This window comes from Maylandia zebra, unplaced genomic scaffold, assembly GCF_041146795.1.
Source record: "Maylandia zebra isolate NMK-2024a unplaced genomic scaffold, Mzebra_GT3a scaffold02, whole genome shotgun sequence".
NCBI classification, from domain to species: Eukaryota; Metazoa; Chordata; class Actinopteri; order Cichliformes; family Cichlidae; genus Maylandia; species Maylandia zebra.
Window position 1 is genome coordinate 1,324,036 of NW_027490032.1, and position 115,767 is coordinate 1,439,802.

The following is a 115,767-nucleotide window of genomic DNA, read 5'->3' on the forward strand; positions in this document are numbered from 1 at the left end:
GTAAGGGTTAATGACAGGATATCCTCAACTGCTGGTGAGCGAGAGAAACCACAGCAGAGACCTCTGTGTTTAAGAAGTGGACGGTTGTGGTCGCTGATGCTCTCTCTGGCTCAGTTTCACACACAGGTACAAGAGCACAAGCCTCCATGGTGGAGTAGATACTACAGGGACTACATCTGAATGCCTGTAGAGCAGTGTGTAGTCACAGGAACCTGCCAGAAGGTAGCAGCACATCACCCCAGCGTCACCCTCCTCTGCAGAGACTCTGGCAGGTGTCTGCAGGTTCAAACCTGCAAGTTTTACATAAAAGCTGATTTGTCATCTGATTCAAGATCAAACTCATCAGGATGCGATAGGATAATAAGATTATTCCTTTATGACATCATAATTAAATAAGAAATGGTTTATTTATCTCACAAGTTTGAAAATTAGGCAAAATAATATGAAAAACATCTCAGTATAAAAAATAAAATGTCAGAGGAAATGGCTTGGATAATTAAAAATAGTTAAAATACTAACAACAAAATCCCTTCATCTGTGCATGTGTGTATATCTGCTGGTTCATGTGTAGGTCTGTGTAGATGACAGTGAATGAGAGATCAGAGAGCAGATGAGAGAGCAGCAATTTCCTAATGTTGTAAACTCAACATTTGGCAATAAAACCCTTTCTGATTCTGATTCTGATTCTGATGATGATTCCAGTGTCACTAGGTGGCAGCACCAGACCGTGCTTTAAGATGTGGTTAGTGCTTTTTACTGTCTGTGGATGCTGCTGCAAGACAACTACTTATAGTTAGCTGTGAACTGACCAATTATGCTTTTAATTAAAGTGGCTGGAAAGACTAGATCCATGGTGTGAACTGCAACTGTGAGAAGCCTTTTTTTCCTCCCACTGTGTTTAAACCAGGGGTCCCCAATCCCAGTCCACGAGGGCCGGTGTCCTGCAGGTTTTAGATCTGTCCTTGATCCATCACAGCTGATTTAAATGGCTAAATTAGCTCCTCAACATGTCTTGCAGTTCTCCAGAGGCCTGGTAATGAACTAATCATGTGATTCAGGTGTGTTGACCCAAAGTGAGATCTAAAACCCGCAGAGATACCGGCCCTCGTGGACTGGGATTGGGGACCCCTGGTTTAAAAGACTGGAATGTTCTTTGTTACAACTCTCCCAGACTGACGTTACTCCTCATGCATGAGACTGAAGCAATAAAGGCTTTGTTACAACCCGCATTGGTCAAGTTACTTGAAAAAAGTAATCAGTAACTAATTACTGATTACTTCCCAAAAAAGTAATCCCGTTTTTTTTACTGATTACTGATTTTCAAAAATAATCAGTTACTTAGTTACTTTTTAAAAAAATTATTTACAACCTGAATAGGTAATAAAGCGATAGATCTTTCAGCCCAATTCTATTTTTTCTGCATAATCCATCATCATCCATGTTTTTTTTAAACTTGTTTTATTAGTTTTAATCTTTTAACTTTGCGCATGAGGCAAACATTAAATTATATGCAACATTCTCTAAATGGAAGAAATTTGTTTAACATTTAAACCTATTTTCTGCACATTCCTGCACATAAAATAAAATATTTTTTTGTGTTTACACTTAGGGCTGGGTATCGTCACTCATTTCTAGAATCGGTTCGATTGTGATTCACAAGGTCCCGAATCGATTCGATCCACGATTCGATTAAATTAGATTCGATTAAATTAGATTCGATTAGACTCCATTCAGTTTTAATCGGGGAAATTTTGCCTCAGACAGTCAGAAATATTAAAATTTTCGATCACGCATCAGTACATTTCTATATTTTTATATCTATAAAAACAAAGCTGACACTTGCGAGACTTCATCAAAGGTGTATAAGCATCACAGCAGATGCCTTTGTGTCAAAGTAGCTGAGGATAAAACACAGAAAAACATGAAGGTGATTTTCCAGGCCTGGGATTTTATAAAAATATTCTGCAGTAGATCAAAAACAAAGAAAACCATTAATCAACTTATAAACATTACCTGATGCTGCTGAACTGAAGCAGAGCAAACTTACAAAGGTTTTATTAGAGACACAGCTCTGCATGTAGGGTGATTTTATCGTGGTGGCAGCAAAACAGTAAGAGGGAATTCATGACGATGTTTATGTGAAGCATAGTTTGCTGCTTCTTTTGCTGCTGGTTCAGTCATTATTGTTTGGAGAGAGATAAAAAACAGCAGCTTCAGAATCAGGGCAAAAAGGGTGTAAACACAAAGCGTGGACCCGCCAAAACATCAGAATCAGTGAGCTCACTGATTCTGATCCGTCGGCGGGTCCACGCTTTGTGTTTACGTCTTTGTGCAGAATCTGTGTTCCTGCTCTCATTTACTGTTTTAGCTGTTTGGTGGTGGTTGAAATTTTGTGAGGTCTAACCTGAGATTCTGGCTTTTTGGGCGAAATAAATTTATATTAAAAAAAATCGATTCAGGATTTTAATGAATCGATATCACGTTATCCAAGCTATAATCGATTCTAATCGATAAATCAATAGTCAAAACCAACCCCTATTTACACTCACTCTTTCAAATAAATGCAAGTGAAACACAGCAGAAAATAAATAAAATCAAAGACTCAGTGGTCCTGTTGCTCTATTTTACCTGTATAGCAGGAGTGAGGCAGGCGGAGGTTTGCCGTGGTGCAGGTGTGTCATAGCGGTCAGTGGAAGGAAATGGCAGTTTCACATTCCCGTGGCAGCGTACTCGGTGCTTGCTTGGAAGTTTAGGGGTTTTTTCACTGTAAAAAGAAGTTTTCTTCCCACGCAGTGAACAGTGGACGCTAATGTTTTTGTCACTTTTTATGGAACCAAACTCAAAGTAAGGTCAGTACTTCCACGCTTTAAACGCTGCACGCTCATACTCTCTCCCGCACTCGATATATGATCCATTGTTGATCTGCACACAGCTGTTGTAATGAACGTCGCACTCGCTTACGTCACTGTCATGAGACACTCTCGCAACAAAAATCACGGTTTTAGTAACGCAGTAACTTACGGGAAAGTAACAGTAATCAAATTACCTTTTTTGCAATAGTAATCCCTTACTTTACTCGTTACTTGAAAAAAGTAATCGGATAATGCGTTACTGCCCATCTCTTGTTACAACTCACGTGGTCTGCAGGCTTTGCTAATAAATTTCCACATACTACCACAGACTGAATGAGGATGGATGGCACAGATGTCCTCACTATGTGTCCTGTTCAAGCACAACCACAAATATCAACAACACAGTAACTAAGAAGCACATGCACAAACTCTTATCTACTGATGGAGATGTCTTTAGTTTAAACAGCATCTAAAGTTTCATATATTTCATTTCCTTAAATCAAAACTCATTAAACACACAGCTTTTTTCTTTTTTACCAAAAAAACATCCTTAATCTTTGAGTTTTTAGTCGCTCAGCAGGTGTGTAATTGAATTTAATGACAAGATTAAAGACAATATATACAGATCAGATTCATGATGAATATGCTCAGGTCAGAAGGTGCAGCAGCTGGATTCCAGCAGTTGGACTGGTAGATCCCTTCGGTGAGGAGTAGGCGACGAACTCTAAAAAGTTCAAACAGCATGGGACTAGTCACAGTTAAAATAATGCACCACTTCACTACAACTACATCTACACTCAACAAAAATATAAACGCAACACCTTTGTTACTGCTCCCATTCCCCATGGGATGGACGTAGAGACCTAAAATTCATTCCAGATACACGATATAACCATCCCTCCCAAACAGTGGTCACAAATCAGTCCAAATGTGTGGTAGTGGGCACATCTGCCATATTGAGATAATCCATCCCACCTCACAGGTGTGCCACATCAGGATGCTGATCTGACATCATGAGTAGTGCACAGGTGTACCTCAGACTGCCCACAACAAAAGGCCACCCTGGAATGTGCAGTTTTTTGCGCTATTGGGGGTCTGGGGACCCAGAACCGGTCAGTATCTGGTGTGACCACCATTTGCCTCATGCAGTGCAACACATCGTCGCATGGAGTCTATCAGATTGTCAATTGTGGCCTGTGGAATGTTGGTCCACTCCACTTCAATGGCTGTGCGAGGTTGTTGGATATTCGTGGGAACTGGTACACGCTGTCGTATACGCCGGTCAAGCACATCCCGAACATGCTCAATGGGTGACATGTCCGGTGAGTATGCTGGCCATGCAAGAACTGGGACATTCTCAGCTGCCATCTGCCCTGAACAATGTGAACCATGATTCATCCGTGAAGCGCACACCTCTCCAACGTGCCAGACGCCATCGAATGTGAGCATTTGCCCACACAAGTCTGTTACGGCGACGAGCTGGAGTCAGGTCAAGACCCCGATGAGGACGACGGGCATGCAGTTGAGCGTCCCTGAGACGGTTTCTGACAGTTTGTGCAGAAATTGTTTGGTTGTGCAAACCAATTGTTCCAGCAGCTGTCTGGGTGGCTGGTCTCAGACGATCTTGGAGGTGAACCTGCTGGATGTGGAGGTCCTGGGCTGGTGTGGTTACACGAGGTCTGCGGTTGTGAGGCCGGTTGGATGTGCTGCCATATTCTCTGAAACGCCTGTGGAGACGGCTTATGGTTGAGAAATGAACATTCAATGCACGGGCGACAGATCTGGTTGACATTCCTGCTGTCAGCATGCCAATTGCACGCTCCCTCATTGCTTGTGGCATCTGTGGCATTTTGCTGTGAGACAAAACTGCACATTCCAGGGTGGCCTTTTGTTGTGGGCAGTCTGAGGTACACCTGTGCACTACTCATGATGTCAGATCAGCATCCTGATGTGGCACACCTGTGAGGTGGGATGGATTATCTCAATATGGCAGATGTGCCCACTACCACACATTTGGACTGATTTGTGACCACTGTTTGGGAGGGATGGTTATATTGTGTATCTGGAATGAATTTTAGGTCTCTACGTCCATCCCATGGGGAATGGGAGCAGTAACAAAGGTGTTGCGTTTATATTTTTGTTGAGTGTATATCATCTGCATCACAACACTTAAACTTCCTCCATTTGTTTCACATTAAAAGTCTTGTAACCAAACTGTCACAAATAAGCTTTTAATGTGAAGGAGACCAACCAGGAAGTGTTCAGTTTGGAAGTTTTAGCAGAAAAGTCTCATCTGTGCTGGGTCTGTGACTCTGAGTGTACACATAGAATTTAAGGATTCAAAAGGGAACATATTAACATTTCTGGGTAATTTATTCACTGGCTGTTCAAAGCAAACTCCAAGAAATTAAATAGAAAAAAAAAGTGAAAACTGGGCAGCTCAAAAATCTTGAATTGTTACATCAATAATAGCAAAAAAAAAAAAAAAAAAAAAAAAAGCTCAGACAGACCAAAAAATACATGGAAAACCAAAGACCAAACTCAACATGAAGCCGTGTGTGTGTGTGTGTGTGTGTGTGTGTCATGCACATGTGTGGCATGTGACAGTCAAGTGAGAGTGGGCCTTGCAAACATAGGCATCACATTTGCAGCATCTCAGGCTTGTTTTGTTGTCTCTCGGGGCACAGAGCTCACAGCGCTTCCTCTTCTGCCCGTGTCTTTGTTGGGGGAGAGCAGCCAGGCCAGTGGCTGGGGCTTGCACACTCTTAACCAGACTGGCAGAGGCTGGTGTGCGGGGAATGTGCTGGCGCCGTTGAATAAGAGGAGTCACCAAAGCTTTCCCCAGCTCTGCTAGGAAAAGTCTCTTCCTGAAACTCTTCCCCTGATTCCAGGTTGGGTTGATGGCTGTCCACACCACATATGCGTTGAAAGCAGACACATCAAGGATCTTGTGGAACAGTGCCACAGGCCAACGAGCTGTCATTAGCTTGCAGGTGTATGTGCCAGTAAGCTGCAATAAAAGGAACAATAAATAAGAGATTGGGAACATATTGAATCTGTCGTACACAAAATGCTATGATTCACATAAATGAAAGTGAAATACATGCAGGATCGATGAAACTTTACATTACCTTATCAAGGCAGTCAACAGCTCCTTTGTTCTTCTTGTAGTCCGGGATTATAAGGGGCTTCCTGTCCTCTGTGGTGCTGACCGCGGCGTCTTTGTGTAGCGTGCTCATCGGGATGACATTTCTATTCTCCGTGGGAAAATCCAACACAAGTGTGTGTGTGTCAGTGAAAGCACATGTTGATGAGAGTGCCTCTCTTCCTCTGGTGGATGCTTGTGCAGGGGAAAGTTCAGGCTTGTTGTCACATGTGGTATTATGCCCTTGGAGACTGGTTGTTTTGTCCAGCACAACACGCACGCCCTGGTTTTCTTCGGCCCCTCCACTACTGGGGTTCCCCGTGTATACCTGCATATTCCAGGCATAGCTGCTCCTGGCGTCACATGCTACCCAGACCTTTATTCCACATTTCCCTGGATTGCTTGAAAGGTACACCTTGAAGGAACAGCGACCTCTGAAAGGAACCAGGCACTCGTCAACCGTCACCTCAGGGCCTGGATTGTAGATAAGTGGAAGGCGCTCCACCCACCTGTCCCAAATGTTCCTGATGGCAGCCAGTTTGTCATTTTGTCCTGTATCTCTGTTATCAAATTGAATAATTCTTGAAAGGACACGAAATTGTTCTAAGGACATGGCTGCTCGGAATATTGGCCTGCCAGACTCTGCATCCCACAGACTTTTTGTAGCCTCATTGTTTGAGCGATATACTCCAGCTAAAATCAACAGACCTATGTAGGCTTGGAGGTCTACCAGGTCGATTTCTCTCCAGCTGTCTCCAAACACACGCTTCCCCTCCAGGTTTGTCATCTCCAGTATAATTCCCTCAATGGACTCTGGTAAAAAGAGTTGGAAGCTGGATTTGATGTCATCCACACGAGATATGGCATACTGTGTTGGCCCTGGCCTACTTCCTCTGTCCCGGAGGGATGAAGACCAGAGCAAGTATCCACTCTTGGACTGGAATGTTTCCTCAGGTGCCTGTTCTTCGGGTCTCTCTCCCTCTCCATCTGTTGACTGGTCAGTCTCGTCAAAGTCTGGATCAAAATCTGTGTTGTCCTCCACTTCCGAGACATCTTCATCTATCTCCTGTTTAATTTCAGTGCCCTGTTTATATCCAGAAACCTGGACCAGAACGTCTTCGACAGAGAACTGCTTGGTCAGTCACCTACTCATTGTGCTCGGAGTAAAATGAGTGCAAGGCAAACATCGAGCTACATATATATGGGATCTGTGAGAAGATGATACGCTGATTAGTTTGGAAGGTGTGGCTCACGTGGAGGACGGGCACATAAAGAGATTTTTAGGCAGGACGAGTCTCGTCCTGCCTAATTACTCCCAGCTGTGCTCTCCTCCTGTGGCTCATTCCCCCTCGTTATCCCACAGTGTATTTAACCCTTGTATGGTGTTTGGGTCTGTGAGACCCGTTTTCAGTTTTTTTCTAAAGAAAAATTAAACAATTAATTATTTTTTCAACCTGAAATTCATTGGCTTTGGCTTATTTTCTGTGAAGAACATAAATCCGAACTAATTTTCAATGACCTCATACTGTACCTCCCCCCACGCATTTACATTACATACAAGGTGTTCGGGTCCACTGGACCCAGGTCTAATAAAAGTGTTGAAAGTGTAGGTCCTGTGTTCCCACACTCTGTCTTCCTCCTTTCTGGTGCTGCTGATAGTGTTTTCTTCCCCTCCTGCTCCCGCACAAAGTTGCAACATTGTTGAAAATTCAACTATCAACACCGTCTGCACTTACATTCCCACACATTTTACCCTCTTTCTTGAGGGATCCAAATTTTATGTTCTCATACCCTGTCCCACCTGCAAATTAGGGGCATAATACTATAAATAAGACTTTGCCAATATGGTTCCTTATCACAACTGATCAAGATGGAAAAAGATTATCTGCTGCGAGGGCCATCCAATTGATTTTGGAAGAGAGAGGGGCTTCGGATGATGATGTTGACAAAGAGGGTTCAGAATATTTCACAAGCCCACCAGACAGCAAGTGAAGAAATATGGATGTCAATAACTGGTGACATTGAATGGTCTTCTTGCCCAAGAAATGAGCCACCCTGCAGAGCTGTTACTGTGATAAGCCAGGGCCAACACGGCTGACAGTTACTGATGTGCAGGACATCAAGTCTTCATTTTAGCTTTTCATCCCAGATTCCATCCAGAAAATTATTCTGGATTGCAGTAATCTAGAAGGACGGTGTGTTTTTGGAGAGAGGTGGAAGGAGATGGACCAAATTCATCTAAGAACCCCAAAGGCCTACAATGGGGTTCTTATCCTTGCAGGAGTTTTCAGGTCCAAAGGGGAATCCACAGAATCCCTGTGGGATGCAGAAACCGGCAAGAACCTTTCCGTGCATCAATGTCTCTGGAAAACTTCCACAAAATTTCCAGGATTATCCGTTTTGATAACCGAGACGACAGACCAGCTCGACGGCAGAGAGACAAGCTAGCTGCCATCAGGACAGTGTGGGATAAGTGTGTGCACCACCTCCCACTGTTTTACATCCCTGGGCCTGATCAAAGTCAAAGTCAAAGTCAACTTTATTTGTCGATTCTGCCACATGTACAGGACATACAGAGAATAGAAATTGCGTTACTCTCAATCCCTAGATAAATAGCAAATGAACATTTAAATATATTTAAATATAAAAGTGATTAAAAATGCAAGTAAAATAATTAAAAAGTAAAAATTTAAATAAATACAATTTTACATATAACAAGAAAGCTATACAATATACAATATAATGGGTAAGTGACATTGAGTGTAAACCAGGCAGAGTAGTGCAAATAGGCAAATAGTGCAAATGGAGATTTGGTAATGTACGGTATGAGATAGTGTAACACAAAGTCTTATGAGGTAATGGCAGTCCAATGCTCCACAAAGTGACTGGTAACTGGTGCAGGCCAGTGAGTGAGTCAGAGAGTGTGTGTGTTTGTGTGTGTGTGACAGAGTTCAGTGAGACCGTGGAGGAGAGAGGGGAGAGGGGGCAGAATCGGGAGGGAGTTAAGCTTCCTGACAGCCTGATGGATGAAGCTGTCCTTCAGTCTGCTGGTCCTGGCCTGGAGACTCCGCAGTCTCCTCCCCGACGGCAGCAGCTTGAAGAAGCTTTGCATTGGGTGCGTGGGATCAGCCGCTATGCAAAGGGCTTTTTTAGTGAGACGGGTGCTGTAAATGTCCTGGAGGGAGGGGAGAGAGACACCAATGATCCTCTCTGCAGCTCTCACTATGCGTTGGAGGGTTCTATGACAGGACGCATTGCAGGCTCCAAACCACACAGTGATGCAGCTCGACAGGATGCTCTCGATGGTGCCTCTGTAGAAAGTGTGCATGATGGGGGCTGGAGCTCCTGCTCTTCTTAGTTTGCGGAGAAAGAAGAGACGCTGCTGTGATTTCTTGGCCAGTGCTGTGGTGTTGTACGTCCAGGAGAGATCCTCTGTGATGTGCACACCCAAGAACTTGGTGCTGCTCACTCTCTCCACAGACGCTCCGTCAATGGTCAGAGGAGCATGTTGGGTGTGCATTCTCCTGAAGTCCACAACAATCTCCTTCGTCTTCTCCACATTCAGAGAGAGATTGTTGTCAAAACACCACGTGGCCAGGCGTCTCACCTCACTTCTGTAGTTGGTCTCATCCCTGTTGCTAATGAGACCCACCACCGTTGTGTCGTCCGCAAACTTGATGAAGAGGTTGGAGCTGTATGATGGAGTGCATGTCACTGATGTCACCATTGATGAGCAGCTGATCCCATTTAGTTGTGAAACATGTTGCTTCACGTGTAAATGTGTTGTGTCTTTCCACTCACTCCACTTTATTATAACTGATTTATTTTTTTATAACATTTTATAAAAAAAAACAAAAACGAGAAGCACATTAATTCATAAATCGATCTAACAAAGGTAAAGGGAAAAAAATTAACTATGTTTGCTGTTTATATGGCTTGTAATTGGGATGAAGTAAACATCTGTTTAGTAATTTAACATAAAATTGTTTGAAAGTGTTAATTTGGAAAGCCAAAACTCTAGCGGGTCCACCAGACCCAAGAACACTGGCTGAGTAACAAAAATATGAACACCACACAAGGGTTAAGCCCCATGTTTCTCTTTGTCAGGGTTGCGTCCTCCCTCATAGCTGTGTGATTTTTTCCCTGTGGCTACTTGTGCTTCAGTTTTCCCAGTTTAGTCTTGTATTGTTTTTCGTGTCCCACTCAACGCCAGCAATAAAGTTAGATAAGAGGACGGGCACATAAAGACATTTTTACCCTTGTTTTTTAATTCAGTGGGTGTCGTTCAGTGGGCCTTTCACTGGGGTCGTTCAGTGGGAGTTGTTCTGTAGGTCATTCAGTGGATCGTACAGTGGATCATTCAGTCAGTGAGTGGGTGGATACCCATTCATTTCCTATAGTGGTCACTTTGATCGGGAACACCACAGATGTAACAAGGTTGATTAAAACCCTCAAAATTCAATGAAAGAGGTGATCCTCACTTTCATATGTTTAAGTTCATGGTGTGGAGGATATCATTAGGCCTTGAGGCAATCAGATGTAAAACACAATATTTATGTGTCTGTGAAGGTTTTCAGTCATCCAGGTCATCGTAGTCAAAGGAGCTTGCAAAGCTTAACGCCCACTCACATCCTGGGCCATCTGATCTCAGGAATTCGCAGGATAAGGTGGGGCCAGGTTTCACAATGAACTCACCCGAAACTCTGGCTGATTGGGACCCACGCCCAGTTTCACACCTTGTCTCAGGCGATTAGAGGATCATCAGGGGGTCCTTTTGTCCCTCTGTGGGGGGTTACTCCCACTAGGTTTATATCTGGGACTCTCCACCATTTGACCTTAGAACTGAAGAAGCTTCTCGGATGAGAGGTGAAATGTCTTCAAGTTAACTTAAAGAAGTCCAGACGCTTTTCTTTGCAAACTCCTTTGACAATATTTATGATTGTTTTAATTGTAAATCGGTCAGATGTGACCTGAACGTGACAAGAAGATCTTGCACATCTTCCACTTTCGAATAATTGCTCCCACAGTTGATTTCTTCACACCAAGCTGCTTACCTATTGCAGATTCAGTCAGCAATTTAGTTTCTGGTAGTGATGGGCAGATGAAGCTTCATGAAGCACTGAAGCTTTTCATCCAATTGCTTCACCCCAGCGCAAAGCTTCTTGAAGCTTCATTTGCTCTAGTAGGACACCTACTGGACGTAAAAATATTAGTTGGCATGAATTTGAAGAGTGTGGCCTTTTGCACACAGCCTGTAAATGTCAACAACAAAAGACAAAAGGAGTGTGTAAAACATGTATATTGTAGTGATGCAATATACTGTGTATATTTATACTGGCACCCAGCCAACATTTATATGTGGGGCCCATATGGTTTGGAAATGGGCTGAAAAATGGGCCCCATATAGGATTGTCCGCGGGTTCCGTAATGGCCCCATATTAAATGCCCATATAGGTGTTATGTTAGGAAAATCTGGGAACTAAATGGGCCCCAACTGGGAAAAGTACACAGAAACCCACCTGGGCCCCATCTTTCAAGTTTTTGTGGGTACCATGTAGGCACCACATAGGCTAAAAAGTGGGTTTTAAGTGGGATTGTCCGCAGGTTCCATAATGGCCCCATTTTATAAGCCCATCTCGGTGTTATATTGGTAAAATCTGGGAACTAAATGTGCCCCAACTGGGCAAAGTACACAGAAACCCACCTGGGCCCCATCTTTCAAGTTTTTTGTGGGTACCATGTGGGCACCACATAGGCTAAAAAGTGGGTTTTAAGTGGGATTGTCCGCGGGTTCCATAATGGCCCCATTTAATAAGCCCATCTCGGTATTATATTGGTAAAATCTGGGAACTAGATGGACCCCAACTGGGCAAAGTACACAGAAACCCACCCGGGCCCCATCTTTCAAGTTTTTGTGGGTACCATGTGGGCACCACATAGGCTAAAAAGTGGGTTTTAAGTGGGATTGTCCGCGGGTTCCGTAATGGCCCCATTTTATAAGCCCATCTCGGTGTTATATTGGTAAAATCTGGGAACTAAATGGGCCCCAACTGGGCAAAGTACACAGAAACCCACCCGGGCCCCACCTTTCAAGTTGTTTTGTGGGTACCATGTGAGTACCACATAGGCTAAAAAGTGGGTTTTAAGTGGGATTGTCCGCGGGTTCCGTAATGGCCCCATTTTGTAAGCCCATCTCGGTGTTATATTGGTAAAATCTGGGAACTAAATGGGCCCCAACTGGGCAAAGTACACAGAAACCCACCCGGGCCCCACCTTTCAAGTTGTTTTGTGGGTACCATGTGAGTACCACATAGGCTAAAAAGTGGGTTTTAAGTGGGATTGTCCGCGGGTTCCATAATGGCCCCATTTTATAAGCCCATCTCGGTGTTATATAGGTAAAATCTGGGAACTAAATGGACCCCAACTGGGCAAAGTACACTGAAACCCACCTAGGCCCCATTTTTCAAGTTCTTAGTGGGTACAACATGAGGAAAACATGAGCTAAAAAGTTGGAATGGCATTAGCAGTGGGTTCTGTATTTGCATCTTATTTCTAGTTTGAATTGACTAAGTTCTGGCACTGAGTGGGCCCCATGTAGTAAAACAGTCACAAAATCAATTTTTCAGACGGCTAATACGGGTTCTGTGACACAAAGACACCAAATATATTAAAGCTGACCGCAAACAAAATCTAGTTTGTAAATAAAACCATTTCAAAAATCACGAGGGTACACAAAACAACATTTTTCACATTTATTTTGTCCAACAACTGTGATTTTACGTAACTGTATTCCAAAGTGCGTAAACGTTTAAAAACTAGAAATGTCAAACTACAGCAAAATTCCTTAGATATTTGGAACTGTAGCAACATGGGGAAAAAGTCAGATGGAAAACTCAAAAGATTATCTTGAATCAGCAGGGTTTGTTTTTTTACAGAGCCGTAAGTCTATTTTGTACCCTTGCAGCCCTCGGTCCTCCTCTGTCTTTAGCTCCACTGAACCACTTGGACAGAGCCTTCTCTGCTTCTTGCAAGTTGACTTTTGATGTTAAATAATTCTTCAGTGCCTCTGCAAATGAAGAAGAAGAAAAACGGGCAAGCCAAAGTAAAGTTAATCTTAGCTTACTTCATTTGGTGATGATTTTCAAAGAACAATGTTTATTTCACTTTATTGCCTCAAAAAATATATACAAATTGCATGATAACCAATCTCAGTTACACTTTCAAACACTTTATTAAAAAAGTTTAGTTTTCTAAAGTTCAAATGTCTCAAGTGAAACTAACTTACCATACACAACATTAAAAAGACGCAAATCTCTGAACTTTTTTTCCCCATGTCGGCCAAGCATGTTGTACTCCACAGCCAGCTCAGGTGATATGAGGAATTTCATCATCCTTCTTGTGGCATCGTCTACACTTGTTTCCCCTGTATCTGCTACCATGGCAACCTGAGGGGAACATACAAAAAGGACAGATTAGATACTGGCATCTGGTTAGGATGCCTCCCTGGTGAGGTGTTTTGGGCACGTCCCACCAGGAAGAGACCCAGAACACCCAGGACATGCTGGAGGGACTATGTTTTTCGGCTGGCCTGGGAATGCCTTGGGATTCCCCCGGAAGAGCTGGGCCAAGTGCCTGGAGAGAGCGAAGTCTGGGCCTCTCTACTTAGTACCGGATTGGGTCGAAGGGCAGCAGCCTAAGCTTAAGATAATGGACCGGAATGGAGGATAAATGGACACTTTACATATTACTTAATGTTTACTGTGTGGTGATAAAAAAAAAATGGTAGTAAACACAAGCTAAACTAAAAAAATTAATTGCGCTTCCTTAACCCTTTATCCCCAATAATGTTACGCAGGATAACTGGTAGGTCTGGTAGGTTTTTTCCTCTACTGTATACTATATGAATGTAATCAAGGATTAATAACAGAAAGAAAAAAGAAATTGAACTTTTGCCATTTTTACTAAAGGCAATCAAAATGTACATGAATAAAATATTTAAATTAGTCAATTCAAATTAATAACTCTAAAACACTGAACAAAATTAAGTATTTGACCCTGTGGTTTATTTTCGGACATCTCTTTTCTTCTAAAAGTCCAGGCGTGTTGGGCCCCTGGCAGAGCTCAGGTTTGACGAGACAGGTTTGGAAAAACCTGTCGCTGGCGACTTTTTGGGGGCTAAAGGGTTAAAATAAATAGGAATTGGCCAAAATTTGTATAAACTATGAAATAGCAGAACAAAAGTAAAAAAAAAAATCTTTATCTGTTATCAGAATCAAATATTTGATTAGAATAAAAAATTTAACTTTCTGGAAGATTTCTCGTTACATCTGTCATAAAAGTAACAACATCTCAGAAAAGAAACATGATAGCAACAGAAAAATATGATAGCAGTGTGATGTGATGGTCCCTGGCCAGATTTTTACACATATTATAAGCCCTGTGACACAAAAACCACAGAACTCTGACACGCACAGACTGTTTTCCTTCGTGCTAATGAAGAAAAATGCTGGTCTGGTATGTAAAAGGGAATTTATTCTTCCAGGACCTGAAGCTCCGTAATGCAGCCCTCCAACAGCCAAACCTATCTGTTCTCTGATTGTCTTGATGCATGCTCAATCATCCAGGTAAGTAAATCTCCAAAAGTTGATTCTGTTCATCTGGATGTAGCGCTTGCAGCATTTTCTCCCACTGAAAATGCTACGTCCAGATGAACAGAATCAACTTCTGGAGATGTTCTCTGATTGGATTGTTTAATTGGTGATTGACATGAAATTGACCAATCAGCTGAAAGGAAGAAAAATAGGGTCAAAATTTGGATGTGTAAGTATAAATCCACACACAGCCAGGAAAGCCGAGCGCAGAGTTGTTTGTAGCACCAATTCAGCCAGAGTGGAGCCAGATGGATTTTCCATCCATCCACACTGTAAAGTCTATAGACCAGCAAGTGATAAATTAACAGTGTTGTTGGTATTTTCTAAAACAGTTGTATGCAATAGGAATTGCTGTTTATAGTCCTCCTGTATATCTGCATGTTCCCTCCCAATTAAAACCTGTGATAATGGAGATTCAAATTCATGTCATACCTATACCAACAGTTATCAAGTATCCAGATCGACCTTTACTGATGTGCTCTGTCAGTGCGCCCCAGGGCAGCTGTGGCTACAATGTAGCTTGCCATCGCCAGTGTGTGATTGTGTGTGTGAATGGGTGAATGACTGAATGTAGTGTGAAGCGCTTTGGGGTCCTTAGGGACTAGAAAAGCGCTATAAAAATGCAGGCCATTTACCATTTAAAGGAAAATTGTTATTTCCATGTATTTTCCTGTTCTGCCTTCAACTTTGAGGACTTCCCCCCACATTTCTAGTTGTGACAGTGCACCTACAACAAAAAAAATCTGCTGTGATTTACATTTGTTGAAAGAGCAATTTTGTAAAATAGTCTATTTTTGTATGCACAGTTTACAAATCTGTCCTGTACAGCATGGACTGATTGCATGCTAAAAAGTTGTTGCTTAAAAATAAAACAATACATTTTTAATTAATAACATCAGCAGAAAGCCTTGTTATTAATTAGATGTACAATTTCTATAGAATACGAAACAACTCAGTTCATTTTTGATCATATCAATACCAGCATATTACACAACTAGTGATGGGATTTTCGTCTCTTTTTAGAAAGCCGGCTCTTTCGGCTCCCAACCGGCTCTTCAGGTTGTTTTGTTGCTTTAATTAATTTATTATTAACAACAATATAAAATTATGAACAAAAGGAATTACTAATGTAAAAAAAGAAACGTGGTTTTATTTATATATGTTTATATATAAATATATATGGTGGCCCCTAGAGACAAAGCATGTACAAACTCCAAAACCCATTTCTAGCGTCAACTGAACTTCCAAAACAGAGCTATCTAGATCACTTAATTTACACAATTGAAATCATATGTGTATTTTTTGTGTATTTATACACAAGCACTCATATATATTCATAAAAAATTCCAAAAGCTGTTCATTTACCTGTTACTACCACACACCAAATCCGGTCGTTGGTACTTTCTGGCTTGTGTAGCCACTAGGTAACAAAATCTCAACACTGTGCCTAGCATCCTGGAGCACTTCTGTTGTGTTTTGTACGTGCTTTGGAGTTTGTACGTGCTATGGAGTTTTTACGTGTTTTGGGGTTTGTACGTGCTTTGTCTCTAGCAGCCACCGTAAATATACTTTTATTTATTCTCTCCACATAAAATGTAATAAATAAATCATATAATACAAAAAAAACAACTATTTACTTTTAACTATTTAAATTTTCAGCTTTTTCCTTTTAAACAAATTTAAAGTGAAACAACACAAAACACTGCAAACCACAACACAATTAAATATAAATTATAATATGAAAACAAACAGAAGATGCACATTCTCTGTCATATGGGCCTGCATGAATAAACTTTCTGAATCCTTTATCATCCGCAATTGAAAATAGTTGTGGATGAGTACTATACCTTTGTAATGTGACGTTGTTGTCCCTGGCTCTTTCTCTCTCTCTCCCTCCTGCTCTGTTACTGTGCTACTGCGTGTGTAACAACCGCCCCTCCCCCCTCTTCCCAGCGCAAAGCACAAGGCTCGCGTGCAGAGTGAAGCGGAAAAAAAGTGCGAGAGAGAGAAAAAACACGCTTGTGTCGTTCACTTCAAAGAGCCGTTTCGTTTTGACCAACACATCACTAACAACCATGATGAAAAACGCTCATCTGCTTCCATCACCATCAGCTGATTAACATTGAGCTGCTGCAGTCAACACCATCAAACTAATTTAGTGTTTAATGTTATGTTATTGAATGCTTTTATTTTTAAATCTTTACCAGCGCTTACAGACTGTAGATGTTCACACCTGGTGTTAGAAAACCGAGCTCACAGCAGTATTTTTTTTTATAACAGGAAATTTTAATTTTTATTGGTTACCGTGTTTATTACCACTTTTATCAGTAATGTACTTCCTATAAAATATGGATTTGATAAGTTACCGGTTTATTGAAATCAGCTAGTGAACACATCGATCACTTTATTGAACTACACGCCTTACACTCTTGTGAGCTCTGGTTACTAACAGCAGGTGTGAATGTTTGGAGTCCAAAACGCAGATAAAGATTAGAATAACAAGGCAATGTAAAATCAGTTTAATGCAGTTGACAGTAGCAGCTCAGATGGAAATCAGCCAATTGTGAGGAGAGCAGAGGACCAAAACTGTCAGAGTTGTGGGTCAAGTGAAGAGAACACTGTTGGCATTATTGTTAGCATAAAAGATGAAAATTAAATAAATGTTAAATTTTAAAATAGATCATTGCCTCCTGTGCCTAAATAAATATATATACTTAATACCAATAAAAAAAAAAAGGATGCCCCAAAGACCATCACTTTTCAAAAATAATAATAATAATAATAATAAGTAATACAAATAATATGAAAGTTACTTACATGTCAAAGATGGTGCTTGTGATCTTGAAGAATCTAAACGTGATAAGGAAATGAAAGAAAGTGCACGAGAAAATACAAACATTTTTGTTTTTTCCCAGGATAATTCAATATAAAAGATTCTCTTACTAATGCACAAAATGAACAGTGTAATTAAAAGTTTGAAAGGCACTGCATGTGTTTATATGATAAACTGACTAATTCAAGCAGCAAACACTAGCAGTGCAAAAATGTATCTAACTAGCTGACAGACTTTAAAGTCACAGGAAGATATATCAAAATGGTGACTTATGCCAGAACAAATGACTTGACAGACATAAATCCTAAATTCCTTTAAGTAAAAAAGGAATTACTTTTTTATAAGTGGTCCCTAGTGGTTTTCAAATTATTACATGGCTTGTTAATTTTTTATTAAATTATTAAGAAGCCAGATGAGTTCAAAACATTTACAAATTACTATAAAGCACTATCCAAACTTCAAATCAAGTGGCAAAATCTCCAAATTAAAAGTACTCGCAAACTATAAAAATTTGATTATACTTAAAAATATGCAAAAACTAATTTAGTGGAATTTTTACCTGCTCAAGAATACATTGAACATGCAATATTTAATTGAAAAGAACAAAATTTGTGTACTTTTAGAAAGGATTATTAAATATTTGGGGATACTAGACATAAAGAGGGTCTCGTACATTTACGGGCATCTAATTTCCTGGATTTAATGGTTTAAAAGTTTAATAGGTCTTTGAAGTTGATAATAAAATTGAGTCCATTATTAGCAAAAAGAATTAAAAAAAAAAGAGCAAAAAAATGCTTAATATATAATAATTGTTTTAAACTTAAGCTTTGTAATTGTAGCAGATTTCATTATGTCTGTAATTTTTTATTTAGCCCCACAGTAGTAAAAGCCATAAATGGGAGTTAGATTTATTACTAGTATTTTACACAGCATTCAGCTATAATAACATGTTCTGCATTTTCCTACTTCACCATCTGATCTGAACAGCTGCACTCTCTTAATTAATTAATGACCTAACATTTCTCAGTAACCAATAACTAGATGGAACAGCACAGTATCTAAGAGAGTGATCAGACAGTGTTTGAGCTAAAGACGCTGTGTGTTTCTTTTGGGGGCTTTTTACACACTGATCCACCACCGTTTTCCCATAGTACAATGCATATCTGGTAACATTACCGTATTCAGATCAGAAAACCGTTTCAGCTGCAGGCATCTACTCCTGTAATTTAAACAATCACCTTGCTACACTGCACATGAATATTACGTAACATGGTATGACTAGCTCATGTTCAGACATTTAAGATACTGTTCAGCCATTTTGTTTACTGGGTAGTGCATAATGGCCGAGTTAGCTGAGCAGGAATCCACTAAAGCCAAAAAAATAATATAAATTTTTTAAATTAATTACAAAAACCTTATAGGAAAACCCAAGAAACAGTTGCAGAAGCACAGAAAAAAACTGCCGTGTACGTTATAGTGTGTAAATTCAAAAACTGTATAGAGAGAATGGTGCAATGAAAACAGAATAAGATAAGATGAACTTTATTGAGTAGAATATAGGCAGTAAGAGTTTTTTAATTAACTTTAAATTATGTTTGCCAAAGACAATGCAGCAAATTAACCCAGTTCTACCTGCTAGCTAAAGATGTTATGCTTCTCCCCCTTATACCATTTAGGACGACTATAGAAAGTTACTAAAATAACCATTGATGAAAACGTATCAAACTTTAAGTATTTACCTTTGTCATAGTTTTCGATTCTTTGGTATCCTTTTGTCCTCCACGTTCTTAAACACCAGGGAGAGAAAAGGCGCAACAGACGAAAGACCGCGAAGACTAGACGCTAGGCGGTGCAATCTGCTCCTCCCTCTTTTTAAACGAGCCAATAGGAGCTGCTCACATTAAAAACAACTTTATTTAAAAAGTCGTTTTACACCTGATACAAAAATTTTAAAAGTCAAACAATGCACAAGTTTAAAAGAACAATTTTATTTTTAAAAGTTTTTTAAGCATAGGGATGGTTAATATGTTTTAAAAAGTAATATATAATATTTATCAAAAAGTGTCACCCAAATCAACATCATAATAAAAATATAATTAATAAAAATATAATAATGATAAGAAGAAGAATAACAGTTTACCTAAAAGCTCTTCTAACATTAGACTGGTTTTGAAAAGTTTCAATAGTGTCAATACACCATAAGGACAAGGGAGTTTCACAGTTGAAGTGTGACTGCTTGAAAGACCCCATTCCCTCTCCTTTCCACTAGTTCAAAGAAAATATAAATTATTTCTGGTTATATAATTTGAGGGCACAAGTTTGAAGAGTAACATTTTAACAGATCGGTAATATACTTCAGGAGCTTTACTGGATCTGATTAACCAAAACTTCCATCTTCCATGTAACTAACTGTCTTTTCTCTAATACAGTAGAGTGTGTCTGATCTACTAAAAATCCTCAACTGCATGTTTGCTCAAGTAAATAGTCTTAATTGTTTGAACAACCAGTAATCCTTAATTTGCAAATGCCAAATCTGGATTTTGTCTGTGTAATTCACTTTTATCTTAGGTTTTTTATTCGTATTTTTTGCTTTTCTTTTTTTCTACTCTTGTGTCCGTTTTAATCACTTATTATTGCTGCTGTGACAAGTGAATTTACCTAAGAAGAATCATGAAGTCCTTATTTTATCTTATCTGAGCCTCACCATGCAGCCTACCATGCAGAGTTCACATTAAGTACATAAAATGAAATCTAAAATTAAAAAGTAACCAGTTTCAAACCAGTTATTTGGAATAGTGTGCAGAGTGTTTTGAGTAACATTGAATGTTCAAAAACACCAAAGTTCCTATAGTCTCACTTGACAGCTGGGTTGTAGTGTCTGATAACACATAACATCTTGAGGTCTCAATGTGGACTTTGAGTACATTTGCTAGCCAAGGCTAAATACTGAGAGGGTCAAAAATGAAGGGTCAAGAACATCTGACTGTACGTAAGGGTAGCAAAAGTGATAGACTGAGGTTGTGCCAAATATGTTAAAGTTAGGGTGATTTCTTAGAGAATGGTACCACATGGGTGCCGTCTGCAGGTTATAAAAGAGAGTTATGTTCATACTTTCTTTTGAGATTATTTTTACAATTTGACTTTCAGAACTCCCTGGGTTGTGCGCAATCTGTGATGGGCTTGTTTGGAATAAATCCTCCTTTATTCAAATAACACTTTCTCAGGCTCTTCACAGAAGAAGAATCCTCACATAAGCATGTGCTACCATTTTGAACCAATGTACACATTTACCATCACTAACCCAACTAGGACCTACATTGGATGCCCACCCATATGGATTTGATGTTAGAAACGCAAGTGGGTCCCATATATACTAAACAATCTTGAGCCCATGTAAAATATATGCCCATATTAATTTAACACAACCCATTTGGGGCCCACATAGACATGTTTTCAGGGTCTGACTTGCATTTGCCCATGTGTGACACATATAGTTTGACCAGGTGGGCCCCACCTATGTCATCAGTACCAAAAAATATATACCGATTATCTCACTTTGCCCCACCTGGGGCACACAGCAAATGCTTTTCTTTAAATGACTGTGTTTGCCCATGTCTAACCCAGGTGAAAAACCCAAGTGGGTCCTACGTGTGTTTCCCATTTTGAAACAAGTGAAGTGTTTCCCATGTTTGACCCAGCCAGGACCTACTATATGTTTCCACTCGGTTTTGCCCATATGGCTTTAATGTGAGAAACCTAAGTGGGTCCCATATATACTAAACAATCTTGAGCCCACATAAAATATATGCCCATATTAACTTAACATAACCCATATGGGGCCCACATAGACATGTTTTCAGGGTCTGACTTGCATTTGCCCATGTGTGACCCATATAGTTTGGCCAGGTAGGCCCCACCTGTGTCATCAGTACTAAAAAATATATACTGATTACCTAACTTTGCCCCACCTGGGGCACACAGCAAACGCTTTTCTTTAAATGACTGTGTTTGCCCATGTCTAACCCAGGTGAAAAACCCAAGTGGGTCCTACGTGTGTTTCCCATTTTGAAACAAGTGAAGTGTTTCCCATGTTTGACCCAGCCAGGACCTACTATATGTTCCCACTTGGTTTTGCCCATATGGCTTTCATGTGAGAAACCCAAGTGGGTCCCATATATACTAAACAATCTTGAGCCCACATAAAATATATGCCCATATTAACTTAACATAACCCATATGGGGCCTACATAGACATGTTTTCAGGGTCTAACTTGCATTTGCCCATGTGTGACCCATATAGTTTGACCAGGTGGGCCCCACCTATGTCATCAGTGCTAAAAAAATATATTGATTACCTAACTTTGCCCCACCTGGGGCCCACATAGACATGTTTCAGGGTCTGACTTGCATTTGCCCATGTGCGACCCATATAGTTTGACCAGGTGGGCCCCACCTATGTCATCAGTGCTAAAAAAATATATTGATTACCTCACTTTGCCCCACCTGGGGCCCACATAGACATGTTTTCAGGGTCTGACTTGCATTTGCCCATGTGCGACCCATTTAGTTTGACCAGGTGGGGCCCACCTGTGTCATCGATACTAAAACATATATTGATTACCTAACTTTGCCCCACCTGGGGCACACAACAACAGCCTATCCTTAAATGACTGTGTTTGCCCATGTCTATCCCAGGTGGAAAACCCAAGTGGGTCCTACATGTGTTTCCCATTTTGGACCAAGTTAAGTGTTTCCCATGTTTGACCCAGCTAGGACCTACTAAAAGTGCTCACTTGGGATGGCCCATATGGGTTTAATGTGAAGAACCCAAGTAGGCCCCATACAAAAAGCCCAGTTTGAGCCCATGCCCACATGGTACCCATCCAGCCCGAGCAAAAACCAGGTGGGGCCCATATATACATGTTGGCTGGGCAGTATGGAAAATGATTATTTGGAAATGCTTAAAATGGAAATGATCATTTACTGTGAGGTGAGGTTTGGTTGGGGTGTGGACCGTGGTTGTGCTTTTGTAACGTTGAGGTATGGACAGCTACACACTGAGGCTTTGAGCCTCAGTCCTGCCTGTTCACATTTTATTCTGTAAAAACTAAATTTTCACTGCTTCTATAACCTTTAGTGGGGAGAACATAGCTAGGATTTAATGATTTAACAAATCTTTTGAATCCTTTGTCCTCCACAATGCTAAATGGCTGGGAGTCCTCAATCACCATGCTAACCAGGTCTTCATCTATTTGAGATTGTTCTCCTGAGGAAAGACAATAAAGACAAAGCACAAATATAAATATCACACACGTAACTTATTACAGTTGTATAATATTGTTATATCATTTAGTAACATTACTGCATCCTATATTATCATGGCATTTGATGGCTCACCTGGTCTTGCTCCACAATCGGTGTTCCCCTTATTCTCATGCAAAGCTCTGTAGTGTCTAAGCATGGATGAGGTGTTGTTGTTATATCCCAGCTCCCTGGCACATAGCAAACACTTCACCTTGTACAAAAGTAAAGACAGCTTAACATAAATTATATTGCACCATCAGTATTATGAAAATACATCTTCTGTAGAAATGTACATACCTTGTTGGGACTGGGAGGAATAAAATCAAAATGTTCTCACACAGGGAGGACATCCTCCTCTTCTTAGCTGGCTCCATTCTCTCCTGACTTTCTCTCCTCACTTTCCTAAACCTCCAAACTGTCTTCAAACTGTCACTAACCACAACTCTCCATCAAACACCCACATTTTGAATGAAGTCTGAGGGGTTTATATCTGTCATAGCTCGCGGCAAAGTTCGAACCACTTCATGAACCAGTCACGTGGTACAGCCGGGCAGCGAGGCTTCGGACGTCATCATTTTCAGCTCCTCCCATAAACGAAGCAAGCCTCGATACGCGCATCGCGGAAACGCCCCCTCCATTACTCGACACAAGCTTTGAAGCGTCGATACAGAACGTCACATCACTAGTTTCTGGTGTCCTTTGACAGCTCTTATGTCTTGGCCAAAGTGGAGTTTGTAGTGTCACTGTTTGAGGTTGTGGATAGTTGGACTGATTACAAGTTCAAACAGGTGCCATTAACACAGGTAACAAGTGGAGGACAGAGGAGTGTTAGGATGCCTGGGTCGTTGACCCAGGGTTTTTGAGTTTATTATATTACTTATACTTTCTAGTCTTTGGTTTCTTTGAGTTCTGTCTTATGGTTTATGTCTCTGTCTTCTCTAGTTGCTCTGTCTCCCCTGTCAGCTATATCCCCTTGTCAAGTTCGCGTCTCTGTGTATCCTTAGTGTCCAGTCAGTGTCTGTGTCTGCCCTGGGCCCTATTTCAGGAAGCCGGTTTAGAAAACTCAGAGTGAAAAACGATACTCAGGGTTGAGTAACCCCGAACTGTCCAACTCGGAATATTCGGTTTCAGAAAGGCTGATAACAATTAGTTCAATCAACGCGGAGTTGCTTTAACTCCAAGTTAAGCGCGCGCACGAGGATACATAAAGCCCTGATTAGTGGAGCACAGATTAAGCGAGTCACCATGGAGACGGAGGGAAAGAAGGCGCGGTCAATGTATTTTACAGCGCTTGAGGCCGAAATTCTGATGGCAGCATATGCCGATAACATGCAAATTTTGCGGAAAAAAAGTAACACAGCGATGGGTGATGGGTCAAAGGAAATGATTGTGACATATGGTGTCTCTGACTGCGCTTCCATCTTGTATGTCCGTGGGAGGGTCAGGATGTTCATGGTTTGGATCACTGCTGATGTCTGGTTCAGAAGGACAGTGTTCTCCTCTAATTGTGGCAATGTTGTGAAGAATCACACATGCCACAATAATGTCACATGCCCTTTCTGGGGTGACCCTGAGTCTTTGCAGGCACTGGAACCGGGCCTTAAGCATTCCGATAGTCATTTCAATTCTGGCTCTTGTCCTGCAATGAGCCAGATTATATCGCTGCTGTGGGCCCGGTTCAGGGTCAGGGTAAGGGGTAAGCAAATAGGGTAAACATGGATACCCCCTATCACCAAGCAAGTAGCCAGTGAACTCTCCTAAGACAGAAGGATACACTTCAGTTCAAATGTCCCTGAAGCAATTGGTCTTTATATATTTTAAAGTATTTTCAACTCACCATGTTCAAATTTTGTGCTCAGTGTACATTCACGAAAAATTCGTGAGTCATGAACAGAGCCTGGCCACTTGGCTTCCACATTTGTGATAATGTTGGCAGCATCACATATGATCTTCACAGTGCAGAGAACACAAATTAGCATCCATTACTATAATGAAATAATTTGTTAGTTTGAAATGCTACAGGGAACTATGTACCTGTACATTAATGCTGTGGAAAGACTTCCTGTTCACATAGTCTCCTTCATTTACTGAAGGGGCAATGATTGGAATGTGAGTGCCATCTGTACAGCCAATCACGCCTGGGAACCCTGAAAATAAATGTAAAATTTAAGTAGTAGTTCAAGTATCACCACATCATGAATTAAGTTTTGTTCATCCTCATACCTGCAATTTTGTGGCATCCCTCTTTGATAAATCTTGTGGGTCTGTGACCGGGGAACACCACAGACGAGTACAGGAGACGTTTCAGTGCAACTGTAACATTCCTGACTGCCCGACAGACGGTAGCCTTGGAAACGTGCTCAGCATCACCAATATTATACAGAAAGCTCCCGTTTGCAAAAAAACGAAGTGCAATACAAATAATATGTACAGAACTGAGAGAATGTCCGCGATGTGTCTTATGAGCAATATTAGGCCTGAGGATGTTATTCAAATAAATTATAGATTGTGCTGAGAAACGGTAACGTTCACACAGAAAATCATCAGGAAATGATAAAATGTCCAAACGCGCTCTAATCACTCTCTCCCGGCGGAGAGCTCTGCGGAGAATTTGGGCTTCAACATCTACTGGCTCTTCAAGGAAGGGGCACGCCATGTCTGACACTTCCTACTGTCAGGTTTCCGACAAAGAGGCGGAGAAAGTCAGGGTTAGTTGAAGTAAACCTGCTAGGGGGCAGGTTAGCTTCACGGAGTGTGTCGTCATAGTAACTCACTCAGGATTAATCTAAACTCGCTTTGTGAAACCGAAAACCCAGAGTTTTCGTTAACTCAGGGTATACTTAGTCAGAGTTTGCACTAAACCGGCTTCCTGAAATAGGGCCCTGGTCCCACGTCTCTGTTCCCTCTGTTGCAGTGCCTGCATGTGAGTCTGTGTCTTTAGTTCAGTCTGTGTTATGTTTCCTGTTTTCCTTTGAAAGTCCGTGTCTCATGTATATGCGTCTGGTTTTGCTTCCTTTGTCTCGTTAGGCCTGATTTGCCCCAGCTGTGTTTCCCTCCTGTTACCCATTCCCTGATTGCTCCCCCTGTGTATTTAAGCCCTGTGTTTCTCTGTGTCTGTGTTGTGGTCTACCCTCATTTATGCTGTGTGTGCTGGTTGCCTGCTCATTTAAGTTTATTTGGACTTTTGTTATGTTTTGCCAGAATCAGAAAGGGGGTTTATTGCCAAATGTTGAGCAGGTTTACAACATTAGGAAATTGCTGCGGTGCTTCAGTGCAAACATAGTGTCATAAATAGGACTTAAATAGACATGAAAAAAATAAAAGTAGGAATAAGAATTAAAAGTGCTACGTAGAAAGATATGTGCATGAGATATACATGAGATATATACATGAGAATAAGAATTAAGAGTGCTACGTAGAAAGATATATACATGTGTGCAGGTGGTGATCAGTGCCAAACATGGAATGATGCAGTAAACACAGCGTAGGGTCATGTGTTAGTGGCGGGGACAGTCATATGGTTATTGTTCATGTGTCCAACAGCAGAGGGGAAGAAACTGTTCTTATGGCGAGAGGTTCTGGTGCGAATGGACCGGAGCCTCCTGCCTGAGGGGAGCAGGTCAAACAGACTGTGTCCAGGGTGAGAAGGGTCAGCTGAGATCCGAGCTGCACGCCGCAATGTCCTGGAGGTGTACAGGTCCTGCAGAGATGGGAGTCTGCAGCCAATCACCTTCTCAGCAGAGCGCACAACACGCTGCAGTCTCTGTTTGTCCCTGATAGTGGCTCCAGCGTACCACACGGTGATGGAGGTGGTGAGGATGGACTCGATGATTGCAGTGTAGAACTGCATCATCGTCCGTGTTGGCAGGTTGAATTTCTTCAGCTGCCTCAGGAAGTACATCCTCTGCTGGGCTTTCTTGATGACGGAGGTGATGGTGGGCTCCCACTTCAGGTCCTGGGTGATGGTGGTACCCAGGAAGCAGAATGAGTCCACAGAGGTGATGGGGGTGTCAGTCAGGATGATGGGGGGGAGTGGGGCTGTGTGCTTCCTGAAGTCCACAATAATCTCCACTGTCTTCTGGGCATTCAGCACCAGGTTGTTGTGGCTGCACCAGGACACCAGACGTTCAACCTCCCTCCTGTAGGCAGACTCATCCCCGTCCGAGATGAGCCCAATTATTTATTGCCAGCAATAAAAGCTGAGTTTTAAAATACACTTTTGCCTCTGAGCGTCTGCACTTTGGGTCCTCCTTACACCACTCCTGCCTGCACACAGCCCTAACCTGACAAGGAGCATCTTTCAGAAGAAGTTAAAGGTCTGTGAGAGACAGAAATCTTGTTTGTAGGTGACCAAATACTCTTTTTCCACCATAATGTATAATAAATTCTTTAAAAAATCAACAATGTGATTGAAGGAAATCTCCGTCATCCGTAGATCGAGTTTCCTCCTAAGGCGTGGGCACCAATAAGCAGAGTTCATCCTTTAACATATAACAAAATTAAAATATTCTCATGCATGATCAACGGTTAATCACGGTACCGGCCGGAGTACCGGGAGCAGTTTGGAAGAACAAGAAGACGCGGAGACTGTTCTAGATTGTCATTCCAAACTGACTCAAAGTTTATTCTCTGTGCAACAGTTTTATAGGCAGACAACAAGTTTCAGTTTCAGACCCTGCCCACTGGGTGGGGTGGCGTCCTGACAGTTGAAATCCTTTGTTCAGCAAGGGCAATAAAGATGCACTCACAAGAACAATAAATCTTATACAGAGGTCTCCTACATCCTGAGTTCTGACACAAAAACCAGATGGTCTTCACATAAACATCTTCTGATAGGTAAAAGAGTGATAGGTTAAAAAGTGATTTGTTGGTGTTTTCCCTCCAACCTTAGTATCCACTTTCACACCATAAATCTTGAGTTGACAAGGCAAGAGAAAATAACGGTTAACATAAAGAGCCTTGTTAAGTCACAGAATCTTCAGTCTAATACCATCATACACCAGTAAAAAGGTTCGTGTGTCAGCAGGTTCTCAGTTCAAACCATATAAGGAAGTTCCCCCTAGCTCTGAAAGGGGCCTTCTATAATCTCAACATACTTTGACAGGTCCATTAAACACTAGACAGTTAGAATCCTTTAGTGATATAAGTTTGCACATGGTAGAATACTACATGTAGTTATTTGCATTAGGAAATGTTTAACCATATATACCTAGAGGCACATAATCAATTGTGTGATCTTTAGCAGGCTGCAAGCTTGAGGTGCACTCGAGGAATGCACTCTCCCACTATACCACGGCAGGATCAACGCAGCTATGCCTGTTCCAGTTTAAGTGCCTTCTTTACATATAGATGAACTGTTGGATTTTCCAGATCAGCAGGCCAAAGGAAGTTGCCGTGGGGTCACAGCAAGAGGAGATGAAGTTTAAACAAAGGGCATTGCAGAAACAGGGTCCTTTGTATAATATCATCAAAAACAATATCCTGTAAATGCTAACCGTAGTGCTAAAATTCACAACAGTGATTTTCTGGATTTTTTTTTCTCATTTTATCTCTCATATTTGACATATACCTATGATGAAAAGTACAGGCCTCTCTCTTCTTTTTAAGTAGGATAACTATTGGTGGCTGACTAAATAGTTTTCAGGAACCCTACTAAAAAGTGAACGACCTTCATGATACACTGGGCATTTTAAATTCTTTATTTTAAAAGGTGTGCAGGTCTAGTTTTAGTGGAAACTTGCTGATCCAGTTCCAGAGAGACAAACATACCACCTGAGATCAGCTTCAGGCATCACCAGGGGAAAAACACTCAGAGAGCAAATGCAGCACTTGATAATAATTAAACAGATTTCTTTGGTATTTCTTGTTGCAGAGGCTGACACCTAACCTGATCATTGACTTTTTATAATAACTTTTTAATATGCAACAAAATAAACTAAAATTAAAATGGAACCTGCACAGCTCCCAATGAGCCTGTGACTGTAAACAGAGGTCAAAATGGGCACATTGGGCTTCAATGTCACCTCCCCCACTGCTGCACAGTTCAAAAGAGTGTTTTTTTACACAGAACAGAACAGAAGAACAAAAGCTTTTTACACAGAACATCCTCGTTCTGTCGAAAATAGCTGCAGGATCTTTTTATTCCTTAAGTTTATCATTCTAGTCTTTAACAGCCTACAGAACGTCTAAAGTCTGCAAACTCCACATTTTAAAAATGTGATTAGATCAGTTTAATCAGTGGTGCGTTGTCAGCTTGAACTTGTTTTTTTGTTGGGTCTTTTATTCTTTTCCAAGTGTTTTTCAATTCAATTTTATTTTATTTATACAGCACCAAATGAGCTGACTGATGTTGTGTTGTGACATTTGTGTCACATTTGGCCCAAACAACACTCATTTTAGACCAACCTCAGCTCACACAACATTTCCAGAGTCATCACTGAGTTATAAGGTCCCAAAGTGGGCCAGGTTAGACCCACATGTGCCTGCTGTCTGGCACTCATGTGTATGGTTAGTCACTCTGTAACTGTGAAGGATGAAACATAAATACTGAAAAAAAATAAGTAAAAGAAACTCAGATCAAATGGTAAAGTTAATTAATTAAAATAATTGGAAAATAAAATAGTAAATCCTGTTTTTATATGGAAGAAATATAGTATCATCAGAATTCAAGTATTTTTAGACATTGAATTTATGACACTGAATTTTTATCCTCCAAATTTCCCTGCAAAAATATTCACCTGCAAAAATTCCCCTGCAAAAATTCACCTGCAAAAAATTCACCTGCAAAAATTCATCTGAAAAAAATTCACCTGCAAAAATTCAACTGCAAAAGTGATGAACTTTAATGACCCAAGCCAGAGCAATCAGCACCAGATCGAGTCGAGTGGCTCTCAGCCAATTAAATTACGCTGTTTGATCACATGACACCGTTAGCCAGCAGTGTGTCTCCTAAAAGAGAGCTGTTTAAAGGTGAGTGATTAAGTTTTTCTCCTAAATAGAGATCATTACAGAACGCCTAGTCCTACTTAAAATCCCATTTATTTTTTTTATCATCTACTGGAACTAAGGAAAACGTTTGACTAACTCAAAGACAATTTCCACGCCTCCCCTGCCTGACTGCAGAGGCAGTTTTGAATTTAGGAGCAGCAAGATGGAAGCGGCAAACCCTGGCGATTCTTCGGTAAGTATATTGTTATTTATCTTCAAGTTTGTCTTTTGAAATGTTAATGTTATTTAAATCCGTTGCTCACGTATAAAGTACACAGACGGGGTCTTTGCTCAACTCGTCTGAGGCGTGTCTCACTAAGCGCTACATGCTAGCATCCTGCTAACCGAGCTACCCTTTACATGCTGTGCTTTAGAAAATAGGATACTCGTTAAAAAATACTCCGCAGATATTGATAGATAGACGAACACTGCAAATATAATGTTGTAAACGAAAACGGCCTTTGGTGAAGGGGTAAAATACACCATGAGTAAAGCCATAGAGTGAATTGGCTGCCATGGTTGCAGAACGGCCTGATTTAATGACAAGAATGGGGAAGAGTGAGGTGAAGTGAACCAAAGCCACAAAACACGGTCAGACAAGGCGGCAAAAGGGCAGTGATCTGTCCGTCAGTATGAAGTTGGTGTGTGCTTTGGTGAACAAAAACTCCAGACCGGTAGCAGGAAGATGGGAGACTCGTGTTTCACTGGAATAGTGGTGAATTAAAACATCCTTTGTTGGGGACATTTGGGTGTAAATGCATCCATACAGGTGAGACAGAGGCAGACCAGACAGTGAAGAAAACAAGGCAAACATTAGAAATATTAAAACGGAAATATAGGATTAATATAACATACAATTTGGGAAAATGTAAGGAACACAATGTAAATGATATTGTAAAGTCATTAAAACAGCATACTCTGATTAAAAGAAACATGTAATAGACTACTTGCACTAGGGCATGTGACGTATTTCCGTTTCCAAATAGTACCGCTTGTGCGTTTCCGGTACGTCTGCTTATCTATCGGTAGCTATGCTAATGTCACTTCAGAATGAGTATAAAAAGGAAAGTATTTAAAACAGAACATTTTCAAAAACAGGAGAAGAAATACTCCGAGCATTGCTGTGTCCCACTTTGTTCAGCTTCAGCCAAATTTAACGGCATACTAAGTTTTCATGCCTTTCCGACCCATTCCGACTTGAGAAGACAATGGCTGGTAAACATACGCCGGGATCATTTCACGATTACCTCTCACACCAGGGTCTGCTGCAGACACTTTGCCAGTGATCAACTCATAGAGCCAACAACCCTCGATGGTCGAAGGAGGCTTATTAAAGGTGCTGTACCAACACTTTTTGAGTGGAATGGCTATAAAGTTGAACCACCGCGGCGTAGTGTTTGGGAGAGAACGGAGCAACGCCCTGAACTAGTTCCTCCTGACGATCAAGAAGAGCACAGTCTTACAAGAGATCATGACTACTGCTCAGTCCCTGAGCCATCTGCATTGGACATATCTGCATCAGCTGCAGAAGACCTGTCCAAAGACGTGGAGACTCTGAGGAAGGAAATACAGGAGTTACGTGTCCAGCGAGAATTTGGGTTACAGCGTTTTGCTGGCTCCGACACTGACATCCGATTCTATACCAGGTACATCTAAGTTCTATTCAAGCTAACTGTTTAAAATATACCAAGGTCACCATCAGTTAAATTTCGAAAGTTTTTCCAGTCTTAATGAAAACAAAATAGAAATGTACTTTTTCTCTGCTGATTGTATGTTTTATGTAGATGCTTTAGTATTTAAACGATATCCTAATGCTACAGGTAAAATACAACACCAAATACTCTTAATCAGACTATTTTATACAGCATGCCATTAGCATATTTGTCACAATTCACATTATTTTTATGTCAGTGTGTAATGTTAATTAATGATTGACACGATGTATGTCTCTCTCGTGAATAGATTTCCAAGCTATGATCATTTGATGGCATTCTGGGTTTTGATTGAGCCTTGCATCTATAAAATGATCCGGGTTTCAAGAGCCAAGTCAGCTGCCAATCGGAACGAAGAAGTGTTGACACCTGCACGCACATCAACGGTAGGTTATGGGTTTGTTGGTAGTTAGAACTAGAGGTGTAATGTTATTGTATTTATGTACAATAACATTACATTATGTACAGTAGCATACATACACAGGTGTGTATGTATGCTAGACTCAGTATCCTTTACATACATACACCTCATACACCTGTGCACTACAGCACCTCATTGTTTACCCCATGGTACAGTATGGTATGCCTAACCATTACAAAACATTTAGCCAAGAAAAGAATAATTTTACTAGTTCATAGCTTAAGGAGTAACATTTTCCCTTTTGTTTTCACCTTTCAGAGGCAGCTGCTCCAGCCAGTCGACGAGTTCTTTCTTTTCCTGGTTTTCCTGTCTGTTGGTCTGAAGGAGAGGGACCTGGCTCATCGATTCAACATACACCAGTCCACAGTGAGCAGCATCATTGCAACATGGACAAATTTTCTTGCCACTGCACTGGGGTCTCAGTGCATCTGGCTTACACGTGCAGAAGTGCAAGCTTACCTCCCTAAGGAATTCAAAGATTTCTCAGACACCCAGATGATCCTTGACTGTACAGAGCTGAGGTGTCAGACACCATCCTCACCACTTCTCCAAAACTCTTCGTACAAATCCCACTGTACGATGAAAGCCCTGGTTGGCATAGCTCCACATGGTCCAGTGACATTCATCTCTGATCTGTACGCAGGTTCGGTTAGTGACAAGGAACTATTCAAACAATCAGGCATTGCTGAGAAGTTGACTGAAGACATGGCAGTGATGGTGGATAAGGGCTTCCTGATCACAGATTGTTGTAAATGCAAAGTGTACCGCCCCCCTTTTGTATCTAAGCAGAAGAAGAAGAAGAAGAACCAGGTTAAGGAGACGCAGGCCACAGTCAGACTCAGGGTACATGTGGAGCGAGTCATTAGGAGGATCAAACAGAACAAACTTTTTGATGGCATCATTACCATGTCACATGTTTATAATATCAACCAACTGTTTGCAGTAGCATGTATGCTGTCAAATTACCAGAACACAGCATTAGTTAAAAAATGTGTTAAGTGAGACGAGATGGATTTTTCCCAAGACACCAGTGCCAGTACAAGTAACTTATGGAAAATGACCTGCAGCTGAGGCCACTACAGTTGAATTTCTTCCTTCTCAGCTGACAATACTTGATTACAGAACTGGTACTTGAGTGCTGATAGTTGAGTTTCAGTTATTGATCATTCTAATTCATTGCAAATGTTTAATGTTAATAATACTGTTTAATTATACTACTATATTACTATTCAGATTCAACAAAACTATTTATCAAAACTATAAAGTAAATCACTAAATCGTTTTAAAACCATAAGTGACATTGAACTTTTGTAACATCAAAAATACCATTTGTCATTTTCTACAGTTCAGTTGTGTTATTGTCTAAATGTATATCAGTATGCTAGGCATGGAGTTTTAAATACTTACCATGTAAATAAGTTCTGCACAAATTCAATGTTTTAATGTGTGTTTTTAAAAATTAAATTGATGCCATTGCTTAAATAACAGTTTATTGATGTCACATAAAGGTAACATGTAACAACAAAAGAATTCATGAAATATATTGAAAATAAAACATCAGTTATTTTGTTCCAGCCAGCCTGAAGGATCTGTTTTTCTTTTTGCTGTTTTCACTGTTCATTTTTTTCAAACACAGGTATCTTGGCATATATATATGTAAAAAAAGAAATAGTCTGCCTTTTCTCTGATTGCATTGTGCACATCTGTATCCATGTATATTCTTTGCACTAGGTAGTCCTCTTTTGCCCACACAACAAAGTCACACCACTGCATCCCACTGATGAGCAGTTGTCCTTGCACTTGCCAGTAATATGCGTGGCTCTTTTTTAGTTTAGGGGTACCACATTCCATCTGCACATATTTGCAGTCAATAAAGTTTTGTACATTGGGACATTTGAATTCGACGAAGCCAAACTGGGGGTATTCATTGGGGTCAAAAACAACACCATCAGGAGATGCAGCAAGCCAGGGGGCAATGGGGTGAATGACCAGACCACAGGGTGAGTAGTTAACATTCATTAGCCTACTATACTCTGCTGCTATTGCAGGCTCCATCTCAGTTCCTCTCCTCATGTCTGTTGTCTGCCTTGTTCCCTTCAATATATGCTCTGCTAGTGACTCGGCCGAGCTCTGGCCTCTGACGTGACACACCTCCCGAAACCTAGAGGCAGTCACTCTGGGCCTGCGGAGCTGATGCCACTCAGACGAAGAGCTTTGCTCACGTGTAGCTTCCTCTATTTTGTGAGCCATTTCCAGAGTTACAGACAAGCTTTTCAGATGCAGAAGCTCTTCTTCTGAGCACACAAACACACAATCTGATGGCAAGATGTCATACCCCTCCAGAGGCAAGTGCGGTGTTGGTGGTGCATCGCGGTGTAGTGTGATGTACCGGGTTGTCAAAACCGGCTGCTGATATGACAGAACACTGCCCTCCTGCACCAGCCCAAAGGCACTTTCCACAAGGGGCTTGTCAGGTCTCATGTTCATTGTGGTCACAAGTGGCCTGTCCTCAATATTAAATTTTGCATATGCCTCCATTATTCTGAACAAGCAGGGATCTGGTAACGGACCCACCATGCCTCTGTAGAAGCCACTCCTAAAGAAAACATCAATGACAAAAATGTAAGGAAGAAGGTTGTTATACTGAACAACAACTAAACTAAAAACTAAAAGGTGTAAAACAGTGGTGCATAAGTTAGAGACTGGGATGTATATGTACATGACTGAGTTAGCCGTCTTCAGAAAGTGTAATGTTGTATGTAAATTAATACCTATTCTGACACATGTATGTATGAAAAAAATAGCAACATACATTTGTAACACATGAAGCCAAATTTTACAAATGTAATTACCGTACTCCAGTCTGGGCCATCCTATTTGGTACTGGCTTAGTGAAGATCATGGAGTTGATGGGTCCTGGCCTCACACCCTAACAGAAGACACATTTACTATGGATGGTGTTGCTGTTCATATGTAAACATGGACTAATTCAAAAACTTTAACCTCATTTAAATTACCACTGTCCGTGGCTTGTGCCATTGCTGTTCAGATTCCGTGCAGCTATGCACAGGGGGGACAACCGGCACTCTGAGTTGTGAGTAGTGTGCTGTTTGGAAGAGCAATGCCACTGTGTGATTGCACATAACAGCGCCTGCCACACAGGAGCACTGGCTATGTGTCAGTATCACCGGCGATGAATCCAGAAGCTTAATCTAAGAAGAAAGAACGAAAATTAAAAATGTAACATCTTCATGGAAGAGCCGAACAGGAACATAGTTCAGTGTTATGGTTACGCACCCTCCTGAATGCTTAGTGTTTCTTTCTCTCCCTATTAAAACAACAGCCATCCTTGATAACTGTAATAACTTAGATTGTGTATATTTGCAGTATTAACTTGTTGTCAAATGTTTCTGATCACCCAAACACACGTTGATTTAACTATCTGACTAGTCAAATTAGGAGTGATAAAGCAGGGAGACAAGGAAAACATTCAAGTTGATGGGCCTTTAGGAATGAACTTAACTAATGCTTAAATGAACTGAACCCCACTGAACGGGGATTAACAACTTTACACAGCTTCCTGCCTACACTTAGTCTGTGTGGTGCCTCACTCTTCCTCATTGACCTGTAGCACAGGGCTCTCACACCGACCTCCCCTGACAACCTGTCTTTATTGGACACTGAATAAAGATACAAGTACCATTAGCATTATTTCTGTATTACTCATTTCAGCATGTCTCAAACATATATATTTTACACTTAGCAAGAGTAGCATTAGGTAGTTAACTACCTCCATAGTTAGCCAACTACCTAACGCTATTATAACAGTGTCTAACAACAAAAGTGACATTAGTTAAGAAAACCTCAACTATAGTTTAGGACGACATAAAACACCGTTTAAGAAAACATGTAATATAGAGAATTGACATCAAATGAAGGACATAGCGGAGTAACGTAGTGTTTGCATTTGACGTTAGCTAGCGTTTCTTTGTCGGTTAATTTACGTTTTCTTACCTTCGTAGTTGTGTATATATGATGCAGCATATAACTTAAATCCTTTATCTAATTTGCTGGTGGGGGTAGTCGTCACTCTGCAAATCCGATGAACATCGGTGATGTTCAATTTTGGGAGCTCTTGTAGGCAGCGAGTGTAGAACGTCGCCATGGTTTAACCGCACCGGAAGCACTGGAGCAGGACTACATAGAACGCGGAAGTGTTAGTGCAAGTAGTCCATTGGGTAGGATAATAATGTTAAAAAAACATGTACAAGATGGGTATGTATACTTGTAGCCAGAATTTAACAACTACAAAGTTGTAGCATGTCAGTACCTTACCCCATCCATTATATCCACACTTTCAGAAAAGGATATGGTCAATATCTTTACAAATACTATCTAAACTTAAACGGGATATTCCCTCTGCTTCTTCTGCTTCTCGTATACACCCTCAGGGTTTGTGATCAGCTAGCGGCTGATATGATCATTAATCCTGTAAAATAATATTCTTTCTGTTTATGAATCTGTTTGCATGGATTTCTTAATCCGTTTCCACTGTTAGCAGAAGTTGTGCATGCAGTTTTGGTGTGCTGCTCTCCAAGACTACAAGCTGCGTTAAAGTTGGAAGTAACTGGCCGATGTTCCACTGTTGAAGATCAGCTGTGCCCATTTGTTGCACATTGTGGGTATGGAGAAGTTGAGGCCCTTGCAGGCTACCCACAATTTCCCCAAACTGAGCGATTATACATCTTGCTTCCATATTTGTATCTTGTGTCACTAAAAATACATTTTATTTTAGTTTTATACATTGATTAATGACCTGCAGAATCTCCTTATCATATTAAGTGATTCATAATTGTCACTTTATGCTTTCTCCATCTCTAAAGTGATGACATCCTTGCATTACATACTTGAGGTTCATTTTCTGCAGGCAGGTTTCTGACAGAGAACAGGCAGATTTACACTATAACCTGCAGCAATGGACACATAAAGAAATGAAAAATTACATGTGATAACTTTCTAAACACTGTTACATTAATGATTAAGTAGATAAAACATTTATGTCAGCCTTGGCTCATAGTTCATTTAAAGACAAGAACTTTGTGTGTGTTTCAGGTCCTGCACTCTCAAAGACTGAATGAACCAGCATTGCAGCCATGGGTCACTGTGAGCATCACAGGGAAGGTTGAAGCCGCCCACTGCAGCTGTAAGGCCGGAGTCACGGAGACCTGCACCCACGTCACTGCTCTTCTGTTTAATGTAGAAGCAACAGTGTTGATCCGTGGCACAAGGACTGTTACAGATGAACCTGCATACTGGGTAATATGACCAAGATAGTCAGTGGTTGGCCATGAGATAGACTTCTCCTCTTCAGCTGCCCAAAAAAAGGCTCTTGATCAAAACAAACAGACCATCTGTAGTGACAGGTAAAAGGAGCAGTCCTCAAAAAAGAAATCCCACCTGCTACTGTGGAGGAGTTGTCACTGCTATAATGCCATCATGTTTTATCTAGGGGTCTAGATTTATGCCTTTAGTGTACTGCCGTGTAAATAATTTGCATTTACTGAATGAGTATCACTGTTCAAAAATTGAATAAAGAAACAAACTAATTTTTGCCTTTTTTTTTTATATTAAAACCACTTTATAGAACATCACATCAGTTACAATGTAGAATCCATGTCACTGGAGCATTTTGATTCAATAAACAGTAAAAAGGTGAGCTGTGAAGACCAAGGACAAGTGCAGTTCACAGGTTTTCTATCCAAGGAATCCCAGAAGATTGCATGGTGTCATTGCCCAGCAGTTGTTCGCAGGACATATGGACTCAACCTCAACAATCCCTCACACTGAGCAGCATGAAGTGACAGTGCAGAGGAAAAACTCCCCTTTAACAAGAAGAAACCTCCAGAACCAGAACCCGGTTCAGTACCAGCAGCCATCTGGGTTTGGAGGAGAGAGACAGAGACACAGAACTACCAAAAGTATTTTTTTTTTTTTATGTGATTGACTGTTGTTGTAATTCAAGCCCTGAGTGTAGAGCAGGTAAGATATAAAGTTGCATCCTAAATTCCATGCTCATGCAGAGTGTTTAGTTTATGACTTTTTCACCTGGTCATTTCTTGATGAACAGATGGTCTTTTAGGGTTGACCAAGCTGGTACCTTGACTCTGTTCTCTGCAAGATGTTGCAAAAAACAAAATCATATGGAGACAATATTGGACACAAAAAATATATAACAATTTAGTTAAATGTAGCATTAACTCATAAGTCTTGCTAAAGTAAACCTTGTATTCTGATTCATCACAGCAGCAGTTAAGTTGGATGATGTCAGCAACTGCAGCAAGTGTCTTGCTGACTGAATAATTTCATCTTGCATAATCTGAAACAAACACAAAGACAGAAACAATTTATAAATTAACGTTCGATAAAATCTAAGAATTAATCATTTATTAGATACCAATATGAATATGTCTACCATAAAACTTGTGTGGAGCGAAGTTACATTCAATCAAGATGGTCTGGCATGCTACAACTTTGTAGTTGTTAAATTCTGGCTACAAGTATACATACCCATCTTGTACATGTTTTTTTAAACATTATTATCCTACCCAATTACATGTTTCTTTTAATCAGAGTATGCTGTTTTAATGACTTTACAATATCATTTACATTGCGTTCCTTACATTTTCCCAAATTGTATGTTATATTAATCCTATATTTCCGTTTTAATATTTCTAATGTTTGCCTTGTTTTCTTCACTGTCTGGTCTGCCTCTGTCTCACCTGTATGGATGCATTTACACCTAAATGTCCCCAACAAAGGATGTTTTAATTCACCACTATTCCAGTGAAACACGAGTCTCCCATCTTCCTGCTACCGGTCTGGAGTTTTTGTTCACCAAAGCACACACCAACTTCATACTGACGGACAGATCACTGCCCTTTTGCCGCCTTGTCTGACCGTGTTTTGTGGCTTTGGTTCACTTCACCTCACTCTTCCCCATTCTTGTCATTAAATCAGGCCGTTCTGCAACCATGGCAGCCAATTCACTCTATGGCTTTACTCATGGTGTATTTTACCACTTCACCAAAGGCCGTTTTCGTTTACAACATTATATTTGCAGTGTTCGTCTATCTATCAATATCTGCGGAGTATTTTTTTAACGAGTATCCTATTTTCTAAAGCACAGCATGTAAAGGGTAGCTCGGTTAGCAGGATGCTAGAATGTAGCGCTTAGTGAGACACGCCTCAGACGAGTTGAGCAAAGACCCCGTCTGTGTACTATATACGTGAGCAACGGATTTAAATAACATTAACATTTCAAAAGACAAACTTGAAGATAAATAACAATATACTTACCGAAGAATCGCCAGGGTTTGCCGCTTCCATCTTGCTGCTCCTAAATTCAAAACTGCCTCTGCAGTCAGGCAGGGGAGGCGTGGAAATTGTCTTTGAGTTAGTCAAACGTTTTCCTTAGTTCCAGTAGATGATAAAAAAAAATAAATGGGATTTTAAGTAGGACTAGGCGTTCTGTAATGATCTCTATTTAGGAGAAAAACTTAATCACTCACCTTTAAACAGCTCTCTCTTAGGAGACACACTGCTGGCTAACGGTGTCATGTGATCAAACAGCGTAATTTAATTGGCTGAGAGCCACTCGACTCGATCTGGTGCTGATTGCTCTGGCTTGGGTCATTAAAGTTCATCACTTTTGCAGTTGAATTTTTGCAGGTGAATTTTTTTCAGGTGAATTTTTTTCAGGTGAATTTTTGCAGGTGAATTTTTTGCAGGTGAATTTTTGCAGGTGAATATTTTTGCAGGGAAATTTGGAGGATAAAAATTCAGTGTCATAAATTCAATGTCTAAAAATACTTGAATTCTGATGATACTATATTTCTTCCATATTTTCACTTTGTTTGAATCCAAATTGAAATGTGTTTGACTCAATGCCGTTCAGGCCTTTTCTTTTCCCTGCGAGACGGAAGAGATGAGAGTACAGTGTTAGCAGTTGAAGCTGATCCACGATATGATTTCAAGCTTGCAAACTACAAACTGAATCAGATTCAGAGTTGTAGTTGTTTCACATCACTGTTGATTATAAATGTGGAACTATATTATGTTGTGTTCTGGTCAAATCTAACAGATTTAAAACTACAACAAAAATTCATAAATATTGTGTTTTACATCTGATTGCCTCGAGGCCTAAAGATATCCTCCACATTATTACTTGAACATATGAAAGTGATGATCACCTCTTTCATTGAATTTTGTTTTTATCAACCTCATTACATCTGTGGTGTTCCCGGTCAAAGGTGAGCGCCAGAGGAAATGAATGGGAATCCACACGCCCCTCCCCATTGACTGAATGACTCAACAACCCACTGAATGACCCACCGAATGGCCTGCTGAAAGAACAATGAACAACCTAATTGAACAACCCACTGAACTGAATTTGATAGTGACATATCTTTGTTAAGCTAATTTAAGGGCTGTTAAAACAGACCGGTCACTTTTGTTTTATTTAAGTTGTCATTTTATTTTGCTGGCATAATATCTGTGTTTTTCATTGCTCATTTCACCATAGTTTTTCACAGTGTTTGCTGGTGAAAAGAAGATTAAAATACAGTACTGGTTAAACATCAGTTGGAGCATGGCCCCTTATGTTAGGATGCCTGGGTCGTCGACCCAGGGTTTTTGAGTTTATGATATTATTTATACTGTCTAGTTTTTGGTTTCTTTGAGTTCTGTCTTATGGCTTAGGTCTCTGTCTTCTTTAGTTGCTCTGTCTCCCCTATCACCTGCATCCCCTTGTCTAGTTCGCGTCTATGTGTATCTTAAGTTCCTATATCCCCGTGTTCAGTCAGTGTTTGTGTCTGCCCTGTTCCCACGTCTCTGTTCCCTTTGTAGTGCCTGCTTATGAGCCTGTGTCTTTGTTCAGTCTGTGTTATGCGTTTCCTGTTTTACTTTGAAGGTCTGTGTCTTATCTCAGTGTGTTCAGGTTACGCTTCTTTGGTCTCGTCAGTTCTGATTTGTCCCAGCTGTGTTTCCCTCCTGTTACTCATTCCCTGATTGCTCCCTCTGTGTATTTAAGCCCAGTGTTTCTCTGTGTCTGTGTCGTGATCTACCGTTTACGCTGCTGTGTGGTTTGTCAAGCCGCCGGTGTTAGTTTGTTTTTTGACCTTTTTCCAGTTATGTTATGTTTGAGTTCAGCATTAAAGCTGTTTTTGGTTTAAGTTCTGTCTCCGGAGTCTGCACATTGGGTCCTATTCCTGCCTGCACACAGCCTCACCTAACACCTTATTCTACTTTGAACATGAAAAACCTTCAGGAGCAGTTATAACAAGCAAACCAAACATAAACAACCCAGAGAATCTAAAGAATATAATTTTAAATCAGTAACACAGTCCAAAACTTAAACCCTGGGTCACTGAGCACAGGGCCCTGACATTTTATCACACTGGTACATGAAGATAAGTACCAAGAACAAGCAATGACTCACTTCATGCTTGCTTTTTTTCCTAGCCTCTGATGTAACTTTGTAGCCACTTGCATTGTGATTGTCTTATTTGTTGCGATTTAGGGTCTGTGAGCACAAGCAGAGGTTTGTGCTCATAACCGTGACGTCATGTTAAGAGGCTTCTTTAACATTTAATGGTCGTGAAATATCTCCTCTACTTAAAGTTATACAGCTGAGAGCATTTTGAGCACAATGGAGAAGAAAATGTGCACTGAGGATTTTGAAATGTGTTGTCACTGATGAGAATTTATTCACTTAGTTTCTGTTTACAGTTTAAAAGTCTTCGTGAGAACAAGCACTTCTAATCCAGCAAATTCACTAAGTTTGGTGTAGTAATCTGTCTTAAAATATTATGTTTCATTTAGCAAATATGGAAAAGTGCCATCAGTCCTGTGTTGAGAGGGTCATCCATCCGTTCTGTTCTAATAAACCCACATTTCAGAAACACCTTTAGATCTGTTCAGTTTTATTCAACTCTTTTCTCAAGTCCCTTTATATTGTAAGGTAAAGACACTACAAAGTTAATCTAGGACAAATGTTCACTCTAATTCATTGATGAAGTGAATGCGAGTGACTACATTTCATGGTCCTCAGGATCTGTATGTGTTGTGTGTTTCTGTGTTTTGTGTTTCACTACATATGTATATTGTATCATGATAAGACAGACATTAATGTAACGCACACATTAACATTTTTGCTGATGGAAAACAAGCACAGCAGGTATCCTGTTTGAAATACTTTGGATCCACTTGGATGCATGTATATGAACACACACGAGGACAAACTGATTTCAAAGAAATAAAAATGCTCAAAATTTTAAAGATTGAGTTATTTTGTTCATGTCTTTGAAGGTTCTCAGTCATCCAGGTCATCGTAGTCTAAGGAGCTTGGACGCTTTTCTTTCCAAGCTCCTTAGATTATTTTGTTCATGTATTAGCTGTTTAGTCGTTATATTTTAGTATAGTTTTTGAGTCGAGGTGAATAAAAGTAGCATAGATTAATTTAAACAGTTTTAACTTAAGAATTTTTGAGGAAATCGTGTATTAGGTTGTAATTGTATAGAAATGTAAGGTTACAGCTATAAACAAAAAGTACATTTAATGGGTTACAGTGAAAGGAAGTGCCTGTAAATCAAGACTTTCCATTTTACTAATAACAGAAATGTACAGAAAATCTACTGTGATTGTGATGCTGTGCGTGTACTTTCAGATGTCTCAAAACAGAATCACCAATTACCAGAGTTTGTTCCTCAGTGGGTGTGCTTCAAAATGGAAAAAATGATTAGAGACATGAACAGCTCCATGCCCTCCTGGGTTTTAATTGCACCTTAGAACACATATGCATCAACACTACAATGAGCGGGTGGAGGGAGGTTTGGAGTCTTCTCCCACCCCCATTCTCTGCGGCCTGCTGGAGCGGGAGGGCTAGTAGGAGGAGTTGGCCGTCCGACTGCGGTCTGGGGTGTGGGGCCTCCCTGCTGCTGCGGAGTCGGGGTGGTCTGCCTCTCCCCACCGCAGGGAAAAGGGTAACACCACCTGGGTCTGGGTGCAATTCCCCCCTCCAGGGGCAAGGGTACCTAGACCCGGTTTGTAGAGTACGCTTGGGGAGTGTGATTGTGTGTACAGCGTCTCTTTATGTCTGTCTCCACGTTGGTTGAGTGTGGAGTGAGTGCATATGAGAGCACGAGGGTGGGAATGGATGTTTGTGTCTGTGTGTGCCTGTATGTCTGTGTCTATATGTCAGGTTGGGTATCAGACGCCACCTCTCTGGGGACACCTCAGGCCCTCCAAAGTTTGGAGGCCTATCTCCACCCACCACCACTTCCCCTGCCGGTGGCGGACTCCCTCAGGTGTCGGTGTGTTGGTGGTTCTTTGTGTCTGGGGGTGGGCGTCCGGGTACACACCGGCTCACTCCTTGGCGGCCGCTTGTCGGGGCCTGGGGCCTGGGGCTCGCTCGGGCCCCCTTTGGAGGTGGGGTGCCCCCGGCCTCTCGGCCTGGGGCTCGGTCACTCAGGCGCAGCTGGGGGCCGGCGGAGCTCACGGGCGCGTCACTGCAACTCCCCCTGACTTCTGCTCCGCGGCTGCTGGGCGAGCCCTCATCTGGGACTCTCCTCAGCTCTTACTGGAATAGTGGCGCGGCTGCCCCTCTGTTGGTCTTCCATGGTCTCTTGTGTTCTGGGGGCCTCTGGATATCTGGAGTTTTGATCTCCTCCATACCCGCTTCACACCCTGGAGGACGGGGCTGTGGCCCCCCCACACTCCCTAGCAGATCATTACATGGAGAAACCTTTGGAATGCAAGCATGCTGATCCACACAGGTATGTACACAGGTGTACACATGGGTATTCACAGACGCGGACTACAGCTTTCTTGGCTGCTGCCTCAAAGCACACTGTGCGCTGTCTATCTTGCGTGCTGCACAATATCGTTTATTATTTAGTAAATATTGATATCTATGACTAGCTAGTTTATTGTGATGGTGCTTTGTTTTCTCTATTATTATGTTGCTCTTTGTTGTTTGCTGTCTCCTCTGTTTATTTTTTTTGTTTGTTTTTTTTTTTTTCTCCATACAGGTGACCCAGGAGTTCTTTTTTTTTTCTCTCTCTTCCCCCCCCTTCTCACCGTCTCTTCTCCCCTTTGGTTTTCTTTCTTTCTCTCCCCCTCTTTCTCTCATTCATTCCCCCTGTCCTATTTATTAAAAAAAAAAAAAAAAAAAAAAAATGACAAAGGATGAACTGAAGCTCTGCCATCACGTAATGTCGCATACTGCTGTTTCTGATGTCATTTAAATTAAAAAAAAAAAAAAAAAAAAAAAGAGACATGAACAGACATGAACAGTTTGGTGAAGTACTTTCTGTTTACTGTGATGCTGAAACCTTTATTGCAGACACACACACACACAAAATCATATAAACAGGCAGTACATGCAGTACATTCAGTATATCCAGTATCTGCTTTCTACTTTCTGAGCTATTTAAACGCAGATTTTATATTTAGCATAAAGAACCAGACATTCAGAGGATGATAAACTCCATATTCCAGCCTTTGCTGCTTATCCGCCAGCATTGCTGCTGCTCTGAGGGTTAAAGGTCAGGCTTCCTCCTACCACCAGATAGCCCTGCAATAAAAGGCAGTAACAGGTAGTATTAGGTACAAACAGGCTATATGTGACTGAGTGGCAGCAGCTCATTCATTAATCCCAGAAATTCCTGGATGTTGAATTTTCAGATTTTGTCCAGATGAACAGAATCAACTTTCTGGGATTTACCTGGATGATTGAGCATGGATCAAGATCATATTTAATAAAACTGATGAATGAATGAATAAAGGATGACTCGGCATGTTTTTACTGTGATAGTTTTAGAAATTATCAGTGTGGTGTAGAGGATTTTTGAAAGTTTAGCACATTAGTGTTCAGACAGAAGGAAATCAAGCTCACTTACGTCCTCAAACTGGGTCTTTGCATCAATGATGCTCAGCTCAGCAGGAAGAGGGATGGGTATGTCTTTAACAAGCCACTCTAAACACACATACACACACAGACTATAATCCAGTTCCAAGTGTAATAAAAAAAATCATGAGAGTCAGGTGATGTATCATTCTGTATGGTAGTGCTTACTTCTTATGGGAAAGACATTAACAGCAGCAGCCTGCACAGATAGAGACACACACTTATTATTATTGTTGTTATTATTATTGTTATTAGCATTATTATCATCATTATTAATATGATGATGTTAAAAATCTGCTGGTATAGAGAAATGGATGTAAATCTATTGGAGCACTGTCTTCTTACCCACATTCCGTCTATGATCTTTCCAGCTTCGTCCTTACATCTGAAAAAGTTTCACTTCAAATCCTCACAATATACAACACTAGAGTACTAATGTATACACAGAGTGTACTATACAGTCAGTGTCAATTTGTGTTCTTACTTACTTTATATTTTGAATGTTCGCAATGAGGAGCCGTTCTTTGAATCCAACATCCATTTTAAAGTCACACTTCTACAGGAAAGAAAGTTTGATCATTTCTGCATGTGTGGTTAGTCACTTCCATGTATCTTGCATCCACACCACACAGCTCACACAGGAGTGTCCATAGATATTCACAACAGAAAGACTCCCACAGTCAGCTGTTGCAGTTGTGTGAGTTTTCTGTTGTCTATATTTTTTTTTTACATTTAGCCAAACTTTCACAATAAAAGCATCAGAACATCTTTGAACTGCTCTATTCTGCAGAACATCATGGACGTTCAGAAACATGTCACAGAGTCAAACTGAAGAAAGCTTGAAGTCCAATTCTCAGGCAGCTTATCAATTTGTTTGTGATTTATTTGTGTTCTCATTACACAACACGTAAGCTGAAAGTACATCTTTTTCTTAATATAATATGCAGTAACATCAGGCTGCAGTGAGTGATAAAGTTGTGTCAAGGATAGCTAACGTACATCCTTTATTGTACCCAGCTCTTAAAGTAAACATGCAGATAAAGTCTGATGCGGAATCAATACCAGCACAGAGTTTGCATATTTGTTAAACACTGCATCTGCACATGTGCTTACCATAAGAAAATATGTTTGTTGATCTTTATGTTGTGCTTTGAAATTCACAGTGGCAGAGAGTCCAGAGAGTTCAGCCTTACTGATTTTAATGATTGGAGCCTCAGTCAGCTCCACTGTCCAAAGACCCTATGAATATTATTAAAAAAGCCATGTTAACAGCTTATTTTCATGTAATGATGTTTGATGATGAATGAAGTTTAAGGTGAAACTTATTTGACTCTCTAACATAAACTCTTTGTAGAGTCTAGTACCGGTATTTTCAGAGCTTTCAGGGCAGGATTTAACCCACTTTTCCATCCTTCAAGCTGTAGAGAAGAAGATAGGTGATTAGAAGACAGTTTGAACCTTTGTTAAAATATTTGTGTGGTATTACTGCTTTGACTAAAGAAATGGATCCTTAAAAAAGTGGGGGGGGGAAATTGTGTGTCATGGTCCCCTAGTCCTCTGGCGGCTCCAAGTTTTGTTTTTCTCTCCCTATCGCTCTCTGTTCTGCATATGTGTGTCAGTCTTATGTGCGGGACCCACTAGGGAGTCCCGCCTTTGGCTGAACACACCTGCAGTAATCCACCACCTGTCCCAGATCACCTAATCAGTAAGTCACTACATAAGGTGGGGATTGCGACTCATTCTTTGCTGTATTGTTAAGCTATGTGGTTAGTAGACCTTGGGTCCTGTAACTTGTCAATGCGCCTAGTCTGTTTTCCCTCGTGACTAACCACATCATCATCCTCATCCTTCTTCTTGTGTACAGACCTTCTCTGGAGTATTTGGGGTGACTCCTTGAGTTGAGTGAGTGGAAAGCATGTTAGATTGTTATTTTATTTATGCTTCTTCATTGACAACCTGGGGTTTGGTGGTTGCCATTAAAACGGCACTTGTCTAAGTGCATTGTGCTAACTCTGACTCTCTCTATGGTGTGGGGTTGTTTTTCTGGAGCTGGGCTTAGCCCCTGAGTTCCAGTGAAAGGAACTCTTAATACTTAAGCATAGCAAGACATTTTGGACAATTTCATGCTCCCAATGACCCCAGAACAACTTTGGGATAAATTGGAGTGGACACTGCGAGCAAGGCCTTCTTATACAATTTCTGACCTTAAAAATTACACTTAAATTCATATGTATGTGAAGGCAGATAAGCAAATACTTTCGCCAAAACAGTCTGTTGTGATGATCACCATAGAAGCAATAATGAGAGTTCTTCAGCTAGGAAGAAATGCAGGAGTAGCACAAAATTTTAAAATGGCATTCTTTAATTTATTTCCTTATCATATTAAACAGTGGCGGAAGATCTGGTGTTGTTTCTTCCAGTGAGAGCAGGTGTTCATCAGCTTTTCTCACCTCTGGAACGTTAAATTCAAATGGTCCTGATTTGTAGATTGCCATGGCGGCCCCATTGAAGAAGAACTCAGAGATGCCCACATAGATCATCTTGTTAGTCTCTGTGAAAACTGGTTCTTTTCCTGGCCTTATTGAATCAGTGTCCACAGCCTGTCCATGTACAGAAATTAAGCCCTGAAATACAGAATGGTCATTTTTATTTACAGAGTAAAAATAGCAACAAGGGGAGCAAAATAAGACTTCCAAGTCATAAAATCATGAAGGAGACATGCCCAAGAATCTCAATGCATCTACTGGTGTGTATTTCATGGTAAAAACATTTCATTAGATCACATTACTATTAACCCAGATGCTAAGACTCTTTTCAGGCCTAATGTTGTCCAGCAGTGATAACAGCTGGCATTAAGAAAACACAACATATCAGTGTCACTACACCTTACAGTTTATTTGTGTTGCTGTGCTCTGACTTTTAACCAGGCATTAATGTCTGTAAGGTTATGTTCAGGGTCAGGATAATTCAGTGGGGTTTTTTTATTACCTTGAAAGATATATCAATGCTCCTCGATTTCACTGCAATATTACTGCTCAAGGAGTAGTCCAAGTCTAATTGGCGGTTTTCATGGACTGTCTTCATCATTGGCAAATCCCTCAGCATATAATTTATGATAAACCTAAGAGAAAGACAGAACTACAGACACACAAACACTTCTGAGCCACACAGATGTCATAAGGTCTGCAAAAGGCAGATTAATACTATAAAAGAATAAAAAAAAAAAAAAAACATGTCTCGTATGTGGTGTTTGGTAGTTCAGGAGGGACAGCAGGTCATCTAATAATTGGAAGGTTGATGGTTTGATCCACAGCTTCTCCAGTCTTCATGTCAAAATACCCTTGGGCAAGATATTGAAGCCTTAGTTGGCCCCAGCGTAGCTGTGTGTGAATGCTAGCTAAAAAGCATTTAGGTGTATTTAAAAAAAAAAAAAAAAGAAAAAGTGCTTGCATGAATACGGGTGAATGACGCACAATGTACAGAGCACTGTAAGTGCTTGATTAAAGGAGTGCTGTGTGAGAACCAGGCTTTTTGACATAAAATCACAGTTGCTGTTTGAGTGATTCAATTATTTCTCACAATTGTAAACAAAGTATCAAAACTGTTGGCACTTTATTTAGTACTTTTGGGTCATCTGATTGTTGGGGTTTCCTCTGTATTATTGAAGAATGTTTACCTTACAATACAAAGCATGTTCAGGTGATTGTTTTTGTGATAAAGAAAATCTAATTTAATTGAAGTTATGAAAAAATATGTCTGAAGACACACAGAATAAAATCTGTTCTTACGTTGCATTACTTTGTTCAGTAGATTACTACTTAACAGGTCTATTTGTTTTTTGCCTCGTTCATTTATTCTGTTTCTGATATATTGTGCCGGTCACTATAGTGTCTTTGCTCATAAATTTGACCAGTGATAGATGACGTTTGACGTTTCCACTGTCTTTGCCTTTTTTATTTTTTGTGTGTGTGATTGCAGCTTCATGTTAGATGCATTTCTCTCCCAAAAGCTCAGGTTGCCTGGCAGAGCTACCACTCATATCTGCGTAGGTAGTCATACACAAGGTGTTTATCCTAAGCAGCACACTCCATGGGATTCATTCAGACAGGCTTCAGCTGTGTTTCAGTTGGAACTGACCTGATTGAAGAGAAGCTTGTAAATTTCTTTCCAAACAAACCTGAAAAACAAACAAAATTCAGAAATCCTTTCATTCATCAGCAGGACTGGTGTGACAAGACTATTGATCTACCAGCTGATGGTTCATGTTTCTCTGAGGATGAAGTGGAGAAACTGATCCTAAGACATCTTTAATTTGTGGACAAATAGTGGCTTTGTGGATGCTCCTGCAGGACCATTACTACTCTGAACTAATTAAAAAGATGAACTCAGCCAGTGGCCACATACATTTCTGAGAAAACAGTTTACTGGTTACATAGCTAAAATTCCAATCAGCCCCAGCTGCAACAGCTGGATGTTGTAGGTGTGGGGGTGTCACTGTACATATGTCTTCCAGTACCGAAAAGTATCTTAAACCAGAATTCTCTGTAATTTCCAGCAGGGGGCGACCTCTCTGATCTGATTGCATAGAGGTCTATGAGACAATGGGCCTCTTTCCCAGTTCAGTGTTCTGAATAAATAAAACTTTTGTTGAACTATTTTTCAGTTAGAGTCAGAGAGAAGCAGGAAGCCCCTGTTCTTACCCTGTATAGCCAGTGGACGTTGTTTTGCTGGTATCGGTGTTGATTATGCAGTTATCTCGTGGTATGTAAACATCCAGGTGTCCTTGTAGGTTTCGGTTCATTCTCACTATTAACGTGGCTCTTGTGCCTTCTGCAATTAAGGTTGTCATACCTTCGATAGTGCTGCATAGGAAAAGACAAAGAAAGTGCTGGAGGGGTTTTTTTTGTTTCTTTTTGGTTTATCTGCACAGACACTGTAGATCACTTGATTAATGGTTTTTAATGCTACTGTCACATCTTGGGAAAAAAAAAAGCTTTCTGGACTGTGGATCTAATCTGAGGAGACTGTTCTCAAGAACAATTAATCTCAGCAGGAATTTTCTAGGTTTATTAGATCTAGTGCATGTATCATAAAAGCAGATACACTGTATGTGAAGCTCTGTGTTCATTCAGAGATACTTAAAGATAAAATCTGTATATGAAGATGAAACCTGAGCATGTCCAGCTTACAGAAGACCCCCTGATTCTCAGCAAACCACGCTAAAATTATGAATGTTGCTGTAAATATACTGTTGTTATCTTTAGAGATTTTCAAAGAGCATAATATTCTTGAGCATCAACAATGCTGAAGCTTACTGCAGGCAGTGATCTGATTTGCTCTACATTGTCTGAGAACATTTTTAATGTTGTAGTTGTACGTACTTGATGTGAGTCCCAGGTATTTTTGCTTCTTGTTGAATTTCTAGAGAAAAGGCCATGTCCTTGATTTCAATCTGGAGACCAATGTTCTCCTGAAAGCTAAAATCCACCTTAGCAGGATCAACTTGTAGTTGAATAAGTTTCACACTGTGATCAGGATAAAAAATATTGTACTGTAAAAAACTTAATATCAAATAAAACTATAAAAAACACATTTTCATTTTCTAATTGAAATGAGGAAACAAAATAACCATGAACCAAAATAACTTATTGTTACCTTCCGATTGGTATATATATTTTATCTATGGGGAACTCCTTGTTAACCAGCCCCTTTAAGTACATCAGACCAAGCTCCTTCACTGTAAAACACAGTACACGTTGTAGAATATTTAGCTGATTTAGAGTTTAGAAATGTGTTATCATAGAATGTAGAACTGTTGTAGAGACACTGACGCTGCCCTCAATATAATAAAGGCTGACTGTGTCGTGAACTTAGGAGTAGATTGTAGGAGACCCCTCCCCCACTTGAGCTGTGAAAGTAAAACAGAGAGGAGTTAATGCTGAGTGGAAATTCCCCAGAGGATGTTTTAGGGTGGGGGTCTCAACATTGTAACTGGATACCTGTGGTCTGGAAGGGAGAGGGGTTTTATGACCTCTAGGGAGTCACCTATACCCATAGTGTTTTAACTGTCACGCACACACATTCACACGCACATTCACTTATGTGCACTCACACATACACACGGGTATGCGCACACAGTCACACACGAGCACTCACATAGACACATGGGAACACGCACATGTAGGCATTCATGTGCTCGTGCACATAGACAGAGACACAGAGTTTGCAGCACACCGTGGGGGGTTTTATGATGGGGTCGCCTGTTACACCCCGGCCTAGGCAACCGGGGTGCAACGTAGAAAAACCAAAACAAGGAAAACAAAACCACGAAGGCCCTCCACCAAAATCCCAAAACGAAGGTGTCTCAAACGAAAATATTAACAAACCCATTCACAACTATTTACAACAGACTATTTATTTACAACAAAAACACCAAACTATTTACAACACGGGGGAGATCGCGACCATGACAACTGACACACAGGGCTTAAATACATGGAGGGAACAATCAGGGAATGGACAACAGGAGGGAAACACAGCTGGGGCAAATCAGAACTGACGAGACAGGGAAAATGTAAACTGAACACACTAAGATGACAGACTTTCAAAGTACAGTAGGAAACACATAACAGTCACGCAAAAACAACACATTACCAACGCCAAATCGTCAATCCCGGAGGAGCACCTAGACACTCAAATCCACACACAATTACGGTCACAGCCGTAACACCCCCTTACCCAAGAATTAACATTAACCCCAAAATGTTTAATTCAAGGAAACACCCAAAAAACAAACATTTAAAACATACAACCCCAACGAAAAATGTTTGTTCCATGTCCAGCCCATACGGCACCGGCCACCGTCCCGCAGGCGACGCTGATGACTGGACGGGTCCTCCAGTGGAAACGGAAAACCGGAGCGGGCCCTCGGATCCTCCAGCGAAGACAAACGAAGCCGATGAAGGCTGGAGCGGTCCCTCGGACACTCCAGCGAAGGCGGATGAAGGCTGGAGCGGTCCCACGGACCCTCCAGCAGACGACGAAGGCTGGGGCGGTCCCTCGGATCCTCCAGCGACGGTGGATGAAGGCTGGAGCGGTCCCACGGACCCTCCAGCAGACGACGAAGGCTGAGGCGGTCCCTCGGACCCCCCAGCGAAGGCAAATGAAAACTGAAGCGGTCCCACGGACCCTCCAGCGGAGGCAGATGAAACTGATGGAGGCTGGAGCGGTCCCCCTGACCCTCCAGCAGACGACGAAGGCTGAGGCGGTCCCTCGGACCCCCCAGCGAAGGCAAATGAAGGCTGGAGCGGTCCCACGGACCCTCCAGCGACGGCGGACGGAGGCTGAAGCGGTCCTCGGACCCCACAGTGAATGGACGAGCCCCCATATGTTACACCCCGGCCTAGGCAACCGGGGTGCAACGTAGAAAAACCAAAACAAGGAAAACAAAACCACGAAGGCCCTCCACCAAAATCCCAAAACGAAGGTGTCTCAAACGAAAATATTAACAAACCCATTCACAACTATTTACAACAGACTATTTATTTACAACAAAAACACCAAACTATTTACAACACGGGGGAGATCGCGACCATGACAACTGACACACAGGGCTTAAATACATGGAGGGAACAATCAGGGAATGGACAACAGGAGGGAAACACAGCTGGGGCAAATCAGAACTGACGAGACAGGGAAAATGTAAACTGAACACACTAAGATGACAGACTTTCAAAGTAAAGTAGGAAACACATAACAGTCACGCAAAAACAACACATTACCAACGCCAAATCGTCAATCCCGGAGGAGCACCTAGACACTCAAATCCACACACAATTACGGTCACAGCCGTAACACGCCCTATAAAACTGTGTTTCACAGACAAAGGGGTGAAGATTTTTGCAGAGGGACACCGGCCTCATCTTCCCTTCTAGAAGTGCATGCTTAAATGAAGATGAGTAAAAGATGAGTAAAAGATGAGTAAATGAAGATGAGTAAAGATTTTGTGAAAATGACTACTGAGTCCGGTGCCATCTCTGGACGCTCGAGGAATAAAAGAACCGGGGTAAAACTGATTTCTCAACAACGTACAACAACATATGTTGGTGAAACTGCAAAGACAGCACAGTAAAATAAAGTCCTTTCTGCATGTTAAAAAATTCATGATCCCAAAATTACAAAGGAAACCTAACAAAGGTTGAAGAGCCAGAACCCAATGAATCTAACACCATAAATTAAAGTACTGAAGACAAAAATTACTATTATATTTTTAATAAATGTAGAAAGCAACAGATAAACAATGGCATTCGACTGCTTTAAGTGTGAGTGGGTGTCTAACAATCAACAATTTGGTGGCTCGATCCCTAGTTCCTCCTGTCCATATGTTGACGTATCCTTGAGTAAGATACTGAACCCTGATCAATGTCAGATAAAAGTACTTAATTATAGAAAAAAGCAGTCTATGAATGATGAATGTGTGTTTATATTAGGCTTTGATGCTTTATAAGTATTATGTTTAAACAAGAAATTAATATTCTTTCTAAACACAGTTCATAGGTAACTGGTGAAGACAAATCTTCATCTTTTAGCCTTAAATTTAGCAATAAATTGTATTTTTAACATCAGATGTAGCACATATGATACAAATTAAAATTCATGTATACAAAATAATATTTAATTCACTTTAAAAAATATTGTTAAAATGTTCAATAAACTCTATTTTCAAAAAAATGCAACTTTTCTGACAATTATTTCATGGCTCAGGCTTTAAAAGATTAAAGTGTTTAAAAGACATAAGTGTTTAACGTGTTGGTGCAGCTCTTACAGACATCCTTCGCATTTCCCGTGATTTGCAGTTTGATGCCAGGTGGAGGGGGAGCAGTGTTGGAGGAAATCAGAGACGCCAAGAAGAAGAAGAAAAGTACACAGGACTTCATCCTGAGCCAAAAACCTGGATCATCAGAAGAAAAGGAGGGTCAGGTTATTCTGACAGAATGACGTGCTCCAACCTGCCAATGAAACAGCGTGAATTGTCCAATTACCTCCAAAAGTCTGAAGTCTGACTGAAGTCTGAAGTCTTCAGTCTGAAGAAGACACTGATGAAGTCACTTGGATGAATGATAAAACGTTTCTCCCACTGAAAACGCTACATCCAGTCAAACAGAATCTACTTTTTAGAGTTTTATTTACCTGGATGATTGAGAATGCATCAAGAAATTGTCGAATTACTTTTGGCCCCTTAAAGAGGGTGGTACATGTTAAGGAGCTGAAACTCCTAAACCCATTTTAATGTGGATACCCTCAAATGAAAGCTGAGAGTCTACACATTATGTTCATGTCCATTATATAACTATAATTAGCATGAATGCTGATTAAGCATTCACAGTATTGAGATCCAAATCTTGTATTATCTATCTATTATCTATCTATTATCTATTCCATAAGTTGTTGGGTTTTTTTGTTTGTTTGGTTTTTTTGGGGGGGGGGTTACGCCATCTCCTTCAACACAGTTAACACACATTCCTCTTGTTTTGGACATCTTTATTTTCTATTTTTCATATTCTAAGTTTTATGTTTTTAAATATTGAACAAATTGATAGTATATTTCAATGGGAATGGGAATACTCTTCAAATCCTCATTACTCCTCTTTCAACTCTCACTGCTTCATTCACACCATTAAAACTAAAAAATGAAGCCAAGACATTGAACTATTCAGCGTGTACTTATCTTTTATAGTTTTTCTTCAATTTCAGTTTAAGTTTCATGCTTTGAAACTTTCATGTTTCTGTCGTTTCAGTTTATAATGGCTGTCTATGGGATTCTTGCACATTTAAACTCTTCTAACCTTATTTAATGTTTTTGCCTGTATAGTTTCTCCCCACTAACACACAGTTAGTTTTAAAATACAACCTACAAAACGGTTTAAGATTACAAAAAATTACCTTTTTTACATTACATTTTATGCCTGTTCCCTTCTTTCTCTGTATGTCACTCACTCATTGATACTCACACACACTCAGCAGGTTAGTATCAATTGATAACTGTCAGAAATTTGAATGAGCTCTTTTCTGACAGAGATATGGACCTAACTGTATCATTTTCTCTTAATGGAAATGCAGTAAGAGGCAAATATGTCATGTAAAATTAAATAAAAGAGTTCAAATTATGCTGGGTGGGAATGTTTAGTTTGACAGTAGGTGTTGCCTAACATCATGACAAATCTTACTTTTTTCATTAATGTGTGTGCGCGCGTGTGCAAGTTTTTGTTTTATGTTGACCTGCTTTGGCTTTTTCAGACAATTTGAAGTATCCACATCAGGTTTTAAAAAGCTCATCTGATTTAGATTTTACAGAGTCCATTGATCAACAAAACTTATTACTATGGTGGGATTTCTTTTTTGAAAACAACCTTGCTTTATTGTTAGAAACAAATCTTTTACACAAGTTAGAAAATTAAGCCACCTGCATTCATTCTTCAAACACAAAAAAGAAAGAGGAAGAAGTGTTACCTGTTGATGTACTTGTTCTGCAAATGTTTGCAGAGACTCCAGCAGCTGATCAGAAATTCACCAACCCCTCTGATACTTATACCGGCATTTCCCTATGCACACTATAGAAATCCAGCTTTATGACCCTCAACAGTTTGACTAAAGAAAGATATGTCTGTGAGCTCACTGCATCAGTCCAGTACATTCAAATTCCAGCTGCCGCTACTCTGGCTGTAGTTCAACAATTTACATACTGGATATGCAGTATCTCTTACCTTAACTGTTTGGTTTCACACCTGGTGTTTGCTAACTAACATTAATAAGGAAGTTTGTCCATAACAGAGACCACAACCATTCTGCTTAGGGCCATAAAACACTTTTATTTTAAGCAATTAATGAGTAATGTATTTAATGAAGTGTGGTAATCTAAAATAAGACATGGACCCATGCATTTCCATTTCATAGAGCCGAAATGTGACAGTTGCAGGTATAGTACTTTTTGTAGTAAAGCTGTTAGCAGTAATTGTAGTAGTCTAAAACGTTTCACCTGTCATCCAATGAGAAGTCCAGACTGTTTTCTTTCCAAGATGCTTAGACTACAATGACATGGATGACTGAGAACTTTTACAGACATAGCAATTGTAGTAGCTCCCTTGAAGGTATCGCCAGTCTCCTGCACTAGTATTCAAATTAAAAACGAAAGCTTATCTTATGCTGAAATGCCAGTAAGTTAATGTAGGAGATACCATATATTTGCCTATTCAAATGGCTGCAGCCAACAGTTACAGCACCAATGTAAAACAATCTATTCAATAATCTTTTTGTTTAAATGTCCATGTGGGCAAAAACTAGCTTTGTGGGAGGTGGGGGATTTTCATACAGGAAAATAAACCTTAACTGTTTGTATTTTAACACAAATTCTGATCTTTTTCCATGTATACAAAAATAAATATTAATATAGAATAAATAAGTGAAATACATTTCTAATCAATAACAGCTGAAACTAATTTTAAAAAAATGTATGTGTAAGTTTGATATGATCCTCCCTTCCTCCACTTCTATATGAAGGTTTTCTGCTTTGTGAATTTGGACATAATTCACTACACATGACTGATGCAGAATTACAGAAACATGTATCAACACATGAAAAGTCACGACTATTTCACAAAATACTATGAAACTGGTTTACTTTCTGACTTTGAAAGAGTCACAGCAGCTAAAAAAAATGTTTGAGTTCAGGCAGTACACAGGTTGGTCAGTCTGGTCTTACATTCTCAGTCAACTGCTCTGTCTACCAGTAGCTGGTGTTTCACTTGTCTGGTATTCCTGCCAATTCCTTTCTGTGCCCCGCTCATGTATTGAGCCATATTGCATGTTCATCTTAGCTGTTATGATGCCTGACAGGAGCTTCCATGTGGTACTGAGGCAGGTTATTGACCGGTAGCTGAATGCGACCACTCCCTTCTCCCTTTCTGCCATTCTATTTTGCCATGTCATGACACTTGTGACATTCATTTGCTTTCATACTTTAAGTCCATTTCTAGTGGAGGTGGCAAATATTTGCTGTTGTATTAATTTAACCTTGATACAAGTGCCTTTCCAAATCTGAGGTAAAACTGGAGGCAGCCATGCATTTCCACAAAGCCAGCATACGTCAGACACTTTTTGTCTGGGTTTTGTAGTGGAATGACAGATGGGCGCTTTTCCATCTGTGCAGTCTTTTGTGATTTTTACTATTGTAAGGTAATCAGTTTGATATAACAACATCAATAACACTATAACAGTGGTTTTTAGGTATTTACAATTGGCATTTACTGTGCCCACATCAGAATCCCACATATTATACTGTATATATAATAATATACAACACAACCTTGTAATAGGTTGGAAGTGTGAAACACTGTGTTGTTTATTTCTGACATTTGCTGGAGCTTCAAACAAACCATCACTACCTCTTCTCCTTTTTGTCAACAGCTCACATTGCTTCCACTCTCAACCTCACCACAGTCTGCAAATGATTAGAAAAGTCACACCAATACCAACTGTAACCCCTATAGACATGGTTACTAGTATTTTCTTGTTTTTACCTGGTATTATTATTTCCGACACCCCTTGAACACACTTTGATTTTCCGTAGTTCAGTGAATGCAACAAAAGCACGTTGCTGCATTAAGCTAGGCAAAACGGAGCAAGACACCGAGAGCAATTAACAAGCTACACAGTGAGTCTTTTGGTATAAAATAAGTGTTATAAAGTATTTTCAACAGTCTCTAACTTAAAGTTATGTACTTTTCAGAGGCCTTTATGTGTTTTACTCTCGACCAAAACCAGGCAGAGCGTGTATTTGTTTCTTGGGAATTCCGGTGAGTTACTAGAGATGATAAGTTAGCAGGAAAACTTATGCTAATTTTACATGTGGTAAACACTGCAACAGTGCGAATTCTGTATTGTCTAAAAAAGCTAAAACCAGTCGGAGTACTTGAATTGTGTGTGAAATGGAATGTCGTATTTTATTTTATTGTCTATTTGATTGGGCATCTTCACAAATGTGCAAAACTAATGCAGGATGCACTTTTCTTTTAGCCATAAATGTTGTCCAGTGCCTTTCCTGCACTTTTGTCATTTCAGTTATAGGTTAATACATGTAAATAAGTTATTTAAAACTAGTTACGTTACAAACATTTCATGATGTGATCACATATGCCTTAAAAAGGGGTATATAAATACAATTGATTGTAATGCTGTAAAGCAATACAAATGGAATTCATAGAGACAGAACAATGTTAAAACAACAGTGTACTTGATTTTGAAAACTTTATGAGATCTCATTTTATTTAGAAAAACTGTTAAGAACTATTTTGTTTATTGCTCTGTACTGTATGTGCAGACTGGTTTTTTGTGATCCTGGATCTGAAGTGGTTCTGGATATGGATGGCGAGCCAGACCCTGTGAAAACTCTTGGCGAATCCAAAAGCAGTGTGGCCAGCTGTTCTGGATGCAGGAGTAGAGTTACAGTCTGAATTACTTCGAATCGCAGGATTTCAGATAAGCAAGAGCAAAAACTGCTTACTTCATACGGATTGTTTCTCTGGGAAACTATTGAACTCCCAATATCCTGCTCATCAGGAGTCAGGTCTAAAGAGACTACTTATTTTATTTTATTTTGTTTTTATTTTCAAAAGAGCGCTCTTCTCTGTTGATCTTCTGTTAATTTTCTATGCTGTTTACATTGGATTATTGCACCACTGTAACATTGTAATAAATCTGCCGGCTGTTCAACACTCAATTCTCTCAAATTTATTTTACTCCTCTCGAATCTAGTCTATAAGTTTAACCCTACTATACTAAGCAGGTGTTACACAACCATAACTGAAAAACATACTAAACGATTCGAGTCAACCCAGCCTAGGTTTTCAAACAGATGCTTATCTAAGCATAGATCTACTTCCTGTTGATTTTTAATACCTGCACATTAATTGTTAGTTACACAAATTGTGGAAAAACTGCAAAACATTTTAGAGTAAATCTGGTATCCCTTTTTTTTTGTAAGCTGCATTTGTTGTACCATCCCTTTTAACACATGGAGCTTTCCATGTTCCAACTTAGCATAAAAAGGAGAATGACGAAAAGAAAAAGAAAAAAAATAGGTAGATGTCTTTTGTCACTGGGCCATATGAGGACTTCACCTCTGGAGTAGGTTTGCTCTGAGTTGCAAACCGGGTAGTATAAATCTGTGTTAGGCGAAGTTAGTGTGTTTTTCATGTCATTCTATGGTCTGGTTCCATATTTGTTCAACTACTGATTTTGCCACTTTATCTGCTCTGTGGTTGCCACAAAAAACAGAATCTTTGAGATAATATAAACTTCAAATTTTCAAAAAACAGTAGTTTATAGAATTATGTAGGGAGTATGATGTGTAATGGATTTCGCTAAATCAGCTGAAACTACTTTTTCCATAATCTGTCAAAAATCATGTATCACCCCATGTGTTTGCCTATGTTCCGCGATCACTGCACATTCTACTTGATTTTAACTTGGAGCTTGGTTGCGTGATGCCAAATCATCCACAAAGACCCTCAGGTTAGAGTTAGTCAGCGATGCTTCCTGTGGGTCAAGTCTGGATGAACAGATTGCAGAAATGGCTGCTATAAAATCATGTTCACCATCTGCTGCTGTGAGAGAAGCGATGCTGGGTTTAACCCAGTACATCTCTTAATTGTGACATTTGGCATTATTCAATAATACAATGTGATACCATAACCAACATGCAGCTAGTAAATACATAGTTTTTGCTGTAGAAGGATCAGTGACACAAAATGCAACTAAAGGATTACGGCTGGATGGTCCACAAACTCATGTGAAGCTAGAAAGTCTTACCAGCTGCTGCTACTGCTCGCAGGTAAGGGAAAGCCTGCTGGTCTCTATTATTCCCCACGATCCTGCAACAAAATGTGTATCCAACCTAATTTCTCCTGATCATCCTTTTTGCCTTTTTTTCTCCATAATTTCCATCTTATACCGGATAGACTTTTTTTTAATACAGGTTTAATTACATTTCTGATTTCTTAAATTAAATAATTTGTATTTGGAAAACTACAATACAATCAGAAACTGAAGTTGGTCTCAGCCGCTCATCACTCTGGATTCTTTATCAATTGAGATTTCAGCAGTGACCCCCTCTGGTCTTTGTTGTCATGCACTCACCTCCATAATAATTTGTTCATAGATAACACCTCCAAGAAAAACAAGATTTCTAAAAATGCATTACACGGACAAACAGCATCACATGTTTTCAATATGCAGAAAACAAATGATTAGATATATTGCTGAAACATTGTGATGAATAACTGTCAGCAGTTATCATTGTAGGCATTTTTTTAAAAATCAAAATACTTCAGCAACATAACATGGCAGCTCTGCGGAGCACTAGTGGCATCTACCATTTAATTAGCAATTGGCAGCCCTTCATACCCATCTGCTGATAAGCACACCCTCATAAAATGCCAGGGATGTTTCCACACTTTTCAAAAAAAGACCATTAACCGTATAAACATGTATATATCATATCTATAATTAAAACTATCATCCAAGTCCATAACCCTAAATGTAAACCATATAACTCTACAATGAGACTTAGAAAAACCCCAAGCATCTCTCCGTCTCAATTTTCTCCTTTGTCTCTCCTGGAACCTTTAAATAGTTCAGACGCCCAAGGACAAAAGCTACAGTTCAATAAAGCATTTGCATTTTAACTGATGCCACATTTTTTTGATTAACCAGAAACACTACTCCTTAAATTCACTATAACACAGGTGAAGCAAAATTGAACATAATGCACACAGGCTGAGTGACTATCAAAATAAAACAGGAAGTCAAGAACACACACTGAGAAGCAGACTGACAAAATACAGGGAAGAGGAGGAAGGAGACAGACACGACTAGGAAGACACAGAACGAGGGTGAGAAAGCCAAGGGCACAGAGAGCCAGAGACAAAGACTGGGGAAAGGCAAATAAACATGGAGACAAGACTGAACACAGGAAGAGATGCAGGGAGAAGACACGCCGCATAAGAAAAGGAACTGACTAAACTAAAACAGTAGAAGAAGTAGAAAATGAAATAACAAAAACTCAGAGGCTCTCTAAACATCTCAGAATCCCAGTATACTGCAAAAACAAAAAAGTTTAACAAACTTGTTGTTTGTTACAACCAAGGGTCAAAATTTCCCTAACAACAAAGTCCCTATGATTCGTGGGAAACACAAACCCCTCCACCAGGATAAGGTAGCAATTCACGGAGGATTTTAAACTAACATTTGATACAAAAATGTGTATATATGTAAATTTACACCAGTTTATGGATAACATGATTCAAGTAAAGGAAATCATGCACCAATGGCCATGAGTACCCTTCACAGAGAGTTGGGGAATGGCTGCAATCACAGCATTGTAAGATGGCGAAAGATGTACCCTTAGGCCCCCTCCTCGATTCAGAGATGGTCTTTCCCTTTTCACATAAATGGCCTCCTTGACTCCGCCCTCAAACCAGCGTTCCTCCCTGTCCAGGATGTGTACATCCTCATCATTGAAAGAGTGTCCACTGGCCTGTAGGTGTGAATAGACTGCAGAGTCCTGGCCTACGAGGTAACTCTTCTGTGTTGTGCCATCCGCTTCACCAGAGGTTGTTTGGTTTCCCCGATGTATAAATCATAGAAATCCTCCTGGCACTCAACAGCACTATGGCACTATGTTATAAAATATGCAAAAATTGGTCCACCTCTAGGATCCAGTCCCCTAGATTTCATCTGAGACAGCTGCACTCACCTCCTTTAAACATGCATTATAAACAGCAAAGTGTTTTCTTTACCTCTATCACTGATACAATATCTGTTGTGCTAAAACAACCCAGCATGTGTGGAGGGGAGTAGGTGGAGTTGGATAACATGCAGTGACTGTTTTCAAAGATGAACTCTGAAGGCATGGACGTGCATTCGTGATTCTTCATGTTTCCAGTGATTGGCCAAATGGAAAAAAACAAATCCACCTCAGCGTAAACTGTACATTCAAGTCATTTATTTCAGTGCAATTATAAAACTGCAAACACACACAGCATGTAATTAAATAAATAACATGTGCTGCACAGAGGTGTGCAGGACTGTATTTAGCAGCCAGCCGTCATCTCTGGTCAGACTGGATCGGCTGTTTGGAAGGCGTCATTGTTGACTTCAGTGCGGAGTAGATGACCCCTGGCTCTGGTGAAGGATCTGAACACAAACACACAGATTAAAGAAACTTTTAAATTTCAGGTGATAAAAACTTCTGGGACACATCAAAAAAATAACTGCACACGCAACATTTTCCACAAAGAAAACATCCACTGAAGTGTAACAGAGCCGGGACACTTTTAGTCTTGTACTCACATGAATCCTCACAAAGATCAAGACAATATATTCATTTTTTCACTGACTTTGGATTTGATAAAATAGATCAAATTAACCCTTTAAAGAGACTCAGATTCGTTAGCTTTGACTCAAATGAACTGTTTTCATAGGCCCAGGCTGCTGGGGGTTTCCCATGATGCACTGAGAGTGACTTATTCACTCACTATGTGTGTATAAACCTCTCTGCACTTAATTATCAGTTATTATTAATCTCTGACTTTCTTCCACAGCGTGTCTTTTTTCCTGTCTCCCTCCCCTCTCCTCCAGGCAGTCACCAGAGACGGCCGCCCCTCCCAGAGCCTGGTTCTCGTGGAGGTTACTTCCTGTTAAAAGGGAGTTTTTCCTCCCCACTGTCTAAAAATACTTTTTTATAGAGGTTGTCTGATTGTTGCTGTTTTCTCTGTGTTATCCCTGGGTTTTTTTACCTTGCAATATAAAACATACTGAGGTGAATGTTGTTGTGATTCAGCACTATATAGATAAAACTTAATTGAAATTACATTATAGAGCTCACAGTTGAATCTGACAGGACAGTAAACTGGTTTAAATAATGGAAGAATCTCATCACTTTGTACATTTCACGCTCTACTTTTAGAGCAGAATGTCAATAATAAACTGTTGCTTATTTCTAAGATTCATTTTCAGTCTAAGAATATAAAACTATTACAGTTACTATTACACTCTGTGTCATAAATGCAGTTATAACATCTGTACCAAATCAAACCCTTGAAAATTCAGCGGAGCACTTTAGGGACGTGTTGGATTCACATCATCAATGTACAGCAGCTGTGTGATGCTATCATCTCTATATGGATGAGAACCTCAGAGGAATGTTGTCGAGCACCATGCTGAGTCTGTGAAGGATTAAGACAGTTCTGACAGCAATAGTGGTAGCAAGGTGTACCTAATAAAGTGGCCAGTAAGTCCACTGCATAAAAATAAACGAGTCACAAAATGATATGAGCCAGTAGGTGGCAGCAGAGGAACTCAAATTTGCTCAACAAAAGACTTTTTTCATCTGACCTTTGACCTTTTTCCTGATACTAATAATGAGTCTGGCCCAAGCTGGGCCCCCTTCAGCAGGCTCATGTCAGAGATTTCTGGCTCCTCAGGCTTGTTCCCTTTAGGACATTTGTTCTTGCAGGATTCTTCTCCTTTAATAAAGCAGGCCTGGATCAGGTGACCCTGAACCCTGCCTCAGTTACGTTGGAATCAGTCTAGGCTGCTGGGGGGCTTCCCATGGTGCACTGGGGATTTCTTCTTAATCACTCACCTCTCTGTATTTAATTATTAGTTATTATTAATCTCTGGCTCTCTTCCACAATGTGTCTTTGTCCACTCTCCCTCCCCTCACAACCAACCACTCGCAGCAGATAGCCGCCCCTCCCTGTATGAATATTTGTTCAATCTGTACAAAAACCTAAGTGCAAAAAACATTTTTGGTTTGGTTATAAAATATTCCCTCCACACACTTCCCTAACACTCGATCCAACTTAAGCTCACACAGGATAGAGCTCTACAAACTAAACAGGTCCCCAGTCCAGTGTAAAAACTGCACACAGCCAACCAGGAGATTCAAACCCAGAGCCTGTGAGGTGTCATTAAAGGCATAATGTCTTCAGATCTACAGTACAAAGCAGGGTTAAGGGCTGAAGAGCAGGTTATGGTCAACCTAAGAGATCAGCAGGTTAAAACTGCCACCAGATCTCTGCAGGATCCCGCTGAGCTCAGAGCACAGATAACACGATGATCTGAAATCTCTGTCTTTCCCAGATGAGCATCAGGAAGTTTGTTATAAGCATCTTTATATTTTCCCTTTTCATCCTGTTGGCTGAAGGTTAAAACCATTTTATTATTCTATAAACCTTACAACAGTGATATGATCCTACCTGCTGAGCTCATAAATAAGCCTCTGATTTATGTTTTATAAAATCAAAATGTGCTTTTTTGTGTTGTGTCCCAGCAGATGAAAGTATAAATTAATAGATTCATAGTTTATAATAATTCTATGAGAAATATTTAAATTTTCCAGTATCTTAAAAACGATTCATGATCCTGAGAGATGTGTGCTCGTACACTGTCCTCCTTTTTTCTACCTTTCTTTCTTGGCTTTAAACAAACATTAGATCTACTTTCAGTAAGTGAATAAATGATTGTGTTTTTTTAATGGTTCGTTAGGCTGTGGTTATGTTTGCTCCTCCTGAGCACTCAGAGGTGTAAGACACTCACACGTTCATATAGTATGTCATACTTACTGTGGGTCACACTCTGCTGCTTCGTCTGCAGCAGCTCTGCTACTTTCAGTATTTGTGTTAAACCTCAACATTTTCCTCATGTTACAGTTTGAGTCTCTCCTGTCTGCTTTGTGGAGCTCTACAGTGGAGATGCTGTCACTGCATCATCATCTTTTCACAGTGTTTATCACAGTGCCAGCAGCAGGATGAATCTGACCCCATTCTTCTGTTGCATTTAGGGTTTGATTAGGTTTTACAGTGTGGAGGGATCAAAGTGATCCGACTTCCTCCTCCTCTGTACAAACAGCATCTGTGCACTTAAACCAGATCCTGCAGAAGATCAGCGAGTATGAAAGAGGAGCAGCTGTACCTCTGTGCCTGCTGTTTTTCCTGATGGCGATTTCTCCATAACTGACTTCGCTTGTTATGTGCATCGAAGAGTAACCTGCAGCTGGATCGCACACTGAAAAAACAAGATAGAAGTCACGTGAGGGAAAATGTGGACTTTTCATGAGTAGGGCTGCACATAAAGTCACAGCACATCCTCTCTTCAACCTGGAGTGACTTTTTTTAGCACCTCTGCTGAGTTTAGTGCTCGAAACAGGAAGCTTAATGAGTGCAGAGCTACTCACATCTGCCAAGCCCGTTTAACACTTTGCAAACTTAACGTAACCCAAATAAAACACTTTGCTAACCTGTGAAAGCTGTTTCAAAGAAAAATTGACTTTTACGGTGAGTGTAGCTGCCTCCACCGATATTCACCTCATATTGGACAGATGTGAGTTTTTGCCATGACTTCTTGGCCTCATTTGGCCCAATTAACACTGGTCAGTCCTACAACGGAGTGAAAGTATATGCAGGGAAACTCTGAGGAAGAATGACCCAGTTTAAAAATCTGAATGAAAATACTGCTGCTTTATTATCAGTGCACAAAGTCTGAAAGCTCAAAGCCCCATGAGTCAAAAGGTTTGAACCACTTAAAGACACCTTCACCACATCAGAAGGAGTTCCTGACTTTATAGTAAAAGTGAGAACACAAAAAGAACAAAAGTTTGTGCTCACTCCGAGAGTCCGGTGGACACACTTCTGTTTTTTTCTTGCACACAAACAAGAGGGTGAATGTGAAGGGGTCTGAATCCTGTTGTCTGCATTGAACGTGCACAACTGTGTTTGTGACCCACACCCATTTTCACACCTTGGCTCATGTGATTAGGTAGAGGATCATCAGGGGGTCCTTTTGTCCCAAAATTCCTGCAGGCTTAAATCTGGGACTCTCCACCATTTGACTCTTAGAACTGAAGAAGCTTCTTGGATGAGAGGTGAAACGTCTTCAAGCAGCTTAAAGAAGTCCAGACATTTTTCTTTCCAAGCTCCTTAGACAACAGTGTTGTTACCATCATTAGACGGGACCAGCTTCCTAAATATCAGATTATCCAAGGTTACACTTTCAGTTCCCACCAAAGGATGCAGAAGTGGATCAGAAAGAATGTGAGCAACAGCACGTGCTTATCCAGACTTTCTTCTTGTTTCTGTAGCACAGAGACGACACAGATCTGCTTCACTCAGCAGCTGTTTGTGTTACAGCTGTCACGGCGGGGTGCGCCGATGTGTGATGAAACAGGACCCAAAAGCAGATGAGGACGATGAGTTGTAAGTTTGAACAGAAAAGTGATCCTTTAATGATAATGGCAAGGGAAAACCAGGAAACCAAAGCAAACTGTTAAAACACTAAGAAACAAAACACTAAGAGGTACTAAGACCAAAAACTATAACTATAACTGTGGTGGAAAATAACAGGCAAAGACTATGACTAAGACTAATGTAGAACTGACAGACGAACTATGACTGAGGGTGAGGAAAACTAACTAAGACTAAGGTCAAAATAAACAGACGACCCGACAATGGCATGCAGAAAACAAAGGGCTTAAATACATACATGAGGTGATCAGGGGAAGTGGAGACACATGGGGGAACAGCTGACTGACATAAACCTAATGACAGGACCAGGAGAGGAACGCTAAATACAATGAACAAAGAACACATGACACTGTCAGAATAAAACAGGAAACACTAAAACTAGACATGACAACACAAACTTAACAAACCTAATGCGTGATGAATAATACAAGAACCCAAAACATAGAAAACCAGAGGAACAATCAACAATAACTGCCCAAACTAAAGACAGATAGGAAATGACACAAAACTAATCACATAACAAAATGAGACAAATACAAACATGAACTCAGAGCGCTGGGTCAGAGACCCAGCCTGTGACAACAGCTCTGTGTGAGGAGGAAAATCATCATGGACGCATTATCTGTTTTTGAAACTGGCAGCTGCACTCAAGTTATAACTTGGAAGGAAAGCTCATCTTGAAGTGGATCAGTTGTGTTTTTCTTTATTTCCTGACATAGATCTTGTTCCAGCCATGGATAATCACATTAAACATTTCTAATAATGTGGTCAGGAGGGAGCGAGAATGAACTGAGGGCCTGCACCAAGACTCCATATCAAATAAAGAAGGATTATTTTGAGATGTGAATCATGCTAAGCTACTCAAGCAGAGTCAAAAGATAAAAAATATGGACCTGGACATGTTAAGAGTCTAAGATTCCATGTTTGGAAAGTTGGAAAGTCTCCAAGCACCTAGAAAAGTGAGGCTGATGTTCAGTGGACTGATGATTTGAAAAGAGTTGATTTTTTTTTGTCAGCTGATTCTTGTTTAGCTTAGTTTAGTTAAAGTTCGTACCATGTTGGAGCAACTGTGGCCACATAATTCCCTCTCGGATTACTAAAGAATTCTGATTCTGATTATTAACAACCATCATAACGTAGTCGTGCACTTCAGTTTAGTGCTTAGCTTAGTTGCTGATCCAGAACACCAACATATGGAGCAGATTTCATCACAGATGCATCCAACACATGTTCAAAAACAATCAACCCCAGAAAACCTCCTGTGGAAACATCAGAACACCTTCAAAGATTTTTGAGTTTGTCGTGCCGGGAATTTTTCATACCTTTGGTCCCGTTTGCTCCGTTTTGCTCGTCTGCTGCTGCTCGTTTCACCGATGAGTAGGTGGCAGCCGTTGAGAGATCTTTTTCTGTAAAGTCAATTTGAAACGTTGGCATTTGTGTCATTTGTGTCAATTAAAATGTCAAGTGGAGGAAAGATTGTGTTTGATAAAAAGCTGGATAACTCTGACATACATTTATTCAAATAACATTTGAATAAAAAAAGTGTTTCCCCATTTTTTAAATCAGAAAAACAGGAAACTGAAGTGCAGCAGAGCTTCTTTGCTGTTGTCGCTCTTCTAGTACGCTGACGTGCAGAAACATGGATATCTGGCCGCAAACTAACGTAGGCCCAGGGCTAACAGTACTGAAATGTTGAACTGATGGAAGAAAAAAAAATCAAGGCACCTGCAGTTACTTTCTAAAGGAAGCACCAGGCTTTCGTCTGAAACCCCAAACATGAACCTTGTGGAACTTTTTAGGAAACATCACACGTTTTAAAGCTTATCTTGCAGGAAACTCGGCGTACCTCTCGTCCTGTTTGAGGCTGTTCTTCTCACCGACGAGTAGGTTGCAGTTGCAGCTGCTGGGGGATCTTTCTCTGCATAAATCAAGTCAGATTTTCCTCTGAGAACAGATAACTGTCACTGCTGCTGCTTCAGCATATGAAATAATGATATTAATAAATCATCAATCAGTGGGAAGGGGAAAGTGCAGTCGGGATGAATCTGATATAAAACTGTATTTCTTTCTTTCTCTGAGTCTTCCAGTGAAACAACATGTAAAAAAAATGGGGGGTTTAACACAAGATAAGATAACTTTACCTAATCTGACACAGGGAGGAGTCGCCTGTTTCAACAGCACAACAGTCAGAAGGACCCTCAGCCTCTTAGTAGGTGGGCCAAAAAAAAAATGGGGCAACTTGTCCGTTTCTTGTAATTGTGTTTACCAGACTTTCAGAAAACTTGACCTCTGACCTTGATTTTAAAATCAAGGTTCCTGAGATTTGAATTGATCCCAGATTTTTTAGACGTATCTATGGTATCAACTTAATACTAATCACTTTGTCAGAATCAGAATCTGACTATCCCAGCACTCTTTTAATCCCAGAGGAAATTATGTGGCTATGCTTGCTCCAAGGCAGTAAAGAACAGTAGCTAACCAAACTAAATGAAATAAAACAACATATTACAAAGTTACAAAATATAACAAAGTAGCTCTAATTATAAATATACCGGTAAATAACACATGATTGAGTGTAATGTAATAATATATTTTTGCGTTCTCGTGCTCACACAGTTGGATGTCCACGCTGCCTGCTGGTCTGACGGTGTGACAAAAATAAAGATATATTTAAAGTAATGTGTAACATATACGCTTAAAGCCACGTCACAAAGATTTGTTATATGTCCAGTGCAGTGGAAATGATAGCATATATACACATGATAAAATAGTAGCATGAGGACCTGCAGTTCACCCTAAAAGTATCACCGGTGTCTGAACGAGCACATGTTGGAGATTCTCTTCAAAAAACCCCAAAACACGAAACTTGAGTAACGTTTTGAAGAAACGTTGGATCATCAAAGAATCTAGATATTATCTAACAGGAAATGTTTCCTACCACTCGTCCTGTTTGACTCATACTGCTGGTTCGATACGGTTCTTCTCACTGGTGAGTAGGTAGCAGTGGCTGCTGCAGGATCTCTTTCTGCAAAAAATGAGATGAAAAAGATTTTCCACTGATAACTGTACTGTAACTGCCGATGTTTCGATGTTTGGAGCACTAATATTCATAATCATCTAATGATGATTAAAATGCAAAGTGGAGGAAAGACTAAAGTCAGCATTACGGTGGGTGATCTTTGTGAGACCTGCGGTAAAACATGTAAAAGAAAAAAAGGTTTTATTTTCTCTTCTTTTAGTCAGAAAACAGGAAACTGGACGGCGGTGAAGCTTCTGTTCACTTCGATAGACTCTGACCACAAAATCTCAAGTGCAGCATTACGGTTCACCCAGAGCAAAACAAAAACATTTAGTGTAAACTATATTAAAAGCATGTTATTGAACATGAAATGCAGAAGCAGAAAATGTTGCACAACTGCAGTGTGTAGTTTCACTATAAATATCGTAATTTAACTGTTTAAAAACAAGTGCTCACAAAGTGCAAAAACAGCACATCCTGTGCATCATGTGACTGTTATTAAAGGAACAGTTCACCCCATGGTCACACCTACATGTGTGATTATGTTTATCCACTTCAGTTACTTTAGTGTGAATTTCCCACTGGGTGAGATATCAGCGTCAGTGTAACAGGACTGACTTTCACCCACTTTATACCACTCAGAGAAAAACACTGTAGATTGTGTTATTTTGTCACTTTAAGCTGATTTATATAGAAACATTGAATGTGAACAGAATGTGTGTCTCACCTTCAGGTTTCCTCCAGACACATCTTCTCACCAGTACAACCAGTACAACCAGCAGCAGCAACCCAAATATGGAGGAAACTGATAGCACCGCGAAGAAGGAAACAGTAGAAAAAGAGGGGAGGTGGAGGGAGGCAGTTGAGGCTGATGGAGGAGGAGAGGTAGAAGAACCTGAAACTAAAGAGAAACACAAGAAATAGAAATAGAAAAAGGGATCTTTGTGGTCAGTTTGAGTCTCTTTGGGTCTAAAGTCTGTAAAAGAAACAGAAGCCTCACCTGTGACAGTGATCCAGCTGGATGGAGACTCTCCATGACCGCTGATGTCACACTTGTAGAGGCCTTCATCAGACCTGGAAACATGCTGGATGGTCATGTGACCTGTAGGCTGCTTCCTGATGAGGGAGCCATCTTTATAGAAAGCAGCTGTGAGGTTGGAGGGAGTGGTCTTTGTTTTACAGAGCAGAGTGACGTCATCTCCCTCCATCACAGGGAGGACAGGACTCTGCAGGATCACTGATCCACCTCAACACAGAGACAAACTACAGCATTTCATCCATTTACACACAGCTTCATCAACACTAACTCCACACACTCAGCTTACCAGTGACTGTCAGGTTAACCATGTTACTGATGGGACCCTCTCTGGACTCACACCAGTAAACTCCACTGTCTGATTTGTGGAAGCCAGTGATGTTACAGGAAGAACCAGCTGGTTGTCCCCACTCCTCACACTCAGCTCTGGTGTCTCTGCTTGTGTTTCTCCTCAGAGTCCATCCAGCAGAGCTGTCGTCCTCCTCACAGCTCAGAGACACAAAGTCTCCTTCAAAGAACTGAGAGCTGCTGGGACTCACAGTCAGACGAGCTGTGAGAGATTATAGATTTTTCAAATGAACAGAAAAACATCCCGATGTCTGTTGTGGTGCAGGGTCAAAGACAGATAGAACATATGAATCCAGTTTAAGCAACATATGCTTGAGTCTAAAAGTTAATCTGAAGCTAAAACAGTGCACATTATTTTATTAAACTGTAGTGACTTATGTACTGGAACATTTCTTTATTTGAGTAATGGTATCAGTTTCAAAATCCAATTCTTAGCAAGCACGAAGAGTGTATTTCCCCAAATTTTCCTCTGTTTTTAATTGCACGCATTTTCCTGACCGCTGCAGACTTTTTAATGTAAAAATTACTCAGAAAAGGAAAAATACTGATGTCAAATCTATTTTCTGTGAAGAAAAACTTGTTTTTTACATTTAACATCTCTAGGATTCCAAATTATGAGTTCACTCACCTCCATAGGTTATGCAGCTCAGCACCGAGAAGAGAAGTAAGCCGCAATCTGAAATTTGGAAGAAAAAAAAATTCAAATCACTCAACTTAAACTGGTGACTACCAGCTAAAATTAATCTGGACATGAAACCTGGACTGAAAATTGAATAAGTGACAATTAAATGAGTTGATATATTTAAAGGCTTGGCAGGTGCCACTCTTTGCAACATAGATACACACAGAGATAAAAACGGGGGGAGTCATTGCTTAAAAATGCAGCTTATACCACAAAATGTAGCTTACCAAGACCTGTGACCACAGAGCACATGTATGACTGGTAATCATCAGTAAGATTGGTAAAAAAGGACAACAATAAGATAACAGCATGATTTGCAGGAGACGGTGAAGTAGACGTTTAAACCCTGCTGTGGTTTGTCTGCAGCAAAAACCTGAAAATCTGAACTCTAAAGAGTTTAAAGAAGTAAAAGCTTGAATCTGGTGAAACCTTCAGTTAAAGAGAAGCAGCAGCTGTTCCAGCTCAGTAAAGTGCACGGATTAACCACTGATATAATTAAAGTGGAATCCAGTTGTTAATCCGTTCCTCCCTGTAGCTGCAAACATCTCTGTGTCCCAGATCCACTGCTCTCCAACAAGATCAACATTTGCACATTTTACATTCAGTACATGAGGTACTTACAGAGCAGCCACAGAAGCGATGCGTGTCCCATTCTTCTGCACAGTGTTGTGTGATTAAGGTGTTTTTTTGTTTCATCACAGCAGTTAAACACACCTCCTTCCTCTTGACTTCAGCGGCTCTGTGGTTTCTATTCTGCAGTTCCAGGAAAAAGGCGTTCAGTGTTTTTTTAGTTCTTAGTTTTATAGCTTTGGTACGAACACATGGCGTCGGTAGATCACAGAGAGACACTGAGTGGGATTAACACCACACAAACCCTGCAGAGTAGAGAAAAACAGATCTGCGTTACTCAGGGATCTACATAGTAAAGCCTGCATGCATGTTTATAAAATGAGGGAATGTTATCATTAACCAGGTTGGGATGAGAACTGCTTTACTGCACATATTGCATGGGATGAATAGCAGATATCAAGTAAATAGTAAAAAAACGTTTTTAAATCACACAAGATGCTTTCAAGTGTCAGAGAAATGACAAAAAATATGAAATTCACCTGAAGTGACGTGAATGCAACATTAGAGTCGAAAGTATAAAGCAGGGCGGGTTTTGAACCGGTGGCTCATATGAAGACAAAAAAAAAAAAGAACTGGGGCAAAGCGGAGGGGCGTTTAACATGAGAAGGGAGGGAGTGCAGCGGGGCAGAAATGGTTAAATGTGGCTATGAGCTGGAGAGCACATCAGAGGAGGTGTGAGGGATGCAAAGAGGGGAAACTGTGTGTGGTGAAGTTTTAAATTAACACAGAGAAACAAGTGTGTGCAACAGCTGAATTTACTGGATTTTAGCAGCAGCAGCTGAGGGGAGAAGGAGGTGAACTATAAACTGTATGTATCTGTGGTCAGATGGTTAGTGGGACGGCTTCCTCTCATCCCTTGCAGTTAATTTTCAAATTAGAGCCTTTTACTAACACAAGTAGGCGGCGGTGCGTGAAAAAGTTAGATGCCAGCTGCTGAGAAAAAAAGGAAGAAAAGGATCAACGTTGCTCTCCACTTGTCCGCATGTTGCATCTCCGTCTCAGAGAGACCACTGTGGTTTGCCAATCACCGTTAATGCCCATAGAAGGAGGTGAAGAGGAGGAGGAAGAGGAGGGGCCGCGACAGTGTCAGTGTTCTGAGCTGGAGTTTTCCACGGCTGGGTGTACCCGTTTTTGGATGTATCAGTTGTTCCCCACGGGAGATGGATGTAATCAAAGGAATTTTGGATCGCCGTTTGGATTTACTGAGCACGGAGTTTCTGGATTATCTGTTCAGACAGCACCGACAGACATGGGCCGAAATACCCGGATATCTCGCTTGAAGGATCGGAATAAATTCCAGGTGCGCCGAGGGTAACAAGGGAGACCCGACAATGCCCCTAAAAACCCGTAAAAAGTGGAATTTCACAACTGTTGGTTCCTATGCGACAATGAAGCGGTGAGTAATTTAAAAGAAGAGGGGGGTAATGGCATGTGTGACATGCTTATATACACGTCATTCCTGCAGGGGCAGTATCGACATTTCCGACGTATTTGGCAGCAAATATAGAAAATCGGAAGTTTCTAATATTTCTGTCAAAACCGCTTCTTTCAAAGCATTTCGGGGTTTCCTGGAAATAAAACAAACAAACAAACAAACAAAAAGCTGCTGCGTAAACGCATTCATTCATTTAGATAGACCGGCTGGTGTACGGAAGTGGATTTGGGGGGGTCATTCTTTTTGTTTCCCCAGAATTCTGAGGTTAATGCCAGAATTCTTTAAAAGAAACAGACGCCCCCGTTTTTTGTTTTTTTTTTTTATTTGATTTGCTTCTTTTTATTGTCCCCAATCGTCTTCGGTACTGGTGCCATAAGCCAAGGGCGTAGATTTGGTTTTGGCATTGGTGAGGACGGATGATTTAACCACCGAACCCTGCCCCGTTTCTTTTTTTCTCCTTTGTGCGTTTGATAACAGAGAAATATACTTGCCTACATATGCTATTCTACATGCTTTTAAACCATTTAAAATAACAATTCATAGTTTTAAATGTGATTATATAATGTTAAATTAATATTAAAACAAGTATTTTAGAATTTAGTTTACTTCAGCCATATCAAATACAGTCATGAACCAACAAGTCATCATCCAGTTTCACCTGTGATCTTGTGTCACCATTACTCTCTGAGCTTTGTGTTGGTTCTTCTGTCACCTGACAAATAGGACAAACATGACAATAAGAATAAAATGTGGAGCTGCTTCAGTGTTTCTGTCAGTTTGTGGAGATCTTGACTCATCAGTAATGTTTGTGAGTGCATTTTTAAAACAATTTGTGCAAACTGCACTACGAGGTGGATATTTGCAAAATCATGACTACCTCATGATATTTTGACTCAAAAATGAACCCTATGAATATGTCAGTACCATTAGGATTAAATTATTGTGTCACCAACATTTTAACGTTAGACATATAATTTTAACAGCCTCTGTAAACTAATATCCTGGCTGCTCGAGGCTGCCATTACTGTGTAATGTAATGTGTAATGTATTTGCTTATATTGGTTTAAAAAATCCTTCTATGTAAAAAAAGGTTTATAAGGTTTAGTATATAAAATAAAGAAATGGCCAATTTTGCACGTATCTTGGTTACTGCGTTACTGTGCATTATAATCCAACCAGTCCTCTTTTCCTTTTTTAGTTACTTAAAATAACTTTATCGAAAATATTTGTCATAATTTCCGCAGCCCTCATGATCAGATCTCTCTTGAAAAACACTTTTTTTATTATGTCAGTGACACTTTTACCTGGATAAATGATGGATTTATGAAAGCAACCTTTCCAAGAGCAAACAAACAAACCAGATGTTAGATGAGCCATCACAGCTGTTTTCCGGCCAGTGTAGCATGGGTAACTGCAGGTTCACTCAGTTTATTTAAACTAAACTGCGACCTCTGATATCCCCTGACCGTGAACACCAGAGGATGTGGTGTAGCTGTGTAGCTGTACCACATTGTTTATCGAAGCTGCACCTGCATAAAGAGACGTGTCACAATGATCTCACCAAAACAGATCCAGTGAAAATCCAACATGAATTAGAACCTTACAGGTACTCTTTATATTTGTAGTTCTGTAGTACTTACCTGCCAAGATAACCCTCATCTTCCTCTCCTTTCTTCTGTCTTACATCTTAAAACAATTAATGTTTCTTTTTCCTCCCTGATAATTACAGCCTCAGTCCTGCAGACACGCTGTGATCCAACTGCACAGAAAGTATTATTCCAGCAGAGGGCGCCATACATTAAAAAAATAAAGCGTTAAACATCCCACTTTTAAAAAGAACTGTTGTACCAAATCAACTTAGCCACGAAAATGCACAGGACACCAGTTACAGAAACGACAGTCTTTATATATCATTCCTGTGCCTTCTGTTCATTTAACTGTATCGTTAGGAAATCTAACTGGAGCTGCATTAATATCTCACCTAATAATAATAATAATAAAACTGGATGAAGGCCTACGTGAAAGCTGTGACTATGATTTATTTTCTGGGGGATTTCTGTAATTACAGGAAGTGAAATATTGTTTTTTTTTTTTTTTTTAAAGCGGGAACTGACTTACAGGGTTTTCGGGTTTTTTAACACATCTTCAGTTAAAATGCACATAAAATGTAACAAGTGTAAAACGCAGCAGTTTATTTGCTCCCTATATAACGCCATTCAGAAATACTGTTCGCTGCATTCTTCTTCTACATTCATATTCCTCTCACATACTTGGAATTTCTTTCGAAAATAAAACAAAAAAATTCGTAAAATGTCAGAAAATAAGTAGATGGCGCAGTCGCTTGTTGTGATGACGCAACAGGTTTGGGCAGGCGTTATTCGAAAACAAAACTCTTGGAATTCAACTCCGCCCTGTTCGTCCTTCCTCTGCTCTGGTAAACAACTTGTTGCCGTGCATAAAGCTGTCATGGATTTAACGGCAGACATGGGTTTTCTGTGGTTTTTTGCACATTTGCTGCTCTTCCATCGCGCTTTTGCGTCTGAAGGTGAGTTTTGTGCGTCTGTCGTTGTGTGTTTGTGTGCGTTACAAACAGCATATGGAAGAAATGGGAGTTGGTTTCCGTGATCCTGCTGGTCAGTAGCATTCCGTACAAAGGCTTCAGTGGCATTATCTGCCTGGTAACTGCAGGCACTGCGCTGCAGGCGGGCTGCAGGATACTTTTAAGCCTTTCTTTCTTTCTTTTTTCCTCCTGCCCTAATATGTGTTTGAATTTGCAAAATCCCAGGCTGTGGTGCAACCCATGCACTCAGTTTTCTGTGAGCTGTCAGTATTAATAAGTTAGAAGTGCCTACAGGATGTTAACGCATTTTTGTCGGAAGTCCAGCGGGCACACAAATCACCTTTGGACTTGTGTCATTGAGAACCTTTGGAAAGTCAAACAAACCCCACATTAAGCTTTAATGAGCTCCTACTGTTTTGTAGTTTCGTTCTCACTGTGCTAAATAGACCTTTGGTCAAGCTGCTGTCTGTGCATGTGTTTTATAGATAAACCTGACCATTGCATGTAATAAAAAGATAATTATAATCTTCAGTTGCCTGTGTTTGAGAATTTTTTACAGTCTGATTTTATGCAGTGTATTTTGTTCTTGGGTTTTTGTTTTTCAAACTGAGCTCGGCATTCATGTAAAAATGCAACCGAAAATGTTCTGTATGTGTTATGACTGGTATGACAGAGCTTACTGTAAACCTGTCCGTGTGTACTGAAAATGTGAAATATGTTCCAGACTAATTACAATGTCTGGGATTCAGCAGCGCCACAGAATTGTTGGGTCCAAACTGAGACCACTGATGTCAGTGTTTGTGTGAGGAGATCCAGATGTTCCTGCAGAAACTACTGTCTAATTTCTGCTGATCAGCTGCCAAACCTGCCAAAAGATAGGCTGGTAATTAAAAGTGCATATAGCTGGCTGCGGTCCAGCTGTGCAGTGCTTGAAAAAAGGTGTTGTTAGTGTTTGGAATCGAGACACTGGGAGAAATCACAGCACTGTCTCTGGGCCTGATAGCAGAGCAGCCCACGTTATCGATCAATCCAGCATGGAAATGTCATTTTTATGATCCAGACAGAAGTGACCAGAATGTACAGGATTAGAAACGAGTGCATCTGAGGGACCGCTCATATCCAGCAGGTTAGGAGACAAAGTTGGAGAAGTGAGGCTAAGACAGTTTGGACCTCAGAGGAGGTTAATGGATGTAGTGAAGGAGGACATGCAGAGGGTTGGCGTGACGGAGGAAGATCTTGGGATGAGGTGAGAGGGAGGCAGGTGATCTGCTGTGGCGACCCATGAAAGGAGCGCCTGGAAGATCAGTCCAGTCATGACTGACTGACCGCATCATCAGACCTGTCACATGTGTTGGGTTTCTGTCCCTGACATGACACAACAAGAATATTCCTAAAGAGAGAATTTGGTTAAAAAAAACCTCACAGCTTAGTCTCCACTACGCCAGGCTACATGATGCTTCTGATAACTGTAAATGTTCCTGACCCAGGTGGGCTCAGGTTTCATCATAGACTGGACTTAATCACTTGACGGCACAGGTTGGTTTTGGACTCTGCATATTCAGTCAGTGTTAGAAAAGAAACTGTACAGCAGATAAATTCTTTCTTTTTTCCCCCTGAGGCAAATATTTGAACAAGAGAGTACAGTCCTCCCTTTTTCAGTTGGTGTTATCTGCGTGTGTGTGTTGCACTGATAGCTTCTAAATGCTGAATTAAATAACTGACTTAGGAAACACTCCAACTTCACTCACCAACACTGAAGCACAGACATCTTGGACAGTCTGTGAGCACATTTACGCGCACAGTAAACAAATTATTAGTCTCATAATTGCATTAAAAATGCTTCTAAAGGCTCCAGTAGGACAGATATGGTCCAGAGGCTCCAGTACAGAGACCCCAATTTATTCAAAATGAAGAAATCACCCCATGTAGAGTTCTTATAAAGAAAGAAACAATCTATTAAGGGTTAGTTGAATTATATCTGAATGTTGTTCTCTGATTTTAGACCAGTACGCAGCGACGATTGGAGAGGATGTCACTCTTCAGTGTCGGGCTCCCAGAGATGCAGTCGTCACCGTGCTGGAGTGGAGCAAACCTGACCTGAGTGTGGACGATTACGTCTTCTTCTACCGCAACGAACGCTCATACGAGAAGTACCAGCATTCGTCTTTTAGGGGTCGAGTCACGCTGCGAGAGGCCTTCATGAAGGACGGAGACGTTTCCATCGTGCTGAAGAACGTCACCGTCAGCGATGCTGGAAGATACAAGTGCAGAATTATAATGAGCAACGCAGCAAGCGGCGAGAGAGTCTTAAGTGAGGAAAGATCCCTCAGTGTCACAGAAGCAGGTGAGCTTGAGTTTGTTTTTGATGAGACTTGTTCGAAAGCTGCAGGGTTTGATTCCAGGAAGCATGTGAGTTTATAAACCCTGAGATGAAGGAAACTCAGGTTTTCTGCTCCTGGAAGAGAGCCAGCTTCAACTCTGATTCAGTTACCACGGTAACAGACTGAGCTTAAAATCCTGGCGGGATTTCTTCAACAAAGTCTGAGTGTCCCTCTCGCTTCCCCTCGTGGTTCACCAGCCGACTAGTTTTATTTCCCCTTATTTGTTCTTATCAAAGTTCAGAGCAGTTTGTTTGTGCAGTGAAACCTACTTTGTCCCACTTGGACATCACTTTTCTATTTTTTGTGCTTTTTAAAATAGTTTTCGTGCAAATGAGTGCTTTTTCAGTCATTCGCAGAATTATTATCAGCTCAAAATACAATCTGCAGCTGTCGGCCAGTTTCTCTGCAGGGAAGGATGAGCTTCAGATACATGACAGGCTCATGTGTCGTGTTCAGCCACACTCATGGAAACATGTCTGTCACACTTGGATCTTGTAGACTACGTGAACCGGCTGTAGTCAGTCTTACAGTAATCTGATTACATTTCACGTTGAGTTTTGTTCGCATTTTCGATTGAGACATTATTCAAAGAGCATTTTTAAAGGAACAGAGTCTGAAGTTCACACTCGGTGTCAGTGACCCAGATCCACCTAAACGTATCACAGGATCTTGTGTGAATCAGTATCAGCTCCATGTTGGAGTCTGCTTACACTGCAGGATGCAAAGCAGATCATGATCATGGACAGAGACCAGATCTGACCAAAGGCCTGAGTGTCTTCTGGTCGTTTCACAGCTCATCCCTTCTGGATCTGCTTTGGATCCATTCACAGTGTCTTATTTCGTCCTGACATGATCTGTTTTCCATATTTTAATGACTCTCAAAAGTAAAATGTGACTCAGTAGAACATCCCTGCTGTAGCTGCAGGAGAGCCATCGACTATCAGTGAAGGCTGGTTAGAAATGGTTAAATTGGAAACGTTAGTATGACGGGCGCGTCAGTAAACTGTGTCCCATCTGTTTCACCAGGTTTTCAGCTTCAGTTTCAGTTAAAAAAAACAGCTGTAAAATCAGGATGCATAATGTAACTTGGGTAAATCACGGCTATCGAAAGTATAAAAAAAAAACGAATTCTGAGACCTACTAATTTCACTTTCTTTCTCACGCACGCATTTAACTCTGGGTGAACGAACTCTGAGCTGTTTGAGCAGGACACTGAGAGCTGCTGATCTCAGATAAACTCAGACTTTTTTGTTGTTTTTATCTCAGAGTTTGTTGAACAGGATTCCTGGAATAGAAACCTTTTCTGAGTGCAGCGTGTAATGTCTGATGTTTGTGATCTGCAGAGCACACGGATGAAGTCAGCGAGCCGGTCGGACGCGTCGGGAAAGCATTTCAGAGAAACGAGAGTCATCAAGGTGGACAGAGTGTCGCAGTCGGAGTTGGAGTCGGAGGATTTTGTGTCCTTGTTCTTGCTGTTGTTGGCTTATTGGTCTATAAAAGAAAACGCAAATCCCTACCGACTTACAAGTGTCCTGAACTAGACAACGAAGCCCAGAAAAATCAAAAAGGATGATTTGCTAAAAAAAAACAACGAATTAGAAAACCTGAATGTGAAACACTGAGAATCCTGTCTACGTGTATATAACAGTGTGATTCCACTTCCCAGAAAAGGGGACCATGAATATTTCTCTGCTGTGAGAAACTAAAAAAGCAGATGCAGGTCATGAGACTGTCCACAAATATGTAGCATTAAGCACTTTATTCCTGTGAAACTGACCACTAATCAATTTAACAATGACAGAGCAAGTTTTATTTTTGTGTTGATTGAGAATGAAACCTTTCTCTTTAAACTGTGGAGACTGGAGGTTAGACTTCCATGGGTTTGTGGGATTTTGATCACATGTCAAGTAACCATGACTACGTCACGTGAACATGAGGATTTGGGGTTTAGCGTGTCTTGTGTTTAGGTATAAGCCAGATAGATAGATATATATATATATATATATACATATCCCTTTTAATACTAATGACATGTGTAACACTGACTTTTAAAAAGAGTTATCTTGTAATGTGAAGATTTTCTGTAACTGTTTCTTGTTCATGTTGATCTTTCACTTTTGTTTCTTGGCAATAGCCACAGATTTAACCCCTATGTGTACAGCATTATGTTCTGATGTTAATAAAAAACTTCAATCAGCTGGTTTGGTTTGGACGGAGTTTGTTTCATGATGATAAAAGGCGTCGGTACAACGTGAAATAACTAAAACTGGTCAGAGAATGAATGTTTTCTGCTGTGGGCGGTGCTGGGGGAGGGCAGGATCGCTGTGTGTCTGAAACAGCCACAGGAATGCAAACGGCTGCACAATAACACAGCAGGAAGTCTGTGCTGGAAGAGCTTTCGTTCTTCCTTGTGCTGTTAGTAGGAATAATGGGTAATCAGATTACTCTGCAGGTGTGGCCTGGAAACGCTGTGTTGCGGAACAAAGTCGTTGTGGCGTTGGCTTTTTTCCAACATCTGGAAACGATGAATTCAGCTCCACAGTTTGAATATGCAAGAAGAAGAACAGCTGGAATCCCCCAAATATGTTTTCTTCTCCTGAGGGTTAGTGATTTAACTCTGGCAATAAACAAATAAAAGAACTTATTGTGCTCATGTCAGCTGACTGTAATTGCAGGGCCAGGACCGCCACCTGCTGGCTGCTTTTAGTCACTGCTCATCACTGGAAAAAAAGCTGTGTGATCCACATCAAATACATTAAAATACCTTTAAAACTTTTAAGGTAAATGATTGAGTCATTGCAGTTTGGCTTCTCTGCACTGTGTGATTCACAGATGTGCTGTTACCTTCAGTGTATGAGAGAGGTGTGGAGAAGCAGCTGGATTATTCAAATGCACTGCCACACCTTTAAACGGTTCTGTGTTTTTAAAGAATGAAAAACAAGACCTGAGCTCTGCAGGCTCAGACATGCAGGTGGAAGTCTTTCGATTCTGCTCAAGGCGAGAACACAACCAAATAAAAGCTGAATGGGTGAGGAACTGCATTTAAGATGTTTTATTAAAGGATGTTTCCACTTGATCCTGAGCTCTGAGCGGCTTTGCAGCAATTCTTTAAATGTTGTTCTGGGTTCTTTTGTGACCTGCTGAATGAGCCGTTGATGTGTCACTCCTGTTTCCACAGGCTTCCTCCATTTGTGGACGTCTGCTCTCATATTGGTCCCAAAACCTTAGAGATGCCTTTCTAACACTTTCCAGACTGATAGTTGTCAGTGATTTGGTTTCTCGGCTATTTCATTAGATCATCATCATGTCTGCAGCCTGCTTTACTTTGTCAGACGAGTTTTATTTAAATGATTTCCTGATCCAGCGGGTCTGGCAGTAGTCTGGCCTGAGTGTGGATGTAGTGAAATTAAACTGAGCTTTCCAAAATAAAATGTGGTTAATCCCAGTTAATTCACAATTTAACACCAGGTTGCAGTCAGTCTCACACAGGGGCCTGTAGGGTTGGACAGCTTCCAATCCTTAATAAATGAAATCGTCTGCATTCAATCTGGTTTTCTTAGTCTAATATTAAAATGTGCTTTATGGCCTAAAACATTTATGTATGATAATGTAAAAAAGAAACTAAACAAAACATAGAAGTCACCTCCTTATGACCTCACTGACTAATGTGCTGTAACTGTCTCCTGTTTTCATGTCTTTTCATTGTTTCTGCTGCTGCAGGCTGAGATCGGAGCCTTTTTCATTTGTGCATCTACAGTTCATCCATAACTGACCTCACTTGTTCTGTGCCCTGAAGAATAAACTGCAGCTGGATCGCTCCCTGCAAAACTAGACAAAGCCACGTGATGGAAAATGTGGATTTGAAAAGCGACTTCGACACCTCTGCTGACTGAGTTTAGTTTTCAAAATAAGAAAGTAAATGACCAAAGAGCTGCTCACTCACTCAAAACGTTTACACAGTGCATCACTTTCACAACAACCTGTGAAGCCAGTTTCAAAGACAACCGTTTACATCTTGATGACATTCCCACGTTCACCCTCTAGCACAGCATCTCCACAGAGCTGAACTGCTCTCAGTTTATTTGAGACACACAAAACAAAGAGTAAAGTGTCCTTTAAGCGAGACTTCAAGAGACTTCTGAGGATGATGCCACTCCTTAAAATGATTCTAGGCGAGTTTCTTCTCTTTGAAGAATAAAATGAAATGATGCCTGCTGATGTGCTGCAGCTGTTTCCAGAGTCTGTGACTCTGGATTCATGTGAAGAAACAATTTCCCTTTTTGAATCTGTGATTGGCCGATGTTGCACAGGTGTGTTCAATGACCAGGAAACTGCTTTGTAAGATGTTTTATTAAAGTGAAAATTAAACTTTCCACTTCATCCTGACCTCTACATTCAAACTGGTCCAGTGCAGCTGTACAACTGTAAACACACACAGAATATGATTGAATAAATAATATAGAGAGAAGTGCAGGGATGTGTTTGGCAGCCAGCTGGACGTCACTGGTTAGACTGGTTAAGCTGTGGTGAAGGTGTGCGGGTCTGCTTCAGTGAGGAGTAGATGACGGCTGGCTCTGGTGGAAGATCTGAACACAAACACACAGATTACCGAAAGTTTAGATAAACATGACAAAAAAACACACACTTTGTTTATTACAAAGAGGATATCCACAAAACTGTTTTACACAAATATAGATAAATGAATCTCAGAATTCTAATAATTAATATTGAAATATATAAATATGTCTTAGTAGTATTCAGATCTTTTGTTTTTGAATGACAGAACTGATGCTTTGCTGAATTATATGTCGCCCCTGTTTCCATCGCACGTCATCATCAACCTTCAGCTGGACCATCTCTGATTTGCAATAAAATAAAAAATTAAATAAGAGGCATCAACTGTGTAGCATTTTCATATGTATATATATATATATACATATATACTACAGTGTTATAAAGAGCTGTTCCAGTCTTACTGACCACTCAGAGAATTTCACAGCTGTACCTCTCTGTCTGCAGTTCGTCTTGATGGGGATCTGTGCGTAGCTGATCTCAGGTGTCCTGTGCACTGAAGAGTAAACTGCCGCTGGATCGCTCTCTGCAAAACATGACAAAGTCAGGTGACTGACCCAGAACCTGTGTTTTATGGTGAGAAAAAGTTTGACATTCCAGGAACAACAGCGGCAAATGTGAGGCCACAGCACAGGCTGTCTTTAACATGCAGCAACCTTAACACCTCTGCTCGGTTTAGCTCTCAAAACAGGAAACCTGATGACCACAGAGCCGCTCACTTGGCACAATGATGTAACAGTCTTACACAATGCATCATGTAAAGTAAACACTTTGCAAAAGTGTGAAAGTCTTTTTTTTTTCCAAATTTAACCTGACCTGACTAGCATGTGGCAGTAGTTACAGAAGTGCTGCACCAAAGATTAATATAACCTGTAAATATTCCAAACTACACTAGTGTAATCCAAAAATGAAAACATGGAGCTAGAAATAAGAATAATAAGCCTGCTTTAATGTGAGAAGCACAAGACCTCACTCTTTCTGGCTCTGGTTCAACATCTTTAATACCGGAGATTTTTAATGATGGACTGAAATCTTTGTCCCTTATGTGCGAGCAATTTACCGTCCAGACAAAGAAACTGATGAACCTGACCTGATGAAAAACCAGCCATGCACCTCACAGAGCCTCATGTCGAAACACGAGAGGATTAATGCTGTCCTTTACCTCTCATCATCTTTGACCCTTTTCGATCATCTGCAGATGTTCTTCCCACTGATGAAGAGGTGGCAGCTGTTGCTCTCTCTGCAAAATCAAATGCAAAGATTTTCCATTAATAGCAGAGCTGTAAATGCTGCTGATTCAGCAAGATTAATATTTGAAAGAAGGTGAAATGTGTTTAAAATGCAAAGTGAAGAAAAGACTGCAGTCAGAATAAAGTTTTTTTTTTTTTTTAAGTGTTTCTGTCTTTTCTTTCAAAAAACAGGAAACTGGACTGAACCGCCCGCATCAGCTTTCTTTGACCACAACTTCTCACTTCACACACACTGGAAAAACTAACCAAACTGTGTACAGTGTACAAATGTATATATTCAAATATGACATTAATCATAAAATGCTATTGTAGAAATCGATGCACAAGAAGTGCGTGTAGCTTAGTCATAATAAGCCTTATTTAAGCCTCAGTTAATAATGTAAATGGTCTGTGGCTCAAACTGGTCCTCACAGAGACAGATGTGTGGAAATAACATGCAGCATGTTGCAGCTTTTAAAGAAAGCGATTGTGTTTGCTGTTTCCACTTAGATGATGTTAGTGTGAGCTCTGACTGTTGGAGATGTGGGCTGTAGAAGTGAGGCTCAAAGTGCCAGAAACACAAAAATTGAGATTATAATTTATTGATTTTTTTTAGGTGATTTGTTTAAAAAAAACAGTGGTTTGATGTGTCATCATAAAGCGCAGAATGTGTCTCACCTCCAGCTTTTCCCTGGATGCATCGTCTCAGCACTAGAAGCAGTATGACCAGCAGGAGCAACCCAGTTATGGAGGGAACAGACACCATCACAGAGAGAGGAGGAGAGGAAAACGAGGAGTAGAAGGAGGAAGCGGAGGCTGATGGAGGAGGAGAGGTGGGAGAACCTGCATCTACTAAGAAATACAAATCGATGTGGTCAGTTTGACTCACTTTGGGTATAGAGTCTGTAAAAGAAACTGAAGCTTCACCTGTGACAGTGATCCAGCTGGATGGAGACTCTCCATGACCGCTGATGTCACACTTGTAGAGGCCTTCATCAGACCTGGAAACATGCTGGATGGTCATGTGACCTGTAGGCTGCTTCCTGATGAGGGAGCCATCTTTATAGAAAGCAGCTGGGAGGTTGGAGGGAGTGGTCTTTGTTTTACAGAGCAGAGTGACGTCATCTCCCTCCATCACAGGGAGGACAGGACTCTGCAGGATCACTGATCCACCTCAACACAGAGACAAACTACAGCATTTCATCCATTTACACACAGCTTCATCAACACTAACTCCACACACTCAGCTTACCAGTGACTGTCAGGTTAACCATGTTACTGATGGGACCCTCTCTGGACTCACACCAGTAAACTCCACTGTCCAGTAGGACAATGTGGTTGATGATGCATAAAATACCGTCTAATCTTCCAAACTCATCTCCACACTGAGTCCTGTGTTGTTTGCTTGTGTTTCTCCTCAGAGTCCATCCAGCAGAGCTGTCGTCCTCCTCACAGCTCAGAGACACAAAGTCTCCTTTAAAGAACTGAGAGCTGCTGGGACTCACAGTCAGACGAGCTGTGAGGAGAGACGATTAAAATAAAGCAAAACGTGAGGAAAAAGCTTTTTCACAAAGAAACCAGCAGAATCTTTGTTGGTGTGTTTCAGATGAGGGCAGAAAATGATCCAGGAGTTTAGCTCATGCAAAAGATAATCTCCTAAAATCCTGCCCAGGTATCATGAAATAACTTTTTAGAGATGTCGTTCTATGATATCATACAGATACAAAAGTCTAAACATGTCAGTCTGCATTCTGAGCTTTAATCTCACAGGGATTACTTGTGCATACACTGACCTCGTGGTATCTATTATGAATATTAACCATTAAAGACAGGATATCAGGAAACGAACAACATTTTCTCTCCAAGTTAAACAGAGATTTGCAATCTGTCTGCAGGTAAAAACTTAACAGATTCATTTACTTTTTACATTATTTATTTTCATTCCTTCCTTCGAGAAATTGAGCTGCTGGTAGCCGTGTGCTCGTCGTGTGTCACAGGACCAAGAAAGCCTCATTAAAAAGCTAACATTGATGGTCACGTTTTATATCATCCACCCTTTAGTCCTCTTATTTTTAAGTAGGTTTTTATTAGGATTTAAACATTTAAATCACTTTATGTTTAAGAATCTGTTCCTTTCTGCTCATTTTAAAATCATTAACTAGTATTTAGGGACTAGTCTACAGAGAACACTTAACTAACCCCTTCACCTCTTCCCTCTTTTTTACTGAAAAGTTATAAAGTTTGGTGAAACTCAGAAAACTCTTAATATAAAGTCTGGAACTCTTTTGCTAGATCGATAAAACTTTATTAATCCCTCAGGTAGGTTCCTCTGGGAAATTCAGTTCCCAGTGGCAGAACACCGACAGAAATTTGCATAGTAGAAATTAGAATTAGAAAATAGAATATAGAGAGAGTTTTTATATTTATATATATATATATATATATATATATATATATATATATATATATATATATATATATATATATATATAAAACATTAATAAAGGAGGACATTTTTAAAGCATCATCACAGCTTTTTCGGCCTGTTTCATTTCTGTCTCCACTGTTGTGCTACTTTTTGGTACTTTTTGGGAGTTGGTGTTTTATTGTCTTTTATTTGTCATAAAAAAAAGTTCCCTCACCGTGGTTTGTTGCCCAGCTGAGCAGCGACATCAGGACTGAAAGGAAACCCAAGAGATAAAGAGTGAATAGATTTTCATGTGTTTTTGGTTTAAATGCTAAATATCCACTCGACCTGTGGGGCAGTGACCTCGAGCTGAATGTCAGACCGATAAACAGGATGTGCTCTGTAGGGGGAGGTGAGGATGCAGTTTAACACCGCTGTAGTTTATCTGCACCATCGACCACTAAATCTGAGTTTTTAACTAATTTAGTGACGTGAAAGCGTGAAGCTCTTAAAATTTCACCTGAAACACAAAAAACCCAGCTGGATTAAAGCACCTGCAGCATCCACCTGTGCTTCCTTTTATACTGTGTAACTACATTTACTGTTACACCCTTTTCCCTTTTGTTATTAACACAGGTTTGAAGTCTTAGGTAAAAGCAAATATCTGTGGCTTCAACCCACTGGAGCCAAAATATCTTAAATATACACATCACATACTAAGGTTTCAAAAAAGAGCATGCGGTACTTACAGAGCAGCCACAACAGAGGTGTTCGTCCCATCGTGTCACACAGATCTGAGATCGTTTCGTTCCACTGCAGCCCTTGAACCCTCCTCCTTCCTCTTGGTAGCAAAGTTTGGGGGGTCTGTGGTTTCTCTGCAGCACTTCTAGGGGAAAAAAACTCCTTTGACCTTTTAGTTTTAAGATAAGATGTAAATCATGAGGTTTATTACAGTAACGAACTGAAAGTGACAGTTTTATTTAGTTTAGTTTATTTATTTATTGCATTTACATCTATCCTGCATTCTTTGAGGGTTGTATTTGCATTAAACATCATGAGATGAAGGCTCTCTCTAGTTAAAATAAGATTGATAATAATAATCTTTTTTTAATACGGCCCCACGGCACAATTGTGTCACCTGCTTGTCTAAAAAATATTTTTCAAAGTTAAGCAAAGCGGAAAGAGATCCACACAGAAACACGTGTTTCTTTGCAGTAAAAACACCACATGTAGGCTACACAGCTGTGAGAGCTGGAATTTTATTTCTTTCTAAAAAACATCCTTATTTTCAGTGTTTGTTGTTTTTAACTTCCTAAGACCCGAACTCTTCCACAGCATGCATTTTAATTTATCTTTGATATTTGGGCACATTGGGGCTCGATGAATGTAAAAACAAAGAATTACTAGATTTTTTTTTTTTACCTGATCTTTCGAGAGAAATGAGAGCCACATGTGAGGATATTCGTTTAAAATTGCGATAGAACAGTAGCAGTATAATGTCCTTGTAAGTGGATATGAGGCAGTTGTAGAGCAAAATTGCGTGTTTTGGTCTAAATAACCCAAAATGTGATGTCTACATATAAGGACGCCAGGTCCTGGAAGGTTAATCAGATATTTTGCTGTTTTTTCGTTTGTAGTCTGAACGAAGCTTGGATGTCTTCATCGTCACAGCCAGTAGGGGAGCTCTGCAGCAAAAGAGTCAATGAAGCGCTTTTACAGACGCGGTACTTACAGACGCACTTTTCTGAAAAAACAGTCATGTTTGGGTCATGGATCAAAGTTTGTGTTTGTTGCCACTTAAGATGGATTTACACCTTTATTTTTTTGTGGATGGAGTTTTCAATCTGGCTGTCGAGGCGTCCCGAGCAGAATGAATGGACAAAACTCCTCTGCGATCAGAGGCAGCGAGCAGCTTGACAGGGAAAACATTCAGCCACATCCCGGGGGAGCGAGAGAAACCAGACACTTGTCTGAGACACATGAGAGCAACCTGGAGCCCAAAAACAGTGAATGGGTGAGTTTCTATTTGGTTCTTTTATTCCTTTACTTGGCGCAACGGCACCGACAGCAAATCAGCAATTCCCATTCAATTCTAATGGAAAAAAGTCCTTTGACCTTTCAGTTTTAACCTGAGACGTGAATCATAAGGTTTATTAAAGCAACAAACTGAAACTGAAAGAATAAAAACCAGTTTTTAGTTGTTGGGGGTTTTTTTTTGGTTTTTTTTGGGGGGGGGGGGGGGGGGGGTATTTATATCTGTCTTGTATTCTTTGAGGAATTTATTTGCATTAAAAATCAGCACAGCTCTTTCTAATTAAAATAAGAACGATAATAATAATAATAATAATAATAATAATAATAATAATAATAATAATAACAACAACAACGCTACAGTGTTGTTTCTTGTGGGAGAGGGATAAAAAAAACACACTTTTATTTTTTCTGGATGGATTTTTTAAAAAAAATCTGGCTGTTGAGGCGTCCTGAACAGAATTCTATTCAATTTTATTCAATTTTATTTATATAGCACCAAATCACAACAAAAGTAGCTTTACTGCATTGGGGCCTTGCTTGGCCCTAATGCAGTTGTTTTGTTTCCCTCTGTGAGGGAAGGGAGCTTGCTCCAAAGATCTCCAAAGATCACGACTTTTCTGTTCTTTTTTTAAAACTTGTATTTGAGGTTATTTAAAGTAGTTTGTTATGAGAGTTTGTAGTACTTTCTTTATGTGTTTTTTCCTTTAGAGTGATGGCGCCAAACACTGCTCACAGGCAGTAAACAAAAAAACAGGAAGTCCCGAAGTTACACTCTTTGTTCAGGGACCTGCATGCAATCAGCTGACCTTAATGTATTCTAGGCTAGCAATAAGAAAGCATCATTTCAAAAATTAGTTATATAAAGCGTGACTGTGGTGATAAACAGGAGTTTGATCCAGGAACTAAGAGAATGTGATTAAGCTGTACAAGCTTACATAAGCGACATGTCAAAAATGAAACCAAAAGTACTTCCCTTTCAAAACAAAACAACTTCCATCTAACAGTGCGCGCCTCTTCTCGTTTAATGTCTGCAAAAATGTCGTCAGTTGTGGTCTTCTTCTCCCTTCACGTCTTACTGGCTTCTGGATTGAAAGGTGAGTTCATGCGTTTAGAGACAGGACGAACTAGCAGTGGAGGAAATGACTCAACCTTTGCTAAAGAAAGTGGGCACTGCTTGATGGTAGTAAACAATGCATGATTAATAATACCGTGCAGTGCATACATGATGTTGTTATGTTGCAGTGTGTGCATGCACTGCACAGTTGCATCGATAAAAATGTTAGGAGCTGGTATGAGTAATTGATCTGATGCCAAAGATGGAATAAAATGTTACTTTTACTTCACGGTTTGACTGTACTGGGCGTCATCACCACAAACAGAAATGATTAGCTTATAAAGCACATTTCAGACAGACACAATTTGCAATGAAGAGGACATCAATACAGGTTAGTGGAAATCTCACAACAGTGGCATGAAAGGTGTACAAATCCAAATATCGACAATGTTGATACCAATGTTTGTACTGATATTGAGATGACACTTTAGTTTCTGTTCCTCTCCTGTTTATAATGCTGCGGTTACATAGAAGAGGAGACCCCGCTGTCTGTGTAGCAGCTGCTGCTCTCACATGTCACAGCAAAACCTTTCTTTTTTCAACCGAAAATGTTCTTCACTGCATCTGGTGACGTCATCTCAGCAAAATGTGTTGTAGGATACAGCATCGACGGCAGTATAAAGTCAAAGTCATGATTCAGAGGTTGTTCAGAGGGTGAGGATGATTTTAAAATGTACTGATTAAAGAGTGTGAAATCATGATTACATATTAAATCTAGAAAGCTTGAATGCAAATATTGTACTTTTCTTAACACAATTTATTTTAAAGCTTGTTTGACTTAATATTTTGCAAATTTAAAACAAAAATGATTAAATATGACTGTTTACTGTTATAGATCAAGCTGCCAAGCAGTATGTGAGTCAGTACAGTCCTCTCCCGCTGTAACATTAAAGCAATAGACACATTAATGAAACATGTATACTATTTGTTAATAATTAATAGTTTTATTACTTTAGGCACTTTAAGCTCCAAGTTTTGTTTTTGAAGATGGATTGCAACTGTCACTTAAATATTTATTCAAGTATTGTTTTTGCTGCTTCATACCAGGTTACCATGGTGACCTCACAAGATGAGAGCCATTATTGTGACACTGTAAACTTTGACCTTCTACCTGCTACAACTCAAGAACAGTTCAGTACTTGCTGTGATCCATAGTGCTGCTGTCAGAGGTCTCAGGTTGTGACTGTCTGCATGAAGTATAAGTGGTAGAAATGGAGTCCAGCGTGTTCTTCTGCATAATGCATGTCCATGATGTGCAATATAACACGCTGTTAATGTTTTGGGGGGTTTTCTCCTCTTTCTTTTTTCTGGACACAGAGCTCCGAGTGGGGCCTGGACAAGCTGCCACTCTTCAGTGTTGGGGTCCCAGAGATGCACACGTCACCCTGCTGGAGTGGAGCAGGCCGGAGCTCATCTCACAGGGTTATGTGTTCTTCTTCCAAGACCAGCGCTCGTACGAGAACTACCAGCACGAGTCCTTTAAAGGCCGAGTGCAGCTGAGAGACTCATCCATGAAGGATGGAGACGTTTCTGTGATTTTGAGGAACGTCAGGGTCAGCGATACAGGAACATATGAGTGTGAGATTACAACCAGCAGCATCAGAAATGGCGAGAGAGTCGTCAAAGAGTTCAAGCACTCCATCAACCTCACAGTCACAGACACAGGTGAGTTTGTAGAGGTTGAGCTTACTGCACAGCCGTTTATAAGGGCATTCTTCACACCTCAGAGGTATGATGTTGGCTTTTTCCATGCTCAGAGTGGTCGTCTGTGTATGGTAAAAGCAGTGCCTCATGAAATCCTTACAGCAGGCTCCAACAGTGGGCTCATTTTCCTTCTGCTTGTATGTGATGCAGCAGTTTGAAAAGCTCAATCTAAAGCTGCTGAATGGTATTTTTCCATTTGTGTTAGAAACATGGTATGAAACATGAGCACAGAGATGCTACCCTACAGTTATTAACCAAACGGCTGCAGACACATTCACTACTTACTTTTCTGGCATCCAGCTCACTGCCAGCAGCTTTGACATCACCTCTACCGAATGTTACAGAGATTTCAAAATGTAAAACAAGAGCTATTTTTAGTCTGCCTGGTACCAGAGTCCTCAAACCTTTGTTTTGATTTTTCTCTGCAGGTTTCACAGAAGGACAATCCAAAGAAAGAGGACACAAGGATGGAGTAGACAAGGATATATCTTCTTTTGTTATTATGTTCATTGTGACGTGCGGACTCCTTGGTGTTATGGTTATTGTTACTGTAGCTGTAAATATCTACAGGAAAAAAAAATCAATCATCAAAAACCCAAATCATACCAACATGATGGAAAGTGAACAGCTGGCATGAAATGTGTCAGATCTGTCCCAGATCTGTTTTGAGAAAAACTAATAATTTCAGTTGTTCAGTGGTCCTTTTTAAAATTAAGGCTCCTATCCAACGTGACGTCATTTTTATCCTTTAAAACCTCAAATGAGCAATCCATGCGTTCATCTTATCTCAACTGGATTACTGTAATTCGCTTTACTTCAGTGTCGTTGTTGATGTTAATTAAACTGTGTAATTATTACTTTGTGTAGCATTTCTCTTCTCTGATCCTGTAACCACAGTTACAACTTACAGCAATGTCATGTTAGCAAGCGATGATACTAACAGCCTTGCTGTGGATATCAGAGTCACAATACTTTATTAACGCCTAAGGAATTTTCCTCTGTATGTATTATTGTAGTGTCTAACTTACAATATAAAGCACCTCGAGGTGGCTGTTGTTGTGATTTGCCGTTGTATAAATAAAATTGAATTGAACTGTTCATTCATCTCAAATGTGTTTAAAAGTGACTTGAAGCAACTGTTTGGCGATGTATAAATTCTACAGAAAAAACTGAATTAAACTGAAATGTTTTTTGAGTGTGTTGAGACACATCCGATTTCATCATAGAACGAAAATGAGTGCATGAAGGCACATCTAGATTTGAACAGGGAGGAGGTGTGTTTGGTGGTTTCCACATGAGTGATTTTCTCTGCATTTGTGGACTTCCTTCCCCTCGATCTTTATCTTAGTTCTGCAGTCTACGAATCTGTTCTGTTCATTTTCAATAGAAATGAATTTTCATGGGTGATGCTGCTAACAGAAAGTATTTGAAATATTTCCTTTAACAGTGACTGAAGTGTTCCTAAATGTCAGTTCCTAAAGTCCATCCTGTGGACAGCTTAGTTTTGCTTTGTTGTCTCCAAAACAGATCAAATCTCAGTCTGGATGAGAACACAGATTTACAGGACTACTTTAGAAATTTGTAAAGGTAAAAACGAATCATTTTAGAGTGATAACATCTGGTTATGGTGACTTTTCCTGCTCAATTGTGATCATTTCCACCACCTATAACACTTCCTCCTCACACCCATGCTGCATAACCCAGCTACGCACTAAGAGCTCTTTGCAATCCCCACTTTTTAAAAATGTCCCTAAACATTTGTTTTATAACAGTAGCTGCTTTTTTAAGGCAGAGTGGAAGTGGGAAATTTGCAGCTCTTGTTATTCATGTTATGTCCTTTGCTTCTTAAATAAAAGCAGCTGGCAGCTAACTGTCTGGATCCGAAGACACGGCTGCAGCTCATCAACTCTTTGTGTCAACAACAAAAAGCCTTTGCTGAAACTTACAGATCAGCACATCTTTACTTGTACAGGAAGTCAGAGCTGATCATGTTTTCTTCAAATTTTACAGGGATCCCATCTCTCCTGAACCCTTCAGAGGTCTTTGTGTTGATAAAACAGAAACAAAATGAGGTTTGTATTACAACACAAACTGCAGACTTGCACAGCAGAGTGTTCTGAAACTGTTGAGTCAGCATCAGCGATACGGATATATACAAGTGTGAGATTACAACCAGCAAGACAAGCAGTGGCAAGAGAGTCGTCAGCGAGTTCAAGCACTCCATCAACCCCAAGGATGGAGGAGACAAGGATACATCTTTTCCTGTTATATTAGTTCTTTTATGTGGACTTCTTGTTGTTGTTATTGCTACTGTAGCTGTAAATATCTACAGAAAAAAAAGAAATCAAAATGCCAACATGATGGAAAGTGTAAACACTTTAAAAATGTAAATGTCAAGTTAGCAAGCAAGGATACTAACAGAGGTGCTGTGGGTATCAGAGTCAGAATACTTTATTATTTCCTAAGGAATTTATATTAGCACTGTCCCCTCAACCCTGCAACAAGGGTTCACCACCTCCCAGCTTTCTCATCCGCATTAGTGTCTAACCTCAAATGTGGTTCTGGAAGAATGCCCAGAATTCTCATTTGTAAACCCTGATATAAACATCCATCCATCTATGATATCTTATTATGTTATGTAATTTATATGTTTAAACCTTCCCAAATTTCCTTTGTCTTCTGAAAGATAAAAGACCTTTACAGCGTGTCTTTTATCCTGTCCTGAGCCCTATTCCCGATCCTGGTTGTTGTAAAGACCCACCTTTTAGCACATCCTAGCACACCCACTCACTTCACCAGATGCACCTTGTTTAGTTCTCTCACCTTTGATTGGGTGTGGTGCTTGTCCTTAATTGCCATGTTAGACCCCTAATTAAAGATTGTGAATTATTATGTAGTTTTAGTTTGCATTATTCTCCTGAATTAGAAGAAGGTAATAACTATTGCATTTGTTAAACTGGTTTGCATTACATTAGACTGCTGATTTATTGTGAATGAATGATATTGTTTCATGATGCATTATACTGCTGAGTTATAAGAAATACTGTTTGCAGAAAGTCATCACCTTATTTGTCTGATTAGAAGAAAACAGAACATACTGGAGTTTTCTGCCCCATCTCAGCAGGAGCAGATAAACGGGGAGCCAAGGTCGTAGCTTAGGCGCCGTGTGAGAGAAAGCATGTGAATGTTTAGGCTTTTATGATAAGGTGGGGGCACCAGAGGCTATAAGAGTTTGATCAATGCTCCACCATTTTGAGATCTGATGCTGTCTGCGTACGGTGTCCATCTCCCACTGTAAAACCCAATAAGTTAATTTTACTCAAAACTTTTGGTGAAACTGATTACATAAAATATTTTAAGTAACTAAAACTTAAAAATAAAAGTTAAATAAACACACTTTATTTATTAGCTTTAGATAAATATTTTTAAGTACCATTGACAAATGTTTTTATGTTATATCCACATTTTTGGTTTAGTACTCTCTACTTGATATTTTGAGTTTCAAGTACAAATCTAGCTCAAGTAACTTTAAGGAATTAATTTTTAGTTTCAAAATGTTAACCATTTTAAGCTAATACAACTCAAAAATTTAAAAAACAAATGCTTGTAATATCCAAATCTACTGTGTTTTGAATTTGATATAAAAAAAGTGCCCAAAATAATTACACTTGTAAAAACATAAGACAGAAAACATAAATTCAAGTTACAAATTTATTGAGTTACTTTAACACATAGCCTTTCTAACAAAAACCCCAAAGACATAAATCCACCACATTTTATAGGGAATAATGTCGGAAATTTTGGCACAAGGTTACAATATTAGAAATAAAGAAATTCACAACATGTTTTAAGAGTATTCAAATTTGATTAACACATGAGTATGGCCTGTTTATTAAAAAACAAACAAAAGGAAAAGAAAATCCTGCATTATTAGGTGGGAAAACCGAATGAAAGTAATAGTATAGTATAGTGCAGCTAATACACTGAAATATAATTGGTAACCTTTTTAATATGCCAATACTGTGGTTATGCAAAATGCACATTTGTAGAGTGCAATCACAGTCTCAACAACAAAGCAATAAAACATTAAATAGAAAAATACTTCTTTAGAGACATAAAACAAAGTGTTATAAACCTCCTTAGCGCCTTATGTCAGTTATGAGTAGTTCAGGAGGAACGTTCCTTACGTGACATTCAAGATCCCACCTAGAAGCCAGAAATGTAGTGAGATTGTCCTTCATTTTCTCTATAGATTTACAGTTATCTGACTAAAAACACAATCAAAATCAACTAAAACACAAGTGATGATGGGGGAAAAAAATAAATTAATAAAATAAAATCACCCCTTTTACTTTGTATGTGGCTTTTAGATAATGAAGTATGAAACAGAGTCTGCAAAGATTTCTTTATTCTATTCTCTCTTTTTAAAAAAAACAAACTTATCCAGACTTGGAAACATGATAAACTGAATTACTTGCTTTAACAGGCACTTGAGGGCTGTGTAGGAACCCTGGACATTATTCTGCTGCCAAAAGATCATTTTTAAGACTCAGCACTTTGGGCTTCAACTTCCCACCCTCCAGACCCATCAAAACGTTCTGAATGAAGTCAAAAATGTTGGCCAAACATTTTGGGTAGCTTAGGTGCAGGGCGTAGGTGAGTCCAAATATCACTAGAAATGCATCAGCCAGGGTGGTGAAAACAATGATCATGTTACCCTCGACCAAAACTGCAGTCTTCTCAGGGCAGAAGAATGTTGCATCGCTGGAATTGGCTCTGATCAGGAGTCGTCCAAGTGGCACTTCACTAATATCTGGTCTATCAGAATGCATCATCTACAGAAAACAAAATTACTTCATGTTAGTGCATTCCTATTTCTCTTAGTTTCATCTATACAAGTCACATTTCTGGATTATTACTAGCTCAGAAATCAATTGTTTGAACAACAAAAAAGCCACAACACACCAAAGATTTGAAAAAACAAACTGACAAAAATAGTACTTTTAGTAAAGCAAAGTCATACCTCTTCGTAGCAATAACAACAGAAAGTCAATAGGAGTTATATATTTTTTTCATTTGTACAGTGATGTATAGTTGGGCTAGGAACATTATAGAAGGTCTACGCACATTAAAAACATGTAGTGTTTCCATTATGTGACATGGACACTGTTGTAGACAGATCCAAGCATGGAGATGCTTCTCAAACTCTCAAAGTGTCATAATGTTTTGAGAAATCTAAACAAGGATGCTACTAAGATATTGTTCACAACTTTGTCCAAAACTTACATCCCATGTTTTGATGAAGGTAGAGGTGTCTTCGTACAAATAGGCAGAGAGGGCATGAAGCACACCAGCACTTTGGGCATGGATATCAGCTTGTTCCTACATCACAAGAAAATTTTTATTTTAAATTATTGGCTAACCTAGTCAAGAATGGTAATTAAAATTGGAAAAATTGATCAAATTAAATAAAGCTCAAAAACAAGACAAAAACCCACTAACCTGGAGATTATAGCTTCTGAAGAGCTGAGACAGGACATCAGACACGTTCCCTGTGCAAACAGCTTTCTTTCTGAATAAGCTCTGGAGCCGGGGAGCATGTTGGTCCAGCACAGCATAAAAGTGGTTCTTCAGGTGGAGGTTTGTAATCCTGTGGAATTCTGCACAGATCTGAACACACAGGATACATTTGTGTTTACAAGTTTCAATTAGTCTATAAATCTTTGCAAAATACATCAAAATCCTTACACTCCAAAGGCATAATTTGTTCAGACAGGCCAGATAACAGGAGTTGATATAAAATACACCTTGTTAGATACATCTATATACATTCTTACCTGGGACTGGGATTTCAGAGTAGGCCAGCAATCCAGGATCTGACCTACTGGTAGGTCATCATTGATGATCTCTTTGCATTGCAAGGCCAAAGTTGTGTGCATCAGCTTTGTAATCAGGATTCTTTTCACTTTTCTCGACTTCATCTACAATCTGTAGTCTTAGCTGGTCAAGGTAAACAGCATCTTCACCCCTGAAAATTTACTTCTGCCCTGGCATGGACATAACAGTAAAACACAGAAGACAAGACAGACTACACAGAGAACAGAAAAGACACACAACCAAGGAGACACAGATGAAACATAACCAGCCCAGAACTCAACTAAACCTTAACTAATAATAACAACAATACAAGAACTTCACCTCATTTCAATATAACATAAGAAAGCAAAACTACAAAATAAACTCAAAATGCTGCGTCACAGACCCAGCCCCTGACAGATAAAAAACTAAGTCTTTCACTAATGAACACTGGGCATCAGAATAAAATAAAACGAAAAAATAACTGTTTGGTAAATATATTATTGATGGATTCACCCTTAAGCTAACCTAAAATAGACCAGGCACAACAATTTTACAGTTCAGAAGATTCTACATTTCAACTTGGTATACATAACTATTTGCAATGTAAACCAAGTTCTACCGCGTAATTATGTAATGATTATTCACTGCTTTTGTAAGTATGTCCTGTGCCTACAATTTTGCTGCCCCAGTTTTAATATGTACAACTCCAGAGAACTAAACGTAAGTTTTAAGTTCCACCAGTTAGCAAATGGGTTAGCCAAAGTCAATATCCATGTATGCGCTAAGTGTGAAGCAGCGCAGCAGTGCATATTGATTCAACAATTTAACCACAAGGCAGTTTATAATCTGCAAATCCAGAAACGCCTTCTAAAGACTTCTTTTAAAATAGTAAGAGATTAGAAAAGTTATTAACACATTATTAGTCCCAGCCTCTGCTCGGACTAATAATGTGTTATACTAAATATGAGCGTATTAGCATAATTCATGCAAAACACTTTGGGGCCAAGCCAACATGGATAAAACGACGCATGCATGTAATTCTTAAATGCCTGCTAGAGTTGTACATTTATGACGATAAAAACCCATATTACAACGGAGAACTATAGTTTCAGAAAAATAAAACTTACCACAAAAGCGCTCCTGAAGATGCTGCAAAGGCGGTAAATGCAGCTAGCCAAGTGCAGAGCGTTAGCTGTTCCAGTTCAAAAGTCCGTAACATACCATAGCATGCCCTCCTTTATCCAGCGTCAAAGGCAATGCCGCAAAAAACCCGTTGACAAATGTTTTTATTTCTGTTCGGATATTAACGTTCCACAAGTTTCTTTCGGGGTAATGAGCGGGCATTCGCACTCAAAGCGAGGAATCCAAGATGGTTGCCAGCACTTCATAAAGAAACAGGTGGCGCACGTAGGTACGTACGTAGGCACGTAAGTGACGTCAGTGTTAAAACTCAAATTATTTGAGGGCAATGCCAGAAACTAATCAATATATTCAAGTACTGATAACTTGAAAAAACAAACTTGTTCAAACTACTCAAAAGATAAAGGTGTATGAACTTATAACAGGTTTTTAAGTAGTTGGAACTCATTTCATTTATCAAACTATTACTATTCGGTCTTACAGTGCGTGTGATCATTAAAATCATCGTTTGACTCAACCCGGCCGGACCAGTGTTGTTATTGTGGTTTTTCCTCTTGTCTCCATCCCCAATATTTGAATCCGTAACAACTCACCTGTCACGTGTTTTATAAGGACTGCATTCACTTTTGGCTCACTCTTTCTTCACTCCCACACTGGGCGGCAGTGGAGGTGAGGTTCTGTTTGGGTTTTTGATTTCATGCGTTGTTTAAGGTAATGAGTAACTTAAATCTGTTTTCTTTCAGCGCTGGCAATTCATGTGTCTTTCCTTATTGATTTTGAGAATAAAAGGAGAAGCCTATGAGTGATGACTGCTTATTCACATTCTAATCGGATGAGCCCATGATGATGACTACTTAAACTCTGAGCCTTCCTTCCTTCATAACACTGAATCTGCCAGGGGGTTTCTTCATGTTAAAAGGAAGTTTTTCCTTCCCACTGTTGCCACAGTGCTTGCCCATAGGGGGTTATAGGATTTTTGGGTTTTTGTATGGTCTACCTTACAATATGAAGTGCCTTGATGTGTCTGTTGTGAATTGGCGCTGTATAAATAAAATTGAAAATTTTCTGTTCTATCCTCTCAGCTACAGCCTTGGTGCTGTTAAAGGGTGTTGTGCAGCTGTTGTGTGGATCAATACTGAAATATCGATTCTAAGAGATATTTATGTTCTAGGTCTGATCCTCATATTAAAATATCGATGTTTTAGTAACGTTGGGGTAAATTGTTAGTTTATGATTTACGGGACACAGTGGAAAGTGTCTAAACGATTGGTAGGAACTACTTTCTTCCTCCGTCTGTCAGTAATATGCAAAATATAAACTGTATAAATGCATCGCTGCTACGTGCTCCTTCACTCAGTTCATGATAGTAAGCGGAGTCACGCGTGAAGCAAAAGTGCTGATGTTTAAAAAAAAAAGGGACAATCCCCGCATCCTGTAAACGACAGATTCTCATTGTTCAAACTTTACCGTGGGTCGTATGCTGGGTGTCATTAAAACATACACATACAGCAGTAAAACAGCCACTGTAGGCTTTAAAAATAAAAATACAAGTCAAAATATTTCATACATGAGACAGAGGCTAGATAACGTGTATCTATAAGTGCCATCGTCGTCGATGCTGGAGGAGGGGCTACAGCGGATCTTCCGCTGTAGGCTGCTGCTACCGGTCTGAGCAGGTTGGTACTCCTCTGCAACCTGGTGAAAACGGTCTCTCGGAGGACGTTCTAGTCTTGGATCACAGCTTCTGTTTTTTGTTTTTTAAACTGAACGGATTTGTTCTTTTGTTGTTTTCCTTCTTCGGAGTTTCTTATCTGGTTGCGGAGGCGCCTGACCGGGCTACCTGAAGATGGTGTGGCATGCTGGCGCTGGTGTGATCTGGCTCCAAGGCGAGCCGGTCGACAAGGGGAAAGTTCAGCTCCACCTCGGGACAGCGGGAGATAAACTCGACAGTGGTGTGAGAACGGAGCGGAGAACTTACACCTGAAGCCCAAAAACAATGAACAGGTGAGTTTTTATTTCTTTATTCAGCGCAATGGCACCAACGCCAAATCCCCGAAAATCCCACGTTGACTTCCTGGCATTTGTATCTGCTCCAACTTCTTATAACAGCCTTCATCCTTTACCATCACACATGCTCTACACGTGTCTGTGGATGACCTTGGTGACGCTGTGGGCTCTATTCCGTGCTTCCTCTGGTAGTGGACGGACGTCGATTTGAAGAAGCAGCGGCTTCATTTTGTGAGGGAGGGTTAACGTGTTGCGCTTTTCATGTGGCTGCTGTGAACTGCGTGATGTTTCTCTCCACTTTAAACTGTGGGAGATGTGCTGTATCAGCTCAGCTGCTTCTTCTCGCGGTAATGAAGCTGAATTACAGTCGGCTTGTGCGCGTAAAGTGAACTTCTTGACTCTGGGAACACAGTTTCAGATATAATAGCGACCTTTCCTTATGTTCATGTGACCATCTCATGCTGGTATCTCATAGTTTAAATCGTGTAGTGTCAGTCAACATTTTATCCGTTGGGTAAAAACTGCACCCCTGGCTTTAAGAACCGATCAGCAGCAGCAGAGGGCGTCAGTGACCAGCTTTGGTTTCAAGTCAGTTGAGCTTCGCTGTTTCTTTTATATATTTGTACGCGCAGCCTGCCCACAGTTGAGAAAAAAGGAAGTACTGAAGTTACACTGTGTGCAGGGCTCTACGTGTATTCACTTGGTGGAGCAATAAACGAACAAACAGTGCATGCAGTTTTAAGTCTCGGAGCTGTAATATGCAGCTGTCACTGTAGAAGAGCAACGAGCAGCAAATGATAAGCATGTGAGAGCGTTATGATCAGAGTACTGCTACACAAACAAACAGCATCACCTGAAGTATAGCAGATTTACACTCAGCGTCCAGTATGTTAGGATCACCAAGCTCACACCGAGTCAGTCTAACTCAGAGGTCCTGCAGCTCATTTAATCCTGACTGATAAGGGTTCAGCAGGATCGCTGCTTATTATAACTGCTGCGGTCATTTTAAAAGCCAGCGAGGATTACTCGCACCAGGGTCTGTGTCCTGATTTTAAATTATTTTGAACTTCGATCTTTAGATCCTCTGCCTGTCCCCACCCTGACAAAGAGAGTGGGGACAGGCAGATGTTGAAACAGATGCTACTAAAATTGGCCTATGTGCTTGTGTTGTAGTCACAGACTATATTAAATTTAGTCACAGAGTGAGGTAAAGAAGGAAAATAAAAACTACATAAGCTGCCCGGTTATTCTGTACTTTTTTGCTGGGGGGTCTTTGTGAGGGATTTCCTTCCTCCTCTCGCCCGTCCTCACTGAGTCACGTGACATTAGGAAAACAACAACTGGAGGAAGGAAATCCCTGCAGAGATACATGTCCTTACAGAGTTTACAGAGCAAAGTAAACCACTGATCCTGTCACATTAGTATAGATTCGCTACCAGTACTGGGGTTGTATGTGCCATCTATATTTGGATCGATCCGCCCACCACTACCAAACAGCAGGCCGACCGTTGGGCGACCTGCAGAAATGTCGTCGCTTGTAGTTTTCTTCTCCCTCCCGATGTTGGTGGCTTCTGCGTTGAAAGGTGAGTTTCTTGTGTTTTGAGGTAACATGAACTGACAGGCTGCCAAAAGAAATGACTCATCCATCAAGGATGTAAACAGTGAAACTACACACTGCAGCATTTTCACGCTTCCGGGAATGCAAACAGCTGCTGCAGCTCGCCTGATACCGTAGATGGAAGAAAATGTGAGCGAGTTCAGAAAGAATGTGGCAACAAAAAGAATGGATGTGATACTAACATGGTGCCAGGCAGTGGCGGTCCGGTTTGGCTGTGTCAGGATTTCTTAAACAACATCTAAGCCAAAAACACAAACTAGTGGTGTGTGACACTGCAAATCTTGATGAACACAGTGACAGTATTGCAAATTTACTAAAGTGTTTCTATATTTTACAGTTTTCCAAACTACTCCACTCTGTATTAGATGTAATTTGTTCTCGATATCGTTTATTTTAAAATGTCCATTTAAAATTGTGCAGGTTTTAAAAAATAAATCTAATGTATATCATTATACTTTAAGCTACCAAGCAGTATGCAAGTGAGTACATTTTCTCCAGCTGCAACATTAAAGGAAGGAACTCATTATTAACAACACGGTGTACATTTACATGTACATTTCTCCTGCTTTGCAGTAAAAGCCTCTGCTTAACGTCCGAGTTTAATTACTGACAAACACACTTGCAGCAGGTCGTGAAGAGGATTCCTCTCTGGTCTTGAGGTTTGTCAGTGCAGATTCACTGCTGGGGTTTGTTGCAACACTCATAACTGAAGAACAGTTCACAGAGTAAAATGCAAGTTCGTTTATAGAGACATGAGTATCATGTCGGAGAGCTGCAGGTATCCATTACTTTGAGTAATCCACTGATGTGTTTTAGACTTCCTCTGCTCAGTACTTCCTCGCTGTCCACAGATTTCCAACACGTGCAGTATAACATGCTATTAATGTTTGGGTTTTTTCTCCTCTTTGTTTTTCATTCATACAGAGGTTTGTGTGAGGCCTGGACAAGCTGCCACTCTTCAGTGTTGGGGTCCCAGAGATGCACACATCACCCTGCTGGAGTGGAGCAGACCGGAGCTCATCTCACAGGGTTATGTGTTCTTCTTCCAAGACCAGCGCTCGTACGAGAACTACCAGCACGAGTCCTTCAAAGGCCGAGTGCAGCTGAGAGACTCATCCATGAAAGACGGAGATGTTACTGTGATTCTGAGAAACGTCAGCATCAGCGATACAGGAACATACGATTGTCAGATTACAACCAGCAGCACCAGAAATGGCGAGAGAGTCGTCAAAGAGTTCAAACACTCCATCAACCTCACAGTCACAGAGTCTGGTGAGTCTGCAGAGGCTCAGCTTACTGCTGAAGCTCTGCACCATGTTTACAGCACGAGTGTTTATGAAAGAGTGCTATGGATATCTGAAGTGTGCCATTTCATTCCAGCTCAGATGAGTCTCTGGAGGCAGTTTTATCAATCCTTGTTTGGTGAAGGAGATTTTTGTTTTTGTGTAACTGGAAACTTAAAAACACTGCAGAAGATTTTAAATGTTTTCCCTTTGGTTTGAGGCATGAGTCTTTATACAGAAAATAAATATGATTAATTAAATAAGACATTCGCTCAGACTTTAGTTTGGCTCATAAAATCTTCATTACATGTTTGTACAGAGGCACTGTGCTTGTTTTCTATCTGATGTGTTAATATTTTGATCAAATGAGACGCTTCCTGTTTTGGTGGGTGTTGACATGTTCGATACGGACTTCCTCGCAGTTATATTTATTGGTGGTTTTTTTTTTTTTTTTTTTTTTTTGCATGCTATGGTTTGTGAGTTGTCTTTGCATGTTTATTTTCATGCTGACAAACAGCTGTAGTTGTGCGTCTGCCTCACTGAGCTCAAACAAAGGCAAAGCATGCAGCAGTTATTATTGGCCGAGAGAGAGAGCTCAAAATACTCAGTCAAGCAGCTACACTGCTCTGAGCTCTTATTGCTTATCAGTTTTTGCACGGTGAAACCAGCTGAGTGCATTTCACAAGTCCATGTGCTGGCACAAGGGACCAAGAACCAGTCAGGAGAAACTTAGGCTTCATTTTTCAGGCAGTGACACTGTGACCTGCTCTGCCCTCTTTGGATAGGCTCCACTTGTTTCTGTGACGTTATTGTATTATTTCTTAGTTCCGCTGTTTGTGTTACACTTTTAATGTGAAGCACTATTGCAGCTTTTGTTTTGAAAAGGTCATTACTTAATAAGCATATCGCAGTTTGGGAAAGAAAGTAAGTGCTGTGTGCAGTCAGTGTGACCTGACCCAGCTGAATGGTGGGCTTTTTTCTGCTTCTGTTAGCAGCTAAAGCTGATGTGAATCTTGACCACAATGATGCTAGTCAGTACTTATTAACCAAATCCTTGCAGATATTTTCATTACTTTTCTGACAACCAGCTCAATGCCAGCAGCTGCGACCTCTGCTGACTGTTAACGATGTTTTAAAGTTAAAAAAACAAAAAAAGAAATATTCTCAACATTTCTGTTGCCTTTGGATCAACTACAGCCAATCAGCAACCTTCCTGCTACCTCTTCCTCCATTAGACTAAGATAAATCATGGCATGAATAATAGAATGTTAATATGTATATAGATAGATAGATAGAGATATATAGATAGATATAAGTCGAATAAACGTACTGCAGAGGCTAACGTTAGCTACTGTCCGTCTCACATGAGCACCTGGATAGCGGTTAGACTACACGCCTTTTGAAACAGAGGATCGCAAGTTCGATTCCTGCCTGGGGCGTCTGTATCCAGTAAAGGTCCTAAGGCTAGACCTCCTATGCTAAGTAAGCCTACCGCAGACATGAGCGAGACAGATAAATATGAAGGCATGCCGGCTCGGACGTCGCCCGGATTAACAAGGTTGAGGAAAGTTGAAAAGTGGGCTACTAGAACAAGAAGGCATCGGTGGGCAAGAGACGAGAACAGGGTGTTGTTGGAATGCTACTACGCAAGTAACCCCGGCGGAAGGGGCTACATGAATAGGATGAGGGACCTATGGATTCTTCGATACCCAACATCCACAATGACGGCGAAACAACTAGTAGCTCAGTGTTCCAACATTCGAAAGAAGGGACTGCTCTCACAGCTAGAGATTGATGAGGTACAACACAAATGCTACGGCAAGGAGGAGTCAGGACGCCAGGTCAGGGGGGAGATATCATCACCCCCACCCGAGATTGGGTACATAGCCCCAAGTGCGATAGGAGAAGGATCGTTGAGTGCGAGAGGAACTGACCTGAAAAATAGGATCATGGCCAAGCTTGAAACCTGGATCCCCCGTAGCCGGTTACCAAGATTACGTGAAGTACCCTCAGAAGGTCCGCTAGATGATGTTAATGCAGCACTACCTACTATACCTACGAAGACGGCCGTAGTGATCGATGTAGCATGACAGCAATATCAGGAAGAAGGAACACGAGAAGCTGGAGAAATACCAGAGAAGAGCTCGGTGAAGGTAACGGTGGTCCCCGTGGTAATCGGAGCACTAGGTGCGGTGACTCCCAAGCTAGGCGAGTGGCTCCAGCAGATCCCGGGAACAACATCGGAGATCTCTGTCCAGAAGAGCGCAGTCCTGGGAACAGCTAAGATACTGCGCAGGACCCTCAAGCTCCCAGGCCTCTGGTAGAGGACCCGAGCTTGAAGGATAAACCGCCCTCAGGGGCGTGCTGGGTGTTTTTTTTTATATATATATATATATATATATATATATATATATATTAAAAAAATAGAGATATTTATGAAAATGGTATATATCTGTAAGTATCAGTGATTTCAGTTCAGCTGATCTCACATTAATGGTCATTAAACTCTGGATTGTTTTCACTGCAGTTGCTGTTTTTAGATCTCAGCAAACATCCTGTTGTGTCCACAGGAAGTCGTTCCTGTATGATGGTGCACGATCTTCTCTAGTGAGTAGACAAAGTGACATCTGGCAAACAGAGTTGGTACAGATTGTACAGGGATTTCTCTAAAACATGTGTTGATCCTAATTTTTGATAGTTGAGTATATAAGAAAATAACCTTGTTTAGAATCGTCCAACAATTTTGCGCCTCGTTGTTTCAGAGTGGCGTTATCAACATGTGGCTATGACAAAAGTATTTGTCACTGTGGAGGTGGATTTGAGATTTATGTGAAACTTTATTATAATTCTGGCATAAGTACAAAAAGCCTCAGCTGGCCATCCCATCACTCCTGTCGCCTTGTTTTTCTTCCTGAGCTCCTTGGTTTGCATCTCTAGTGGGAGTAAGAGGAAAGTGTTCAGGGGGAGAAATCTGTATTTGTAGCTCTTCGTGGTGATCAATGCTGCAGAAATGAATGATTGCACTTTGTTTTTGACCGCTCTATTTCCTCTTTCAGTTCAGATAAACATCACAGCTGGACAGAACGTCATTCTGCCATGTCGAGCTCCAAACATCGACAGCAATTCCAAGGCAGTTGTAGAGTGGAGCAGAGCTGACCTTGGAAAAGATTATGTTCTTTTGTATCGGGATGAGCAGCCTGATCCAGAAGAGCAGCATCCATCTTTTAAGAACCGGGTGGATCTGCAGGACAGAGAGATGAAGGATGGAGACGTGTCTTTGATTCTGAAGGGTGTCACGACTGCTGATAGAGGAACATACGAGTGTCGTGTCTTCAGGAGAAGAACAAACCGCAGGAAGAGAGCTCATCTGGAGACTGACCCTATCAGTGTCATCTACCTGAGTGTTGTTGATCCTCCAGGTGAGTGAGTAGAGTTGAGTGTGTGTGTGATCAGAGGTGAAGCTGCTTCCTGGTTGTTGATGTTTGTTTCTAAAGATGTTGTTGATGAGACTTTGTAGAAAGCAGCTGGTCTGAGTGATGTGATCAGAGTGCAGTAGATAATGTCTGACAGCAGTTTGAAGAGGAAATGGATTCTGTTCTGTTCTTCACTCATCACCTACCTGACAGCTGACACCTCACACCTGTTTCTCACCTGCAGGTCACACAGGAGTCAGCAGAGGACATGCTGGACTGGTGGCGGCTTTGTCACTCTTTGCTGTGATTGCTGCTTTGGCGATCTTTATAAAACTAAAACCTCCTCAGCCAGTTTGAAGCAAAACCGTTTGTATGTCTTTTTTTTCTGTCTGCAGATAAACCACAGTTGGCTCATTCTGACATTAACCTCCTAAGGACCGAACTCTTCCATGCATGCATTTTTAATTTCTCTTTGATATTTGGGCTGATTGGGACCTGATGCATATTTAAAAACTATTTAAAAAAGTTACCAGATGTTTTTTTTGTTTGTTTTTTTTAACCTGATTTTTGTTTCAGAGAAAAATGAGATCCACATGAGGACATTCGTTTTAAATTTCAATAGAGCAGTGGCATAATGTCCTCGTAAGTGGACATCACACCCTTGTAGAGCAAAGTTTAGTCTTTTGATCTGAATCATTTGTGCAAAAACCTTTTGCATCCCTTTAAAGAAATCATCAGGTTTTTTTTCTCAATCTTCCTTACTTTGGAAAAGTTGCGCAAAAATGTCTGACCTTGATGATGATGATGATGGGCTACAGTTACAGGCGAGAAACTGGGGGCCACACCTGTCAGCTAACAACATGAAACTGGGGCAATATTTCACACAAACAAACTTGCTGAAAACATTAAATTGAAAGACTGAAAAAAGTAATCTGAGAAGTGAGAGATCTAGAGCCATGACTGAAAAAAGTCAGATTCAAGTGAGAAGTGCATTAACACAGCAACAAATACCACGAGTATGGATCTAAACAAAAGCAGTGTGTATAAAAACAATGAGACAGTCTAATGTTTGTGAGGAAATGCTCAAACTGATTTAAGAACTGCATCAAAAGCGGTGAGAATGACTTTTCTCTCTGTTATGGATGGAGTGATGAAGAAAAACTGTAAGGCTGGTCAACGTGTCCGCTTCGCTCCGTGCTCTCGTCACAGTGGATGGTTTTGTTATGGGCATGCAGATGCTCCTTAGGTCATGTGACAGAACATCATTCAGACTATGATCCTCTGATTACTCTGAAATGTTCTGAACTGACTGATGCTGTGATTTTACACTCCATTTTTTATTATTTAGAATTGACCAAAAACACAAATATACTAATAAGAGTAGTCAGTATACCATCCAAGTATCCCTCCAAGGGGAAGTTTGTTTACTAGCACAAACCTCACCTCCTTATATCTTATTTCTTGAATGCATTCAAAATTCAGCCTACTTAATATTAGAATTACAACACCTCCTTTGAAAACCTGAGTACAAGAAGATGAATACTGATTAAATTTCCATTTCCTAAGTTTTTCATGCCCAAACTGTGGTATGTGAGATTCCTGTGGAAGGGAAACTTCTATTCCTTCTCTTTTTAATTTTGACATAATTTTACTTCTTTCAAAATGATTCCCTAATCCATTTACATTATATGATACTACTTTAGTTAACTTACGAGTAGGGCTGCCACGATTAGTCGACTATTAAAATCGTCGACAACAAATTTAATAGTCGGCAAGTCATTTGAAGCTTTGTAAGATGAGGCGCAAGAATTAGGATTTAAGAGTGTAATAACAGACTGAAACAGAAGATGGCAGCAATGCATCTACAAGGATGCCAGCTGCCGTTAAACGCCAAAGAAGAAGAAGTTGTCTCCAGTATCATAGCTTTGTCCAAATTCAGGGCCAGCATCCTTGTAGGCTGTTTACATTACAGTCACTAGAGCCGGGGGGAACACCGGACTCCCGGCAAATAGTTTTTAAACCCAGTGCGGTCTTTCGTTACTCGGGTTAATCATGATATATAAGTCACTCAGATAACTTAAAAGTGTTATTATTTGGCTTTTTTCAGTGTTTTATTTGTTCCTCAGTAAATCGGTTTGGCTGAGATTAAAGTTATAGTTTTTACACAGCTGAATAAACATCAAACAGAAAACGGATTAAACAGAAGTGTGAGATGCTCGAGAATTTACTCCAATGTCCTGTTATGTTGTAGATAGCAAGGAGCAGACGGCTGAGTTTACTGAGACAATCTGCAAATTTCATTAAAAGTTTAATAAACTATCTTGTCTTTATTTTTTAGTTAGCACACACCTTAAACACTTCAAGCTGTAAGCTAATGATAGTTAATAAGTGCAGATGCATGCTGATGCAAAAAGCTGCACGTTTTATGGCCAATGGATGCATGATCTGATTACTCGACTAACCGCAAAAATAATCGGTGACTAGTTGATTATCAAAATAATAGTTTGTAGCAGCCCTACTTATGAGACAGGATTGTACAACATTATACGATTTTAACCTCTGTACATACCAAGAAATCAAAAAGTACACCGGGGGGGATAACATGTGTAGCAAATACAACAAAGACATGCAATCATGCTGACTTCCAAAAGCATAAACGCTATATTAGCTGTAGTTGGTGAGGGAAAAGCTCCTCACTCAACTTGCGGAAGAGTACCCTCTTCGGCCCAGAGGCCAAAAGCAGAGTGGTCTGTAGAGTCCAGCTCACTATGCAGCAGCCTATTTACCCACAGCCATCCCGGTGCCTAAATGCCTGGAGACGCTCCTTGAAGCTCTGCTTTTAAAAACGTGTTTCCCAGTTTCTTCTTCGCACTAGTTCGCACTGTTTTATTTGATCCAAGAGTGTAGCCCCGTCTTTCACAACGTCTACCGATAATCCTCTCTTCACCATATCCGTAGTCGCTTCTTGCGTCACTGCTCCATCATTGCAGTACACTCTCAGCCTGGCCGGGAAAGTTGACTGGAAGCGATGTTATTCTCCTTAAGCACCTTCTTGGCTGCCGCTTATTAGATTTACACTCTAAAGAAAAAGTTAATTATTTGATGTTTGTCTTTTGTAAGCAGAGGAAGCGTTTTCTTAGTGAAATGCAAAGGTATCCTGTAACTCGAGGTGTCAGGTTAACGTAGCACTAACAACCATTATCTGCAGCTTCCTTCACTGGAAAATACTAAATAAAAATAATAAAAAGTTGTTACAATAAATTGTGTTCTATGTTTTTATTTTCTATCTTATTTTTCCTGTTTTATAAACTGAATAATATCGTGAAAAGTGTTGAAAGTTTTATCTGATTTTGAGTGTGAGCTGTAGCTTTGGATACATTAAAATATATTTACATTAGTAGCTGGGATTGCCTTCAGCCCCCCTCACAACTCTGATAAGGCTAAGTGAAAGAAAATGGATGGATGGATATTTACCTTTGATCATCACTTGCTGTAATCGTGGAGGAGTTTTAAAGAACAAACCGCTCACACACAAATGAAGAAATCCAGAGACATTTAGTCACAGAGGATTCAGAGAAAATGGTCTGATGTTCATGTCTGAAGCAAAGGCGAAAGTCTAGTTGATGAAATGAGACTTTTATTCCTTTTAAATGGGATGGGAGCTGTCTTTGATATGAGGCTGATGAGCCTCCTCTGTGGCATTCTCTTCCTCCACCTGTTTGTCAGTCTTCTTATTCTTTTGCTGCTGAAAAACATCAAATTCAAATAATATCACAAAGTCAAAATTCAAATCCAAGATTCACCCTGTTCTGCACTAATATTTGATGACAAATGTCATCAATATACTTAAAAAAAAAAAAAAAACTTTATTCACTTGCTTATAACTTCAGTTGAATTTTTCCAAGTAAATTCATTCATTTATTTACTTACATTTTTTTCCTTCTTGATCACAGCCACCACAGTGCCCAGCAGTCTGGAATAGGTCTCACTGGTCTCTGCTCCTGCAGGCTGTGTGCCCCTGGCATATTGCCTGCGGTTCGCAGGTTTACGCACCAGTCGGAACTCGCTGTGTCTGATACGTCAGCCAGCGGGTGAGTCTTCTCTGGCCTGCAGCACTAGCTCCCTGTCTGGCGTATTGCCCGCATGTTGTAGGTTGCATGGCTAGCGGGGTCCCCGATGTGCGGCTTGGTGAGCTACGCTTCCTCTTCTCAGTCTGATCCTGGGTTCCAGGTTCGGGCCCTGGGGTTCTCAGGCCCCAGCTGGAGGTCTTGAAGAGCATCCACACAGGGCTCGTCTTCCCTCCGACCGCCCCTGTGCTTTCTAGTATTCCGTCACTCTCTGGCTGTATCCCAATTCAGGGTTTGCAGCCTTAACCCTCCGGGCTCTATCCTGGCCATTTGTGGCCACTTCACTTTTCTTTTTTCAACCATTTTCGTTCTGTTAATGCAAATGGAATGAAACTTTCCAAAGGTGTGTATTTTTTTCAGATTTTTTAATCTTTTTAATTTTTTAATTTTCAACATCAGCTCCTTAATAATGTCAATAATATACACTATACCATTTTTGGCCAATTGAAACCCATTATAACCACCTTTTTTGATTCCTTGTTACTGACAGTACTATATCATGCAATTTAGGTAAAATTGCTTTCATTCTAAAGTCAACACATGAAAATTGTAGTTTTCAATGTTTTTTACCAAATTACATCATTTACCCATTTTTGGCCAAGCAAGCAATTTCATGTAATATTCCGAGTTTCTAGTAGCGGCCTTTGATGGCCTACCACACTCCAATGGACCAAAATAATGAAACAATTTTGACATAGGTTTGATCTTAAGGATCTAATAGTTTGTGTTTGTGCATGACATTGCAGCACAAACATGTATTTGCAAGATGGACTGGAATAAATAATGACGCATAAAATACTACATAGGCTGCAGTGAATTTCTGTGGATGCAGGCTATTGAGCTTTGAGGTTCCCAGTCAAACTTAGCTTTGAAGCACATGTTAAAAGCACTTTTACTCTTGTATTTTTCATAAAAAGAGACCATATCCAAAATGTTAACTCTAGAAACAAAAACAAAAACAAAAAATCCCCAATCACAGGACATTTTGCAGAGTTCAAACCTGCAGCTGCAGCTGGAGCGCAAACAACAACAAACACTGTTTGTAAACGTGTCCTGGAGTTTATGCAGGTGCAGACAGAGCTACTGCTGTAAGTAAGCCTAACAGCTTCCACATCATTTATTCTGGCTATTTGGCAAGAAGGTCATCACTACTTCAAGCACTGTCTGTATGATCTAGTGAGAGAGCAAGGACAGCAAGCAGTCCTCTGCCCTTGAAGCAAAGACATGTAGATGAAGTGGAGATAAAGCCTACATCAGAATAAAGCAATACATAGCATGTTGGATGACAACACTGGAAGTTCTCAGGAAGTAAAAAAGGGAAAGGGGTTCAGATTCCAACTGACGGAGGAGCTCCGAGGACAGCGTCTTTCCTTTGGTCACCTTGGCAGAAGAACTCCTCAGATGAACTGGCACAGGGGAAACAAACCAGAGCTTCCTCCCCAGCTCCTCCAGATGCAACAGAGGAAGATTTTGTTGTCTGTCTTTGGCTTCACCAAAACTACCACGACGATATCCCACATGCCAAAGCAACGGAGGAATGTGCTTCTTTTGACAGCAACACACAAGGAACCAGCAGTCAGTGATGGGGAATAAAGGATGCGTGAAAGCAAGAAGCAATCCTGGACTACAATAGGCACAAATATTGCTTGGATAATTTAGAGAGGATGTTGGCACCCCAGGTTGTTGAAGGAAAACTGATGGCTGCTGGCTCTTTTCTCCAATCTCCTGGATGTCTTGGGATACGATGCCTTTGTCCCGCCAGAAACAAGTTCACTGAAGTGGGGGAGTCCTCTACAACCTACAAATGAAGAGTGATCCTGGGAGAGCTGGGACACATGCTGGTGACCTCAACAACTGCAAGACACCCTTCTCCTTAATTCTCAGCCACTTCTGCCATTGATCTCAAGATACAGTAGTCTGAACCAGAGTGTGACCTACACCCCACCAATGAAATGAGAAGAAGGTGCAAACGGCGCACCTCCAGGACTGGAACAGCAGCCCCTTGCACCAGGTGTAGAAAGTGTGCCTACAAAAACCACTCTACTGTGGTTAGCACATCTTGCTGCTAATGAGGATGCACACAGAGGCACGTACTGGAGTATAAATTTTGATCATTTTACTGGTCATTTCAGGGGTTATTTGGTCATTAAACTGCCTTTCTGGCCACTAACACCATGTGTGATTTTCTTTTTGGCCATTCCTTCATTGGATGATCTGATATCGTCGTGTTGGTGTTGTTCCTGGAACAACATAGTAAATGTTGTTTCAGGATCAACATTGCAAGTGACCAATCACATTCTTGTGACGTTATTCTTTGGTGCGCCAAGCCATTCATGCATTTATGAAATTCCAATGTTGCAAGGACAATATCAATTCTGCTTAGCGTTTATTAAAGGGTTAGGGTCAGGGTCCATTGATCGGCGGACAGAGGGGACAATGCAAAGCAAATGTAGCCTTTGTTTTACCTGATGGCGTACAATGTTGCTGTTGAGGGATTACTGCTGTTTCTGCTGCTGATAGTGCTGGAGGGCAGGGCTGTGTTGTTTTGAGACTGTAGACATTAAAAAGTCCATAGGTAGCTGATTAAACAAGTGCTTTGAAATAAAAAGCAAATGTCAGTCTGCCGCAGGGCAGCTGTGGCTACAACCGTAGCTTGCCTCCACCAGTGTGTGAATGTGAGAGTGAATGAATTGTGGCATTGTAAAGCGCTTTGGGTGCCTTGAAAAGCGCTATATAAATCCAATCCATTATTATTATTATTATTATTATTATTATTATTATTATTATTATTATTATTATTACCATTATTATTAAAAAATAAAATGTAAAAAGATTGGTGACAGCACTTGGAACCATAAGGCAACAGATTTTTAAAAAATGTGGTAAATAAACTGAAACCAGGATAGTACAAAAGACAGGGGTCATGGTAGGGTGAGAATATATTTAAAAAATCTACACTGAACAAAAATATAAACGCAACACTTTTGTTTTTGCTCCCATTCCCCATGGGATGGACGTAGAGACCTAAAATTCATTCCAGATACACAATATAACCATCCCTCCCAAACAGTGGTCACAAATCAGTCCAAATGTGTGGTAGTGGGCACATCTGCCATATTGAGATAATCCATCCCACCTCACAGGTGTGCCACATCAGGATGCTGATCTGACATCATGAGTAGTGCACAGGTGTACCTCAGACTGCCCACAACAAAAGGCCACCCTGGAATGTGCAGTTTTGTCTCACAGCAAAATGCCACAGATGCCACAAGCAATGAGGGAGCGTGCAATTGGCATGCTGACAGCAGGAATCTCAACCAGATCTGTCGCCCGTGCATTGAATGTTCATTTCTCAACCATAAGCCGTCTCCACAGGCGTTTCAGAGAATATGGCAGCACATCCAACCGGCCTCACAACCGCAGACCTCGTGTAACCACACCAGCCCAGGACCTCCACATCCAGCAGGTTCACCTCCAAGATCGTCTGAGACCAGCCACCCAGACAGCTGCTGGAACAATTGGTTTGCACAACCAAACAATTTCTGCACAAACTGTCAGAAACCGTCTCAGGGACGCTCAACTGCATGCCCGTCGTCCTCATCGGGGTCTTGACCTGACTCCAGCTCGTCGCCGTAACAGACTTGTGTGGGCAAATGCTCACATTCGATGGCGTCTGGCACGTTGGAGAGGTGTGCGCTTCACGGATGAATCATGGTTCACATTGTTCAGGGCAGATGGCAGCTGAGAATGTCCCAGTTCTTGCATGGCCAGCATACTCACCGGACATGTCACCCATTGAGCATGTTCGGGATGTGCTTGACCGGCGTATACGACAGCGTGTACCAGTTCCCACGAATATCCAACAACCTCGCACAGCCATTGAAGTGGAGTGGACCAACATTCCACAGGCCACAATTGACAATCTGATAGACTCCATGCGACGATGTGTTGCACTGCATGAGGCAAATGGTGGTCACACCAGATACTGACCGGTTCTGGGACCCCAGACCCCCAATAGCGCAAAAAACTGCACATTCCAGGGTGGCCTTTTGTTGTGGGCAGTCTGAGGTACACCTGTGCACTACTCATGATGTCAGATCAGCATCCTGATGTGGCACACCTGTGAGGTGGGATGGATTATCTCAATATGGCAGATGTGCCCACTACCACACATTTGGACTGATTTGTGACCACTGTTTGGGAGGGATGGTTATATTGTGTATCTGGAATGAATTTTAGGTCTCTACGTCCATCCCATGGGGAATGGGAGCAGTAACAAAGGTGTTGCGTTTATATTTTTGTTCAGTGTATAAAGACAGTGTGTGTGTGTCCTGTTAGCGCCTTTAAAACATCACAGAGCACAGAACATCACAGCATCAACTTTACATGGGAGGGATTAGATTGTAGAACTGTAAAATCTTCTTTCTTTCTTTCAAATATTAAAATACAACAGTAAAAAAATAAACCAATAGGAGGATAAATCAAACACTTTATTAATCAAAAAACAAAAACAACACAGGGTTTTGGAAAGAGCAGGAAGGAATAAGATGCTCTTCATGTCCTGTTCCAAATTATAACAGTAACTTTCTGTTTGCCATGTCCCGAAAAATGTCAATGACATCACTGTGGTTGGCTGGTTTTTATTGGCTTCTCAACTGCCAATAATAGAAGGTCTGACAACCTGTCCTGTGAGCAAAGGGTGCGAAGTTTGTTTTTAACTAGTATAAGTTTTGAGAAAGAACGCTCCACAGTTGCTGTGCACACTGGGAGTGTTCCATATGTCTTCAGCAGCTCAGTCATGTTGGGGAAGATCAGATGTGCTTTGTTTTCTTTGACAACTGAAAGAATGGATGCCACACTGACTGGTGGGGGACATGAGTATGACGCATGAAAGACCTTAAGTTCTGTCTGTAATTTGTCTTCCTCCTCAATGTCATAGAA

General features: G+C 40.5%; 9 protein-coding genes and 3 long non-coding RNA genes across 15 annotated transcripts; 4 read left to right on the forward strand and 8 right to left on the reverse strand.

The window, feature by feature from the left end:
- Positions 1-5,085: 5,085 nt before the first annotated feature.
- LOC101483932 (piggyBac transposable element-derived protein 4) lies at positions 5,086-7,138 on the reverse strand (the record flags this gene model as incomplete). The annotated part of the gene is made up of 2 exons (XM_012924482.5): positions 5,086-5,862; positions 5,984-7,138. Coding segments are annotated over 2 exons (1,584 nt in total), but the record flags the coding sequence as incomplete, so codon positions are not given.
- A 5,080-nt stretch (positions 7,139-12,218) lies between these two features.
- On the reverse strand, positions 12,219-19,351 carry LOC106675598 (uncharacterized). The gene is made up of 4 exons (XR_003022168.2): positions 19,221-19,351; positions 17,466-17,498; positions 13,283-13,442; positions 12,219-13,063 (listed from the first exon to the last, which is right to left on the reverse strand). It is a non-coding gene; the product is annotated as an uncharacterized LOC106675598 (long non-coding RNA).
- Positions 19,352-33,531: 14,180 nt separating this feature from the next.
- On the reverse strand, positions 33,532-36,092 carry LOC106675618 (uncharacterized). Its single transcript, XM_076880937.1, has 5 exons — positions 35,920-36,092; positions 35,494-35,585; positions 34,923-35,117; positions 34,758-34,834; positions 33,532-34,501 (listed from the first exon to the last, which is right to left on the reverse strand). The coding sequence occupies exons 1-5, from the start codon at positions 36,068-36,070 to the stop codon at positions 33,532-33,534; spliced, it is 1,485 nt and encodes a 494-aa protein (XP_076737052.1). The 5' UTR covers positions 36,071-36,092.
- Positions 36,093-37,511: 1,419 nt separating this feature from the next.
- On the reverse strand, positions 37,512-39,604 carry LOC143415680 (uncharacterized). Of its 2 annotated transcripts, none has more exons than XM_076881043.1 (5): positions 39,474-39,604; positions 39,262-39,374; positions 38,187-38,281; positions 38,011-38,076; positions 37,512-37,841 (listed from the first exon to the last, which is right to left on the reverse strand). In XM_076881043.1, the coding sequence occupies exons 1-5, from the start codon at positions 39,520-39,522 to the stop codon at positions 37,790-37,792; spliced, it is 375 nt and encodes a 124-aa protein (XP_076737158.1). In that variant the 5' UTR covers positions 39,523-39,604; the 3' UTR covers positions 37,512-37,789. The 2 variants fall into 2 exon arrangements, with proteins under 2 accessions (XP_076737158.1, XP_076737159.1); XM_076881044.1 differs by having other exon boundaries at positions 39,262-39,319; positions 39,474-39,514.
- Positions 39,605-44,404: 4,800 nt separating this feature from the next.
- LOC143415658 (uncharacterized) lies at positions 44,405-46,270 on the reverse strand. Its single transcript, XR_013096090.1, has 7 exons — positions 46,234-46,270; positions 45,983-46,108; positions 45,358-45,425; positions 45,215-45,254; positions 45,038-45,068; positions 44,862-44,938; positions 44,405-44,536 (listed from the first exon to the last, which is right to left on the reverse strand). It is a non-coding gene; the product is annotated as an uncharacterized LOC143415658 (long non-coding RNA).
- Positions 46,271-57,408: 11,138 nt separating this feature from the next.
- LOC106675592 (uncharacterized) lies at positions 57,409-58,643 on the forward strand. Its single transcript, XR_001341996.4, has 3 exons — positions 57,409-57,578; positions 57,654-57,720; positions 58,245-58,643. It is a non-coding gene; the product is annotated as an uncharacterized LOC106675592 (long non-coding RNA).
- A 3,263-nt stretch (positions 58,644-61,906) lies between these two features.
- LOC101480853 (uncharacterized) lies at positions 61,907-71,980 on the reverse strand. Its single transcript, XM_076881008.1, has 10 exons — positions 71,935-71,980; positions 71,260-71,307; positions 70,573-70,833; positions 70,248-70,493; positions 69,975-70,148; positions 69,167-69,253; positions 68,075-68,146; positions 67,551-67,634; positions 64,901-64,993; positions 61,907-62,119 (listed from the first exon to the last, which is right to left on the reverse strand). Exons 1-10 carry the CDS (start codon positions 71,963-71,965, stop codon positions 62,031-62,033), a joined length of 1,185 nt encoding a protein of 394 aa, XP_076737123.1. The 5' UTR covers positions 71,966-71,980; the 3' UTR covers positions 61,907-62,030.
- Positions 71,981-75,765: 3,785 nt separating this feature from the next.
- Positions 75,766-80,517, forward strand: LOC101480564 (ICOS ligand). The gene is made up of 3 exons (XM_004570595.4): positions 75,766-75,923; positions 77,941-78,282; positions 79,663-80,517. Exons 1-3 carry the CDS (start codon positions 75,845-75,847, stop codon positions 79,890-79,892), a joined length of 651 nt encoding a protein of 216 aa, XP_004570652.3. The 5' UTR covers positions 75,766-75,844; the 3' UTR covers positions 79,893-80,517.
- Positions 80,518-82,654: 2,137 nt separating this feature from the next.
- On the reverse strand, positions 82,655-87,395 carry LOC101484479 (low affinity immunoglobulin gamma Fc region receptor II). Of its 2 annotated transcripts, none has more exons than XM_076881012.1 (8): positions 87,277-87,395; positions 86,763-86,798; positions 85,373-85,636; positions 85,048-85,293; positions 84,799-84,969; positions 84,054-84,131; positions 83,325-83,417; positions 82,655-82,905 (listed from the first exon to the last, which is right to left on the reverse strand). In XM_076881012.1, exons 1-8 carry the CDS (start codon positions 87,305-87,307, stop codon positions 82,820-82,822), a joined length of 1,005 nt encoding a protein of 334 aa, XP_076737127.1. In that variant the 5' UTR covers positions 87,308-87,395; the 3' UTR covers positions 82,655-82,819. The 2 variants fall into 2 exon arrangements, with proteins under 2 accessions (XP_076737127.1, XP_076737126.1); XM_076881011.1 differs by having other exon boundaries at positions 84,799-84,972.
- Positions 87,396-88,240: 845 nt separating this feature from the next.
- On the forward strand, positions 88,241-92,477 carry LOC101479875 (uncharacterized). Of its 2 annotated transcripts, none has more exons than XM_076881017.1 (3): positions 88,241-88,541; positions 90,993-91,340; positions 91,808-92,477. In XM_076881017.1, exons 1-3 carry the CDS (start codon positions 88,538-88,540, stop codon positions 92,014-92,016), a joined length of 561 nt encoding a protein of 186 aa, XP_076737132.1. In that variant the 5' UTR covers positions 88,241-88,537; the 3' UTR covers positions 92,017-92,477. The 2 variants fall into 2 exon arrangements, with proteins under 2 accessions (XP_076737132.1, XP_004570651.3); XM_004570594.6 differs by lacking the exon at positions 88,241-88,541 and adding an exon at positions 89,361-89,655.
- A 2,607-nt stretch (positions 92,478-95,084) lies between these two features.
- Positions 95,085-98,702, reverse strand: LOC106675593 (uncharacterized). Its single transcript, XM_014410532.4, has 5 exons — positions 98,366-98,702; positions 97,217-97,467; positions 96,882-97,049; positions 96,666-96,761; positions 95,085-96,214 (listed from the first exon to the last, which is right to left on the reverse strand). Exons 2-5 carry the CDS (start codon positions 97,358-97,360, stop codon positions 95,897-95,899), a joined length of 726 nt encoding a protein of 241 aa, XP_014266018.3. The 5' UTR covers positions 97,361-97,467; positions 98,366-98,702; the 3' UTR covers positions 95,085-95,896.
- A 2,962-nt stretch (positions 98,703-101,664) lies between these two features.
- Positions 101,665-108,951, forward strand: LOC101479591 (uncharacterized). The gene is made up of 4 exons (XM_004570591.6): positions 101,665-101,968; positions 102,928-103,275; positions 106,343-106,705; positions 106,944-108,951. The coding sequence occupies exons 1-4, from the start codon at positions 101,911-101,913 to the stop codon at positions 107,054-107,056; spliced, it is 882 nt and encodes a 293-aa protein (XP_004570648.2). The 5' UTR covers positions 101,665-101,910; the 3' UTR covers positions 107,057-108,951.
- Positions 108,952-115,767: the final 6,816 nt, after the last annotated feature.

Excerpts from the sequence above, each read along its gene's own strand:
- LOC106675618 (XM_076880937.1), bottom strand. The coding sequence starts at position 36,070 with ATGGCGACGTTCTACACTCGCTGCCTACAAGAGCTCCCAAAATTGAAC. Across the intron at positions 35,118-35,493 it reads AGGCACCACACAGACTAAGT|ATTAAGCTTCTGGATTCATC; the intron begins GTAGGCAGGAAG and ends CTTTCTTCTTAG. Across the intron at positions 34,502-34,757 it reads ATGGCCCAGACTGGAGTACG|GAGTGGCTTCTACAGAGGCA; the intron begins GTAATTACATTT and ends TGTTTTCTTTAG.
- LOC143415680 (XM_076881043.1), bottom strand. The coding sequence starts at position 39,522 with ATGACACCGTTAGCCAGCAGTGTGTCTCCTAAGAGAGAGCTGTTTAAA. Across the intron at positions 38,282-39,261 it reads CAAACCCTGGCGATTCTTCG|ATTATGCAAGATGAAATTAT; the intron begins GTAAGTATATTG and ends TGTTTGTTTCAG. Across the intron at positions 37,842-38,010 it reads GTTCATCAAGAAATGACCAG|ATGGCTGCTGGTACTGAACC; the intron begins GTGAAAAAGTCA and ends CTCCAAACCCAG.
- LOC101480853 (XM_076881008.1), bottom strand. The coding sequence starts at position 71,965 with ATGGGACACGCATCGCTTCTGTGGCTGCTCT. Across the intron at positions 69,254-69,974 it reads TGTCTGGAGGAAACCTGAAG|AAAGAGATCCTGCAGCAGCC; the intron begins GTGAGACACACA and ends CATTTTTTGCAG. Across the intron at positions 64,994-67,550 it reads CGGAGCAAACGGGACCAAAG|TGTGCGATCCAGCTGCAGGT; the intron begins GTATGAAAAATT and ends TTGTTTTTTCAG.
- LOC101480564 (XM_004570595.4), top strand. The coding sequence starts at position 75,845 with ATGGATTTAACGGCAGACATGGGTTTTCTGTGGTTTTTTGCACATTTG. Across the intron at positions 75,924-77,940 it reads TCGCGCTTTTGCGTCTGAAG|ACCAGTACGCAGCGACGATT; the intron begins GTGAGTTTTGTG and ends CTCTGATTTTAG. Across the intron at positions 78,283-79,662 it reads CCTCAGTGTCACAGAAGCAG|AGCACACGGATGAAGTCAGC; the intron begins GTGAGCTTGAGT and ends TGTGATCTGCAG.
- LOC101484479 (XM_076881011.1), bottom strand. The coding sequence starts at position 87,307 with ATGGGACGAACACCTCTGTTGTGGCTGCTCT. Across the intron at positions 85,637-86,762 it reads CAGCTGGGCAACAAACCACG|CTCGTCTGACTGTGAGTCCC; the intron begins GTGAGGGAACTT and ends CTCTCCTCACAG. Across the intron at positions 83,418-84,053 it reads AGGGTCAAAGATGATGAGAG|AGAGCGATCCAGCGGCAGTT; the intron begins GTAAAGGACAGC and ends CATGTTTTGCAG.
- LOC101479875 (XM_004570594.6), top strand. The coding sequence starts at position 89,586 with ATGTCTGCAAAAATGTCGTCAGTTGTGGTCTTCTTCTCCCTTCACGTC. Across the intron at positions 89,656-90,992 it reads ACTGGCTTCTGGATTGAAAG|AGCTCCGAGTGGGGCCTGGA; the intron begins GTGAGTTCATGC and ends TTCTGGACACAG. Across the intron at positions 91,341-91,807 it reads CCTCACAGTCACAGACACAG|GTTTCACAGAAGGACAATCC; the intron begins GTGAGTTTGTAG and ends TTTTCTCTGCAG.
- LOC106675593 (XM_014410532.4), bottom strand. The coding sequence starts at position 97,360 with ATGAAGTCGAGAAAAGTGAAAAGAATCCTGATTACAAAGCTGATGCAC. Across the intron at positions 96,762-96,881 it reads TCAGAAGCTATAATCTCCAG|GAACAAGCTGATATCCATGC; the intron begins GTTAGTGGGTTT and ends CTTGTGATGTAG. Across the intron at positions 96,215-96,665 it reads CCTTCATCAAAACATGGGAT|ATGATGCATTCTGATAGACC; the intron begins GTAAGTTTTGGA and ends TGTTTTCTGTAG.
- LOC101479591 (XM_004570591.6), top strand. The coding sequence starts at position 101,911 with ATGTCGTCGCTTGTAGTTTTCTTCTCCCTCCCGATGTTGGTGGCTTCT. Across the intron at positions 101,969-102,927 it reads GGTGGCTTCTGCGTTGAAAG|AGGTTTGTGTGAGGCCTGGA; the intron begins GTGAGTTTCTTG and ends TCATTCATACAG. Across the intron at positions 106,706-106,943 it reads GAGTGTTGTTGATCCTCCAG|GTCACACAGGAGTCAGCAGA; the intron begins GTGAGTGAGTAG and ends TCTCACCTGCAG.